Source organism: Budorcas taxicolor, chromosome 4, assembly GCF_023091745.1.
Source record: "Budorcas taxicolor isolate Tak-1 chromosome 4, Takin1.1, whole genome shotgun sequence".
Lineage (NCBI taxonomy): Eukaryota > Metazoa > Chordata > Mammalia > Artiodactyla > Bovidae > Budorcas > Budorcas taxicolor.
This window is the reverse complement of record NC_068913.1, coordinates 89,578,757-89,705,873: the sequence shown is the minus strand read 5'-3', so window position 1 is coordinate 89,705,873 and position 127,117 is coordinate 89,578,757. Positions and strand designations below refer to the sequence as shown.

The 127,117-nt window shown below is 38.4% G+C and overlaps 2 protein-coding genes and 1 non-coding gene across 3 annotated transcripts; 2 read left to right on the top strand and 1 right to left on the bottom strand.

The window, feature by feature from the left end:
• Positions 1 to 19,674: 19,674 nt before the first annotated feature.
• NDUFA5 (NADH:ubiquinone oxidoreductase subunit A5) lies at positions 19,675 to 35,252 on the top strand. The gene is made up of 5 exons (XM_052638479.1): positions 19,675 to 19,777; positions 20,083 to 20,127; positions 22,894 to 23,010; positions 29,925 to 29,990; positions 34,327 to 35,252. The coding sequence occupies exons 1-5, from the start codon at positions 19,757 to 19,759 to the stop codon at positions 34,426 to 34,428; spliced, it is 351 nt and encodes a 116-aa protein (XP_052494439.1). The 5' UTR covers positions 19,675 to 19,756; the 3' UTR covers positions 34,429 to 35,252.
• A 13,526-nt stretch (positions 35,253 to 48,778) lies between these two features.
• Positions 48,779 to 122,727, top strand: IQUB (IQ motif and ubiquitin domain containing). Its single transcript, XM_052638476.1, has 12 exons — positions 48,779 to 49,178; positions 51,430 to 51,564; positions 55,875 to 56,036; positions 56,123 to 56,295; positions 56,498 to 56,653; positions 71,432 to 71,642; positions 89,508 to 89,683; positions 103,097 to 103,267; positions 107,998 to 108,174; positions 115,017 to 115,265; positions 116,535 to 116,720; positions 122,545 to 122,727. Exons 1-12 carry the CDS (start codon positions 48,779 to 48,781, stop codon positions 122,725 to 122,727), a joined length of 2,379 nt encoding a protein of 792 aa, XP_052494436.1.
• LOC128047134 (U7 small nuclear RNA) lies at positions 66,868 to 66,930 on the bottom strand. Its single transcript, XR_008199320.1, has one exon. It is a non-coding gene; the product is annotated as a U7 small nuclear RNA (small nuclear RNA).
• Positions 122,728 to 127,117: the final 4,390 nt, after the last annotated feature.

Sequence of the window (127,117 nt, the reverse complement as noted above, 5' to 3'; positions counted from 1 at the left end):
AGAAACTGAAGTAGAATTGAAAACTGTTGTATTATACTTCCAAAGACAAATCATCAAACCCAGGAGAAGCAAACACAGTCCTGATGTTCGAGGTGAACGTCAGGACTGTGCCATGGTGACCGCCGTGCAAGAGGATTTCCTAGGCTTCTTAGAATTTTGCTGTGCTTCACGGCCCTTACTTCCAGCTTGTCTTGAGAACTCACTTTCCATATCACTTCCTGTGATATAAGATCATCAGAAAGGAAAGCTCCGAGATTCTTTGAAATGGGTCAGTCTCTTACTTCTTGGGATCCTCTTTCTCAGCTGAAATATTGAAATTAGGCCTGGAATTATATGAGCTTGAATTTCTCTTTTAAGAATCTGTAATGTTATCATTTCATCTTCCATAGCCTGAATGTTTTACTTTTAAAGTTTCAGATTCTGCTAAAGTATTTTTGTTTGTGATGCGTGCCATCTCTTTGCCTTCTACCTAAATTAGATTTTAAAAGGCTAATTAGTTCTTAAATAAGATTTACATTGATTTCTTTCACAGTCCTAAGTTATTATTATTTCTGAGTAAACTAGATGACATGTATCCCCTTCGAACAGCACTACACTGATTTATTCACTAGTCATGGGTTTATTTGCTATTATGTTCCTGGTACATTGATAATATTAAACAAGGCCATTTTTAGTATCAGTTAATGGAATAGATAAAGAGATGACCAAAAGAAGGTGATAAACAGCTTCCAGGAGAGGACAAGAGTGTGTCACAGAGAAGATAAAGGCTTGAGACTTGAAGGATGAGGTATTTTTTAATAATCTAAAAAAAGGACAAGTATTCAAGGCAGAAAAAAAAAATGCACATTGATCTAAAGGAAAACACATACATGGGGGGTAATTGTGAATTACCCCAATGGGGACAGGGAGGCCTGGCATGCTGCAATTCATGGGGTAGCAAGGAATCAGACACAACTGAGCGACTGAACTGAACTGATGGGTAATTGCTGGTCACAGAATGCAGTGGGAAGGAAGCCTGCAGTAGACAAGCAGGAGACTTAGGCAGGAGTCATAATATGTAGGATGTTATATACTGAACTAGGGGAATTCAGGATTTTATTTCTTCTTCTAGGGCAGTGGAGATGAGAAAGGGCTTTCTCTCTGGGGTGAACTAGTGTATGTGGTATTATTCACCAGAATCTCAAAGGCTGTGTGTATGGTCTGAACATTTTGAACATACACTCCCTTTCAATATTCTAATATAACCTAGTCGCTCATCCTTCCTTCCACAAAGATGTAAGCTTCAAATGCTGGGGAATGAGTCTATCCTGCAAGCATCTGAGTCTGAGAACTGCCCCAGCAAGAGGAAGCTACAGGAGCATTCCAGGCAGGACAATGCCCTGATCTGATTTCACAATTTTTCCTCCCTTTTCTCATTTTGCAGATATTTCAGCACTAAAATTGTGATGTAGATTTTGTTCCAAATGAATAAGAGGTGCTCTGTATGCAAATGGACCTGGAGCACCAGCAGCACAACATACACCTCAGCATTGCCCTGGCAGGAGCAGTCAAAAGGCTCTTTACAGTTTGTTAATCCATTTGCTTTACTTAAAATGTAATTCATTTTAAGTGGTCTGCAGTAATCTTTTGAAAAATACCCACAAAGTTTCGTATTTTCCACTCCAAATCTGTCAGACTTGAGATTGACAAAAAGACAGAAAAAGACAGAAACTATGAAACATATATGTTGTATTCACAACTAGACTTAAACAACAATAAAAGGAAAATTTCAGTTTATAGTTTATTAAATAATTTAAGTAGCAAGTTATCCTCATAATTTGATGTATATAACTTTAACCGAGAGTTCCCCAAAACTTATTTTATGTGTAGTGAAGCTCACAAGTTCTTTAGAACCAAAAACATTTAAAAATGATAAAGATAATAATAACAAAAACACAGTTTTAGGACTTTAGTTGAGCAGAATCTTCTTCTGGTGTTGAGACTAGGTATTGGAGATTGACTTTTTTATAACCACACAGTTGAATTATCATGTCCTGCCTCCACACTCACACTCTAGCAATGTCATAGGTCGTCAAATAGTAAAGTGGTTCTGTTACTTGTTAAAGAAATTATTCACAGCATTCTGGTTTTGAATCCAAAGAGTTAGGAAATTAATGGAGCTTTTTTTCACAACAATTGATAGCCTTCCCTCAGCTTTCCACTATCTAGTGAGACTCTTTCCTTGAAGCGGTGTTTAAGTATACACTTTGAGACATAACACCTCCAAGGAGTTGAAGGAAGCCTGTGGGTCACAGATACCAAGTCGCTATTGATTGAATGATTGGTAAATAAAGCCATTTTCTAAACGGAGGTCAGTTTCAACAAAGCAAGCGGAAGCGGAAACTGCGTGGAAGACAGCGCCACCTAGTGGGAGGAGAGTCACACACGAAGGCTACTTAGGGATTTGCTTTCCAATTCTGCGTTTTGGCTCAAATGGTAAAAAATATGCCTGCATGCAAGAGACCCCAGTTCGATCCCTGGGTCCGGAAGATCCCCTGGAGAAGGAAATGGCAACCCACTCCAGTATTCTTGCCTGGGAAATCCCATGGACAGAGGAGCCTGATGAGCTACAGTCTATGGGCTCATAAAAAGCCGGTCACGTCTTAGTGACTAAATAACAAATCCTCACAACATTCCTGCAATGTAGGAGGAAGGAAGACTTTCAAGGAGGAAGCAAAACTTAGGGGGCTAAGTAAATTCCCCAGGTTTGCATGGCTACTAGGGGCAGAGCTACAGTTTTAACATAGTCAGGCTGGCCCACGTGCTAGAGGCCTCCCAGGAGTGTGACTGAGGGTGTGTGTGAGTGTGTGCACCCAAGCTCTCATGTGGAATGACTGCCCTCTCCATTCCCATACTGGAGCAAGAGATGTCACTCAGTGACTGCACTACAGAGTAGCCCCTGCTCAACTGGCCCAAAGCAGAGGCAAGCTCAGAGCTATCCCTGTACCCAGCAAGTTGGATCCCAGCAAGTTTGATTATACTGTAGTTGCTTTGTTCAGTAATTCAAGCAACTCAACCAAATAGTGAAACCACATTCTTACCAAGCACTGCAGTGGAGACCCGAGGGTTTGCCATGCCCCTGAAGTCTTCCCTGGCTCCCCTAGCTCAACTTGCTTGCTCTCTGATCAGGCTCTGCACATTCTTCCCTCTGGGTCCTACTCACTCTGTGACCTGTCTCAAAGGCCCTCAGTGCCACTCCCTATTTCTGCCTGCAGAGCAGAGGTTCTGCTCGTTTAAGACCCAGCCTAAATCTTCGCTCTTCATCTCTATGAAGTTCTAGCCCTGTCAGAGCACATCTGTTTTTCTTTTTTATTTTCCGATGATGTATTTTTTGTTTGCCTTGAATTGTAGTCGTTTATGTACATTTCTTACATCAGCTGTTATTTGGAAACTCTGAGGACAGAAAATATAACACATGGGATTTGAACAACACGGGTGTTCAATAAATCTGAATTGAATTGCGGGCCTGGGGACCTAAACAGCAGCCAGAGAAACCTGCAGCTTCACCATATGCTTAAGGTTCTCACTTAAACTAAATGTCTAACTACAAAGTTTGTTGGGAAAGACAGCTGGGAGTCTCAAGGCAAATCCACAATGCATTGCTAAACATAATAGATTTGTTTTTAATAAAGACCTTGTAAATAATTTAATTAGTGTGATTTGCCATAATTAACTCAGCTTCCAAGAGCTGAATGAGTTATAGATTTGCAAAGCCCTTGGTATCAGGGAGTTACAAACCAGTTCTGAATTGATTTTAAACTTCTATTTTGACTACAATTACCTTTTTGGCCCTCAGGCTAAAGCCAGGTAGGGTTAAAAAGAAGAAAACAAACAGAAAAGCCATTCAGAATATTTTTGAACATATTTATGGAGGATTTATTTTGCATAAAAATGGATTGGTAATAAAAAAGAATTCAGAGAACATAACTATTATAACCTCTTCAGTGAGTACACAGCAATGTAGAAATTTAACAGTAGATATTCATTTAAAAAATAAACTTAAGATCCTTATTCTTCAGTCCTAGCTAAGAAGGTATTTTTCATCTAAGATTTTTCCTCATTAAGCTTTGAAATTGTCAAAGAAAACATGCTGTTACTATGGAATCAATGTACTCAAATATAATTGGTAAAATAAACACGACTCACATTTTTATATATTGTATAACATCTACTATTAACACTGTTACTTGATTTTTAATCTTTACATATAAAATACATCATATATAAATTGTGTTATCACAGATTTACATTAAGGAAAACAAAAATTGTATTTTTCAGAAAGGAAATAAGAGGAATTAGAATTCATAAAGTTTCCAGATGACAGTGATTCAGTTGTCCACAAGAAGGAGGGAAGACCATAGGATAGAAAATTCTAACCAGGCAAACAAATTTGACTGAGAAAGGAAAGGGTGAGGCATTGCAAGAAATTCCTGGGCTTCATAGCAATCTCTTTAATGAGCTCAGATATTAAAAGGACCTGTATAAAAGATGACAAAGGCCCCTATAATATGGATAAATATAAAGACTGGTGCTAATAATGTTAAAAGCTAAAGCCTCAAATTAACTGAGATGGCATAAATGAAGGAATGATTGAACAAGTACTAAAACTATGGAATTTTTTAACAGTTTAACAGTTTATTAAAGAGAAAGAAGTAGAAGCAGGAAAGAATAGTATGTTCACAGTTTTGTTGTTGTTTAGTTGCTAAGTGGTGTCCGACCCTTTGCAACCCCATGGACTGTAGCCTGGCAGGCTCCTCTGTCCATGGGATTTCCTAGGCAAGAGTACTGGAGTGGGTTACCATTTCTCTCTCCAGGGGATCTTCACAACCCAGCACTTGAACCCACATCTCCTGCATTGACAGGCAGATTCTTTACTGCTGAACCTATGTTCACAAATCAGGTAAATGGTGACTATTAAAATGACAGGTATCTAAGCTGAAGCAAGTTATTTCCTGTAGACTGAAGAACAGCCAGTTCTGATCAAAGAACTACTTTTAGTAAAGTCTGAACAAGACAGAGAATGAAAAAGGCATCAGGAAGCTTTGGAAGGGAAATTGCCATGATTTTTTTAAACTGATGCAAAAATATAAGCAGATAGTTTGTGAGCAGTTAGGTCTAGATTATCCAGTATGGATTGTGAATAATTTTTATCATTTGAACTTGATTTTATTATTCATATATCTATTTCTTCATTCAGTATTTTAATAGCAGTTTCTATGTGCAAATTATATATGCTTGGCATATGTATCACGGCATATAATCACGGCTGAACATCAGAAATTCCTGACACATATAAGAACCAGCATAAATTCAGATGAGATCTGATAATAACCTATAGAGAAAAAAAAGAAGTGTCTAAAGGATTAAATCTGCCAAACAATAAATGACAGGGGTAAACATAGCATATGGATTAGCAGTAATGGAGGTCAGGGCAGGATGCCCCCAAATATGCCACTTTGACATATTGATTATTTTGAATTAAAGTTACTTAAGAAACAGCTGGTGTGAGGAGGACCTTCTGACTCTCTTTTGCTCCTTTGAAAGTAGGAAATAAATCTCCCCTGTGAAAGGAACCTTCTCTGAACCAGAAGGCAAAGAGACATCCTAATCTCCAGAGATACGAAGTTCAGGGCCAAGAAGGCTGTATAAACAAAATGTGTTACTTCTTAACCAATTTACTACCTCAAGTCCAAACTTCTTTCTCTTTTCAATTCTTCACAAATTTATTGTTTCTTTGTCCAAAAGGTGTAAAAGCTGCCTGCTTTGGTCACTTATTTGAGTCTATATTTGTATGAACTCCTGTACATACAAAATTATTTCTTTCCCCTGTTAATCTGCCTCATGTCCATTTAATTATTAGACCAGCCAAAATAACCAAGAGGAGTAAGGAAAAATTTCCCATCCTTGATGGCAGGGAATATTGAAAAAATATATTTACTGTAGAAAAAGAAATGTAAGAATTAGGATGACAGAATGGAGTGTTGATATTATATGCCCTGACAACACAGATAGGAGACAATTATTTGGAACATAAATTTGGGACAGAAAGGAAAAGAAGGTAAGTAGCAGAGATTGCTTCCTCTGGTGTAGCTGGGAGTTAAATGATAAAAAGCAAATCTGACATACCAAATGTCAGAGTATAAAAATATTTAACATGTGAAGGTGAACACTGAGAAAAGTAATTTTGTGTGTGTGTGTGTGTGTGCTAAAATTGAATAGGAGAGGAAATGCAGAGCAGAGGAGACAAAAAACAAACCTCATAATTTTATCAATTTTTCCTAGTAGAAAACTGACAGTAAAATTGTCTAGGAAAATTGGAAACCAAGAGAGACACATAATAATATTATAAATATAATCATGAAACAAAAACTAAAGTCGTCTTCCTAAATATCTGAACAACATAAAAAACAGAAACAGATTCATAGGAAAAGATCATTTCAAAAACTACAAAAACCAGAACAAACATATCTGTTATTCATTAAATGAAAATGAGCTTACTATTGATTAAGGAAAAGAATCAGTTTGACATATTTATGGTGGTTTCTTACCTTTCTCTCCGTATTTTTTTAATGTGTCTTAAATAGAGTCCAAGGGAGCAGGAAGGAAATAGAGTCGGATCTAAATCCAATCAAGTCTTCAAGACTGAAACAGAAAAATAAAGTAAAAGTAAACTAAAATAGGGGCTTTCCCTGGTGGCTCAAATGATTAAGCATCTGCCTGCTGCTGCTGCTGCTAAGTCGCTTCAGTCGTGTCCGACTCTGCGACCCCATAGACGGCAGCCCACCAGGCTCCTCTGTCTCTGGGATTCTCCAGGCAAGAACACTAGAGTGGGTTGCCATTTCCTTCTCCAGTGCGTGAAAGTGAAGTTGCTCAGTCGTGTCTGACTCTTCTCGACCTCTTGGACTGCAGCCTACCAGGCTCCTCTGTCCATGGGATTTTCCAGGCAAGAGTACCGGAGTGGGATGCCATCGCCTTCTCCAAAGAATCTGCCTACAATGCAGGAAATTCAGGTTCAAATCCTGGGTCAGAAAGATCCCCAGGAGAAGGGAACGGCCACCCACTCCAGTATTCTTGCCTGGAGAATTCCATGGTCAGGGGAGCCAGGGTAGGCTATAGTCTATGGGGTTGCAAAGAGTCAGACACGACTGAGTGACTAATACTTTCAAAGTAAACTAAAAGAGTCCTATGGAGGAAAATGAGACTGTAAGAATTTAAACACGTTGTATATAGCCAGTTCCTGGATAAGAAATGAATTCACTCAAGAAAAAATATTGAAGAGGTACAAGGTACAAGGTCTTCTGAACAAAACACAGTAGGTGAAGGAATCAACTGTCTAGCTGTCTGAATGAACTGCTAGAGTAAATAGAGATTACTAAAAAATAAATAAATAAAAATTAAATAGTGCAGCCTCAGGCCCAAGATGTGTTTGTGAAGAATAGAGAACAGCTTATGCCCAAGCTCCGGAACACTTCTTCAGAGCCTGGATGAATATTTTCCTTCCAGTGATCTTTAAGCCTGAAATACTAAAAGTAAAGATAAATACTGATGGTAAAACAACAATGGTTCTCAAATCTAAGTTTCTTCCATCACTTACAATTGCTGAGGACTCCCTCAAAGCTTCAACAATCTATTCATTGATTTAGGTATATTTGTTAGGCACACCTACTTTCTGACTAGCTCTGTAGAAAAATGTAATGGGAAAGTGCAAGTAGTAAAAATCATGCTTTCTGCTCTCAAAATTAGGAAAGAGAAAGCAGAAATCAAACTATTTTTAAGCTGCATGGTACTAACTTAAGAGTACAAAGGAAATCAAAGAAGTGAGAAATTAGCAGGTTAAATAAAGTTAGTGGTGTGCTGGTAATTTTTGTTTGTTTTATTGATGTATAATTGACAAAACTGTATAAATTTAAAGTGTACAGTGTGATGATTTGATGAATGTATATACTATAAAATGATGCCATAGGCTAGTTAACATACCCATTACTGATCACTCATACAGCTACCTTTTTATTTTTTGAGTGAAAAGAGCCTATACAAATGATAAAATGCATGAAAAGATGTTCAACATCAATAAACCATTAAGGAAATGCAAATTATACCCACAATGAGATATAATTACACATCTATCAGAAGGACAAAAAAAAAAAAACACACACACAACAAAACCAAAAAACAGTAACAACACCAAACACTGGCAAAAATGTAGAAAACTGGATCCTTCATGCATGGTTGGGAGAGATGTAGAATAATATAGCCACTCTGGAAAATAGTCTGATAGCTTAACAACTTAAATATACAGCTATCATTCAACCCAGCATATGCACTTCTGAACATTTATATGGGAGCCATGAAAACTTATGCTGACTCAAATATCTGAATACAAAGTTTCATAGCACCTTTGTTTGTAATGGCCTAAAACTGGAAACAAGCTGGATATCCTTTGATAGGCAAATGGTTAAACAAACACTGTATATCCATAGTGTGGAATACTACTCAGCAATAAAAAGGAAAGGATTATTGATACACTAACACTCTGGATGAATCTTTAGAGGAATATTCTGAGTGAAAAAAGTGAATTCCAAATGGTTACATATTGTATGATTTCATTTACAGAACTTTCTCCAAATGAAGGACAGATTAATGGTTGCCAGGAGCTAAAGGGCGAGGCGGAAGCAGGGTGGGGGGTGGGGAGATGGGTGTTGGTGAATGAGAGAGAATTAGGAGTAGTTACTAAAAAGGCAACCTGAGAGATCCTTACAATAAGGGAAGCTCCATATCTTAACTATATAAATGTCAACAGCTTGTATAAATGTTAACATCCCTTCCACAATTAAAAACAAAAACAATACTGAATAACATTCAAAATTATTCAGAGTTTCTCTGTATAGGAGCAATGAACTGTTCCCTAATAATCTGACTTTCACGAACCACAGCACATAGTCACTTGCTGTGCTATTGGAGGAGCTCAAATATTTCCATTTTAATGAGAAATTTAAAAGAATTTTTATCACTTAAAAATATAATTTGAAACAAATATAATCATAACATATATTGACTGGAGTGCCCTGGAACACAGTTTGGAACAGCTAGGGATTCTACCACTACTTGCTAGGAAATGAAGCCCGAGACCAACCATCATGAGCTTTATAGGTGGAGATACTCGTATGGATCCAGAGAAGAGAAAGGATCTTCCTAAATCAGAGCTGGGCTTCCCTGGTGGCTTGGTGGTAAATAATCTGCCTGCAACGTGGGAGACTTGGGTTTGATCTCTGGGTCAGGAAGATCCCCTGGAGAAGGGCACGGGAACCCACTCCAGTATTCTTGCCTGGAAAATCCCAAGTTGCAGAGGAGCCTGTCAGGTTACAGTCCCTGGGGTTGCAGAGTCAGACAACTGAAGTGACTGAGCACGCACAAAGGTCATAGAGCTGGTAAACAGTGCAGCCAGTATTCCTGCTTAGAGTTCCTTTCAGTTCATAATTATTTTGAGTAAATGGGTGGGGTATATTTTTCAGAAGGAATATATAAATTTCAGTGGGAATGGGGAATGGGCAGGGCTGAAGAAGTTAGATATATAGCTTACTTGATTCTTCCAAATTAAGATAGGGAGAGAGAAATTGCTTTGGTAACTCTCTTGTGTTGTGTCCCTTGCAGAATTAATTGCTGGTTAACTAAAGGACTCTACAGTCAATCTGCTCAGACCATAATTTGTTGAGGTGTATTAGTTCCGGCCTACAGGTAAAGATGAGCAGGCATGCCTACTGCAGTAAATGAGTACATGGAAACCCAGTTTCTGAATATATTCAGCTTTCCTTTCCCATGCCTAGAATATCCTTCAAATAAAGGTCGGTCAAGAAGGCATCACGTGACTGCAGATGTGTTCTGTGCCAGCAGCAGTCCTGACAGGTCTCTGTGGAAGGCAGACAGTCTGGAGGTTGAGGATGGAGATTATGCAAATAATTATTTTTATTCCCTTTTGAAAATAATCACACTTGGTAATTCTTTTTTTTTTTTTTTCCCTTTCAATTTATTTATTTATTTTTTTTCTGTTTTTTTTTTTTACTTTTTTATTTTTTTTAAAATTTCTTTTATTTATTTATTTATTATTTTTTTTAATTTTAAAATCTTTAATTCTTACATGTGTTCCCAAACATGAACCCCCCTCCCACCTCCCTCCCCATAACATCTCTCTGGGTCATCCCCATGCACCAGCCTCAAGCATGCTGTATCCTGTGTCAGACATAAACTGGCGATTCAATTCTTACATGATAGTATACATGATAGAATGCCATTCTCCCAAATCACCCCACCCTCTCCCTCTCCCTCTGAGTCCAAAAGTCTGTTATACACAGCTGTGTCTTTTTTCCTGTTTTGCATACAGGGTCGTCATTGCCATCTTTCTAAATTCCATATATATGTGTTAGTATACTGTATTGGTGTTTTTCTTTCTGGCTTACTTCACTTTGTATAATCGGCTCCAGTTTCATCCATCTCATCAGAACTGATTCAAATGAATTCTTTTTAACGGCTGAGTAATACTCCATTGTGTATATGTACCACAGCTTTCTTATCTGTTCATCTGCTGATGGACATCTAGGTTGTTTCCATGTCCTGGCTATTATGAACAGTGCTGCGATGAACATTGGGGTACATGTGTCTCTTTCAATTCTGGTTTCCTCGGTGTGTATGCCCAGCAGTGGGATTGCTGGGTCATACGGTAGTTCTATTTGCAATTTTTTAAGGAATCTCCACACTGTTCTCCATAGTGGCTGTACTAGTTTGCATTCCCACCAACAGTGTAGGAGGGTTCCCTTTTCTCCACACCCTCTCCAGCATTTATTGCTTGCAGATTTTTGGATCGCAGCCATTCTGACTGGTGTGAAGTGGTACCTCATTGTGGTTTTGATTTGTATTTCTCTAATAATGAGTGATGTTGAGCATCTTTTCATGTGTTTGTTAGCCATCCATATGTCTTCTTTGGAGAAATGTCTATTTAGTTCTTTGGCCCATTTTTTGATTGGGTCGTTTACTTTTCTGGAATTGAGTTGCATAAGTTGCTTGTATATTTTTGAGATTAGTTGTTTGTCAGTTGCTTCATTTGCTATTATTTTCTCCCATTCAGAAGGCTGTCTTTTCACCTTGCTTATATTTTCCTTTGTTGTGCAGAAGCTTTTAATTTTAATTAGATCCCATTTGTTTATTTTTGCCTTTATTTCCAGAATTCTGGGAGGTGGATCATAGAGGATCCTGCTGTGATTTATGTCTGAGAGTGTTTTGCCTATGTTCTCCTCTAGGAGTTTTATAGTTTCTGGTCTTACATTTAGATCTTTAATCCATTTTGAGTTTATTTTTGTGTGCGGTGTTAGAAAGTGATCTAGTTTCATTCTTTTACAAGTGGTTGACCAGTTTTCCCAGCACCACTTGTTAAAGAGATTGTCTTTACTCCATTGTATATTCTTGCCTCCTTTGTCAAAGATAAGGTGTCCATATGTGTGTGGATTTATCTCTGGGCTTTCTATTTTGTTCCATTGATCTATATGTCTGTCTTTGTGCCAGTACCATACTGTTTTGATGACTGTGGCTTTGTAGTAGAGTCTGAAGTCAGGCAAGTTGATTCCTCCAGTTCCATTCTTCTTTCTCAAGATTGCTTTGGCAATTCGAGGTTTTTTGTATTTCCATACAAATCTTGAAATTATTTGTTCTAGTTCTGTGAAAAATATGGCTGGTAGCTTGATAGGGATTGCATTGAATTTGTAAATTGCTTTGGGTAGTATACTCATTTTCACTATATTGATTCTTCCAATCCATGAACATGGTATATTTCTCCATCTATTAGTGTCCTCTTTGATTTCTTTCATCAGTGTTTTATAGCTTTCTATATATAGGTCTTTAGTTTCTTTGGGTAGATATATTCCTAAGTATTTTATTCTTTTCGTTGCAATGGTGAATGGAATTGTTTCCTTAATTTCTTTTTCTACTTTCTCATTATTAGTGTATAGGAATGCAAGGGATTTCTCTGTGTTGATTTTATATCCTGCAACTTTACTATATTCATTGATGAGCTCTAGTAATTTTCTGGTGGAGTCTTTAGGGTTTTCCATGTAGAGGATCATGTCATCTGCAAACAGTGAGAGTTTTACTTCTTCTTTTCCAATTTGGATTCCTTTTATTTCTTTTTCTGCTCTGATTGCTGTGGCCAAAACTTCCAGAACTATGTTGAATAGCAGCAGTGAAAGTGGACACCCTTGTCTTGTTCCTGACTTTAGGGGAAATGCTTTCAATTTTTCACCACTGAGGATAATGTTTGCTGTGGGTTTGTCATATATAGCTTTTATTATGTTGAGGTATGTTCCTTCTATTCCTGCTTTCTGGAGAGTTTTTATCATAAGTGGATGTTGAATTTTGTCAAAGGCCTTCTCTGCATCTATTGAGATAATCATATGGTTTTTATTTTTCAATTTATTAATGTGGTGAATTACATTGATTGATTTGCAGATATTGAAGAATCCTTGCATCCCTGGGATAAAGCCCACTTGGTCATGGTGTATGATCTTTTTAATGTGTTGTTGGATTCTGATTGCTAGAATTTTGTTGAGGATTTTTGCATCTATGTTCATCAGTGATATTGGCCTGTAGTTTTCTTTTTTTGTGACATCCTTGTCAGGTTTTGGTATTAGGGTGATGGTGGCCTCATAGAATGAGTTTGGAAGTTTACCTTCCTCTGCAATTTTCTGGAAGAGTTTGAGTAGGATAGGTGTTAGCTCTTCTCGAAATTCTTGGTAGAATTCAGCTGTGAAGCCATCTGGACCTGGGCTTTTGTTTGCTGGAAGATTTCTGATTACAGTTTCAATTTCCGTGCTTGTGATGGGTCTGTTAAGATTTTCTATTTCTTCCTGGTTCAGTTTTGGAAAGTTGTACTTTTCTAAGAATTTGTCCATTTCTTCCACGTTGTCCATTTTATTGGCATACAACTGCTGATAGTAGTCTCTTATGATCCTTTGTATTTCTGTGTTGTCTGTTGTGATCTCTCCATTTTCATTTCTAATTTTATTGATTTGATTTTTCTCTCTTTGCTTCTTGATGAGTCTGGCTAAAAATTCCAACATATGGAGGTTGAACAACGCACTTCTGAATAACCAACAAATCACAGAAGAAATCAAAAAAGAAATCAAAATATGCATAGAAACTAATGAAAATGAAAACACAACAATCCAAAACCTGTGGGACACTATAAAAGCAGTGCTAAGAGGAAAGTTCATAGCAATACAGGCATACCTCAAGAAACAAGAAAAAAGTCAAATAAATAACCTAACTCTACACCTAAAGCAACTAGAAAAGGAAGAATTGGAGAACCCCAGAGTTAGTAGAAGGAAAGAAATCTTAAAAATTAGGGCAGAAATAAATGCAAAAGAAACAAAAGAGACCATAGCAAAAATCAACAAAGCCAAAACCTGGTTCTTTGAAAGGATAAATAAAATTGACAAACCACATTTGGTAATTCTATTTATGAATCACCTTATATGTTTACTGTATGTCCAGCCACTAGAACAAAGCTCCTTGATAACTGAGACCTGGCCACCTGGTCCACTGACAGACCCTAGGACCCATGGTAGCTTCTGGTACAAAGTAAGCAATCAATATACATTTGTTTAATGAATCATTATTTTATTTTTCTGTTGCTTGTCCCGTTTTTAAAAGCAGTCATATGCTTCTTCTCACATTTCTGAAGTTCTTGCTCTGCTTTAGCTAGTGTCTCCCTCCCCCCCATTTTATCTTGGTTATTTTATTTCACTTCATTTGTCCTTTTACTTTGGAAGAACTAGTTAAAAAATACAATGTTGATTATCTTTTCACCATTTTCAACTTTTTTCTTGTACCTCATTTTATCTTCCTATTTCTAAATTCTGTTAAGAAATTTATTTTTAAAATAATTAGTTTTGTTACCATTTTTAGTATATTATTACCTTTAATATTAATAAATACTTATTTTAGTCTCAAATGATAGTTTTTTATCTCCTTAAAAAAAGTCCTGTTTTTCATCACTTCTTTACTTTCTTTCCTGCTTTTAAATAAGAAGTGTTAAGTACACACTTAAGTACACAGACATGCCCCCTCCAACATCTTTATTATTCCTTCGTCCTGTAGGTTCTCTCTATTTTTCAATGGAGATATGCAAAGAGTCGGACACGACTGAGCGACTGAACTGAACTGAACTGAGCTGAACTGAACTATGTTTAATCTCAGTTGTTAAGCTTAATTCAAATCTGGGTGGGAGTGTTGTGTTAGTCATTCAGTCATGTCTGACTCTTTGCAACCCCATGGACCATAGCCTGCCAGGCCCCTCTGTCCATGGAATTCTCTAGGCAAGAATACTGGAATGGGTAGCCATTCCCTTCTCCAGGGGATCTTCCCAATGCAGGGACTGAACTTGGGTCTCCTGCATTGCAGGCAGATTCTTCACGGCCTGAGCCACCAGGGAAGCCCAGGTGGGAGTGTTGGATGGTCCCATTCTGACATGTTAGATAACTCAAACATCTGGAAGCCAATAGCCAGTCAGATAAAACTGGGTAATGGCTTTAATTTGACTTACAGCCCAATTTAGAATGAGGTTCTAAAACCCACCATACCAGAAACACCTAATTATCTGGTTACAAACACTTTTTAGAAGTATCCATAGCACAGATAGAGAAGAAGACAGGAAGAAATCCAAATTGTTATGGATGGAAGCATTAGAGATGGATAATATCCAGACTATTAGGATTTTAACATGTCAGTCTGTTCTAAAAACTCACTTGAGAAAAATGACCTTTTTTTGTTACAAAGTTAGAAGAGGAGAGAACACTCCCCAAATGGAATTATTTTCACCCCGTTCCTGCCATGAGAACTAAGATGAGCGTGCCCAAGACAGGCCTCATCATCTCTTGATTTTGAAGAATAAACTCTTCCTGCTCTGAAAATTGAGGTGTTTTCTTCTTTCTCAGTCATTTGGTCTCATGCTTCTCTCAAGTAAGAGGTCCCTGAGCCATATCTTCTAAGGAAATACTCTAACTTTGGTAAGATCCAGCCCTCCACACAAGAGTTCTGAGTCATTAAGAAGCAGCGTGCGTGCACATGTGCTAAGTTGCTTCAGTCGTGTCTGAGTCTTTGTGACCCCATGGACTGTAACCCATCAGGTTCCTCTGCCCATGGGATTCTCCAGGCAAGAATACTGGAGTGGGTTGCCATTCCCTCTTGCAGGGGATCTTCCCTACTCAGGGATCGAACCTGTATTTCTTATATCTCGTATACTAGCAGGCAGGTTCTTTACCACTACTGCCACCTGGGAAGCCCAAGAAGCAGTGTAGGAGGTTCTAACTCTCTTAGTTAATTAATTTTAGAGAAATAAGACCTTCAGACACGACTGAGCAACTTCACTTTCACTTTACTGGCTAGGCTAGAGTTCCTGCAGAGCAAACTGTGTTACAGATTTTAGCTCTAAGTCACCTGGCCTGCTAACTTTATTTGCCGAATAACTCCGCAACATCTATCTCCAATATTTACCCCTCTGGGAACTCTTACCTGAGAATATAGTGCATTTGATGCTCTTGCTACTCACAATAAGATATTCCCAAATCCCCTTCTGATATCATAGATGTCAAGGTTGATTTTCCTCTGTAGCTAAATCTACCGCCACCAGCCATGGGACACCACTATCAAACCCCTTCAGGCATAGCCTGGCAAAGGGTTAGTTCTGAAAATCTACACATTTTCCCACCACATAGAACTGATTAGCTGTGCAGTACCTTAGCCAGGATCAGCTAGGTCTGTTTAGCTGTGGTGTCTTTAGCAAAGGTGATATAGCAGAAGCCCAAACTCAAAGTTACAACCAATGAAAACACATGCATCTTTTATAATCACATGATTCTACATTCTACAACACACCCTACAATGGTGAAAATTCTTAGAATCTGGAGGGACAGGGAACAAAGACTGTGACCTCATAAACTTCTATTTATCTAAGTTCCAGTCACTCTTTCAGCATTATCTGGTTTGAAAAAGGACATTTCCTCTTAGTCCTAATGCTGTTTCCTGAATCTAAACTAGTATGTCCAGATATATGTGTTACCTTTGTAGGAGCAAATGTGTGCATCAGGTGGTTTGTTCCAAATCAACAGTTTCTTTACATTTATGTATGTGTGTATATCCATGCACATGTGTCTGTGTATCTTTAAAATGCCATTATTCATGCATATTTGTTACTATCTATTTCCTCTGTCCTGAACGGTAACTGTGGATGATTTAAATGCTAAAAGATATGCAAAACCTATGATTGAAAGCTATCGGTGAATCTGAATTGTGTCCCCTCAAAATTCTGTTTGAAGTCCTAACCCCCACAACATCATAATGGGACCTTATATGGAAATGGCAACCCACTCCAGTACTCTTGCCTGGAAAATTCCTTGGACTGAGAGGCTCCTCAGAGCCTGGTAGGCTACAGTCCATGGGGTCCCAGAGTTGGACACGACTGAGCGACTTCACTATACTGTACTATATGGAAATAGGGTCATTGAAGACGTAATTAGTTAAGCTGAGGTCATGGGAGTGGGCCTCCCAAAAGTTGGAAATTATGATGGAAGTTATGGTAAAGCCTAATTCTTGTGTGCTTCCCTGGTGGCTCAGTGGTAAAGCAACTACCCACAATGCAGGTGATGTGAGTTTGATCCCTGGGTCCAGAAGATCCCCTGGAGAAGGAAGTGGCGACCCACTCCAGTATTCTTGCCTGGGAAATCTCATGGACAGAGGAGCCTGGTGGGTTACAGTCCATGGGGATGCAAAGGAGTTGGATACAATTTAGCAATCAAACAACAAGATATCAAATTCTTGGGTAATCTGAACTAGAAAGATTATATCCCCCTAGCTCATGTGTCTAGGAGCAGCTATCCTTTCAGAGAAGAGAGGATCATATGATTAAACTAATCTATTACTCAGTTTGTAGGTTTGCTGTAACAAAATACCACAAACTGGCTTAAACAGAATAAAAATTATTTGCTCAGCCATCTGGAGGCTCCTTGGAAGGAAAGTTATGACCAACGTAGACAACATATTAAAAAGCAGAGACATTACTTTGCCAACAAAGGTCCATCTAGTCAGGCTATGGTTTTTCCAATGGTCATGTATGGATGTGAGAGTTAGACTATAAAGAAAGAACTGATGCTTTTGAACTGTGGAGTTGGAAAAGACTCTTGAGAGTCCCTTGCACTGCAAGGAGATCCAACCAGTCCATCCTAAAGGAAATTAGTCCTGAGTGTTCATTGGAAGGACTGATGTTGAAGCTGAAAGTCCAATACTCTGGCCACCTGATGTGAAGAAATGACTCATTGGAAAAGACCCTGATGCTGGGAAAGATTGAAGGTGGGAGGAGAAGGGGAGACAGAGGATGAGACGGTTGGATCTCACCGACTCAATGGACATGAGTTTGGGTAAACTGCAGGAGTCGGTAATGGACAGGGAGGCCTGGTGTGCTGCAGTCCGTGAGGTCACAGAGTCGGACACAACTGAGCAACTGAACTGTACTGAACTGGAGGCTGAAGTCCAAGATCAAGGAGTCAGCAGGGTTAGCTTCCTTCAAGGGCTAAGAGAGAGAATTCATTCCTGGCCTCTCCCCTAACTTCTCGTGGTTTTCTGGAGATCTTTGGTGTTCCTTGGCTTGTAGAAACATCATCTCAGTCTTTGCTTTCATCTTTGCATGATGTTCTCCCTGTGTGTATCATTTATGTCCAAATTCCCCCTTTTAATAAAGACACCAGTCATTTGGGACCAGGGCCCACTCCCATGACCTCAGCTTAACTAATTTACATCTTCATTGACCCTATTTCCATGTAAGGTCACATTCTGATGTTGTGGGGGTTAGGACTTCCAACAGAATTTTGAGGGGACACAATTCAGATTCACCAATAGCTCTCAATCATAGATTTTGCATATCTTCAACTAACTCCTGCAAAATTATTCCCCAAAGTGATTATACTAATTCTCTCCCATCAGTAGTGTATGAGTATTCCTGTTGCTCCACATCCTAGTTAACAATTGGTCCTTAACTTTTGTCCATAAGACAGGAGTAAAATTATTACTTTGCATTTCTTTTCTTAATAGGGAGGTTGAGTCCTTTTCATGTCTATTGACTGTTCCTGTTTCCATTTCTGCCAATGGTTTATTTCTTTCTCTTGCCTATTTTTTCTATTGTATTCACTAAACCTGTATTAACTGGGTGTCCATTATGTACTAAGTACTATTTCAGGCCCTTGAGATATGGTAGGAAAAAAAATTCCAACCCATACATGGCTTATATTTTAGAAAATGATGATACATAAAAACAATATAAGATAACTAGACAGCATATTAGAGGGTGAAAAGGGCTACAAAGAAAACTGCAGCAAAGAGGGTAAAGAGTGTCTTTGTGATGATTTGCAATTTTAAATCTCAAAGCCAGGGCAGGACACACTGGGAAGGTAACAGTGTGCAAATATTTGAAAGAGGTGAGAGAATGAACCAGGCACCCATCTGGTGGAAGAGTTTCCCAAGAAAAGGGTTAGAAGAGCAGCTATCTGGGTAGGGAGAGGGGAATAGGAGGTTAGGTCTGAGGGGAGAAGGGCAGAGGGAGCAACAGTGCTGGACAATGGAGGCAGATGCAAGGAATTTGGTTTCTACACTTTGAGTGAAAAATCACAGAAGAGCAAAATACTTTCTAAAAGGATTAGTCTAGCTACTGGGTTGAGAATAATAACAGCAAAATAAAAAATAACACAGTCACCTGTGTGTTGCTATGTTCCATGCATTGAGCCAGGCCCTTTATATATTTACAAACTCATTTGATATATAATCTCCCTCTGACGAGAGAGAGGCAAGAACTGAAGCAGGAAGACTTGTTGTGGTTATTCGTTCTTTTCTTACTGTTTGAAGAAAATTCCTTATATATTCTAGGCACCACTTATCTTTTGGTGATTGTATGTGGTTGCAAATATCTTCTCCCATTCTGTGGGCTGTTTTATTATTGATGCTTAAGCTCTATGCAGGAGAAGAAGGGAACGACAGAGGATGAGATGGCTGGATGGCATCACTGACTCGATGGATGTGAATCTGAGTGAACTCCGGGAGTTGGTGATGGACAGGGAGGCCTGGCGGACACGACTGAGTGACTGAACTGAACTGAACTGAAGCTGTATTTAGTCTCAATTTTTTGTGCGCTTCTCTCATTGACTTTTTAAGCAAATGCCCCTTTTAACAACAGTAGCCCTACAATTTTTAGTCATTTCCTCTTACCTGCTACCACTGCACTTGGCACAAACCTCTTTTGGAACACTTAGCCCATTACTTATTAACGCATGTTTTGGTCATTGTTCTGTGAATTCCGGGATGTGAGATCCTGTCGTACAAAATCTGTCCCAGAAACTAACACACAATGGGTGTTCAATAGATCTTTGTAAAGGTACAGGAACTGAGACGAGAGACATCTAAGAGAACCCTTTCCCTGATTGTGCTTGATTGAGAGACTTGTGCACTCCTTACTCAGGCATCAGTTTTCCTCATAGGAGTGGGCGGTGCAGCGCCTTTTGCTCCCCGGCAGAGCCTCAGAGGGCGGGGCCAAGCTGTTTCCAAGGTGACGGAGTGGCGGCCTCGGCGGTGGATTGAGCGGGTCTGAGAGAGGTTCCCAGAGGGCTGCGCGTTCCGGCTTCTCGGCGCTGTCATGGCGGGCTTGCTGAAGAAGGTGAGACGGGTGGAGGTCACTGCTGGAGTTTAGACTGCGGGAATGGAGTCAGTCGGCGGGTGGTGGCCTGAACTGGTGCGGGCTAGCGATACTTCTTGGAGACTCATTTTGCTGTGCCCCTATGGGTGACCAGTTTAGCGGCCTCGAGTGGAGAGGCAGGAAAAAACTTCGAACCAGAGGTTCTGAGACACCGGTAGCTGGTTTTCGGCCAGTTTTAGCCAAGACAGTGATGGTTTTGCTTTTCTTAGCTTGGGAACCCTCAGAATTGTAGTTAACAGCATGACTCTTGTTTGGTTTTTGAATAGACCACTGGCCTGGTGGGATTGGCTGTTTGTGAAACTCCACATGAGGTATGTACCTCTTTCCTTCCTTCTTGAGTTTCCAAGGAAGCCTAGAGCCCCACGACCTTCTTTATTGAGTACGGAGAGGGCAATGGCACCCCACTCCAGTACTCTTGCCTGGAAAATCCCATGGACGGAGGAGCCTGGCGGGCTGCAGTCCATGGGGTCGCTGAGAGTCAGGCACGACTGAGCGACTTCACTTTCCCTTTTCACTTTCATTCATTGGAGAAGGAAAGGCAACCCACTCCATTATTCTTGCCTGGAGAATACCAGGGACGGGGGAGCCTGGTGGGCTGCCATCTATGGGGTCGCACAGAGTCGTATACGACTGAAGCGACTTAGCAGCGGTAGCAGCAGCAACGGAATACGATGTTTCCGGCTCCGGATTTCAAGTCGGCGTGAACTCTTAAGACAATAGCGGTATTTAGTGCTTCCTTGATTTGGTGCCACTTTTTGTTGTTTTTGTTGCCATGATCTCTTTCTCAAATCACTTTTCTTGTTGACTTTTTCCGTGGCATTCTCGTGTTGTCACTTGTACTTTTGTGTGTGTGCTCCCGAATCTAAATCGCCATTTTCCCACCTTTCTCCCCTGCCTCACTTAAGTGCCTTAGATTCTATACACTTTCGATTACCTAAGATAGCACTCTAGGCGGAGAAGGCAGTGGCACCCCACTCCAGTACTCTTGCCTGGAAAATCCCATGGATGGAGGAGCCTGGTAGGCTGCAGTCCAAGGGGTCGCTAAGAGTTAGACACGACTGAGCGACTTCACGTTCACTTTCATGCATTGGAGAAGGAAATGGCAACCCACTCCAGTGTTCTTGCCTGGAGAATCCCAAGGACGGGGGAGCCTGGTGGGCTGCCATCTATGGGGTCGCACAGAGTCGGACACGACTGAAGCGACTTAGAAGCAGCAGCAGCAGCACTAGCACTCTAGGAATTGCACCCTTTTGTCATCAGTTTTCTCTTCTAGTGGGACTTTCCCGCTAATATTGTCATGCTTCCATAAAAAAAACAAAAAATAAACAGAAAACCTCCCTTGATCTTTTTCCTCCCTCCATAATCACGCCATTTCTCTCCTCTTTTTTTCCTTTTCCTGCTGTCATTACCAGTTTAGTCCCTTGTTCTTGTTTAGAGAATTGCAGCAACTTTGTTACTGGTCGTCTTTGTTGCTCCTTTATCATTTTATTTTAACTCACTAGTGCCAGATTAATTTTTCTGAGGCACACATCTAGTCAGAATTTCCAAAAATCTTTTAATTGCCCACAGAATAAAGCCCAAATGCTTTCTGTGACATGCAGAACCCACATACAACCTGATTCGCTTTTTCTCTAACCTTATCTCCTAAGCTTTTCCTATGTGTAGGAAACTCTAGCCTGGAGTGGATAGCCACTTCCTTCTCCAAGGGATCTTCCCTACCCAGGGATTGGACCTGGGTCTCCAGCTTCGCAGGCAGATTCTTTACTGTCTAAGCCACAACGGAAGCCCATTTCAATATATAACCAATATAAAAAATTAATATTTTATAGTCTTTTCATGCTAAATGTTCGAAATCTAGTGTGTAGTTAACAGCACGTTAGTTCAGAATCGTCACATTTCAAGTGCTCAATGGCCAAATTTAGTTAGTGGCTGCTATCTGAGTGACTGAACTGAACTGAACTGAACTGATATTGGACAACACAGTTGTAGGAAAGTAGAGCTAGGTACTAATTACTTAATGCTCCCTATATTTTCTGCCGTTCACTCTTTGTATGTATGCTGTGTGTAAGATTGCCTTTTCTGACATCTTCAAGTGTCTCAGTTCTGCCATCCCTCCAGTCTGTCTCAGATGCTGCCTTTTCTAGGAAACCTCTGATATCTGCTGATGGACTCTCTTTCCCCGATAGAATAAAAATGCTATTATTTATTGAAACTTAATGTGTGCCAGGTACTGCTCTAAGTTATACAGTATGCTTTGAAATTGATGATATTAACACCCCCATTTTAGAACCTAAGTCTCTTACAAGACCTTGTACTGTCATGCCCTTAAATTAAAAAATGAGGCTAAACCGTGGCCCCCCCCCCCCCACCACAACACAATTCAGATTATGTGTTATCTGACAAGCTCTACATTAGTATAGTAAAATACTATTATGGAACATCATAGTCAAGTATAAACTCTAAATATGCAGAGTACTTTTTAATAAAAATGATTCTTAGAGGCCCTCAAGGTTGGTTTTGTTTATTCATATATATGGTGAATATATATGAATGAAATTAGGTATTGCACCTATGGTGTAACACAATTAAAGTAAAACAAATATCAAATACAAAGAAATAATAAGGAAAAATTTTTATTGCTTGGTATGTTTATGATTATACTTACTATTAATGTACTGTTGTGAATTCGGATCTGCTAAATTAACTTTCCTGTGGCTCAGTGATAAAGAATCCACCTGCCAATGCAGGAGACCAAGGTTTGATCCCTGGATGGGGAAGATCCCCTGGAGGAGTAAATGACAACCCACCCCAGTATTCTTACGTGGGAAATCCCATGGACACAGCAGCCTGTGGGCTACAGTCCAAAGGGTTGCAAGGAGTTGGACACACCTGAGTGACTGAGTGGCAGCATCAAAAGGGGGTAGATAAGCATAAACGAGAAGAAACTGCAGCAAGGAATAATTAAATGCTTTCTTTAAAAACAGATGTGAATTTTTTTTTTTTTTTTAGTATCATCTGTGAAACTTTTAAATCTTTGGTGATATTTTAAACTGGAAATATGTATGTTGTCTTTTCAGAGGCTAAAAATATTGTATACAAAAATTCTTGATGTTCTTGGACACATCCCTAAAAATGCAGCGTATAGAAAGTATACAGAACAGATTACAAATGAGAAGCTGAGTATTGTTAAAGCGGTAAGTAGTTAACTTGGTTTGTCTTTCTAGGATTTTTGGTATGCAGTGCAACATTTAACAAAGCAAATTAACTTGCTTAGTTTTTGCATATTCTGGACACTTTCCTCTCTCATTTCTATTCTCCTTCCTTTCATGTGTTTCTTCCATTGTTTCTCCCTTTCATTCATCAGACTCCTGTCTATCTGAATACTTTTTATATCACAAGCGCTACTAAACACAGGATTGAAAGAATAAGATCGAGTCCCTTCCTTACATTAACCTTATAACTTTCTTTTACCTCTGTTACCTGTCGAGTCCTTTATTGATCTTTACCTCTTATCTATCGATACTTCAATCTTTATTTCATTTTTTTAGTTTTAGAGTAGAGAAGAATGAAAGCAAAACGGAAAAAAAAAATGTATGTTGTGTTTAACACCTGTCAAGACTAGCTATTTTAAAAAGTGCTTCGTTACCAAAAAAAAAAAGGACCAAGTTAGTTTCTTAACTGCTAGAAATTATATTGAGCATTGTTAGGGACTGAGTATGTCCTCCCAGATTCATATTTTGAAACCCCAACCACCAGTGTGGAGTAACTAAGATTAACGAGAGCATAAGAGTGGTACCTGATCCAATAGGATTAGTGTCCTTATAAGAAGAGACACCAGAGTTGGCATTCTTTGCCATGTAAGGACACAGCAAGAAGGTCAATGTGTATAAGCCAGGAAGAGAGCTCCCACCAGAAACTGACTCTCTTGTACCTTGGCCTTGGACTCCAGTCTCCAGAATTGTGAGAAAATAAATCTTCTCGTTTGAGCCATCCAGTCTGTGTGTGGTATTTTGTTATGGCAGCCCAGGTAGACTAATAGAAACATTTTGTAGCTTCTGAATCATAGACCCTAGACAGGCACACAATAGACTGCTGCCACTTCTTTTATACCAAACTATATTGCACTCTTGGTAAATTTCCACACTAGGAGTTATTTCACAGACTTTTGTTATTATCCCAAGTAGTGTCCATAAACCCCCAAAGTAATTTACATGCATATCGTAAGTGGCCCTAATAAAGTTTTCTTATTATTAGATCACCAACCTCTGTAGTCCAGAGGAAATTCTTATATTTTCTGCAGGTATATGGCAAAACAGTGGAATTTGATTTGGAATTTCTGTTCTGTTCTTGGCAGATCTGGAAGTAATTTGCAGATTTTATATATCTAAGGGAGATATTAACATTTCTTTTCAATTCTTTTTAAGGAAAATGGGCTGATGTATTTTCTCCCATCTCTAAATAAGAAATTTCACTTTTTTTATTTCATGAGGTGAACCTCTTCATCTGTGTATTCTCCTCTTTCTTTGCCTTTCCTTCTTGATAACCTTCAGTTCAGTTGCTCAGTCATGTCTGACTCTTTGCGACCCTATGACCTGCAGCACGTCAGGCCTCCCTGTCAATCACCAACTTCCGGAATTTACTCAAACTCATGTCCATTGAGTTGCTGATGCCATCCAACCATCTCATCCTCTGTCTCCCCCTCTCTTCCCACCTTCAGTCTTTCCCGTCATCAGGGTCTTTTTCAGTGAGTCAGTTCTTTGCATCAGGTGGCAAAGTATTGGAGTTTCAGCTTCAGCATCAGTCCTTCCAATGAGTATTCAGGACTGATTTCCTTCAGAATGGACTGGTTGGATTATCTTGCAGTTCAAGTGATTCTCAAGAGTCTTCTCCAACACCACAGTTCAAAAGCATAAATTCTTGGCCCTCAGCTTTCTTTATGGTCCAACTCTCACATCTGTACATGACTACTGGAAAAACCATAGCTTTGGCTAGATGGACCTTTGCTGGCAAAGCAATGTCTCTGCTTTTTAATATGCTGTCTAGGTTAGTCATAGCTTTTCTTCCAAGGAGCAAGCATCTTTTAATTTCATGGCTGCAGTCATCATCTGCAGTGATTTTGGAGCCAATAAAAATAAAGTCAGTCACTTTTTCCATTGTTTCCCCATCTGTTTGCCATGAAGTGATGGGACCAGATGCCAAGATCTTAGTTTTCTGAATGTTGACTTTTAAGCCAACTTTTTCACTCTCCTCTTTCACTTTCATTGAGAAGCTCTTTAGTTCTTCTTTGCTTTCTGCTATAAGGGTGGTGTCATATCTGAGGTTATTGTTATTTCTCCCAGCAGTCTTGATTCCAACTTGTGCTTCCTCCAGCCCAGCATTTCTCATGATGTACTCTGCATATAAGTTAAGTAAACAGGGTGACAGTATACAGCCTTGACATACTCCTTTTTCTGTTTGGAACCAGTCTATTGTTCCATGTCCAGTTCTAACTATTGCTTCTTGACCTGCATATAGATTTTTCAGGAGGCAGGTAAGGTGGCCTGGTATTCCCTTCTCTTTCAGAATTTTCCACAGTTTATTGTGATCCACACAGTCAAAGGCTTTGGCATAGTCATTAAAGCAGAAGTAGATGTTTTTCTGGAACTCTCTTGCTTTTTCCATGATCCAACGGATGTTGGCAATTTGATCTCTGGTTCCTCTGCCTTTTCTAAATCCAGCTTGAACATCTGGGAAGTTCACGGTTCACGTACTGTTGAAGTCTGGCTTGGATAATTTTAAGCATTACTTTGGTAGCATATGAGATGATGTAATTGTGCGGTAGTTTGAGCATGCTTTGGCATTGCCTTTCTCTGGGATTGGAATGGAAACTGACCTTTTCCAGTCCTATGGCCACTGCTGAGTTTTCCAAATTTGCTGGCGATTGAGTGCAGCACTTTCACAGCATCATCTTTCAGGATTTGAAACAGCTCCACTGGAATTTCATCATGTCCACTAGCTTTGTTCGTAGTGATACTTCCTAAGGCCCACTTGACTTGGTATTCCAGGATGTCTGGTTCTAAGTGAGTGATCACACCATCGTGATTATCTGGGTCATGAAGATCTTTTTTGTATAGTTCTTCTGTATATTCTTGCCACCTCTTCTTAATACCTTCTGCTTCTATTAGGTCCATACCATTTCTGTCCTTTATTGAGCCCATCTTTGCATGAAATAGTCCCTTGTATCTCTAATTTTCTTAAAGAGATCTCTAGTCTTTACCATTCTATTGTTTTCCTCTATTTCTTTGCATTGATTGCTGAGGAAGGCTTTCTTATCTCTCCTTGCTATTCTCTCGAACTCTACATTCAGATGGGTATATCTTTCTTTTTCTCCTTTGCCTTTCACTTCTCTTCTTTTCTCAGCTGTTTGTAAGGCCTCCTCAAACAACCATTTTGCCTTTTTGAATTTCTTTTTCTTGGGGATGGTTTTGATCACTGCTTCCTGTACAGTGTCAGAAACCTCCATCCATAGTTCTTCAGGCACTCTGTCTATCAGATCTGATCCCTTGAATCTATTTGTCATTTCCACTGTATAATCATAAGGGGTTTGACTTAGGTCATACCTGAATGGTCTAGTGGTTTTCCTGACTTTCTTCAATTTCAGGCTGAATTTGGCAATAAGGAGTTCATGATCTAAGCCACAGTCAGCTCACAGTCTTGTTTTTGCTGACTGTACAGAGCTTCTCCATCTTTGGCTGCAAAGAATATAATCGATCTGATTTCGGTATTGACCATCTGGTGACATCCATGTGTAGAGTCTTCTCTTTTGTTCTTCTCTCTAACGTTTTTCCCCTTTAATTATTTCTTTGTTTTTCTTTTAGTCTCCCATTTTATCATTATCTTTCAATTAACCTCAAAATGTATTTAGCTTTTTCTTAGAGAAAACCTATCCTTATGTTTTCTTTACTTTTGCCAGTGTTAGGCCAAGAATAGTTCAGTGTTACTGCTTTCACTTAGTTCTAAAATTCTTTTCTCTGACCTGTTGTCTTATTTCAGTTGTCTTACAACTAAATTGACTGTGTATAGTTCCATCATATTTTATTTTGGTTTACTCTGGTTTCCTGTTTGGTGTTTTCTCAAAGGCTGAGTTTAAGAATTTATGCTTGGCTGGTTTAATCATCCAGCTACCTTTATCTGCATGATGTGCTGTACAGCCAGGTTTGGGAACCAGTGGCATAGAGGATAAAGCCCTTATCATCATTTGGAAGCCCCCTAAGATCTGGCTCTCAGTTATCTTCTCAATCTTACTTTGTCATTTCCTGTTTTGTACACTGTGCTTCACTAACACAAGACTGTTGACCGTTACATGAATTCCATGTGATTTTATCTTTGTATTTTCTGTTTCACTTTCCTGTAATACCCTTACTTTCTCTGCCAGGCAGTTCTTACTCAGCTCTCCAGATCTGTCGCTTCCTCTGGGAAGCCTTTATAACGTCTCTCGTAGTCTATAAGGTACTTGTAGATTGCATTTTTCTTTTTATCTCAAAAATCTAGTTTAGTGCCTGACATTTAATAAGTTCCTTAGAAATGTTTGTTTATCCAAAGTGCCTATTACAAATAGTTTTTAAGAACATCAAGCACTGTGTATTAATAATATCTGTATTGCTGAATCCTGTTTGATAAAATCAGCACAGATTTTACACTCTCCCAATAGAGCCATAGAATCTTCACTGACTGTTGTAATGTTGATAAAGTTTATATTTACTAAATTTAAAATGGAAATAACAATAAATTTTTTCCCCCCAGATTATACTAGGGAGATAGTAATAGCATAGTGGTGAAAAGCATTGGTTTGTGGCCTTTGCAAAATTTTCATCTCAGGTCTAATACTTACTTGGTGAGTTGGCATATGGCCCATTTTCTGTCTCAATTTCATCTATAACATATGTGTAATAATACCTTCATTCATCACTTGTTAGCACTGAATGGGTGATACATGTACAGTTGCTTAACACAGTTGCAAGCATGTAGGGAGCATTCAGTCCATGGTACCTTATTAAGCTTGATGGCATTACACTGTTAGTAAATAAAAATCACAGTATTGACTCAAGTAAGACAAATTTTGAATTGTTTTTCCAACACACGTTTTTCCTGAGTTGAAAATAATGTTGAATATTCCTTGCCTTCTTTATATTCTTCCCTTTAGGTCTTTACAATAATGACCAGCTTCCCTGTTTAGGCTTCATAGCTCAGTCGTTTTGAGTTAAACAGTCTATCAAATCTATTCATCTGCTTTCTTTTTCCTTTTCTATTTTGTATGTATTCAGGAGACACTTACTGCATGTCTGTCATATACCACGTATGGTTCTGGGCATGGAAGCCAGTGCCTACATGGCAATGAACAAAACATAAAAATTCCTGCCTTGGAGATTATACACTAATGATGGGAGGCAAATAAATAAACAGTGAACAAAGAACTGCATTGCATAGTATGTTAGAATATAGTATAAAGCGAAGGAAATTAAAGAAGGAAGAATGATGTATAGGAGGTACTAGGGTGATGAGGGATGTTACAGTATGTATTAGTTTCCTATGACTGCTATAACAAATTACAACAACCTTGGTGAGTTAAAACAACAGAAATTTATTGTCTGGAAACCAGAAGTCTAAAATGAGTAATATCGGGGCCCAAGTCAAGGTGTCAGCAGGCCTGCACTCCCTTTGGAGGTTCTAGGATAGAATTCATTCCTTGCCTCTTTAAGGAATGGTGGACTTTTGGTTCCTTGGCTTATGACGAAGTCATTCCAGTCTTTGCCTTTGTGGCCACATTACTTTCTTCTCTGCCTCTATCTTACAAGGACACATATGATTGTATTCATATTTAGGGCCCACTCAGATAATCTAGGATAATCTCCGTATTCCAAGATCTGTACTCACATCTGCAAAGTATTTGCCATATAAGGTTACATTCACAGATTCCAGGGACTAGTTCATGTGCATTTTGTGTGGCATTGTTCCAGCCTACCACTGTATATATTATCAGAGTACTCCCCATTAAGAAGATGTATGAGTGAAGACTGATGAAAGTGGAGGAACATGGCATACAGATACCTTGGGTCAGCCAGCAGACGCCCTAATACAGATGCCAATCCTATAGAAAATAACTTTTTTTCCCCCTTCCTCTTTTCATTCTATTTATTAAGCCAAGAAAATAGCGTGTTTACATTTGCACATGTATATATAGGACATGGTTTCTGACTCTCAAAAGTGTAGTCTACTAGAAAATAAATATATGTTATTGGATGTTCTAGTTACTATATTAACATCTCTCTTTACGAAACCTTTTATTGAATAAAATACAGAAATAAATGTGCAGAAGTCATAAGTATAGAACTTGATGTATTTTCACAAAGCAATTCATGTATCAACACCAAATCAAAAAAGAGAACAATTCCAGAATGCCCAAACCCCCTCTTTCCCCTCAAGGTTATTACCCTCCTAGAGATGGCTACTCTTCTTACCTCTAATACCACAGATTCATTTTGCCTGGTTTGAACTTTTTATTAGTGGAACCATCAATATGTATTTGGTTTCTTTTGCTTAATATTATGTTTGAGAGAATTATCTGTGTTGTGTACAGTTTTAGTTTGTTCCTCCTCATTGCTCTATGGTATTATATTCAAATATTGTAATTCTATTATTTATGGTCATTTGGATTGTTTTTAGTTTGGAGCTGTAATTTGTGCTACTTTGCACATTCTTGAACCTGTCATTTGGTTAACGTACTATGCATTTCTGTTTGATATCTATATAGGAGTAGAGTTCTGGGTCATAGGGTAGCATTTATTTTTAGCTAATGTTTAAAGGATAGGAAATACTCAGAGAATAAAGCATTATTTAAAATCTGTATTTCAGAAAAACTGAATTAAACATCATATTCTTAATGTTTAACCTTTTTAATATTAAGACAGAAAAGCAATAAAATAGTAGAGAGACAAAATGGCTCTTCACCAGATATTTGGTAAAAAGTAGCAACAGTACAGTGAAAGAAAAGTTAATTATGTCTGTCACATTAATTGCTTTTGTGCTGCTTTGTTTAAATATGTTTTTCTCTTTTCTCCTTAAACTATAGGAACCAGATGTTAAAAAACTAGAAGAGCAACTGCAGGGTGGCCAAATAGAAGAGGTGATTCTTCAGGTAAAGAAAAAATTGAGCGTTCAGATATTTGGCTTCAAGTGTTCAAAGGCACAATATATAGAGGTATAAAACTGACTTTCCAGAAAGAAAGGAAACCTAAAATTTTTAATTTCTATCAACTCATCAAATATAAGACTAGTCACACAAGAAAATACATACTTCTGACATGCTTGTCAGTTAAATATTTATTATCATTTTGACTATTGAAGGTTAAATTTTTATAGCACATTGTTTTGTATTTCATATTTTGTAAATTATATCTTTAATGTTTTTACTGTGTTTCTCTTTATGTTTTCTTTTTGAGTTTTTTTTTTGACTGTTGCATGGCATGAAGGTATCTTAATTCCCCAACCAGGGATCACACCTGCACCCCATGCAGTGTCTGTCTTTGCCTTTTGACTTCAGTTGAATATTTTTGCCCATATGTAGAGATTTTTAAATTTTTTATTTGGTAAAATCACCTTCCCCTTTCTCACCTCCCCTACAATCTGCCCTCCTTCCCAATATTATAGGTTTAGAATGTCTACCCCTTATAAGAATCTAATAAACATTCAACTATGTTTCATTAAATTTTTATATATTAAAAAAAAACTGTAACCATTTCTTATTTTTCTTCCTTTGTATCAAAGTGTATTACCAATGATATACAATCATATATAATTGTACAGTGATATACGTGATATACAGTGATAGACCAATGATACACAAATTCAAAAGAATTGTTGGAGGTATCTCCTAAAAGAATGGAGCATTCACATAGTTTTCTATGAATGTAGACTGTTTCAGTCACTCAAAGGCCTGTTTTCTTGGCCTCTCTATTCCTTTGCTGGGTGGGATATGGTACTCTAGATATAGTATTGTGGGAACTTGCTGCACACTTATTATTTTCCTCCTATTCCTCTTTTATACCTGATTTCACTTGGATCTTGACTTTAGTTGATACATTAATTTATCATGCAATTAATGTCTTAGGGTACACTAAATATTTTTAAGTTAGCTGTGTAATTCTCACATCTTCATGGGCATAATTAGGGTCAAGTTAATTTTAATAATGTTTTATTTAATCTAAGAGATCTGAAATATCATTGAAACATACCAGCAATCTAGAAAGTAAGACTGAAAAACATTTTTTGAATACTAAGTGTTTAAAATCTGGGGTGTATTTTATACTCTCAGCCCATCTGAATTTGAACTAGCTTTATTTTTAGTGCTCTCTCAATAGTCATAGGTAGGAAGTGGCTATGTTATTGGACAGCCTATTTCTAGAGGGACAGTATGAGAGAAATAAGGAAAGGATGGTGTGTTGAAGGCTGGAGAAGAGGGAGGGAGTAGAGCTCCATGTAGCTGAGTTGAGCTCTGTGAGATAGGGCTGACCTCAGTGATGTTCAAGGATATGGACTTTCCCCAGCCTGGGCTTCCCAGGTGGCTCAGTGGCAAAGAAACCACTTGCCAATGTAGGAAACAGAGATTTGATCCCTGGCTTGGAAAGGTCCCCTGAAGAAGGAAATGGCAACCCACTCCATATTCTTGCTTGGAAAATCCCATGGACAGAGGAGCATGGTGGGCCACAGCTCATGGGGTTGCAAAAGAATTGGAGACAACTTCTCTACTAAACAACAACAACCCTTCGCAGCCTGCTGTCACTTGAGGAAATAGAGAAAGATGAGTGTTTGAGAGAAACAGGCCACAGGGCAGTCAGAAAAAGAGTACTCCTTAGGGATATCTTTAATCAATATTTTCCCAATTTCAGCAATAAATACCTCTGACCCCAGATAACTCTGGAGTTCTATGAAGACCTATAAGACTTTCTAGAACTAATACCCAAAAAAAGATGCCCTTTTCATCATAGGGGACTGGAATGCAGAAGGAGGAACTCAAGAGATACCTGGAGTAATGGACACATTTGGCCTTGGAATACAAAATAAAGCAGGGCAAAGGCTAACAGAGTTTTGCCAAGAGAACGCACTGGTCATAGCAAACATCCTTTTCCAACAACACAAGAGAAAACTACACATGAACATCACCAGATGGTTAGTACCCAAATCAGATTGATTATGTTCTTTGTGGCCAAAGATGGAGAAACTCTATACAGTCAGCAAAAACAAGACTGTGAGCTGACTGTGGCTCAGATCATGAACCCCTTATTGCCAAATTCAGACTGAAATTGAAGAAAGTCAGGAAAACCACTAGACCATTCAGGTATGACCTAAATCAAATCCCTTATGATTATACAGTGGAAATGACAAATAGATTCAAGGGATCAGATCTGATAGACAGAGTGCCTGAAGAACTATGGATGGAGGTTTCTGACACTGTACAGGAAGCAGTGATCAAAACCATCCCCAAGAAAAAGAAATTCAAAAAGGCAAAATGGTTGTTTGAGGAGGCCTTACAAATAGCTGGGAAAAGAAGAGAAGTGAAAGGCAAAGGAGAAAAGGAAAGATATACCCATCTGAATGTAGAGTTCGAGAGAATAGCAAGGAGAGATAAGAAAGCCTTCCTCAGCAATCAATGCAAAGAAATAGAGGAAAACAATAGAATGGTAAAGACTAGAGATCTCTTCAAGAAAATTAGAGATACTAAGGAAACATCTTGAGAAACCTATATGCAGATCAGGAAGCAACAGTTAGAACCGGACATGGAACAACAGACTGGTTCCAAATAGGAAAAGGAGTACGTCAAGGCTGTATATTGTCACCCTGCTTATTTAACTTATATGCAGAGTACATCATGTGTAATGTCGGGCTGGATGAAGTGCAAGCTGGAATCAAGATTGCCAGGAAAAATATCAATAACCTCAGATATGCAGATAACACCACTCTTATGGCAGAAAGTGAAGAGGAACTAAAGAGCCTCTTGAAAGTGAAAGAGGGGAGTGAAAAAGCTGGCTTAAAACTCAACATTCAAAAAAAAAGATAATTGCATCCAGTCCCATTACTTCATGGAAAATAGAGGGGAAACAATGGAAACAGTGAGAGAATTTATTTTTTTGCTGGGGGAGGTGCTCCAAAATCACACAGATGGTGACTGCAGTCATGAAATTAAAAGATGCTTGCTCCTTGGAAGAAAAGCTATGACAAACCTAGACTGTATATTAAAAAGCAGAGACATTATCTTGCCGAGAAAGGTCTGTCTAGTCAAAGCTATGATTTTTCCACCAGTCTTGTATGGATATGAGAGTTGGACTATAAAGAAAGCTGAGCACTGAAGAATTGATGCATTTGAACTTTGGTATTGGGGAAGACTCTTTGGACTCCAAGGAGATTCAACTATCCATCCTAAAGGAAATCAATCCCTGAATATTCATTGGAAGGACTGATGCTGAAGCTGAAACTCCAGTACTTTGGCCACCTGATGCAAAGAGCTGACTCATTTGAAAAGACCCTGATGCTGGGAAAGATTGAAGGCAGGAGGAGAAGGGGATGATAGAGGATGAGATGGTTGGATGGCATCACCGACTTGATGGACATGAGTTTGAGTAAACCTTGGGAGTTGGTGATGGACAGGGAGGGCTGGCGTGCTGCACCCCATGGGGTCGCAAAGATTCAGACACGACTGAGTGACTGAGCTGAACTGATTCTTTAACTCATTGTTTGTATACATTTTAGACTGTTACCACTAAATGTATTTGCCTGTTCTGCATCACTGGCATAGAAACTAAGCACTCGTTCTGTGTTTGAATTCCTCCTCTGATGTTCTGACAAATGCTCAGCAGTGTTCTTCTAGTTGGCCAGAGTTGTCATAGGTTTTTTGCTATAGAAAATAATGCGAAGCAAAAAGATAGCTAAAATATATTTGTTAAATATGTTATAAGTTGTGTTTAAAAGGACAATAAATGTAGCATAATCTGATTAAGGAAACTGATTCAATTGATCAATAAAAATATACCTGTTGTATTCTATTATTATATTCCGTAGATCTCTGCTTTACAAATTGTTGGTCTAAAGTTATTATGGATCATGAAATCAATTAGGTAGACTGTGACTAGTTGTTTTTTTTTTAACATTCATCAGAAAATTGAGTATGACAGCTAGTAAAGGTAATGATATTTTTAGTTTTGTTTTAGTTATATGTGTATGTCATGAATCCTTTATTCACCAACTAAATTTTGAACACTCTAAAAGCAAATTTTAGTCAAATAGAAAAATCAAAAGCCATCCTTTCTCACTCATGATGATGAAGGTAATTTATTTAAGTATGTTCCACATTTGATGATGAAACAGCTTATCAGGTATTAACATGTATGAAGTAGTTATAATAGTTATATTTTAGTTATTCGCTATGATAAATACCTACTAAACAATCAAATGATCTTTTAAAAATCTTTTATTAACAGGCTGAAAACGAACTAAGTCTGGCAAGAAAAATGATCCAGTGGAAACCATGGGAGCCTTTAGTGGAAGAGCCTCCAGCCAGCCAATGGAAATGGCCAATATAAACAGCATTAACTAAGTTATCTGTTGATAGGAGACTGATGTAATTAAATATTCTGTTATATGTTAAAAAATGTTTCCATATTATCTTATCATCAAGAAAACTGATACAGAACACATTTAAGCGACTTGTTAAAGTTGATGATGATGGTAATTTGTGAGTTCAGTTTTTGATTTGTAGAGCATTCATTCAAATTATTTCAAAGGTAATTAACAAAAAAAGGTTGTGGGAAGATTGAAACTTAATTGGAAAAATTCCTATAGATCTTCAGTGTAGGGGCCATATTCGAAAGGTGAAGTATTTTTAGTAGTATATTCAACAGATGATTTAATTTTTTTATTCTGGAAAAACAGAAAAGATAATTATTATTGTTTAAACAAATTAATAGGTCACTGTTTAAAGTGAAGTAGTAAGGAAAAAACCATCAAATTAGAATTGATCCTACACTTGGAAAAATTGATTTGGTATTTGAAAGAAAGGTTATATTTATAGTAGTAGTTGGAAAATCTGTTCCTTTTGTCTCATTTAAGGAAATTAGTTTTTTGGCCCTTAGTCCTTAGCTTTTTTGATAACCAAAGTATATCAGGATAGAGAGAGAATTTCTGTAAGAGACACTAAGAGTTCCTAACGTTTATCTGACATACAGATAGGCTTATATTCAGAACATCTTAGTTGTATGCTTATAACTTCAAAGTGGAATCGTTAAATAGTTTTCACTAATTTTCAGTATAAGTGCAGTTGGATATCAAACAAGATAACTGCTGTTCAAAGAAAGAAGCAGTTTGGTAAGTTTAAGGTTAAACAAAAATAAAATTACTTTTCATTTGTCCTCACCTTTTGTTTTTGCTAATAGCTGCCTCTCATGTCTAATACTTAAATTTGGTAGTTCTTACTTCAAAGGTAGTATTTTTATTTTTTTCACCATCGAAGGCAACTAACATTATTCTGTGATGCTGGTGGGGCCAGGAGTGAGCAACCTGTTGGCCTCCATGTCTGAGCTGGCTTCCCTGAGGGCTCCCTGGTCCATATTTGCAAAGTGGGGCATAAGCGGGTCAACAAGAAGTTGACCGTCTTCTCTGTGGTCAACCCAGCTGTGGGCCTGCCTCTCACTTGCTCCAGGCTGCTCCCTCAGGTCCACCTTGGTCTTGTCACCAGATTCTTCCCGTAGCAGATCTGGGGACCTATACTATAACGGGAAGAGCTTGTTAGGTTGCCTTCAGATGTTAAGTTCCTTTACCTGATGCTTCAGCAGGCTTTTCAAATGAGCCTTCCCACAGGACCAGCTCTTCTAATGCCTTCTGACAAGCAAGATGGTATTCTGGAGAGTCTGTGTCCTGTTTCATAAGGTTCTCTTCCATAAATTGAAAATCATTTTCATTATTCTCAAGAAGCCAAAATCTTTAGGTCTTGCAGGACTTAATGTTTAACTGCAGAAAGAGGACTTTAGATCTTGAACCCTTGACAATTCTCCATTATCTATTAATATATCAGATCTCAATCACTGGAAGGTAGTTGCTAATCTTTTTTTTTTTTCTTCTTCTTCTAAGGGAGAAAATCAACACTGCTCCATAGAAGAAAATTCCCACATATAGGCTAATTAGGCTGATATTAATCAGCCTTTTCTTTTTCTTCCAGCTTCTATGGTTATATCAACAAATAGAAGTTAAAGAAACCACCAGTGCAAGCGTGTTCTGGGGTCTAGGGTAGAACAGCAAATCATTGAACATACCATGAGTATTTTGCATTTGAGGGCAGAATTTCCTTTGAAGCTCAGTACTTAGTGGGATTACAGCCTAAAATACAATTATAGTAATTTTATGAGACAAAAGTAAATTGAGAAGGTAAGAGTTGGTTTAAAGGAGGATGAAGAGTGTTTATTTTAAATAGAAGTCACAAATTGTAGAGGAGTAAAACATGCTACCCCACTAAGTCTCTTTGGTATGCTGATTATTTTTGAGCTGAAAACAAGGCTTAAAGACTCAAGAAGAAATTTTGAAGGAGACTCTCCCCATACGTAACTATAATACGAACTAGGTGTGCAGACAGGGAGGAACCTAGCAAAGTCTGTTAAAATTCCGGTGTCCTTCTCTGCATGGCCTAACAAGCATTTCCCAAACATTTGTTTTTCTATATACTTGTGCAATGCTGTCTTCCCCATGAAGTCCCAACCCACACCTGCAGTATCCTCTTTGTCTTTCAGTTCAGTTCAGTTGCTCAGTTGTGTCCAACGCTTTGCAACCCCATGAATCGCAGCACGCCAGGCCTCCCTGTCTATCACCAACTACTGGAGTTCACTCAAACTCAGTTCCATTGAGTCGGTGATGCCATCCACCCATCACATCCTCTGTCGTCCACTTCTCCTCCTGCCCCCAATCCCTCCCAGCATCAGTCTTTTCCAGGGAGTCAACTCTTTGCATGATTTGGCCAAAGTAATGGAGTTTCAGCTTTAGTATCACTCCTTCCAAAGAACAGCCAGGGCTGATCTTTAGAATGGACTGGTTGGATCTCCTTGCAGTCCAAGGGACTCTCAAGAGTCTTCTCCAACACCACAGTTCAAAAGCGTCAATTCTTCAGTGCTCAGCTTTCTTCACAGTCCAACTCTCACATCCATACATGACCACTGGAAAACCATAGCCTTAACTAGACAGACCTTTGTTGGCAAAGTAATGTCTCTGCTTTTGAATATGCTATTTAGGTTGGTCATAACTTTCCTTCCAAGGAGTAAGTGGTGAAGATGGTATGCAATGTGAAGTTTTTAGCCATTTTGGTTGAGTTACTTGGGTGTTTCTGGGTCACTCCCATGAATACATATTAAAATGTGTCTGATTTTTCTCTTGTGTCTTCAGTCAGTTCAGTAGCTCAGTTATGTCTGACTCTTTGCAAGCCCATGGACTGCAGCAGGCCAGGCTTCCCTGTCCATCACCAACTCCCAGAGCCTGCTCAGACTCATGTCCATCGAGTCAGTGATACCGTCCGACCATCTCATCCTCTGTTGTCCCTTTCTTCTCCTGCCTTCAATCTTTCCCAGCATCAGGGTTTTTTCCAGTGAGTCAGTTCTTTGCATCAGTTGGCCAAAGTATTGGAGCTTCATTTTCAGCATCAGTCCTTCCAATGAATATTCAGGACTGATTTCCTTTGGGATTGACTGGTTTGATCTTGCTGTCTAAGGGACTCTGAAGAGTATTCTCCAACACCACAGTTCAAAACATCAATTCTTTGGCACTCAGCTTTCTTTATAGTCCAGCTCTCACATCCATACATGACTACTGGAAAAACCATAGCTTTGACTAGATGGACCTTTGTTGGCAAAGTAATGTCTCTGCTTTTTAATATGCTGTCTGGGTTTGTCATAGCTTTTCTTCCAAGGAGCAAGCATCTTTTAATTTCATGGCTGCAGTTACCATCTGCAGTTATTTTGGAGCCCAAGAAAATAAAGTCTGACACTGCTTCCATTGCTTTCCCATCTATTTGCCGTGAAGTGATAGGACTGGATTCTGTGATCTTTGTTTTTTGAATGTTTTAAGCCAGCCATGTTCCCGTTCTCCTGCCTCTGTTTATAAAAGCACGTGTTGAAATGTCACTATTTTCAGCCTGAATCCCTTGTGTGTTTCTTGAGCACTGCCACCCCATAAGAAAACAAACGTTGTATTAAGACAGGATTTAAGGAAAGCCTATTCCAATTCACTGTTTTTCTCATAATTTCCTTCACTAAGAAGTGGCTGCTGCTGCTGCTGCTGCTAAGTCGCTTCAGTAGTGTCCGACTCTGTGCGACCCCATAGATGACAGCCCACCAGGCTCCCCCTGTCCCTGGGATTCTCCAGGCAAGAACACTGGAGTGGGTTGCCATTTCCTTCTCTAATAAGAAGTGGCTAATAACTTCTAAATAAAAACACAAATAAATTTCTCCAGTCCCCATCAATAATTCCTGTATTACATTCCCACTTTGACTTTGTCAAGGAGGAAGACATTTTCCTCTAGTCTTCTAGGTTCTTCTGACTGGTCTAAGACTTAAAATGACATGACATGGAATGGTAGTACTCAAGAGTCACACAAGGGACCAGGCTGAAAATAAGGACATTTCAACACATGCTTTTTATAAACACAGAGGGAGGGGAATGGGAATATGCAAAGCACATATAGAAACATGAAACAGAAAAACAAAATTAAAAAAAATTTGGTATATACTATAAAGCTCAAATTTAGCTTGCTATGTACTGCTAATGAATTTTCCAAATGGTCTTTCAGCTTACATTAGCTGCTCAACTATTGTGGTGTGCTTACATGAAATGTATAGTGGATTAGCTTCCTTCTATACATAACTAGCTGAAAAGTATCCTAGGGATTTCTCATAATCTTCAAATATGTTGGTTTCTTTTTCAAGTGAATATTTTAGCCGTTTTTAAAGATAAACATTACTGTTTTATGATAGAATATTTAACTTCTTCAGAAAGAAAAGGAGGCTTAATTCATTTTCTTAGGGTAAATTCCCTATCTAAATTATAAACTTCAAAAAATTTTTAAAAATGGAAAGTTTTTTCATAACTCATTTGCAAGTAAAACCTGATTGCATTGATATGAGGCTGTTTATGGTCTTTATCCCACTTTAATGTGATTATGAATATATTTTGCCACGGAGGTATTAATATATTTGATTCTGGGGTATTTCCCCAGACCCATTGAATGTTTTGCAGAATATACAGTATATATCCTTGTGTGTTTTAGTCACTCAGTCGTGTCTGATTCTTTGCTACCCTGTGGACTGTAGCCCGCCACCAGGCTCCTCTGCCCATGAAATATTTCAGTCAAGAATACTGGAGTGTGTTGCCATTCCCTTCTCCAGAGGATCTTCCCGACCCAGGGATCGAATCTGGGTATCCTGCATGGCAGGCAGATTCTTTTCAATCTGAACCACCAGGGAAGCCCAGTATATATTCATATTGCCATTCAAAATAGTGTAGGAAATGGAACCCCACTCCAGTATTCTTGCCTGGAAAATTCCATTGGCAGAGGAGCCTGGCGGGCTGCAGTCCATAGGGCCCCAAAGAATCAGACACAACTGAGCATACCAAAAAATCTGAAAGAACCTAGATTTCAAACACATCTGTCCCTTACGGTTTCAGAAAAGGGACTATGTATTTCTAGCCTCTTAAGCTCATAAAGGTATTATGATCCAAATTCAGTTCATATGAAAATTTCCAAAGAATAATTTTCAAGTCCTTGGCTTAAATTCTTCTAATGCTTTTTTTCTCTCATTCAGTCATTTACATCAAAATATATTTTAGCCTGAGGTAACAATGGGAATATTTTGAAATGCTTGATTTCATAAAGCCACTAGATGGCATCTTTATAAAAATAAATGTTCATTGAATAAATAAAGGCTGAGATAAAAGTGGATTCCTATTTCATGAGAAACAGTGGTAAGTTATTTTGGGCAATAAATCCTGAGAAAACTGCATAGATTTATTGTGAAAAGTAAAATGGAAAATGGTATTTTGAATTACCTTTCCATCTCCAGACTTGAGGGTCTGATTGGTTGTTTTCAGCTGGCATTTACATCTATTTTGTATAACCAAACAATCATATACTTGTGTATGTATGTATGCGTGTATATATACATGTGAAAGTGAAGTTGCTCAGTCATGTTCGACTCTTTGTGATCCCATGGACTGTAGCCTACCAGGCTCCTCAGTCCATGGAATTTTCTAGGCAAGAGTACTGGAGTGGGTTGCCATTTCCTTCTTCAGGGGATCTTCCCAACCCAGGGATCAAACCTGGGTGTATGTGTGTGATTTTGATGTGCTTTGTAACCTGAGTAGACACCAATTAAGTTAGGCTTATATTGTAAAACTGAGTTGTATAACATTGCCTCCATCAGTTCAGTTCAGATGCTCAGTCATGTCCGACTCTTTGTGACCCCATGAACCACAGGTCGCCAGGCCCCCCTGTCCATCACAAACTCCCGGAGTCCATCCAAACCCATGTCCATTGAGTCGGTGATGCCATCCAACCATCTCATCCTCTGTCGTCCACTTCTCCTCCTGCCCTCAATTCCTCCCAGAATCAGGGTCTTTTCAAATGAGTTAGATCTTCACATCAGGCGGCCAAAGTACTGGAGTTTCAGCTTCAACATCAGTCCTTCCAAATAACACCCAGGACTGATCTCCTTTAGCATGGACTGGTTGGATTTCCTTGCAGTCCAAGGGACTCTCAAGAGTCTTCTCCAACACCACAGTTCAAAAGCATCAATTCTTTGGTGCTCACCTTTCTTCACAGTCCAACTCTCACATCCATACATGACCACCGAAAAAACCATAGCCTTGACTAGATGGATCTTTGTTGGCAAAGAAATGTCTCTGCCTTTTAATATTCTGTCTAGGTTGGTCATAACTTTCTTTCCAAGGAGTAAGCATCTTTTAATTTCATGGCTGCAATCAACCATCTGCAGTGATTTTGGAGCTCAGAAAAATAAAGTCAGCCACTGTTTCCTGTTTATTTGGCATGAAGTGATGGGACAAGATGCCATGACCTTAGTTTTCTGAATGTTGAGTTTTAAGCCAACTTTTTCACTCTCCTCTTTCACTTTCATTAAGAGGCTCTTTAGTTCTTCTTTTTCTGCCATAAGGGTGGTGTCATCTGCATATCTGAGGTTATTGATATTTCTCCTGGCAATCTTTATTTCAGCTTGTGTTTCATCCAACCCAGCATTTCTCATGATGTACTCTGCATATAAATTAAATAAGCAGGGTAACAATATACAGCCTTGACGTACTCCTTTTTCTATTTGGAACCAGTCTGTTGTTCCATGTCCAGTTTTAACTGTTGCTTCCTGACCTGCATACAGGTTTCTCAAGAGGCAGGTCAGGTGGTGTGGTATTCCCATCTCTTTCAGAATTTTCCACAGTTTATTGTGATCCACAGTCAAAAGCTTTAGCATAGTCAATAAACCAGAAATAGATGTTTTTCTGGAACTCTCTTGCCTTTTCCATGATCCATTGGATGTTGTCAATTTGATCTCTGGTTCCTCTGCCTTTTCTAAAACCAGCTTGAATGTCTGAAAGTTCACGGTTCATGTATTGCTGAAGCCTGGCTTGGAGAATTTTAAACATGATTTTACTAGGGTGTGAGATGAGTGCAATTGTGCGGTAGTTGAAGCATTCTTTGGCATTGCCTTTCTTTGGGATTGGAATGAAAACTGACCTTTTCCAATCCTGTGGTCACTGCTGAGTGTTCCAAATTTGCTGGCATATTGAATGCAGCACTTTCACAGCATCATCATTTAGGATTTGAAACAGCTAAACTGGAATTCCATCACCTCCACTAGCTTTGTTCATAGTGATGCTTCCTAAGGCCCACTTGACTTCACAAACCAAGATGTCTGGCTCTAGGTGAGTGATCACACCATTGTGATTATCTGGGTCGCATGTAATCTTACATCCTTTTAAAATATCAAACAGTGTTAGGTCAAAGGCAGCATAGAATAGTGGTTTAAAATGGAGGATGTGCTGTCAGACTGCTTGGGTTTATTTCTGGCTTCCCTACCAAACATGTCTGGGCTTTAGTTTCCTTCTTAGAAAAAGGAAGCTGATCACAGTTCTTCCTTAGTAAAATCTTTGTAAAAATTAAATTAGAAGTATAGGTAAAGTTCTTAGCAACAAATAACACAATAAATGCTACCTATTATGAAGCACATGAGGTATTTTTTGCTAAATTTACATTAGAAATAAAATTGATCTTTTCCCTCAATGATATGTGCTTCTTTAAAAACCTATAAATTCAATTGAAGGAATTTATACTGATAGAGAATAATTCTTTTATAATCCAATGATTAACAATACCTTTGCTTCTTCAGACTTAAAAGAGGAATTATTTAATAGCACCTATCTCCCTTTTGTCTTTGGCTGCCAGGGAAGCAAGAGCCAAGTTCTTTTTTTTTTTTTTTTTTAATTTTATTTTTCTAATTTTAAAATCTTTAATTCTTACATGTGTTCCCAAACATGAACCCCCCTCCCACCTCCCTCCCCATAACATCTCTGTGGGTCATCCCCATGCACCAGCCCCAAGCATGCTGTATCCTGCGTCAGACATAGACTAGCGATTCAATTCTTACATGATAGTATACATGATAGAATGCAAGAGCCAAGTTCTTAGTTTAACAAAAGCAAGTAGGCACCTGCTGTTGTACCTGCCTAGGTCTTCACTCTCATTTCATAGGTACATTTCCTCTAACCTTGATTTTTCATAAAGGGCAGATTGATGTCAGTATTTGTTTTGGAGAACCGTTCCATTTCACAAGTATGAAAAGACATCTTAGAGAGTGGTTACTGTCAGAACCACTTTAGTATCTAGGTAATGAGTAGATTAGTTTGCCAAGAAAGGTCCGCCTAGTCAAGGCTATGGTATTTCCTGTGGTCATGTATGGACGTGTGAGTTGGACTGTGAAGAAAGCTGAGCGCCGAAGAATTGATGCTTTTGAACCGTGGTGTTGGAAAAGACTCTTGAGAGTCCCTTGCACTGCAAGGAGATCCAACCACTCCATTCTAAAGGAGATCAGTCCTGGGTGTTCTTTGGAAGGAATGATGCTAAAGCTGAAACTCCAGTACTGTGGCCACCTCATGCGAAGAGTTGACTCATTGGAAAAGACTCTGATGCTGGGAGGGATTGGGTGCAGGAGGAGAAGGGGACAAAAGAGGATGAGATGGCTGGATGGCATCACCGACTCAATGGACGTGAGTTTGAGTGAACTCCGGGAGTTGGTGATGGACTGGGAGGCCTGGCGTGCTGCCACTCATGGGGTCGCAAAGAGTCGGACACGACTGAGCGACTGAACTGAAGCGAATGAGTAGGTAACAAACCCCTTCGCTCCCTCGCCCCGCCCCTCCCCCGGCCTCATTCCCTCTCTCCGCCCCTTCTCTCCCTGGCTCCGCCCCTCCTCTCTGTCTTCCCCCAACCCCCCACCCTTCCAGCGCGGGCACCGCCTCTTCTCGCGCGAACTGTGTCCTAGTGGGAGGCGGTGGTACCGGGGCCGTTGCTAGGAAACGGCCGGTAACAAAATTCGGCAAGTGTGGACTCCGGTTTTTAGGAGCCGGGAAACCGCTTCCACTGGATTAACTGCGTTTCTTGGTCAGGTAGGAGGATAGGTTCTGGCTGCCCTCTACTGGCCCGATCCTAGACCAACTCTGAGCGGGTGGCTAAGGCGCGGACTCTGAGGGCTCTGTGAGGGGTGCTGAAGCCGACTGGGCCCTGGGGACTGGCCAGTCCGGAATGTTCCACCTTTGCCTAAACAACTGTGCAAAGCATCCATCTCTTGGTTCCTTTTCTGGCTCCGGATCTATAATTTGGGAATGGAAGTAGCAGCATCAATCTAGGAGGTTACCTCCCCTCCAACCCCAAGTGCTTATCATGGTTAATAACAGAGAAGTAAGACGTGTGTGCAACCCAGGTTTCCTATTAGAAACCGTTTGTTTAGCCATCTTTGTGGCCATTTACAGCTTTTAGTAAGTAGAGCGCTTCCAGACTCTCCTCTTTCACTTCTCTCCACCTAAGGTCTTTGCTGCACTTCTTAAACAACTTAAAAATTCAACAGGCTATTTCGGAGAAGGCAAAGCTGGATCTTTGTCTTACTACTTAAGCTTAGATATATCAACGAAATATACAGTGTAGGTGAAAGGGGAACGTTTTTGTATGCAGAGAAGAGTATTTTTTCTTTATAAACAGTTTTTGAAATTAGATAACATTTACGCTTGAATACATAATAATACAGTAAATTTCAAACAGTAAAGAGAATGAATAGTGAAAATCTGCCTTCCACGCATGTTCCCCAACTCCTTGTCCTCCAGTTCACCTTCCAGAGTATTCTGAGCATATGCAGATATGTAGTTGTGTCTGTAACGTTGTATATAGTGGCATGTGCTTTTGTTGGGAGTCATTGAAAGGACATGACCGCGGGTTTACTCACTACCCAAGTGGGCAGTTGGAGACTCTCTCCCCCTCTAGTCCTTGGAATGTACCTTCCCCCATTGTTCCTGAAGGAGAGATGTGTTATTGAGACCAGTGAAACTATACTATGACTGAATCCAGTTAAGGTCCCATAAACTCTTAGAATTTTGGTGGTGGATTTTGAGATTTACTTTCTTTAGGCTGTCCAAGTCAATCCTCTTTGTAAGTTTCCTTGCCACTTAGCAGCCTGAAGTGGTCTGCCTCTTTCTTCAGTTATCCTTATCCGCTGTGTACCAGGCTCACTTTCTTCTTTACCCAGAGAATTCAAGAGGTTTCGAACCAAGAGCTTTGTTTTTTCCGCTTAAGGGAACCATACAGTAAGTAGTAAGTTAGAACTGGCTTCTTCATTTAGCATAATTCATTGGAGAGTCACCCATGTTGTTGTGTGTATCAGTGGTTTATTCCTTTTTATTGATGGGTGATATTCCATTTTATGAGTGCATTATAGTATGTTTATTCATTCCTTAGCTAAGGAATGTTTGTGTTGTTTCCTGTCTCTGGTGATTAAAAATAAAAACTTTAATAACTTTTGTGTTGGGGCTTCCTTGGTGTCTCAGGGGTAAAGAATTGGCCTCAATGCAGGAGCTGCTGGAGATCAGAGTTCAGCTGATCCCGGGGTGGAGAAGATCCTCTGGAGGAGGGCATGGCAACCCACTCCAGTACTTTTGCCTGGAGAATCCCATGGACAGAGGAGCCTGGCAGGCTACAGTCCATGGGGTCGCAAAGAATTGGACATGACTAAGCACGCACGCATGTGGAGGTTTTGAGTGATTGTAGTTTTTTATTCCACCTGAGTAAAGGACACAGAATTGCTGGGTCATATGATTAATATGTGTTTAATTTTACAAGAAGCTGACAGTTACCGCAAATGCTATATCCATTTTCATTTTCACTATCAAGATACAAGAGTTTTCCACTCATATTTATACTCACTGGTTATTGTTGGGCTGAAATTATTTTTGGACTAATTTGGAATCTCATTGTGCTTTGAAGTTTGATTTCTCCACTGACTAATGATATGGAGCATCTTTTCATGTGATTGTCCTTGAGGTCAGGATTAGACACAGGAAACTGAGGCAATTAGATTGAAAATTTTAGGTGGCATTTATTCTCAGGCACAGAAGTACATATGGGGCAGAGCAGATGCCTCGTTTGTCTCAGTCTTGTCCTGGCCCTGCTTATTTGTGTTTTTGTATATATTCTTTGGTGATGGATCTGCTTAAATCTTTTACTCATTTTATTTCACTGTTTTCTTTTTCCTTACTATTGAGTTTTGAGAATTCTCTATTTATTCTGGATCATGCTTGTGGTTAGTTGCTTAGTCATGTCCGACTCTTTGTGACTCCATGGACTGTATCTCCTCTGTCCATGACATTTCCCAGGCAAGAATGCTAGAGTGGGTAGCCATTCCCTTCTCCAGGGGATCTTCCTGAGCCAGTGCATGTCTCCTGAACTGCAGGTGGATTCTTTACCATCTGAGCCACGAGAGATGCCCCCATATATTCTGGATATGAGTCTTTTATGAAATATGAGTTTTGCAAAAAATTACATCCGAGTGTATGGTTTGACTTGATTCTTCTAGCTGTCTTTTTAAGTTCTTGATTTGTTCCTATTGCCATTTAGAAGATGCCATTGTGGCCATTTTTTATAGGGAGAATGATCCACCAGATAGAAAGCATTACCTCAGATTCTCCAAAAAGGGCAGATAATTATGTTACTAGGAGTTAAGCCTTCTTTATGCTGCTTTCTATTTATCTTGTTAGGTATATTTTTAAATTTTTCTCTATAGGAGAAAAAAAATCCAAAGGAAGATTTGTGGGTGACAGCCTAAAGAGGTTTCTTGAACTTCTTAAAAACTTGTTCATCTTTGTCTCATTTCATTTTTTTTTCCTCCTTTTCTGGAATTTTAAAACTTTATTTCAGTTCTTTTATTGGTTCTTGAAATTTAACTATGCATATTTAATTTAACAGTATCTAGGATTAAGACTATCATATGTCAATTTTGTAAATAGTATAAGGAATTGATAATAGTTTATTCTCATCTTTCCCTTCCCAGGTACCTGTTTTTATTGTCTCATATTTTAATTTTCTGCTGTTTTTATTTTGTGTTGACAGTATTTACTTGGGTTTACCCATAGGTTTATGGTTTATTTGTTTGCCTTTCCTTCTTGCACTTCAGACTTATACTTGGCCCATTTTACTTCTCCTCAAGCATATCCTTTAAAAGTTCCTTTACAGCAGATATTTTGGTGATAACTTGCTTGTAAATGTTTCTGTTTTTCTCCTTTAAAGGTAGTTTTGCTTGGTGTACAATTCTGGGTTGATAGTTGCTTTCTTTTAATTAGCTCATTATTGCCTTGACCTCTATTTTTCTAATGAGAAATTTGTAATGATTTCATTTTTCTTTCCTTTTCATTAATGCCACCAGATTAATATGACTCAAAAGAGAAGATGATATGTCCTTTATCACTGTTTGTTTTTCAGATCTTGTCTTTGTTATTCTGTAATTTAGTTATAATATATAACTATATACATAATTATAGCAATGTTATATAACATTACTATAATTTATAGATATGAATTATTTCTATTTATCTGGTTAGGTATATTTTTATATTGTGCTCCCTGGAGCTGTAGATTCATATTTTTAATTAGTTTAAAAATTTTTCAGTCTTTAGCTTTTAAAATATTTGCTTTCTTTGTTTTCTTCTAGGACTCCAATTTGCCATATGCCAGATCAGGGGCTGGCAGACTTTTTCTGAAAAGGGCTTCACAGGCCACAGGCAGTCTCTGTTTTACACTTTTTTTTGTTTTTTATTTTAATAGCACAAAGCTATTCTTAGCTCAAAGCAAGATATTAATAAATGCTTAGAAATATATGCTAGACTTTGTTTCTTTTTTTCATGGCCCTTAATCTCTTATATTTTTCATATCCTCTCTCTTTGCAACATTCTACATAAAATCTTTTCACTTATCTTCCAGTTTACTGCTTCTCTCTTCAGCTTTAATGCTGTATTCATTAAATTCAACAAGTATACATTTTTATTGTAAATATTCTTTTGCTTTATTAATTTTTCATTAAAAATTTTTTTCTCTATATAAGGATCTATGTTTAAAGTAGAAGTTCCAAACACAGCTTTCCCATCTCACTACCGTTTCAAGTTTTAATCTTCCCTGTGGTGCTGCCACAGCAATCAGCCTCAAGTCCACCTTCCCATTCCCTCTTCCTGGCAGCGTCTGTAGGCAGGCTCCCGGCCACCCTGGGTCCTCAGTGCTCTGATCCAGCTCCTGGCTCTGCAGCCTGGCTCTGGGAGGCTCTGGTCCACCCTGGCCCAACCTTCTGTATACTGTCACACTGATTCCCAAGCCAAAGACCTTGGTGGCTGTGGTTAAGGCCTTAGTGAGCTCCAAGATCAACCCACATTTGTTTGTTGATGTGTGTGTTTTGTGGGCAGAGGTCATTGGACACCTCTGCTAGAGTTTGTGAGAGCAAAGCTGTATAGAGGGTGTGTGTGTGTGTTAGTCGCTCAGTTGTGTCCAATTCTTTGCGACCCCATGGTCTGTCCATGGAATTCACTAGGCAGGAATACTGGAGTGGGTTGCCATTCCCTTCTCCAGGGGTCTTCCCAACCCAGGGATCCAACCCAGGTCTCTCGCATTGCAGGCAGATTCTTTACCATATGAGCTACCAGGGAAGCCCAGTGTATACCCTCCAGCATATAGTTGCTATGGAGATAACAGGTTTCTTGATGCTTCTATTCAGTTGTAACACAGAAGCATAAATCCTGTGTTAGTTTTGTATTAAAAAAAAAAAAGGTTATTGAGACCTCCCTGGTGATCCATTGGCGGAGACTCTATGCCCCAGTGCACAGGGCCTGGGTCTGATGCCTGGTCAGGGACCTAGATCCTGCATGCTATAGCTAAGAGTTCGCATGCCACAACTGAAAGATCCCACATGCCACAACTAAGACCCAGTGCTGCCAGATAAATAAACAAATATTTTAGAAAAAGTTATTGAAAAAATTTTTCACAAGAAGAATTGGTTGGTCATTGAGTAAGAAATGACAGTATATTTTAGAATGTTTTAAAATTACTTTCTTCACAGAAGATTTCTCTCAAATTTATTGTTTTGAAATCCTCTTTTTTTGGTATACATTTTTACTTTCTGTGGTGTTTTAATTAAAAATTCACCACTGTGTTTTTTTACCTAATGCCATTACTAAGAGAATATTTAAATATATAATAAGCCACATTATAGTATATTATAAGCATTACTGTGTACCAGCAATTAATTTTATATTTGGTATAGAAGTTTTGTGTGTAGTGAATATACTTATTTATTTTTTCAATTCAGGACAATGTCTGAGCAGGAGGAAGAAGCTGATTCTCAGAATGCTGTTGACTCATCAAAACAAACAGAGGATGCTCTGGGGTCTATCGATATTCCAGTTCCCTCAGAGTCAGATCAAACTGAAGGCTATGAATCTGAACTAGATCCATCTGGTGGAGGCCGTGAAAAACGCGTTGAGGACCTGAGTGACCAGAGCGTTTCAAGCCTGGAACTGAACGATGTCGAGCAACTCATGGACGGCGTTATGATAGCTGAACGAGCTGAAGACGGTGGAGGCTCTCTAGTGAAATCTGGGAGCGCAGTGCAGTCAGCCAGACCATATTCAAAAGCGTCTCTGACATTTATGGAAAAAGTAAAGGCTGTGAAGGAATCTCTGAGAATACCAACGAAAGATTCTTTAGCAACAGGTATTACCTAGGCAAGACAGACTTTTTTTTTTTGGCTTGATTTTTGTTTTTGTTTTTTGCTTGTCGATTTATTTTATACTTGATATTACTTTCCCACTCCCTTATCCTATTCTGTGGCTGAGCCACATGAATCTTTTAATTTTGTGTGAAGCTTCTCCTCTATGCTGCAGTATTTACTTTCCCTAAATAAAGGAAAATCAATAAATCCTAAAGTGATAGTTAATGTGTTTCCCAAATAAAATAGATTCTTTAAATGTTTAGGGAGAAATTTTTGAGTGTAATTCTTTTGTGTGCCATCTTGGAATTCATTCTACACAGCCAGCAACAGGTGGGATGGGAACTTGACACTGTATTTTTCTAGTTTCTTCTCTAGTGCTCATTCCATATATCTTGTTGCTCTTATGTATTTCAATATTTCTTAGTGTTAACTTTATATTCAGCTTCAGAAAAGTCATTGTTGTCTTTCATTATGGGTTAATATTAAAGACATAATGTTGATGGCATGGCATTTGCAAGTTATTACTTTTTTGCTGGTAGCAAAGCAGAAGGGGAGCAGCAAGAAGGTGGTTACACAGATAATTCTACTTGGGTGGTAAAACTGACATCTCCTTCTCCTCGTTGTTCATAAGTTTTGAGAAAATTTCCATCCATAGAGTGGAGAACATGGGTCATCATTTAACAATAACAGCAGCTTAGTCTGGCTGGTAAAATGTGGCTTCCAGGGAAGTATTAGCTCTTGCACGGTGTATCCCTCAAGTAAAGAATATAAAGGAGATGGAGGAGAAAGTAATCAAGCTCATTTATACCTAATCGAAGCTGTTATCCCCCAGTTTCATTATTTGGTGTAAATTTGGGCATCATTTTTTGGTATTTCTTCAATTATGATTATAGCTTATAACAAACACGTGGTGATTTAAAGAAGTGGTCTTGGTCCTGTACTTTCTGAGACTCATAGATTCCTGAACACTGTTTCCCTTCCCAAAGCTTAGGAAATCACTGCCATGAAAAGTTTAACATATATTACTTGTAGAACTTTGAACCCAGGAAACAATTAAAATAGCCTTCTGATAATCTAACATCTGTAAGAGTGTTCTTGAGAAAGAGCTGTGAAAATAAGCTTAAAGAACCTTAGCATCAACAATACCTTGTTACATTTCATGCTAGGATTACTGATAAATGTCTCATAGACCTTTATGAAAACTGTCATGTCAGACATCTAGAAATATACAAAACTGTTTTGGTTTGAAATGTGAACTCTTCATTCCATCTTACTTATGACATCTTCCCCATTAACATATAAAGTTTGTAGATATAAAAGTAAACAGTTTACCTCATAATAATTTTTGTACTTTATTTTCTTCCTACAATTTGTGAACAGATAATCATTTTATAGTAATAATTTTTCTCAATTTTTGACATGTAAGTGGCTTGATTTTTATTTTAGAGTCAGAAGTAAACTACACAATGTTTATTTTTTTGTGGCAAGGAGATTTGTGCATAGTTATTCCAGATATTTATAATAAACAGTGATTTTCTGTTTTACATTCTGCCAGTTACAGACACAGATCAATTATGGAAAGAAGAATGGACTTAGATGATCTTTTGTCATTGCAAGGTCAAAGAAAATTTTCTCTGAAAATTTCCCTATTGGTTTTTCTTAACTTCATTAATACGCATTGATTTCCTGATGCCTGTTATCGATATGTAATCAAAGCACGTACATTTCTAAGTTCAGGTCTCAGGTTCTCCCTTTGTAATACCACACAAAAACGCTTGATTTTTCTGAGATATTCCCTATGTTGATATCTGAATAGTATCTACCAGATATTGGGAATCTTTAAAAATTTAAATGATTTTAAAAGAATCTTTAAAAGCATTTTAGTCTCATTTCCTATTTCTTGTGGTATTCTGGGCGAGGAGGTAATCTCGAACTTGCACAGATCCTCATAGTAGGCAGTGGAAGAGAGAGCTGAACTTCGAGCTGGAGCTGGGGGAGCAGGCATTGACCATTGATGCTATTTCTTGAGATTATGGATTGATTTGCAAAGCAAAAATGTTGCAAATGAATGTTTGTCACTTCTCCTAGAAAATGAAAACTAACTTTTATCGTGGAGGCATGATGGGAGACATGTGGAAGCAACTTGCATTCCTTTGATCACAAATTGTCCCATAATTCTCTATCTGTGTGTATACTATATGATGCTGAAGCTTGCATTTAACTATGGCTCTTTCTTTCTCTTTTTATCTACAGTAAAAGTCGTACTTCTTCCTGTGGGCCAGGAAATTGTAATTCCCTTTAAAGTTGACACTGTTGTAAATTGCCTGAAGGATCATTTTTCACCCCTGTTAGGTGTTCCAGCTTTTGTCCTGCAGATAAGATGTGCAGGTAAGCTTGGAGGCTAATAAAACTTATAAAGACTCCTTTAGTCTTAGCATGTAAATAAGCAAGATCTTTGATTTGTAAAACTAAATATCTTGATGTTTACTGTTTGAACATTATATTGCTGTTATATACATTCTTTCAACGAATTATTACTGAGGACAAAGTTCTGAATACTTTGCTAAGAACCAAAGATAGAAAGAAACATGAAATAAAATCCCTATTTTCAAGTTGCTCATAGACTAGGAAGGAAGAAGGCATATGCAGTGGTTACTACACATTGTGTAAATGTTTTAATGGAGATGTGCTCAAAAAAAAACTGTGAGAACAAGGAGGAAGAAAACTGGGAGATTCTAGAAAGCTTCATCTAATTAAAGTGATAATACTTGTGTTAAGTCCAAAAGAGGTGAGAAAACCTGGGTCTTTGGGGAAATGGTAAGAAGTTTAGAGGTACTAGAAGTAAATTATTTATGGAGAGTAGGAAGAAATGAGGTTAAAAAAAATGATGAATGAGCATGTATAGAAAGAGAAGAGGACTAAAAATGATTTATCAGTCTTCTATACATTAAGGTCAATTCAGGTTCTGATGATGTTCAAATTTATTTATATTTTGTGGGCAGTATGGAGTACCACGTCTTATATTAGCCTTGTATCATGACAGGTTGTAGTCATAATAACTGTGATAGAATTAAACAGATTGGCATAGCTCAATAAATGTTTCTGTAGACTATGCCTACACAGATCATGACATTTTGTTTTTTAAAAGTTTTCATATTAACTTAAAAAGATGCCGCAAAGTTTCTAGGGCAATAATAAGAACATTTTTTGGGGGGAAATTCTAAGTGCTAAATAGGAAGAAGCCATACCTATTAGGTTCTTCCTCCTTGTCAAATCAGAGAAATTTCAAGATTATTTTTAGAAAACTATTATAATGAATGTACCCCAATAGTAAGATGTCAGTGTATTCAAACAACTGGTTATTAAAGTTTGATGGAGGAAAAAAAAAAAAGTTTGATGGAGGAAACAAAGCTAAAATTTAAATAGTTATTATAACAATGATGATACTGATGAAGATGATATTGATGATGATGATGGCTAATTTAATGAGCTTTGGATCACAATAAACTGGAAAATTCTGAAAGAGGTGGGAATACCAGACCACCTGACCTGCCTCTTGAGAAACCTGTATGCAGGTCAGGAAGCAACAGTTAAAACTGGACGTGGAAAAACAGACTGGTTCCAAATAGAAAAAGGAGTACATCAAGGCTGTATATTGTCACCCTGCTTATTTAACTTATATGCAGAGTACATCATGAGAAATGCTGGGCTGGAGGGAGCACAAGCTGGAATCAAGATTGCCGGGAGAAATATCAATAACCTCAGATATGCAGATGACACCACCCTTATGGCAGAAAATGAAGAACTAAAGAGCCTCTTGATGAAAGTGAAAGAGGAGAGTGAAAAAGTTGGCTTAAAACTCAACGTTCAGAAAACTAAGATCATGGCATCCGGTCCCATCACTTCATGGAAATAGATGGGGAAACAGTGGAAACAGTGGCTGACTTTATTTTTCTGAGCTCCAAAATTACTGCAGATGGTGATTGCAGCCATGAAATTAAAAAACGCTTACTCCTTGGAAGGAAAGTTATGACCAACCTAGACAGCATATTAAAAAGCAGAGACATTACTTTGCCAACAAAGGTCCATCTAGTCAAGGCTATGGTTTTTCCAGTGGTCATGTATGGATGTGAGAGTTGGACTGTGAAGAAAGCTGAGCACTGAAGAATTGATGCTTTTGAACTGTGGTGTTGGAGAAGACTCTTGAGAGTCCCTTGGACTGCAAGGAGATCCAACCATTCCATCCTAAAGGAAATCAGTCCTGAATATTCATTGGAAGGACTGATGCTGAAGCTGAAACTCCAATACATTGGCCACTCATTTGAAAAGACCGTGATGCTGGAAAAGATTGAGGGCAGGAGAAGAAGGGAACGACAGAGGATGAGATGGTTGGATGGCATCATCAATGGACATAGGTTTGGATGGACTCTGGGAGTTGGTGATGGACAGGGAGGCCTGGTGTGCTGTGTTTCATGGGGTTGCGAAGAGTCGGGCACGACTGAGCGATTTCACTTTCACTTTTCACTTTCATGCATCGGAGAAGGAAATGGCAACCCACTACAGTGTTCTTGCCTGGAGAATCCCTGGGATGGCGGAGCCTGGTGGGCTGCCATCTATGGGGTCGCACAGAGTCGTACACGACTAAAGCGACTTAGCAGCAGCAGCAGCATGTGCTAGTCGTTTTACGAAATGTCCTGTCTACGTTATCACACTATCATTCAGTCTACACAACAATCCCTTGAGTAGGTATTACTGTTACCTTTTTGAAGGGAGATGGAAGCTAAAGCTTAAGAAACTTGTGCAAATTCCCACAGCTTATGAATGTCAGAGTCTGAACTTAATTGTAGGCATGATTCCAAAAAGGGAATTTGGAACTGCTTGGCATTAACTATAAGGTGAAGGTCAAAACTGGAGAAGGAGAGTGTTTTGAGACTGGAGTAGCTAGCCAGTGGTACCTAAGAATCTTTCTTTGCATTTCATGACCTTTCCTCTTTATGTGTAAGTACCATGCATCACTGGGCTTTCCTGGTGGCTTAGATGGTAAAGAATCTGCCTACAGTGCGGAACACCAGGCTTCGATCCCTGGGTTGGGAAAATCCCTTGGAGGAGGTTATGACAACCCACTCTAGTATTCTAGCCTGAAGAATCCTCATAGACAGAGCAGTCTGGTGGGCTACAGTCCATTGGGTCGCAAAGAGTAGGACATGACTGAGCGATTAAGCTCAGCACAGCACGGCACATCGCCACTGGATAACAGACTTACGTCAGCAGCAATAATAAAAGCTTGATTCTGTGCCAACCATACTCTAAGATAGGTGCTTTCTTCTAGTACTATAACTGAAGTTCAGGTTTGGTGGGGCTAAGCCTATTCTAGAAACAATTAGAATGAAGAGAGCTCTGTGTTAGTTTGGAGAGGATTCTCTATTAGTTTTCTATGGCTGTTGTAGCAGTTGACAAAATTATTGGCTTAAAGCAACACATTAATTTTGGTTACAGTTCTGGGGTCCAAATATCCTAAATCAATTTCACTTGGATAAAGTCAAGGTGTCAGCAGTGCTTTTCGCTCTCTGGAGGTTCTGGGGAGAGTCTGTTTCCTTGCCTTTTCCATCTTCTAGAGTTGCACTTCTTGCATTCTTGAGATTCCTCATTTTCAAAGCCGGCAGCATAGCATATTTAAATCTCTACTTGTCATATCATCATCTCAGGATAATCTACCCTTCATAGATTCTGGGAATTAGTACATGGATATATTTTAGGGCCATTATTCAACCTATCACAAAATCCCTATAATGTTAATTTTTTTAAATTAAGAATTTAAGGTGAAATTGAAACTCAAAAATTTTTGAATGTGCTTTCTTGAACATAGCTAAAATAGACTAGTGGTATCTGACATATTTCTAAGACTGAGTAAAACAAACCTTTGCTATGTTACATTCCTAATTGTAATTTAGGATGAACATACATTGGAAAGATTGATATAGATTCTGTCAGTATACAAAGCAGCAGCCAGTAACATTGTATGTATTTCTGTATGCCTTAAAATATAGAAATAAATTTACAGTGAATTTATGAACTAAACCAGTGGATTGAAGGTGTAAGTTCAAGCAATAAACATAAAAATAAAGTGATCATGTACCCCTTTTTTTCAGCAAGAAACAGGCTTAGCTCCACCTTGGCATGAATTAATTTATATGAATTTCTGATAATAGAAACAGAAAGGAAGGGATTCTTTAGACTCTGAGTATATACTTTTCTGCATTCAAGAGAAGGTATGTTAAACTAATCAGGCTTTCCCAGATAAGGATATGATCTATGCTTAATGTGTAACACATTGTGATTCTTTTTAGAGAATCATTGCTTAGAATATGATTTTGCTCATATTATAGAATGTGTTTTTAATTTTTAAATGTTTATAGTTGCATGGTTATTGTATATTTGTATTTCTGATGAGTTGAGAGTTGTATTTTTACTTTCCTTTTAATGCTGAATTCTTGGTCAAGAATACCACCTTAATTTTTTCCATTGCGGAGTTTTCCATGCTAACAATACAGCAAGAGATGGACATCATCAATATTTTTATTTGGCAATTAAACAATATACATTCATATAGGCACCTTTGATGTTTAACATTCCTTAAAATGAGTACATATAATCGTTTCTTTATCATAATATTTCTTATAATTTTATCTCATTTTTAGGAACAGTTCTTAAAAATCATGAGACGCTACTACAACACGGAATTAAGCCCCAGGATGTTGTGCAAGTGGAAATGTTTTCTTCACATCCAGATCTATATCCAGTCAGAAGAATAGCTAGACCAGCTGAAGCCTCTCAGATCATAACAGTCAGAGTACAAACTGGTTTGTTATTTGATATCTTTTAGATAAATAATTCTAGAGTCTGTTTGTAGTTGAACTTTCATTTAAACTTGGTTTTATCTCCTCAGGCATTGATCAGTACCAGGAAGTAGCTGTTGAGATGATAAAATCTGATTTTCACAAACCATTTCTTGGTGGATTCAGACATAAAATAACAGGAATAGAATATCACAATGCTGGAACACAAACTGTACCTAAAAAGATTCCTGAAAAACTGAATGCTTTTTGTAGGGATACGCAGGTAATATTTTTATTTTTTCATATAGATTTTTGAAGCTGCAGAATCAGCACAGGTTATATTGTGTAGCTCTCTAAAATTAAAATCTTCTAAGGAATTATATGGTGATTAAAATAATGAAAAATACTACATTAAATATGTACAAAATATGCTCTTTACTCAATTTATGTGTAGTGTGTACTTAATTTTTTTGTTTTTATTTTAGACAGTTTTTCAGAAAGGAAAGCTCCAGCAAACTACAAATACAACGTCCACACAGATGACTAAAATTGGTGTGTATGTATCAAATATTACTGACAAACTGGTAAAACCAGGAAAATATTTTTCAGCAGCAGAATACCATGCTAAGAGATTACAGGCGGTAAGATAACTTATTAAAAGGGAAATATCAAAAAGTAAATTTATAAGCCAATTGTTTTTTGTGTATCTCTGTGTGTATTTCCCTAAGCACACTTGCTTATGGAACTCACATGGGTGGTGTTGTTGTTCAAGAAAAAATTATTCTTAACGCTTGTTAACGATGGTAAGCAGATAATTCAAAAGGGAATATTACAATGGAGTTTTGAAATAGGGAAGAGAGATTAGGCTCAACTTTGAATGCAGTAAGGAAAAGGGGGAAAATATAATCAAGGAACAGTGTAGGAGGGGGTCAATGAATGGAAAATTACAAAGAGAAAACATCTGGGGTATGGGGGAATCCTGGTTAAACCAGTCTAATAGGCCAGAGTGATTAGTCAACTAAGGGTGATCAGATGTCAAAGGTGGGATTTCTGGTTAAGCTGATTTAGTTGGTACCTGTGTGCATACTAAGTCGCTTCATTGTGTCTGACTCTTTTGAGACCCTGTGGACTGTAGCTTGCCAGGCTTCTCTGTCCTTGGGATTCTCTAGGCAAGAATCCTGGAGCGGGTTGATCCAGAATACTGGCTCCTCCTGTCTTCCCAACCCAGGGATTGAACTCACGACTCTTACAACCACCTGTGTTGGAGAGTTTTTCTTTTTTTCTTACCACTAGCACCACCTGGAAAGCCCAGTGTGAGTCAAGTTTTAATGCTACTAAAAAGCAGTCACTGTATCCAGTCACACCCCGGGATAAGGAACCAGAATCCTAAATGTTCCTAATCCTTCCCTTTCCTTTAATAAATCCCTTTCCTTTTTATTAGCTTTGTCCTCTCTATCCCTTGGCTTCAATCTTCTGTCCTTTGGCCTGAACCCTCTGACATTTGAATCACCTATATGGAACTTTATAAACTAATAGATCAATTGGATATTAAAATTATTTTATCTGATATTAAGAAAGTCACTCCATCACTTTTCTATTATTGTTTACATGATCTGTTTTTCTTTTTTTATCCTTTGCTTTCAATCTATTTGAGTCTTTGAATCTAGAGTATATTTCTTTTAGAGAGCATATAATTGGATCATGTCTCTATCCAATCTGATAATCTCTGCCTTTTGATTGGAATGTTTAATAAATTTATATTTATAATGTGACTATTGATAAGATGAATATATCAGCCATTTTGCTATTTGTTTTCTATATGCTGTGTGGCTCTCTGGTTCCCCTGTTCATTTAGTGCCTCCTTTTATGTTAAATAAGTGTTTTCTAGTACCATCTTAATTCTTTTTTTTTAATTAAAACTTTTATTTTCCATACAGTGTGTACTTTTTTTAAAAGTGTACAATTCAGTAATTAAAAAAATTTTTTTACTATGTAACTAGAGTTATGCAACCATTACCACATCAATTTTAGAATATTCTCATCATTCTAGAGAGCTTCCCTGGTGAGTCATTGGTAAAGAATCCACCTGCCAATGCAGGAGACGCGACTTTGATCCATGGGTTGGGAACATCCCCAGGAGAAGGAAATGGCAACCCACTCCAGTATTCTTGCCTGGAGAATCCCACGGACAGAGGAGACTGGCGGGCTATAGTCCATGGGATTGCAAAAGAGTCAGACACAACTTACTGACTAAACAACATCATCATCCCAGAAAGAAAGACCACATCTAACAGTAGCCAGACCCTGTTTCCCCAGTCCTTTCTGCTTTAGACAACCACTCATGTACTCTCTGCCTCTGTTGATTTGGCCATTCTGGATACTTCATATGCGTGTAATCATACAATGTATAGTCTCTGTATTGCAACATGAGGAGCTCAGATGGTAAAGAATCTGCCTGCAATACAGGAGACCCGGGTTTGATCCTGGGTCAGGAAGATCCCCTGGAGAAGGAAATGGCAGTCCACTCCCGTATTCTTGACATGGATAGAGGAGCCTTGTGAGCTACAGTCCATGGGGTCGCAAAGATTCAGACATGACTAGTGACTAACACACATACATTGTATATACCCAATTGTATATACCTACTGTAGGTAGGTCAATATATATACACCACATTTTGTTTATCCATTTTTCAGTTGATGGACATTTGATTTTTTTTCCCACCTGTTGGCTATTAGGAATAAAACTGCTATAATCATTCACATAAAAATTTTTATACAGGTATGTATTTTCATTTTCTTGAGTATATGCCTAGGAATGTATCTGCTAGATCAAATGGTAATTCCCTGTAACTTTTTGAGGAACTGCCAGGCTGTTTTCCAAGGCAGTTTTACCATATTTATATCACACCATCAGTGTGTAAGGATTCTAATTTCTCCATATCCTTATCAACACTTTTGGATTATTCCCATCCTAGTGAGTGTGAAGTGGTATCTCATTGTGGTTTTGATTTGCATACCCTGTGGCTGATGATACAGAATATTTTTCATGTATTTATAAACAACTTGCATATATACTTTTAGGAGAAATGTATATTCAGATACTTGGCCCAATTTTAATGAAGTTTTTTTAATTACTGCTTTATTGTTTAAGAATTTAAAAAAATTATTTGCTAAGCGGTTGCTCCAAGTATAATTTAGGCCTTTGAATATATATCTCATTTTATAGCAACATACATCATATTAATGCTAACTGAAATTCAATAAAAATTGAAACTGCTTCAATAGAACTCTGTTTATCCCTTCTTTGTGCTAGCTGTGCTATCATCATACGAACATGTATATTCTTTGTATGTTCTAAGTCTTATAATTCCTTTTATAATTATTGTTTCTATGCAGTTGACTTCTATTTTTTAAGTTTAAATGTATATATTTGTTTAAACATGCTTATTAAAAATAAGAAAAGCAAATAGCAATCACCTACATCTCACTTAAGTTAAAATTAACATTTCATATCATTTTCTTTCAGTTTGAAGACTTTTCTGTATATTTAAGTACACTGGTTTAGTTGATGGTATCCTAAAGGTCTCGGAGTCTCTTTTACTTTATCTTTTTCTCCTTTTCCTCAGAGTGGATAGTTTCTAATGATTTATCTTCAAGTTCATTCTTTTGCCAGTTAAAATCTGCTGTTGAGCCTGTTTTTTTGTATTTTCATTTCAGTTTTTTACTGTCAAACCCCCAAATTTCTACTTGTTTTTTTTTTAATTTCTGTGTCTTTATTGATATTCCCTGACAATATATTTTAAACAAAAATTTATTTAATTTTTGTTTAACTCTAACTCTAACCCTGAACATAGTCAGTATGGTGTTTCCCTTCTGTTTTTCCAAATAGCATTGCATTTGGAATGCTAAGTTGTGTCCGACTCTTTGCAGCCCTATGAACTGTAGCCTGCCAGGCTCCTTTATCCATGGGATTCTCCAGGCAAGAATATTCCTGACCCAGGGGTCAAACCTGCATCTCATGTCTCCTGCAATGGCAGGTGGGTTCTTTACCACTTGCGCCACCTGGGAAGCCCTGCAAATGACATTAAAAAAAAAAAAAAGTAGAAAATTTCTCACTCAGATTTTTCTTTTTCTTACTTTCCATTGGGAGATAATTATGCATGGAATTTTATACAAGTTTCTTGTACACATAGCATTATATCATAAACATTTCGCTACCTTTTGTTATAAATGATTTAATGGCATTATATTATGCCACAATATAAACAGTGTAATTTAATTACTTTTGTAGGACATGTAGACATGTTTTAATGCTCTATAAATTGTAGTGTGCATTTAAAAAATACTTAGAGATGTTAGAAGTTGAATTACTAGGAGAAAAATGACTTTTTTTAAAGTCTTAAGATATTTCCAGTGTTTTTCAAAAATATTGTACCAAATTATATGCCCAGAAACCATTTATAAGAGCCCATTCCATGCTGACTTCATAGTGAAGTGAAGTGAAATTGCTTAGTTGTGTCTGACTCTTTGCGACCCCATGGACTGTAGTCTGCCACACTCCTCCGTCCCTGGGATTTTCCAGGCAAGGGTACTGGAGTACCCTTCATAGTAGCACATAACATTTAAAATTTTTTGTCTCCTTATAGATATTACATATATTTTTATGTTTTCTCTCAACCTATCAATCATACTTACTTTATGATGTCTTTATTGTAAAATTTATTATTAATAATATTCCCTTTTATGGTTTTTGCATTTTATATATTGTTATAGAAGGCTGTGTCACCCAATAGTCATAAATATAACTTTGTTTTAAAGTTTGTGTGTATTTGTATACACACAAATTTGTGTATCTGTATTTTTAAAAATTGACATCTTTACCCTATTAAACATTTGGAATTTCAGTTAAACATGACATATGAAGCAGATACATTTATCTGTGTTACCTCCTAGCATCATTTTGCTTCAGTAAAAAGAACTGAAAGCAGTGATTTTGTTTTTTATGTGACAAGAAACCTGGATCTAAACTGCTGTTCTAGCCCAATTAGCCCATGACCTTGAGAGATGAGCCTTTACTGTGTCTGTTGACTCATGGTACTGAGGGAGACTGCTCTCCAGGGGGACCACAGGACTAACGTTATAGCTGACTTTATCAACGCCTGAAGTTATTTCAACCTAAATAATTTTTATTTTTTCAGTCAAAACTAATTTTCACAAAAGGAGAAGATGGAGCTATTACAGAGTTTTGGGGAGGAGTGACATTTTGGTGAAATTTAAGTGATACAGTATTTTGATATACTGTTTTGGTATAAAACAGGTTGTGTGTAGATGGATCAGCGTCAGGTCTGGTCTGAGACATGGACCAGAGTCCTGTTCCTTTCATAACAAAGTTAGGAGGGAGATATGGAATGTCGTTTCTTCTCTGAAGTTCAGCACGTTGGTTGTGAATCAAGGCTGCTTCTCTCTGTCAAAATAATGTAGATCCTCCAGGCAAGAGTGGGATGTTTCATCCTTAGTGATCTAATTTCAGACAGCAAAGTTTGTGATAGATTATGATTTTAGGAAACAAAGTTTCTCAGAGTAAGAAAATCATGACTCAAAGAAGGGGTTTGTTATGACATTTTATAGCTGCAGAGTGTCCTTGGGAGAAATATTATTTCCTATTAACTTTGTAGCTGAGTTTATTCATGCCTGGTATTTGAGCTCGATAGATTCTTATTTTCTCAGTCCAAACTAATTATTAATTTTTGTGGCTGGTGGCTCTGTGATGTCATTAGGAACCTGAACTCTTATTACCTTCCAATCCATTAATCTTATTATTGCTTCCCAGGCAGCACAGTGGTAAAAAATCTGCCTGCCAGTGTAGGAGATGCAAGAGACATGGGTTTGATCCCTGGGTTGGGAAGGTCCTCTGGAGTAGGAAATGGCAACCCGTTGAAGTATTCTTGCCTGGAGGATTCCATGGACAGAGGAGCTTGGTGGCCCCAGTCCATGGGGTCACAGAGTCAGACACAATGGAATGCATGCGCACGTGCGCACACGCACGCGCGCACACACACACACACACACCCACACCCACCCCTTATTATCGTGAGCTTGGTACTATTGTGATGATAAAATGGTTTATCAACCTTCAGCATAATGTCTGCATCTGCAAGAAGAAGGAAAAAGTCATGGAGCATGTCTCATGGAGGCCATTCAGCAATTTCCCCTGAAAGCCAGTGATTCAGGTTACAGCTCATTGGCCTGAACTGGGTCATGTGATTGTCCATGTTGGGAGTATGTGATAATTACATTTTTAAAGATTTATGTTGTTGCTCCTGAGTAAGATTGAAGTTTATATGGAAATAGGAGAGAAAAGCTGTTAGGTTTTCTCTACAGGTTTTCACTACAACACTTTTCAGACTCCAATAAAGTGATATTAAAGGAATAAGAAAATTATAAACATACAGAAACAAAGAATATATGATAAGAGAGAACAGTAAATGTCAGTCGATTTTTTAAAGTTCTATAAAGCAGATGGAGAAGTGTTAACTTGACTTACTTGAGCAGAGAAAGTGAAGATCTAAATGCCTGCCAAGGGGGATGGCATCAAAAACCAAATTAGTTTGCCCCATAGAATCTTGAAAGTGAATTGGAGGTTCTGTGGAAGACAGAAGTGAAATGTGAGCTGTAGACAGAGGGATTGGTTAAAATAAGGAGTAAATTTCCATTTAATAAATTCTTCTATCTTGATTGATTCCTTTCTATATTTTGTTATGTTTATTTTATTCTTGAACTTCTAATACTAAGCTCAATGCTTAGTATTTAGTTTAAATCTTTCTTGTTGTGAATAAGATTATAGTGTGTTTGACTACTGATATTTTTCTAGTCATTCTTTCCATTCATATCATTTTGCTTTTTATTTATTTATTCTTGTTTGTTTAGTACCTTTTTTGATTTGACTTAGTGACTTAGTTTACTTTTTTGATTTGACTAAACTTTTCATTTTTTTGTTCTTTCATAGTTTAGAAGTAGGTACTTTGTTTCTATTTTTTAGTGGCTACTCAGAAAGTTTTTTAATGCACCTAAAATTTTTGTGAAAAGTGAAAGTGTCAGTTGATCAGTCATGTCCAACTCTTTGCGACCCCATGGACCATAGCCTGCCTGGGTCCTCCGTCCATGAAATTCTCCAGGCAAGAATACTGGAGTGGGTAGCCATTCCCTTCTCCAGGGCATCTTCCCAACACAGGATCAAACCCAGGTCTCCTGTATTACAGGCAGATTCTTTACCATCTGAGCCACCAGGGAAGCCCCAATTTTTTATACCAGATGCATATTTAATCAGGCTGTATATTTTTTTCCATGAATAAGTCAAGGACCCTAGCTGGCTTTTTTTCATTTCTTTATCCTTCTCCTTCACTCTTCCATTCAGTGAGGATTTGATATTGGAATTACAATTGTATATATATCATTATAATTTACAATATAATTATGACTTCAGATTATTCTTATATATTTACATTGATATTATATATGATTTTTTCAAGTAATAAAGGTTATAGCCTAAAACCTTTTTTGAAAGTTTTTGTTCACTTCTTTAAATTTTCATCTTCAATTTATTGTTCTTCTTAGTGCATATTTTCTAGTAATTGTTTCAGAGATTATTATGCATTTGAGGTGAACCATGTAAGTCCTATTGAATTAACCTCATTTTGGGTTTTAGTTTGAGTGGGTATAGTAGGTTAGATTCAAACTTATTTTCAGAATTATTTTCTTTTATACCTTTGTAGCAGTTTTCCTTTAAAACAGGTACAAAGATAGTGTATCTGATGTAAATGGGATTCTCAGTTCTTTGTTTCCTCTTTGTGGAAGCTTTTAGGATTTTAATCTGTAGGCCTCCCCAATGGCTCAGTGGGTAAAGTATTCGCCTATGATGCAGGAGACACAGGTTTGATTCCTGGGTTAGGAAGAACCCCCGGAAAAGGAAATGGCAACCCATTCAAGTATTCTTGCCTGAAGAATCCCACGGACAGAGGAGCTTGGCGGGCTACAGTCCATGGGGTTGCAAAGAGTTGGATAGATATGACTGAATGAGCACGAACTAATCTTATTGTGATGTGCTTTAGATGTGGTGATGGTTCCTTTCTTTCTGAGTCTCTCTTTAGTTTGGTGAAATGTTCTTCCATTATATTTTGAACTATTTCTCTAATCTAACTTTCCTCGTTCTGTCTGAAACCTGTATCAGACGTATTTTGGTGTGTCTGCATTTATCTTCCATGTTTCTCGATTTTCCTCCATTCTTTCTAATTTTTACAACCTTTCACCCTGTGTTCTAAAAGATTTTCTTGCCTGAGTTTCTTGCTTACTGATTCCCTCTTTAGTTTAGTTCAGTTCAGTCGCTCAGTTGTGTCCGACTCTTTGAGACCCCATGAATTGCAGCACACCAGGCCTCCCTGTCCATCACCAACTCCTGGAGTTTATTCAAACTCACATCCATTGAGCCAATGATGCCATCCAGTCATCTCATCCTCTGTCGTCCCCTTTTCCTCCTGCCCACAATCCCTCCCAGCATCAGGGTCTTTTCCAATGAGTCAGCTCTTCTCATGAGGTGGCCACAGTACTGGAGTTTCAGCTTTAGCATCATTTCTTCCAAAGAACACCCAGGGCTGATCTCCTTTAGGATGGACTGGTTGGACCTCCTTGCAGTCCAAGGGACTCTGAAGAGTCTTCTCCAATACCACAGTTCAAAAGCATCAATTCTTCGGTGCTTAGCTTTCTTCACAGTCCAACTCTCACATCCATACATGACCACTGGAAAAACCATAGCCTTGACTAGACAGACCTTTGTTGGCAAAGTAATGTCTCTGCTTTTCAATATGCTATCTAGGTTGGTCATAACTTTCCTTCCAAGGAATAAGTGTCTTTTAATTTCATGGCTGCAATCACCATCTGCAGTGATTTTGGAGCCCCCAAAATAAAGTCTGACACTGTTTCCACCGTTTCCCCATCTATTTCCTATCAAGTGATGGACCAGATGCCATGATCTTTGTTTTCTGAATGTTGAGCTTTAGGCCAACTTTTTCACTCTCCTCTTTCACTTTCATCAAAAGGCTTCCCTCTTAGACTCCACATATTCTGCAGATTAGCAGAATAAACTTCTATTAATAATTATTGGCTGATACATACTCTTCTCATTGTAGTAAATCTTTAGCTGGGCATGAAACTAGAACAGGCTTCCCATGTGACGCTAGTGATAAAGAATCCACCTGCCAGTGTCGGAGACACAAGATACACGGATTCAGTTGCTGGGTTGGGAAGATCCTCTGGAGGAGGAAATGGCAACCTACTCCAGTATTCTTTCCTGGAGACTGCCATGGACAGAGGAGCCTGGCAGGCTGTAGTCCATGGGGTCACAAAGAATTGAATGCGACTGAGCACAGCACAGCACAGAAGAGGCTATAACGTTGAAAACTACATTTTATAACCTCTTTTCTATGTTGGTGAAGCCTGGGGAAAGAAATGGGAGTAGAAATGATGTGTGCCCACTCTGGATACTGCTCTTGAAGTGATTGGGTTGCAGTTCTTTTGTCTTTTTTTCCCTTTCGACAGGCTAGAAGATGGTGATAAATTGACCAACCCCTAAGATATGCAAGGAGGAAGCCACCTGTAATATTAACACAGAGCTTCCTACTACTGATTGCCAATCCAGGCTCAATCCCTAGATTATCACATGAGAAGGGAAAAACTGTTGTTTAAACAACTGGGTCTTAGTATTTATAATGAGTTCAATAAGTTTAATAGCCCCCAAGCTAAACCCACTATACTGATTTTTTTTTTTTTAATTTCAAAAAGTAAACTTTGGTCACAGTCTTTTGTTGCTTCCTTTGTGTTGATTCAGTGGCCTTTTCTTTCCCTCTGAAAATGTTAACTCTGTCTAGTTTGGTCTTGTTTTTTGTTTCATTTTTCTCTTTAAGAATGGTTGTAAGCCTTTGGCAGGCATCAGAATATCTGGAAAATGTGTGAATATACAGAATCCATGCCTACCCAATTAAGTATCTCTGGAGTAAGGCCTGAGAATGTTCATTTCTAACAATTTTCCAGTTGCTGCTGCTGCTGGTACTCTGATCACCATACTTTGAGAATCTTCGTTTTAGTGATTCCCTTCCACACAAATGTAATTTCTTCTACATTAAATAAAGAACCTTTTATATTGTTTCCTCTCAAATCTTTGTCTGTTCTTGGAGGTGTACTCCAGAGTATTTGAAATTCCTGATGTCCAGTGTGTTATAACATATTTCTTTACTGTAGCCTGACTAACCCCAGTGGCTTTAGGGGATGGGCAAGGCTTAATTCTGGATGGCATCTAGTTTTCTGGAGAGGAGGCTTGTATTCATCCTGGCTGTCCCAGGCCTTCTGGGACCCTAACCACTCTTGTGTGTGCTAGTCACTTGGTCGAGTTCAACTCTTGCAACCCCAGGGACTGTAGCCCACCAGGCTCCTCTGTCCATGGGATTCTCAAGAATCCTGGAGTGGGTAGCCATTCCCTTCACCAGGCGATCTTGCAGATTCAGGGACAGAACTCACGTCTCCTTCATTGCAGGTAGAGTCTTTACCATCCGAAGCACCAGGAAAGCCCACTCTTACTAACTTAGAGGCAAATACCTCTGGTGATCTCTGTCTGAGTTGCTTTAGAGGAGCCTGTCTCTTTTGCATTTATCAAGCAGTCATCTTTTTAGTTACCCTAAGGCCCCTTCTCCTCACAGGATCCACCAATTCTGGGACTGAAACATCTTAGAGACACGTTTGTGTTTTCTAGCTAGCCTCTCCGGTATATAATTAGGCTGTAGATTCCTTCAGTGTTTTCTCTCCATGGTGGATTTTCCAGTACAGATTGGAAATCCTGCTAGAAAAATTCTAAAAGAGCCATAATGCTAATTCCTTCTTCAATTTATTCCACTTGTCTCCTTTCTTAAAGGGATTTTTTTCACAGTTTCTGTTCTGTTGGAGGACTCCTTCAGTATGATGCAGTGTCTTTACTTATTTCTGCTCCTGTAATTTTTATGTAATTATTAGGGATTAGGATGAGGGGAAAGGATGTGTCAGCCTATTCTCTACCCTCAATCTTGATCTAGCCTCTCTATATTTTACCTTTTTTAAATGAGTTTCAGTTCAGTTCAGTCACTGTCTGACTCTTTGCAACCCCATGAATCGCAGCACGCCAGGCCTCCCTGTCCATCACCAACTCCTGGAGTTCACTCAGACTCATGTCCATCAAGTCCGTGATGCCATCCAGCCATCTCATCCTCTGTCGTCCCCTTCTCCTCCTGCCCCTAGTCCCTCCCAGCATCAGAGTCTTTTCCAATGAGTCAACTCTTCATATGAAGTGGCCAAAGTACTGGAGTTTCAGCTTTAGCATCATTCCTTCCAAAGAAATCCCAGGGCTGATTTCCTTCAGAATGGACTGGTTGGATCTCCTTGCAGTCCAAGGGACTTTCAAGAGTCTTTTCCAACACCACAGTTTAAAAGCATCAATTCTTCGGTGCTCAGCCTTCTTCACAGTCCAACTCTCACATCCATACATGACCACTGGAAAAACCATAGCCTTGACTAGATGGCCATTAGTTGGCAAACTTAGTAAGTAAAAAACAAAAACTCTCTCACTTATGTCACAAGCTTTTTTAGACTCTAGTACTATACTGTATCTCCAGACATATATATTTTTCTCACAGTTTAATAAATACATGTTTGCTGTGGTGGTTTCCACCAAAGTGTAACTTCTGTGCTGTGTGGCTGCGTGCTAAGTCATTTCGGTAGTGTCTGACTCTTTGCAACCGCATGAACTGTAGCTCGCCAGGCTCCTCTGTCCTTGGGATTCTGCAGGCAAGAATACTGGAGTGGGTTGTCCTGCCCTCCCCAGGGGATCTTCCTGACCCAGGGATTGAACGCATGTCTCCCATGTCTCCTGTACTGACAGGTGGTTTCTTTACCACTAGCGCCACCTAGGAAGCCCTGCTATGTGCTTGCTGTTCAGTTGCTCGGTCCTGTCTGACTGTGACCCCGTGGACTGTGGCACACCAGGTCTTCCTGTCCTTCACCATCTTCCAGAGCTTGCTCAAACTCATGTCCATTGAGTTGGTGATGCCATCCAATATCTTGTCCTCTGTCATCCCCTTCTCCTCCTGCCTTCAATCTTTCCCAGCATCAGGGTCTTTTCCAATGAGTCAGTTCTTTGCATCAGGTGGCCAAAGTATTGGAGTGTCAGCTTCAGCATCAGTCCTTCCGGTGAAGATTCATAATTGATTTCCTTTAGGACTGCACTGCCGGGGTCCAGCCCCGGTGGATCCAGGGTGATTCGAAGGTGGGGACGGAGTCGGTGTCTTTGGAAAAATACATATTTAATCACAGATATAGAGAAATTAGAAATGGATAGTGTAGTAGGAAGATTAGTGGAGAAAAAGAGGCTGAATAACTTGGATTATGTGGAATAGCATCCATGCTCCAGATGGGAATTCAGCCAGAAAAACGGGAGCAAGAAAGAAGCGACATGGGGGAATCCGTCTGTCCAGAAACTGATCCATTTTCTTTATTTTAAGGTTTGCTTATATACCTTTTGTTACACATAGGGATGAATACAGAGTCACGGGGGGGTCAGCAGTCCTGACCTTTATCAAAATCAGGTGCTTCACTTAAAAAGTTCTTAGGGATTTTATGATCCTTTCTTTCTGATAACCAAAAACTTATTTTTTCCAAGGGTGTTTTTTCTTAAACCAGGCACCACCCTCCAAGTAAAGTTACATTCCTATAGGGTGAGGGTGTAGTGAGTTACAGTCAAGAAAGGAATTTATTTAACCCAAGGTTAACATGATTAGTCTTAAAGGTTAATACTTATTTCTTCCTATATGCTAGTTATATTCATTATAAGGGCAGGGAACATGGAGATTTAGCAGCAAACATCAGCCCAACAAGTGAAAATCCTTTCACCAATGCTCCCCTTAAGATCTGTTTAGTCTTAAGATAGTGATAAAGTTACATTTTTACATAACAAGGACACAGTGATTTATAACAAAGCACAGTAGTCTATTATAAAAGAGAAAATCCATTAACTCAAAAAGTCTAGTATTGCTAACATCAAAAACTACTGTATTTCCTTTTCTATATTCCAAATACATTAATATATTCCCAGGTGCCTAAGGATACGGAGGCCTGGTGGCAATCATTGACTCAACAAGAAGAAAAAGCCCTATGCTAATTAAGACTCTCAAAATACTCCAAAACTCTCTGTGCTGTTTATGGTTGAGGGGTAGTAAACGATCATGTGGTAGTGGCAGCAGTATGGATAATCCTGTCACACAAGCTAGTCTGTCAGCAGAGAGGTTTGACCTGAGACATCCTTGTCCCACCCAGAGCAGGGAATTAGCAGCAATTATTGACACAACAAATGAAAAACCCTTCACCAATATAATTCCTAACCAACCCACTATACTAATAATTTCTAACTCCCCAAAAGAATTTGCCTTTAGTAAGTCTAAAACATCTCGTGCCTCTCAGATTTGGAGGCTGTAAACAATCACATGTGGCCGGACGAACCTATACAGGTGGGCTAGATAACCTTCAGAGGAGTCCGTAAGCTGAAACACTCTTGTCACGCCCAAGAATTTTTATTGCCCTGGAGCTGCACGTTTACTCCTTCTCCGAGAGAAACGGTTATGGGGGAGAGCCCCCTGTAAATTCAGAGGTGTAGGTGAGAGCATAAAACAGACTCTGGTTTGGGGGTTAGATGCTCGGGAACAGGGGGTTTCCTGAGGCTTGATCACGCCTTTGCGTATGCCAAGCCTCGTTCCTCATGACCTTTGCCATGGGCGGAGTTCCTCACGCTGGCTCCCGGCACTGCACCATTTTTAAAAGATATGAGCCTAAGCTAATGACAAGAAAAACTAGAGATAAATTAATATTCATAACAAGAGTAGTATTTATTGAGGACCAGTGGTGTACCAGGCGTGAGCTAAGCACTTATGTGCACAATAGTGTTATTATCACTCTTTTGCAGATGAGGGTACTAAATCTGAGATGGCAGGTAACTTACCAAAAATTAACTAACTAGTGAGTAGTAGGAAGAGGGAAGATTTAAAATAATTTTTATTCCGGAGTCTGTGCTCTTAACATCATACTAACTGTCTCCTATGAAGGTATATAAACTGGAAAATTCTGAAAGAGATGGGAATACCAGACCACCTAACCTGCCTCTTGAGAAATCTGTATGCAGGTCAGGAAGCAACAGTTAGAACTGGACATGGAACAACAGACTGGTTCCAAATAGGAAAAGGAGTACGTCAAGGCTGTATATTGTCACCCTGCTTATTTAACTTATATGCAGAGTACATCATGAGAAACGCTGGACTGGAAGAAACACGAGCTAGAATCAAGATTGCCGGGAGAAATATCAATAACCTCAGATATGCAGATGACACCACCCTTATGGCAGAAAGTGAAGAGGAGCTAAAAAGCCTCCTGATGAAAGTGAAAGAGGAGAGTGAAAAAGTTGGCTTGAAGCTCAACATTCAGAAAGTGAAGATCATGGCATCCGGTCCCATCACTTCATGGGAAATAGATGGGGAAATAGTGGAAACAGTGTCAGACTTTATTTTTTTGGGCTCCAAAATCACTGCAGATGGTGACTGCAGCCACGATATTAAAAAACGCTTACTCCTTGGAAGAAAAGTTATGACCAACCTAGATAGTATATTCAAAAGCAGAGACATTACTTTGCCGACTAAGGTCCATCTAGTCAAGGCTATGGTTTTTCCTGTGGTCATGTATGGATGTGAGAGTTGGACTGTGAAGAAGGCTGAGAGCCAAAGAATTGATGCTTTTGAACTGTGGTGTTGGAGAAGACTCTTGAGAGTCCCTTGGACTGCAAGGAGATCCAACCAGTCCATTCTGAGGGAGATCAACCCTGGGATTTCTTTGGAAGGAATGATGCTAAAGCTGAAGCTCCAGTACTTTGGGCACCTCATGCGAAGAGTTGACTCACTGGAAAAGACTCTTGATGCTGGGAGGGACTGGGGGCAGGAGAAGGGGACGACTGAGGATGAGATGGCTGGATGGCATCAAGGACTCGATGGACGTGAGTCTGAGTGAACTCCGGGAGATGGTGATGGACAGGGAGGCCTGGCATGCTGCTGTTCATGGGGTCGCAAAGAGTCGGACATGACTGAGCAACTGAACTGAACTGATGAAGGTATACCTGCTACTAGATTTCAAAGTCAGATAGCTGTTGTATTTCTGTTAGAATGTATGTGAGAATTTATGGCATAGAGCTAAAGCTGGACACTCAGTATTTTTTAGTACTTGTTGAATTGCAATAGAAATAATCATTATTTCTTTTCCTTGTCTAATTAGGTTGACCATATTTTATTTTCTTTCATTTAACTGTAGATAATTGTGATACAGACTTACTACAGACGATGGCATGCTAAAGTTGTGGTAGAGGATTTAAGAAGACAGAAAATGTTCAGGTTGCAGTGGGAAGCAGAGGAAGAACACAGGAAGATAAGAGAAAAAAAAGAGTGGATGAAACTGGATTATTACCGGAGGCATAATCCTCAAACAAAAGAAGATTTTGAACTTCTTTATAATGCACTAGAACGTAAGTTTGAAATAATCTTTGCATAAAATATTAATTTTTCATTAGTAGGGAAAACAAGTTTACTAAAGACAAAAGGAAGACCTTGTTATTTTAAGAAGTTGTCTGGGGAATCTGGATTAGAAAATTTTAAAATATGAATAGTGTCTTAGATTTGGGACAGGAATTAAGGCCGGAGTAAAATTGAAAATGCTTTTATATTAACAACAGGTAAATAACCTATTCAGTTTAGATAAATAACCTATTCAGTTTTATTGTATTATCTCATTTGATCCTTATCCCTGTGAGACAGAAAGTATTGTCCAGTCTGATTGTCTTAATGGTCTTAGAAATCTGTGAACTCAGAGTTGGACTGTCTTGAACCCCTCAGTCCAGCATCCTGCCTCTGATTCTCCTCTTTAGAGGAGATACCTTTTCTATTCCCTTCTACAATGATTATAAATATTAATATATGTGTGTGTATACACATACATAGGACTTCCTAGGTGGCAGTAACAGTAAGGAAACTACCTGCAATGAAGGAGATGTAAGAGACACGGGTTTGATTCCTGTGATGTGAAGAAGTCCTGGAGGAGGGCATGACAACCCACTCCAGTATTCTTGCCTGGAGAATCCCGTCGACTGAGGAGCCTGGCGGGTAATAGTCCATAAGGTCGCAGAGAGTCGGACACAACCAAAGCGACTCAGCACACACACACACACACACACACACACACACACACACACATACAGACATATGTATTCTCTGCACGTTGGATTTTTATGGCTTATTTCTTCCACAGGATGTGTGCTAGTCATTGACACAGTTAAAAAGCCGCAGTTATTTGTACAAGCCAATCACTCCTTACTTTGGGCAGGATACACTATTTTTCTTGAAGCCTTTTCTCAGTGCCCAATTTCTAATCTCATCTTAAATGTCACCTACACAAAGGCTTCTGTGACAGACAGTGCATCTTGGATATCCAAATTATTATATCATGGGTCTCACTGCACCCCCAATTTTACTTTATAATACCATAATTAGTAACAATACATTTTTAATGTTAATTTTTACCACTGGATTGTCAGCTCCATAAGCAAATGACTCATTTATTTTTTGGATGATCTCTTTTTTTGTACTTACCTCAACAAATATTGGTAGAATGATTAAATGAATGAACGAGGGGGAACACAAGGATGTAGCAATTCAGCTCTCTCTAGCTTCTCCTTTCCCAGCAGTACCTCTGAAGTGGAAGTAACCAGAAGAGTTATTTATTACCTTAGATACTAGAAAGTAAAGTTGCACTCTTGGGATAACAGATAAGAATTTAAAAAATTAAAAATAGCCACAGTTTTTTTTTTTAGTTGAACACAACCTTTTTATCCAAAGGAATAATAGTCTTTGACATCTCTGTAATTGCTCATAACACTAACTTCAAGCAATTTTTCATACTGTCACTTTGTTTCTTTATATACTGTGTGCTTGTGGATGTCATTACGTGTTCTGTTACTCACGTCATCCTTTCCTTTCTAATCGAATACAATTTTAGGTGTCAGATGTTGAGTCTATTTAAGTAGCTCTATGATACTGTGCTGTTTCCTGAAGATGAAACAGTTAAGCACCAGGTTTAACAAAGCAATAGTATTAATACATGTCTCTTTTATAACATGCAAAATTGAATGGCTTTGGGAATGTGACAGTATTTGGAGGTGACAGTTAAACTTGCTCCTGAGGTTTCTGTGTCTGCTTTCCCCTTCTCCTAGTCACTGACCTCTGCAAATACTGTTTTATTTTAAATGGTACTTCTATTTCCATGTTCTCTCAGATGAAAGCAAAGTTTGTTTCTTAGTGTTAATAGTTAAATAGTGAGCACTGCTTGCAAGTTGTCTGTGAAAGGTCTTATTGACAAGTATAAAAGTAAAGTTGTATTATAGCAGGGCTCTATTTAAATAATACTCTAAATTTATAAGGATAGACCAAAAGGTATCATTCTTATCTTGTTTGGTTAACAGGCAACTGTGTAAACTAGTGGAAAATATGCTTAATGAGATTCTACCATTTCTACTTATTAATGGTATTTACTTGGACAAATTACTCCTTTCTACTAAGCCTCAGTTTCTTTATCTATAAAAGGACTTAATAATTTCTGGCATATCTACCTCAGAGGGCTTTATAAGTGAAAAATACAAAATATTACATTTATGAGAGTACTTAAAAAATACAAAGATATATGCATCTGTAAGTTACTGTTATACAGTAAATAATTTTATATAAATTTTCTAAATTAAAGAAGAACAGAGATATTTTATATGTATGGCTAAAATTGCAACCCTCTCCAGCATTCTTGCCTGGAGAATCCATGGATAGAGGAGCCTGGCGGGCTATAGTCTATGGGGTTGCAAGAGTTGGACACGACTTAGATGATTTATATGGAAGAAAATGAAAATGGAATTTCTTACACAAAAAGAGACATCTTTTAGTTTTCTTCTAGGCCTAAAATTCTGAATAAGAACTTCAAGAATAATATTGTTAAAGTGCTGCTTTTGGGGGGAATTAAAATTCTGGTTCACAAACTAATTTATAATAATAATTTTCATTCTATATTCTTTACTCTGGTCTTTGAAACTGTTGCCCTCTTGTGGTTCATAGTAACAATTGCGTAGTTTTGTAAAACTGATATCAAAGTTTAACTTTTTCTCCAGATAACCTGTTCCTCAGTAATAAAAGCAAAATAAGTCAATTTAGGAGAATGATTTTAACTATGTAAGTTAATATGCTATATCAAAGACAAGACTATCTTCGGGCAACTTTTGATTTTTATGTCTTTTTTTTTATACATATATAGCAGTATGTTGAGGGTGACTTCTTTTGTTATCTAAACTGTTACTGTTATCTCAGTAACAGTAGATGACTTGTAGATATCAGCCTGAGGAAATTAATACCATGGCTTGTGCTCAGAGATCTTTTCCTTGCCCTGTGGCTCTGTACATACTGTTCTCTTAACTGTCCATGTCCATACTTTAGGACACCAGATAGGACCTTGCTCATTAGGTCTAGGCAATGTTTGTTGAATTGACTCTTCTACCCTTTGGTGATAGAAGCAAGGTCCGATGCTGTAAAGAGCAATATTGCATAGGAACCTGGATGTTAGGTCCATGAATCAACACAAATTGGAAGTGGTCAAACAGAAGATGGCAAGAGTGAACATCGACATTCTATGAATCCGCAAACTAAAATGGACTGGAATGGGTGAATTAACTCAGATGACCATTATATTTACTACTGTGGGCAGAAATCCCTTAGAAGAAATGGAGTAGCCATCATAGTCAACAAAAGAGTCCGAAATGCAGTACTTGGATGCAATCTCAAAATGACAGAATGCTCTCTGTTCATTTCCAAGGCAAACCATTCAGTATCAGGGTAATCCAAGTCTATGCCCCAACCAGTAACGCTGAAGAAGCTGAAGTTGAATGGTTCTATTAAGACCTACCAGACCTTTTAAAATTAACACCCCCAAAAGATGTCCTTTTCATTATAGGGGACTGGAATGCAAAAGTAGGAGTCAAGAAACACCTGGGGTAACAGGCACATTTGGCCTTGGAATATGGAATGAAGCAGGGCAAAGGCTAATAGAGTTTTGCCAAGAAACACACTGGTCATAGCAGACACCCTCTTCCAACAACACAAGAGAAAACTCTACACATGGACATCACCAGATGGCCAGCACCGAAATCAGACTGATGATATTATTTGCAACCAGAGATGAAGAAGCTCTATACAGTCAGCGAAAACAAGACCGGGAACTGACTGTGGCCCAGATCATGAACTCCTTATTACCAAATTCAGACTGAAATAGAAGAAAGTGGGGAAAACCACTAGACCATTCAGGTATGACCTAAATCAAATCCCTTATGATTATACAATGGAAGTGAGAAATAGATCTAAGGGACTAGATCTGATAGATAGAGTGCCTGATGAACTATGGACAGAGGTTCATGACATTGTACAGGAGACAGGGATCAAGACCATCCCCGTGGAACAGAAATGCAAAAAAGCATTATGGCTGTCTGAGGAGGACTTACAAATAGCTGTGAAAAGAAGAGAAGCAAAAAGCAAAGGAAAATGGAAAGATATAAGCATCTGAATGCAGAGTTCCAAAGAATAGCAAGGAGAGATAAGAAAACCTTCCTCAGCGATCAATGCAAAGAAAAAGAGGAAAACAACAGAATGGGAAAGGCTAGAGATCTCTTCAGAAAATTAGAGATACCAAGGGAACATTTCATGCAAGGATGGGCTTGATAAAGGACAGAAATGGTATGGACTTAACAGAAGCAGAAGATATTAAGAGGTGGCAAGAATACACAGAAGAACTGTACAAAAAAGATCTTCACGACCCAGATAATCATGATGGTATGATCACTCACCTAGAACCAGACATCCTGGAATGTGAAGTCAAGTGGGCCTTAGAAAGCATCACTATGAACAAAGCTAGTGGAGGTGATGGCATTCCATTTGAACTATTTCAAATCCTGAAAGATGATGCTGTGAAAGTGCTGGACTCAACACGCCAGCAAATTTGGAAAATTTGGCCTCAGCAGTGGCCACAGGATTGGAAAAGGTCAGTTTTCATTCCAGTCCCAAAGAAAGGCAATGCCAAAGAATGCTCAAACTACTGCACAATTGCACTCATCTCACACGCTAGTAAAGTCATGCTCAAAATTCTCCAAGCCAGGCTTCAGCAATAGGTGAACTGTGAACTTCCAGATGTTCTAGCTGGTTTTAGAAAAGGCACAGGAACCAGAGGTCAAATTGTCAGCATCCACTGGATCATCAAAAAAGCAAGAGAGTTCCAGAAAAGCATCTATTTCTGCTTTATTGACTATGCTAAAGTCTTTGACTATGTGGATCACAACAAACTGTGGAAAATTCTTCAAGAGATGGGACTACCAGACCACCTGACCTGCCTCTTGAGAAATCTGTATACAGGTCAGGGAACAACAGTTAGAACTGGACCTTGAAAAACAGACTGGTTCCAAATAGGGAGAGCAGTACGTCAAGGCTGTATGTTGTCACCGTGCTTATTTAACTTCTATGCAGAGTACGTCATGAGAAACATTAGGCTGGATGTAGCACAAGCTGGAATCAAGATTGCTGGGAAAAATATCCATTACCTGAGATATGCAGATGACTCCACGCTTATGGCAGAAAGTGAAGAACTAAAGGGCCTTTTGATGAAAGTGAAAGAGGAGAGTGAAAAAGTTGGCATAAAGCTCAACATTCAGAAAACGAAGATCATGGCATCTGGTCCCATCACTTCATGGCAAATAGATAGGGAAACAGTGGAAATAGTGGATGACTTCATTTTTTTGGGCTCCAAAATCACTGCAGATGGTGATTGCAGCCATGAAATTAAAATACACTTACTCCTTGGAAGAAAAGTTATGATCAACCTAGACAGCATATTAAGAAGCAGAGACATTACTTTGCCAACAAAGGTCCATCTAGTCAAGGCTGTGGTTTTTCCAGTAGTCATGTATGGATGTGAGAGTTGGACTATGAAGAAGGCTGAGTGCAGAAGAATTGATGCTTTTGAACTGTGGTGTTAGAGAAGACTCTTGAGAGTCCCTTGGACTGCAAGGGATCCATCCAGTCCATCTTAAAGGAGATCAGTCCTGATTGTTCATTGGAAGGACTGATGTTGAAACTGAAATTCCAATACCTTAGCCATCTGCTGCAAAGAGCTGACTCATTTGAAAAGACCATGATGCTGGGAAAGATTGAGGGCAGGAGGAGAAGGGGACAACAGAGGATGAGATAGCTAGATGGCATTACCGATTCAATGGACATGAGTTTGGGTAAACTCCGGGAGTTGGTGATGGACAGGGAGGCCTGGTGTGCTGCAGTCAATGGGGTTGCAAAGAGTTGGACACGGCTGAGCGACTGAACTGAACTGAAGTGACCCTTTGTTTTGTTTGAACTTGTGCTAATGGTGTTCTCTTTTTAAATTATTACCTCTTAATCTCAAGGTTCCTTGACTTCTAGCCTCTGGCGACTCCATGGGCTCCATCCATTGACAGATCTGACCCTGGGATTCAATATGACTCTTTCTTGGCTCTTTCCCCATTCAGGGTTCCAGTTTGTCATGAGAAATTTAAAAGCAAATGCATAGAAATTGCCAGTGATGGGGACAATATTGTATATTCTTCTGTTTCTTGCTTGAAAATAGCAAGTTAATTTTATATCAGAAATTTTAGAATGTGTATGGACTTTATATTTTATTACTGCCCTTTCGTTTTATAGTTGAACTTGAGACCGGGGAAGATAATTGCATTCTTTCAAATGAACCAGTTGCTTTAATATCTTTTTCTTTGAGAATACTGGAGGTTACTGACATCTGTTATGGGGTGCATTGTGTTCCCATCAAATTCAAATGTTGAAGCTCTATCTTCAGTCCTCAGAATGTGACAATATTTGGAACTAGGTTCTTTAAAGAACTAATGAAGAAAAAGCGGGGTCGTATGGGACCCGGATCCAGTATGACTTTAAGAAGAGGCCATAAGGACACGTTTGCACAGAGGGATGACCGTGTGGAGACACTGGAGGAAGGTGCCTGTTTATGAACCCGGGAGCGAGGCCCTCAGGAGAGACTGATTTAGCCGTCACCTTGATCTTGAACTCCTATCCCTCAGAACTGTGAGAAAATAAATTTCTGTTCTTTAAGCCACCCAGACTGTGGTACTTTGTTATGACAGCCCTAGCAAACTAATGCAGGATTCCAATTTTTTTGTTTGCTTGTTTGCTTTTCTTATCATTCCCAGGGAGCAAATATTTTATGAGACTAGGAAGACTCTCTCATCTTTCTCATTGTCTTCTGTGTATAGTTCTAGAAACTGTCAAATCAGTTATAAAATTAGCTTTTTATAGCTGTTCCTGGTTCCTGTGTTTTTCTGTTCCTTATTGGTAGTTGAGTTATAGTATTTTTCTGACGCCATGTTTTAACCTTTACATGGAGGTTGTTCATCTAATAGAGAATTTTATTGGAAATAAGATCCATTATTTTCATAGTTCTAATTAGCCTCATTGGGTTGTTTCTTTTTTTAAAGTCATACTAATAATTTAAACAAAATGTAAAATCTGAATACATATGGATATAAAAGTATTTGAAAACATATATATATAGGTATAGATTCACCTAGTTAATCTAACTGACCAGCATATTGCTTTTTGAGGTTGGCAAAATAGTTTAAATAATATTCTAGTGGCTTAAATTTATTACCAGTACCAAAAATTTCTAATGTAAAACTAGGAAGTAAAATATGCTTACTAATATCATTCAATTTTTATTTGCTTTCTGGGAACATCCATATAATCCCATGAGGTAAATATTCTCAGTTATTTCCACAAGCAAGCAATTTTCATCTTTATTCATATACTGCCTTTTAGTATATAGATATTGTCAAATTTTAAAATTTTTTGGTTGGTAAAATTACTCTCAAAAACTACTGGTAAAAACTACTCATCAATCATGGATTTTCTGGACTTCATAACATAATTTAGTTCTTAAATTTACAACCCTTTTGCTGAATACAATTTAGCTCTTAAATTCACAAATAGACCAAGCTGTACAGTATCTGAATAATGTATTCCTGGTAAAGGACAGAATGGATTCTTATAAAGAGCATGACTGACAAGTCTTTGACCTTAGCAGGATGATTTCAAATTGAAATTTGAGAGGAGGAAGAAATAATCTGACAAAACTGTAAACTGGATATCATGAAAGTTAGTGGTTTTAACAGAAGAGGGCCAGAAACAACACTTAACGGCTTCAGATACTTAACCTTTCGATGCAGAGACTAGTGTTAAAAGTAAACCTAAACTTTTAATGAAAGGAAAGTGTAAATTCTAATTATGTAAGTTATATATAAATGTAATATATTCTGAAATAACCTTGCAATGCAACATGAGTAATAATCATGCTTGGAATGTAACAACTTAGAGTACACTGTACTTAATTGAATTATATGTAATAGAATGTAAGAGGAAGTAACCTTATGTCAAAGGATATTTACCCAAAGGAAGTCTTTAAACCTAATGATGAAAAATGATAGGCTTTTGGGTAAAGATAAATGAAATGAAAAGCAAAAATTCTGTCCCAGTAGAAGGATTTTATGGTCTTTCCAATGAGCGACAGGCAAAGAGACATGTTCACTTCTTTGAGAAGGCATTATACCTTTCTCACTTTTGTATGTGCCATCAAACCTTACAAGGTTCCTTTCAGATAATAACTGTTCAAAAATTACTGTTGAGTATTTTGAATTGGCAAAGAAGTGATAGGATTTTGGCAAGTATAATACCTGATCAGGGAACTAGGCTTTTGAAGTTCAGAGAAAAAATAGGTTTGAATCTATGGCCAGAGTGCAGTTCATGAGATTCTGAAGCTTCATCACTCTGACAATAAAGTAATAAATCATCTCTATGTAAATAGAAAGAATTGCATGTTAGCAAGGAGATTATATACTTTTTAAATTAGTTATTACAATAAATCAAAAGAATGTCTGGAGGTCGTAAAGATCTTACTAGACCCACTCCCATAATTTACATTTTAAGATAACAGGATTAGCCAGAAGGTTTTCAGGGAGGAGAAACTGTCCTCAAGCAGGATACATTGTTGTTATATAATCCCAGCTCAGTACAGTCTCTCAGTCATGTCCAACTCTTTGCGACCCCATGAATCGCAGCACGCTGGGCCTCCCTGTCCATCACCACCTCCCAGAACTTAACCAAACTCATGTCCATCGAGTCGGCAATGCCATCCAGCCATCTCATCCTCTGTCGTCCCCTTCTCCTCCTGCCCCCAATCCCTCCCAGCATCAGGGTCTTTTCCAATGAGTCAACTCTTTGCTTGAGATGGCCAAAGTATTGGAGTTTCAGCTTCAGCATCAGTCCTTCCAAAGAACACCCAAGTCTGATCTCCTTTAGGACGGACTGGTAGGGTCTCCTTGCAGTCCAAGGGACTCTCAAGAGTCTTCTCCAACGCCACAGTTCAAACGCGTCAATTCTTCGGCCCTCAGCCTTCTTCACAGTCCAACTCTCACATCCATACATGACCACAGGAAAAATCATAGCCTTGACTAGACGGATCTTTGTTGGCAAAGTAATGTCTCTGCTTTTGAATATGCTGTCTAGGTTGGTCATATTTTTCCTTCCAAGGAGTAAGTATCTTTTAATTTCATGGCTGCAATCATCATCTGCAATGATTTTGAAGCCCCCCAAAATAAAGTCTGACACTGTTTCCACTGTTTCCCCATCTATTTCCCATGAAGTGATGGGACCAGATGCCATGATCTTTATTTTCTGAATGTTGAGCTTTAAGCCAACTTTTTCACTCTCCTCTTTCACTTTCATCAAGAGGCTCTTTAGTTCTTCTTCACTTTCTGCCATAAGGGTGGTGTCATCTGTATATCTGAGGTTATTGATATTTCTCCCAGCAATCTTGATTCCAGCTTGTGCTACATCCAGCCCAGTGTTTCTCATGAAGTACTCTGCATAGAAGTTAAATAAGCAGGGTGACAATATACAGCCTTGACGTACTCCTTTTCCTATTTGGAACCAGTCTGTTGTTCCATGTCCAGTTCTAACTGTTGCTTCCTGACCTGCATATAGGTTTCTCAAGAGGCAGGTCAGGTGGTCTTATATTCCCATCTCTTGAAGAATTTTCCACAGTTTATTGGGATCCACACAATCAAAGGCTTTGGCTCAGTCAATAAAGCAAAAAGAAATGTTTTTCTGAAACTCTCTTGCTTTTTCGATGATCCAGCAGATGCTGGCAATTTGATCTCTGGTTCCTCTGCCTTTTCTAAAACCAGCTTGAACATCTGGAAGTTCACGGTTCACGTATTGCTAAAGCCTGGCTTGGAGAATTTTGAGCATGACTTTACTAGCGTGTGAGATGAGTGCAATTGTGCAGTAGTTTGAGCATTCTATGGCATTGCCTTTCTTTGGGATTGGAATGAAAACTGACCTTTTCCAGTCCTGTGGCCACTGCTGAGTTTTCCAAATATGCTGGCATATTGAGTGCAGCACTTTCACAGCATCATCTTTCAGGATTTGAAATAGTTCAAATGGAATTCCATCCCCTCCACTAGCTTTGTTTGTAATGATGCTTTCTAAGGCCCACTTGATTTCACATTCCAGAATGTCTGGCTCTAGGTGAGTGATCACACCATTGTTATTATTTTGGTCATGAAGATCTTTTTTGTACAGTTCTGTGTATTCTTGCCACCTCTCCTTAATATCTTCTGCTTCTGTTAGGTCCATACCATTTCTGTCCTTTATCGAGCCTATCTTTGCATGAAATGTTCCCTTGGTATCTCTAATTTTCTTGAAGAGATCTCTAGTCTTTCCCATTCTGTTGTTTTCCTCTATTTCTTTGCATTGATTGCTGAGGAAGGTTTTCTTATCTCTCCTTGCTATTCTTTGGAACTCTGCATTTAGATGCTTATATCTCTCCTTTCCTCCTTTGCTTTTTGCTTCTCTTCTTTTCACAGCTATTTGTAAGGCCTCCCCAGACAGCCATTTTACTTTTTTGCATTTCTGTTCCACGGGGATGGTCTTGATTCCTGTCTCCTATAAAATGTCACGAACCTCTGTCCATAGTTCATCAGGCACTCTGTGTATCAGATCTAGTCCCTTAAATCTATTTCTCACTTCCACTGTATAATCATAAGGGATTTGATTTAGGTCATACCTGAACCTACTTTCTTCAATTTTAGTCTGAATTTGGTAATAAGGAGTTCATGATCTGAGTCACAGTCAGCTCCTGGTCTTCTTTTTGCTGACTGTGTAGTGCTTCTCCATCTTTGGCTGCAAAGAATATAATCAATATGATTTTGGTGTTGACTGTCTGGTGATGTCCATGTATGTGTAGAGTCTTCTCTTGTGTTGTTGGAAGAGAGTGTTTGCTATGACGAGTGCATTCTCTTGGCAAACCTCTATTAACCTTTGCTCTGCTTCATTCTGTACTCCAAGGCCTAATTTGCCTATTACTCCAGGTGTTTCTTGACTTCCTACTTTTGCATTCCAGTCCCCTATAATGAAAAGGACATCTTTTTTTGGTGTTAGTTCTAAAAGATCTTATAGGTCTTCATAGAACCTTTCAACTTCAGCTTCTTCAATGTTACTGGTTGGGGCATAGGCTTGGAAAGTAAAAGTGAAGTAGCTCAGTCATGTCCGACTCTTTGTGACCCCATGGACTGTAGCCTACCAGGCTTGTCCCTCCATGGGATTCTCCACGCAAGAATACTGGAGTGGGTCGCCATTTCCTTCTCCAGGGGATCTTCCCAACCCAGGGATCAAACCTGGATCTCCTGCATTGCAGGCAGACACTTTAACCTCTGAGCCACTCAGGTTGGTAGCCTTTCCCTTCTCCAGGGGATCTTCCCATCTCAGGGATCGAACCCAGGTCTCCCACATTGCAGGCGGATTCTTTACCAGCTGAGCCACCAGGGAGGCCCATAGACTTGGATTACCGTGATATTGAATAGTTTGCCTTGGAAATGAACAGAGACATTCTGTGTCGTTTTTGAGATTGCATCCACGTACTGCATTTTGGACTCTCTTGTTGACTATGATGGCTACTCCATTTCTTCTAAGGGATTCCTGCCCACAGTAGTAGATATAATGGTCACCTGAGTTAAATTAAACCATTCCAGTTTATTTTAGTTTGCGGATTCATAGAATGTCGACGTTCACTCTTGCCATCTCCTGTTTGACCACTTCAAATATGCCTTGATTCATGGACCTAACATTCATGGGCCTAACATGGACCTAACATATAATCCTTAGTACAGAGTTTAAACTGAGTTGTTTGTTGTGTAATCATCAGTTCAGGGTTTAAAGGAAAAAGTTTTATGTGACTAAGACTAAGGAATGTAGAGATTAAAAAAAAAAAGTTTGTACTTTCTTCCTGCTTGTGAATTCCAGACCCCTATCTTCTCCTTGAGAACCCCAGACCCCTCTCTCCTTGGGGACCCCCAGACTTCTTATCAGCCTGGCTAGGAATTGACTCTCTCACCATCCTCCCTGCCCCAATACACAATGTTCAGGTGCCTGATTTAAATTTGTGCTGTGCTGTGCTTAGTTGCTCAGTCATGTCCAACTCTTTGAAACCCCATGGACTGTAGCCCACCAGGTACTTCTGTCCATGGGATTCTCCAGGCAAGAACACTGCAGTGGGTTGCCATGCCCTCCTCCAGGGGACCTTCCACATTGCAGGTGGATTCTTTATCGTCTGAACCACTGGGGAAGCCTGATTTAAATTTGAGGCTTAATTATATAAAATCCTCCCAAATTGACCTTTTGCAATTTTTATTTCACCCCATGCATTGTGATATGTAGTGCTTTTTTTTTTTTTTTTTAATTATTGCCTTAGAGTTCTCCAGGCAAGAATACTGAAATGCGTAGCAATCCCTTTTCCAGGGAATCTTCCTGACCCAAGGATCCAACCTGGGTCTCCTGTTTTGTAGGCAGATTTTACTGGCTAAGCCACCAGAGAAGCCCCTTTGTTTCCATAATGGTTGATAATCATACCTTTTTTTGATTAAGTATTATTTTTGATAGAATTTCTTACATTTCTAAGCAGATAGGAATACATTTCTTTTTTAAACTTTGTTATTAATTGTAGTTGAATTGCACTGTGTCCAAAAACATGCAGCGTTTGTCATTTCTGATTCTGGGGGTTTATGTTTTCTTCCATTCCTACTCCTAGAATTTATTTCTTCTTGTTGTTCAGAGTCGTGTCTGACTCTTTGTGACCCTTTGGACTGCAGCGCACCAGGCTTCCTTGTCCTTCACTATCTCCTGGAGTTTGCTCAAACTCATATCCATTGTGTTGATGATGTCATCCAACCACCTCATCCTCTGTTGCCCCTTCTCCTCCTGACATCAGTCTTTTCCAGCATCAGGGTCTTTTCCAGTGAGTTGGCTCTTCATATCAGGTGGCCAAAGTATTGGAGCTTCAGCGTTAGTCCTTCCAATGAATATTCAAGGTTGATTTTCTTTAAATTTAGTTAAATTTTTAGAATTTACTTAAATTTATATAAATGCTTCATAGAGCTTTGAAAATAAGATATGCTTTCATCTTTGATGTTTAGAGCTTGATGTATATTAATTTCAACTTGTTAATCATACTGTGGCAATTTGATTTTTAACTCTTTATCTGACTCTCATAGATTAACTCATTTATATTCTGTTTATATAAAATAAAATATACTCACCACAGTAGTGTTTATAACTGATAGAAGTTTTGCTTTATATGACTTGATGGGCTGTGATTTTCAGTATAAATATTCATGACGGTCATCATAAAATTGATGAAAGTCATACCTTTCATCATAAAATTATCTTCTCCAAGGTTTGAATTTTTAGTCTTTTCCCTATTTTCAAAATATTAGTATAGCTGCATCTGTTTTTTTGTTGTTGTTCATATTTATCATCCTTTTGTGCTTAACCATAGTCTTTGGCATCACTTTAAGTGTACCTTTGGAAAATATTATGTCATTGGATTAAAAAAATATATATAACATTTTATTTTCAGTCAAAAATTGAGCCATTTCATAGTTTTAAATGTAACCATTATGCCTGATTTTGCTTCTCTCATCTTGCTTTATGCATTTTGTTTCTAATTTTTGGGTCTTTTTCTGCACAAACATTTATGGTTGTTAATATTTTCTGCAATGATTTGAAATGTAAGCATTCTTTTTTTATTTCTTCTTAAAGTTTGTCAAAGATGTTCTTAAAAGAGGTAAATGCTCAGATGGATTTATAGCCCACCCTTTTCTCTAGTTCAGAGTCCTTGAATTAAGGTTTGCTACCTTCTGCTAGAGTGTTCACTTTCTGAGATGAGACAGCAGCTGTTTGAGGGACGACACTTGTGCCTCCTTGAGTGTCTTCCAGTGGTAGCTGCAACTATGTCTTAAAGAACTTCCCTGAAAGTTTCTACCACATGGATCACACCTCTCTCTGATTTCTAGTATTGCTTCCAGTCTCTCCTTCTCCTCCCCCTATTTCATATTTCTTGTATCATTTCTAGAAGAACGTAGGAGAGGGCAGCTAGCAGCCTGTATAAAAGCCTTCATCTTGTCAGAAACTTGGCATGTCATATATTAAAAAGGAACTAGACGTGGATGGGACATGAAATTATGGCAAATTATATACAGTTTGAGAAAGGGAAGTGTTTTTTTCTGGAAAAGAGAAAATCTAAGTGGTCTGTGACAGTTATCTTTGGTGCCATGTTGTGCAGAGTAGACTGACTATGTTTTGCCTCACAAGCTAGGACTAGGACCTGGGTGAGCAAATTAAATCTGTCCACACTGCTAGGAGGAGAATTCGTCCCCCATCTTATATGGGGACGAATGTTGAACTGTTTAATTTCTAAAGTTCTTTCCAACACTGTTTTTCCTTTAATGTAGCTTTGACATTTTTTGCAATGTTGGATATAAAACAGTTTTCTTCCCCAGATTTAGCATGTATAAGAAATGAATGTAGTGCTTGTTAAAATAAGTATATCTGAGCCCAGAAATTTTGATTTGTTTAAGTTTGGGGTAGGATCTAGTATTCTGTATTTTCTCAGGTTAATTTTAAGTCTATAGCATCATCTTGAGGTAAGTTAAGTCTATAAAAATGCTATTATTTGGCATTTTATGATTTACTTTTAGAGTGTATTTCATGTAACACATTATTTAAAAACATTTTTTTATATTGGAGTATAATTGATTCACAATGTTGTGTGAAAGTCGCTCAGTCGTGTCTGAGTGGGTAGCCTTTCCCTTCTCCAGGGGATCTTCCCAACCCAGGGATTGAAACCAGGTCTCTCAAATTGCAGGCATATTCTTTACCAGCTGAGCCACAAGGGAAGCCCAAGAATACTGGAGTGGGTAGCCTCCTCCTTCTCCAGGGGATCTTCCCAACCTAGGAATCAAACCAGGGTCTCCTGCATTGCAGGTGGATTCTTTACCAACTGAGCTATCAGGGAAGCAATGTTGTGTGAGTTTCAGGTATACAGCAAAGTGATTTATACACACACACATGCATATATATATTCTTTTTCAGATTCTTTTCCCTCTCCCCTATAGGTTATTATAGAGTACTGAGTTCAATTACCTCTGCTATGCAGTAGGTCCTTGTTGATTATCTATTTTATATATTATAGTGTGCAACACATTCTTTGTTGATAATAACTAACACTTTGTAGTGTGCAACACATTTTTTATTGCTAGTAACCATCATTATGCACAAAGCTGGTGGAAGTTATGGAATTCTAGTTGAGCTATTTTAAATTTGAAAAGATGATGCTGTTAAAGTGCTGCACTCAATATGCCAGCAAATTTGGAAAACTGAGCAGTGGCCATAGGACTAGAAAAGGTCAGTTTTCATTCCAATCCCAAAGAAAGGCAATGCCAAGCAATGTTCAAACTACTTTATAATTGCACTCTTTTCACATGCTAGCAAGGTAATGCTCAAAATCCTTCAAGCTAGGGCTCAAGAGTATGTGCACCAAGAACTTCCCGATGTACAAGCTGGATTTAGACAAGGCAGAGGAACCAGAGATCAAATTGCCAACGTCCACTGGATCATAGAGAAAGCAAGAGAATTCTGGAAAAACATCTACTTCTGCTTCACAGACTAAGCTAAAGACTTTGAATGTGTGGATCATAACAAACTGTGGAAAATTCTTAAAGAGATGGGAATACCAGACCACCTTACCTGCCTCCTGAGAAACCTGTATGCAGGTCAAAAAACAACAGTTAGAACCAGACGTGGAACAACAGACTGGTTCCAAATTGGGGAAGAAATATGTCAAGGCTGTATATTGTCACCCTACTAATTTAACTTCTGTGAAGAGTACATCACGTGAAATGCTTGGTTGGATGAAGCACAAGCTGGAATTAAGATTGTGGGGAGAAATATTTATAACCTCAGATATGCAGATGACACCATCCTTTGGCAGAAAGCAAAAAGGAACTAAAGAGCCTCTTGATGAAGATGAAAGAGGAGAGTGAAGAAGCTGGCTTAAAACTCCACATTCAGAAAACTAATATCATGGCATCTGGTCCCATCACTTCATGGCAAATAGATGGGGAAACGATAGAAACAGTGAGAGACTTTATTTTGGGGGGCTCCAAAATCACTGTGGATGGTGACTGCAGCCATGAAATTAAAACACACTTGCTCCTTGGAAGAAAAGCTATGACAAACCTCGACAGTGTATTAAAAAGTAGAGACATTATTTTGCCAACAAAGTATAGTCAAAGCTATGGTTTTTCCATTAGTCATGTATGGATATGATAGGTGGACCATAAAGAAGCAGAAAGCTGAAGAATTGATGCCTTTGAACTGTGGTATTGGAGAAGACACTTGGAGTCCCTTGGACTGCAAGGAGATCAAACCAGTCAATCCTAAAGGAAACCAACTCTGAATATTCATTGGAAGGACATGCTGAAGCTGAAGCTCCAGTACTTTGGTCACCTGATGTGAAGAGCTGACTCATTTGAAAAGATCCTGATGCTGGGAAAGATTGAAGGCGGGAGGAGAAGGGGACGACAGAGGATGAGATGATTGGATGGTATCACCAACTCAATGAACATGAATTTGAGCAAACTCTGGGAGATGATAAAGGACAGGGAAGCCTGGCATGCTGCAGTCCATGTGGTTACAAAGAATTGTACACAACTGAGGGACTGGATAACAACAACAACATTTTGGTGGTGTCCAACACTAAGTCATGTCCAACTCTTGTGTCCCCATGAAATGTAGCCCACCAAGGTATCTGTCCATGGGATTTCCCAGGCAAGAATACTGCAGTGGGTTGCCATTTCCTTCTCCAGGGGATCTTTCTAACCCAGGGATCAAACCCTGCTTTGCAGGTTTGCTTTTTACTGAGTGAGCCACCGGAGAAGTCCTCAAACCCGCACTTTAAAATGTTGTAAATATTATTTTAACTTAATTCATTGGTTTGAGTTAAGTGTAAATGTAATTATTTTATAACATTTGCTGATACAATTAGCATTTTGTAAAGAGATGGAAAATGGTACTAAAAGTGCTAGTAATGAAGAAAACAATTGAAGTCAACAATTCTACATAAAACTGTCAATTTGGGTACTGGCAGAAGCAGACACTAGGATGGAGTTTGAAGTAAAGATAAAGGGTAGAGATCAGGGAAAGACAGAGAGTCTTCAGATTGAGATAGGAGTTGACACCTGTGAAAGTTGAGAGAGGGAATGAAAAGGATGGGGAATGGAGATCCTCAGACAGACAGAACCCTGAGGCAATCTGAGCCGGCCAGATGGTCAGCTCTGATATAATAACTGGCCACAGAAAATGCCACTGTTGGGCAGCCATGGCCAGGCCCTTCTCCCGTGGTTCTTACTTTTTTGACTGACAGCTTAGTGAGAAGAGTATGGCCTCTGCTCCAACATGGTGCAGATCTGAAATGCTATAGCTGGTACTGTCAGCCACCTGCCTCCTAGCTACAGTCACTCTCTTAGAGGGAAGCTGAGCAAGACACATTCGTGGCTGCTTTAAATCCAGGCTGTATTTTTCCCAATACTGGGGGTATGTTTATGCTTACCTGGAGGCATAATTTGACATCATCTGTACTGATGTCTTATGACTTGTGTTTGCTTGACTCTATTTTATTGTTGTGTCTCAGCTTCCATTTCATCCTGTTTTCTCATGTATCAGGTGTACAATATGAATGATGCTATTCATGTATAATTTTATTTAAATTGATATAAAAATAAACTACTGCTTGTGAGGATGTGATAGTAAAAAATGCTCTGTAAAGATGTGGGTGTTTAAAAACTCAAGAGTCTTTCATGTTATTCCTCTAGTCTGGCGGCAAGAAGAACTCACACGCATTAACCAATTTTTGACTGGAGCTGAAAGGAAAGCTGCTTTGTGTGAACTTCTGGAAAAAGAGACGCAGATAATTGCTTCCATTGGGAGACATAGATATATCACTTACACAGAGAACCAGGAAGCAGAGATACAAAGTTTTTTGGATAAGGTTAGTGAAGTAACATTATTTATATATGAATGTGTCCTGAGTTTAAAAATATAGAGGAATGAACTAAAGAAGACAATTACATTGTAAGAATTTTCATGAGTTTTGTTTAGTATTTTTGGTGACATAATTTTTGAAATTTTGTGTAATTTTGAAATTATTGAAATTTTGTATAATTTTTCTTCTTATACAGCTTTAGATTTTCACTGCAGCCTAGAATAATGATTGATAAGTAACATGAAATTAACATGTTCTTAACAAACAAGCTTTGGCGAAGGAAAACATGGAGACACCATCCTAGTGACTCTGTTCATTTAGACTTAGGCTGCCTATAGAAATTAGGTGAATTGCACACCCCACTGAAATGTAGACTATAGCAGTCACAGAATGTATGGATCTGTGGTGCCCATAGTAAGCAACCTGGGCAAAGAGCTATGGATTAGTGTTTCTGCTTTTGCTTATCAGGTCATTAACTGACTGAAAATTTCTAACCAAAAGGATATGTGATTATTGAAAACCATGAAAACATACAATTAAGCGAAAAACTAAAGTAATTACCCTTTTGTGGTAAAACTGCCTGTTTGATATTGGATAGCCTGTTTCCATAGTGACCAATTTCCTTTTATAAACTTGATCTCTCCAAACAATTAAAAGCCTATCCAGCCACAAGAAGAAAAGGGATGGAGTTCTTTAAACTATTTGCCGGTAATGATTCTAATAGTTATGTGATTCTTGTTATTTGAGAACATTTATTTAAAAAACCATAATTTTTGATATTATAAATGCCTCCTACTCATCTCGTATGCTCTCCTGTTTGATCTCAGTGTTTCTTTTGGCTTTAACTCCTACCTGCATCCTGGAGCTCCCTACAGTTGCAGGCCAGAACTCTCTTCAGTTCAGTTCAGTTCAGTCACTCAGTCATGTCTGACTCTTTGCAACCCCATGAGTCGCAGCACACCAGGCCTCCCTGTCTATCACCAACTCCTGGAGTTTACTCAAACTCATGTCCATTGAGTTGGTGATGCCATCCAGCCATCTCATCCTCTGTGTCCCCTTCTCCTCCTGCCCCCAATCCCTCCCAGCATCAGGGTCTTTTCCAATGAGTCAACTCTTCGCATGAGGTGGCCAAAGTATTGGAGTTTCAGCTTTAGCATCAGTCCTTCCAATGAACACCCAGGACTGATCTCCTTTAGGATGGACTGATTGGATCTTGCAGTCCAAGGGACTCACAAGAGTCTTCTCTAACACCACAGTTCAAAAGCATCAATTCTTCGGCGCTCAGCCTTCTTCACAGTCCAACTCTCACATCCATACATGACCACTGGAGAAACCATAGCCTTGACTAGACGGACCCTTTGTTGGCAAAGTAATGTCTCTGCTTTTTAATATGCTATCTAGGTTGGTCATAACTTTCCTTCCAAGGAGTAAGCGTCTTTTTTAGGAGCTTGCAAATCATGTACTGAATTGCCTACTCTCTTGCTCCTTGGTTGTCCCACAGTACAACTCAAGCTGACATGTCAACCCCTGCTTCATCTCGTCTTACCATTCCTTGTCCCCTCACCTCCAAACTGAGGCTCCTATTCTGTAGCACTCACATAGTTTATCTCCATGAAGGTTTCATCATGCACTTAAGCTGCTTCAGGCAGAAACCTGGGCATTATTCTTGATGTCCTACTTAATCACCATCTTCTCTGTTCTATTAGTTTAATCATTGCCTCAATTCTTTACTTCTTCCTTACTAATGGCCTACCACTGCCTGCAGGGAGGTGGCTCTGCCATGCCACATTGATGACCTTGCATGTCTCCAAACAGGCCATATAGGCAGAGACTTGAACTGCAGCTAATGTGAGTCTTGGTGGAATGCCTTGTTCTCCTGCTGGAACTCGAGAGGGTGGGAAGCTTCTGAGATGTTATGGAGCAGCTCGGCTTTTCTGCTTCCCGCTCTCTCCCTGGGAGGGTTTCATGGGAAGGTTTCACCTTGGCTGTGAGAGCTGGATACTGATTTACTTGGATCTGGGTTTCCTTCCCATCTGGATTCCTTTATGTCCCCAAATGAGGCTTTCAACCTCCAGGTTCACTTCTTTATTCCCTCCCCCATCCTCCATATTGCTGCCATAGGGACCTCATCCCACACAGCTCCTCCCTTGCCCTCTGGGAACAAGGACTTTTATTGTCGATTCTTGGCACACTTGACCCATCCCATCATCCCTGCTCATGCACCACAGCCAGACTGTTCCAATTTCACTCAGTTGCACATTCACAGGAAAACCACATGCTCTCAGGGCTTTTGCTTCTTCTGTGGCCTCTGCATGTAGCACCCTTTCCTTCCTTCCTCAGTAACCAGCTACTCACCCTTCAAAACAAGCCCAGAGACCCCTTCTTCCAAAAAGGACTACTTGACCCTTCTGCTTTAGCCTGTACTGTATACTTTCATGGTCTTCCCTGGTGGCGCTAGTGGTGACAAATCCATCTGCCAGTGCAGGAGACATAAGAGACACATGTTCTTTCCTGGGGTTGGGAAGATGCCCTGGAGAAGGAAATGACAACCCACTCCAGTATTCTTGCCTGGAGAATCCCATGGACAGAGGAGCCTGGCAGGCTACAGTCCATAGTGTTGCAAAGAGTCAGGTATGACTGAAGCAACTTAGCACACTTGCGTGCATATACCTTCATAAGACTTCCTTTCACTTCTGTCTTAGTGCATAGTGCTCAGTTTTATCATCAGGATTATGTCTGAATCCTCCTGGATCTGAGCTTCTTAAGGCAAGAGCTATCTTTTTATCTCCATATCCTCATATCCTAGCTCAGTACTCATCACAGAGTATCAATAAGTGCTTGTGGAGGAAGGTAGGGAGGAAAAATAAGGAACAGAAATAATCCTTTTGTAGTTTTATATTTCAAGTACTATAAGAAAATATGCCATGTAGATGCTATCATTTCAAATGCTTAAATATCTTCATTCTAGAAACGATTAGTCCTACTGTATGGAAGCCATAATATTCACACTTCTCCTGAGTCATATTTTGAACTAAACATAATTCCTTTTAGCATGTTGCTTTTTGTTGAATCCAACATCATCACTGGGTACTGTGTTCCTTATGTATCTGATTCTTAACTGTAGGAGGACAGCATGAACCCAGGGCTCAAGAAGGAGCTGGAGGCCTCTGAAGTGCCAGTGGACTGGGAAGAAGGTGACACTTACCTGCCTTCTTTAAGACTGAACCTTGTGCAGGGTTTCCTGCTTGTGCTTTATCTGCTGCTTTATTTCCTTTCAGTTCAGTTCAGTGCCATCACGCAGTGGTGTCCGAACCTTTGCGACCCCGTGAAGCACAGCACGCCAGGCCTCCATGTCCATCACCAACTCCCGGAGTTCACTCAAACTCACATCCATCGAGTCGGTGATGCCATCCAGCCATCTCATCCTCTGTCGTCCCCTTCTCCTCCTGCCCCCAATCCCTCCCAGCATTAGGGTCTTTTCCAGTGAGTCAACTCTTTTCATGAGGTGGCCAAAGTACTGGAGTTTCAGCTTTAGCATCATCCCTTCCAAAGAAATCCCAGGGTTGATCTCCTTCAGAATGGATTGGTTGGAACTCCTTGCAGTCCAAGGGACTCTCAAGAGTCTTCTCCAACACCACAGTTCAAAAGCATCAAATCTTTGGCGTTCAGCCTTCTTCACAGTCCAACTCTCACATCCATACATGACTACTGAAAAAACCATAGCCTTGATGAGATGAACCTTTGTCAGCAAAGTAATGTCTCTGCTTTTTAATATGCTATCTAGGTTGGTCATAACTTTCCTTCCAAGGAGTAAGCATTTTTTAATTTCATGGCTGCAGTCACCATCTGCAGTGATTTTGGAGCCCTCCCAAAAAATAAAGTCTGACACTGTTTCCACTATTTCCCCATCTATTTCCATGAAAAGTGATGGAACCAGATGCCATGATCTTCGTTTTCTGAATGTTGAGCTTTAAGCCAATTTTTTCACTCTCCTCTTTCACTTTCATCAAGAGGCTTTTTAGCTCCTCTTCACTTTCTGCCATAAGGGTGGTGTCATCTGCATATCTGAGGTTATTGATATTTCTCCCAGCAATCTTGATTCCAGCTTGTGCTTCTTCCAGCCCAGTGTTTCTCATGATGTACTCTGCATATAAGTTAAATAAGCAGGATGAAAATATACAGCCTTGACGTACTCCTTTTCCTATTTGGAAATAGGCTGTTGTTCCATGTCCAGTTCTAACTGTTGCTTCCTGACCTGCATATAGGTTTCTCAAGAGGCAGGTCAGGTGCTCTGGTATTCCCATCTCTTTCAGAATTTTCCATAGTTTATTGTGATCCACACAGGCAAAGGCTTTGGCATAGTCAATAAACCAGAAATAGATGTTTTTCTGGAACTCTCTTGCTTTCTCCATGATACAGCGGATGTTGCCAGTTTGATCTCTGGTTCCTCTGCCTTTTCTAAGACCAGCTCGAACATCCCGAAGTTCACGGTTCACATATTGCTGAAGACTGGTTTGGAGAATTTTGAGCATGGCTTTGCTAACGTGTGAGATGAGTGCAATTGTGCGGTAGTTTGAGCATTCTATGGCATTGCCTTTCTTTGGGACTGGAATGAAAACTGACCTTTTCCAATCCTGTGGTCACTGCTGAGTTTTCCAAATTTGCTGGCGTACTGAGTGTAGCACTTTCACAGCATCATCTTTCAGGCTTTGAAACAGTTCAAATGGAATTCCAACACCTCCACTAGCTTTGTTCATCGCGATGCTTTCCAAGGCCCACTTGACTTCACATTCCAGGATGTCTGGCTCTAGGTGAGTGATCACACCATCGTGATTATCTTGGTCGTGAAGATCTTTTTTGTACAGTTCTTCTGTGTATTCTTGCCACCTCTTCTTAATATCTTCTGCTTCTGTTAGGTTCCTACCATTTCTGTCCTTTATCGAGCCCATCTTTGCATGAAATGTTCCCTTGGTATCTATAATTTTCTTGAAGAGATCGCTAGTTTTTCCCATTCTGTTGTTTTCCTCTATTTCTTTGCACTGATTGCTGAGGAAGGCTTTCTTATCTCTCCTTGCTATTTTTTGGAACTCTGCATTCAAATGGGAATATCTTTCCTTTTCTCCTTTGCTTTTCACTTCTCTTCTTTTCACAGCTATTTGTAAGTCCTCCTCAGACAGCCATTTTGCTTTTTTTCATTTCTTTTCCATGGGGATGGTCTTGATCCCTGTCTCCTGTACAATATCACGAACCTCATTCCATAGTTCATCAGGCACTCTATCTATCAGATCTAGGCCCTTAAATCTATTTCTCACTTCCACTGTATAATCGTAAGGGATTTGATTTAGGTTATACCTGAATGGTCTAGCAGTTTTCCCTACTTTCTTCAATTTAAGTCTGAATTTGGCAATAAAGAGTTCATGATCTGAGCTTCTGGAGCCAGTTGATGATGGTTACTCCTGTTGTCAAGTATAGCTAAGAAGTTCTTTAAATTTCTCCAAGAAAGATGAGATGGGGACATTTTGTTCATAATTCCTGTGAAGAAGATGTTCTTTTGTTGTTATTTATTTAGTTTTGTTTTTGTTTGGTAAATATGTTGGTTAGTTTAGGGGTAAAATCTGAGACCCTGAATGATCCTGTTATAGGAAGAATTGCCAGGTAATTGTGCCAGAAACATGGAGGTCTTTGAGTGTTGCTGGAGAGATAGGAAGGGCAGAACATAGTTAGAAGTCAGTGGAGCACAGTGTGGCTTCTGTAATTTCATTAATTATATCACTAACTGATAGAAGTATTTAGTGCAAGAGGATTCTTTTTTTTTTTTTTTTAATATAAGAGGGAAAGGAACAAGAGAAATGATTAGGCCTTAACATCCAGACTGATTCAGGGCAACATACAAAGATGCAAGATCAGAAGATTGCAAAAAGGATGAAAAAGTTGGCCACAAGAACTTGTAGAAATCACGAAAAAGGGTTTTTTTGGGTTGGAGGTTTTAGAATTGGGGTTCTGAACCTATGGTTACCCCAGCTGATAAACCACTTAATCTCACCAATCTCCAGGCTAAGACTCAGAAGAAATGGACGTTTTAGCTGATAAAAGAGAACTTGGCCTCAGTTTTGACCAAAATGTTATATAGGGCAAGAAGAACACACCATGGACTGGAACAACTACACCTGAAGTCAATCCTCATTCTATGAGATAACATCATTCATCCATTCTCTAAACATATTGACTAATGGTGGCTTTTGGCCTGCTTTTAACCTCCTATAATAAATTGTGAAATCTTCGTTATTCTAACACAAGATTAATTTAAATTACCTTTTTGTATATGGTGCCATAATGAACATCGTAGAAATCAGTTAAGGTAGATTTTACAGTTAGTCCTTTGTTATAAATTCTGATACCAGTTCTCCGCCTTTTCATGCCTGTCTGCCTCTTCCCACCCAACCCTACCCATGCCTGGCAATGACTCTAATAAGCATTCAGGAGGAGTCAGCACTGATTTCATAAAACTTGAAGTAACTTATTCTATAGGTTTTTTTGATTGCTAAGAAAAAAATAGCTTGAATTAATCCTCAAGGCTAGACCATTTTGAAATGTAAATACTAACAACCAGGGTCATGATGTAGATTTTAAGATTCACATTTAGTGCCATAACATATGGATATGTAAAGAGAATATTTACTTTCCTATAATTTGAAAATAACTTTGGAAAATAAAATTTCATGGTTTGGTTTTAGTTTAATTTCAATGTGTCCAAGTATTATATAGTATATTGAATTAATAGTTATATTTTATTAAGGACACAGAATTTCTCTTGAGTAATGAATGATTATTGTTTTGAATTAGTCCAATAAAAGCACTGAACTAATCAGTTATTAGGGGTTCTATACTAAGCCTATATTCTGCATAAAAGGGTTAATCTATTTAACCCTTTAAGATTTTTGAAGCATTATTTAAACAGTCTAATTTTATCCTATCAAACATTGACAGCCACAGGTTGTCAAATGTTAAAAACTCACAAATTGACAGAGGTGAAGAAATTCAGGTCAAGAAATTTTAAAGAAAAATCATCAACCAGAGTCTAATATATCTTGGGTGCTGCTTATCCAAACTGTGTAAAGAGACAATTTGAATTTGAATTTCTGCAAGAGGTTTTCCCTGGAGTCAAGGCCATTTGTTTCTTTGAATCTCTTTGATTCACATGCTGTGTCTCAGAATCACAAGCTAAAAAACTGCAGTCTGTTAACTGTGTCATTTAGTTTTGTTTTTCTCCTCACTCAGGTGGCCAGCAGCTAATGGGATGGGAAAATGCAACCAGCTCTTGGCTCTCTCTCAGCACCACAGTACACAGGGGTGTCCTCTGTGGATGAACAAAATCCCTTGGCTGTGTGAAAGAAAAGTTGATCACTACCCAGTAGCTCTGGGGGTTAGTGTTATTCTTAATTTGTGCCCTGAGGGACTAGAGTATTAATTTAGGGAAAAGGAAAGACCTCCTCTCATAGTGTAGCCGTTTCTTCTCTTTGGTGGAAGCTTGCTGCTCTCAAGGTTTTTGTTATCTCACCACCCCCCCGTCCTCAAAGTGTGTCTTCCTGCTGTCCTTCTGTTTCTCTCCTCCAGAATCTATGCTGTCTCATTTGTTGGCACCTAAATGGAATTTATTATGTTCTTGTTTTCTGAAGCAATTTAAGAACATGACTATTGTACATCTGTTATTACAGCCACAGCATTCAAAGGAAAAAAAATAGAAAAGAGAAGTAAGGAAAGTTGACATTTTCCTGCATCAGAGTAATTAAAAAAATACCTTAAAGACTGAAATCAAAAAAGCTTAGACTTGAAGACCACGTTATCTGTGTTGACAGTAATATATCCAAGTATCAAAACAACTTTGCCAAAGATTTTTTTAAAAATATCTTTTCAGTGTTGACAGTAGGGAACTCAAACTTTGAATCTAGGACTCTTTGATTGTATCACTCAGTTTACTTTTAACCTGGCTAATTCTTAGTTATTCTTCAGTTTTATCTTAGATATTATTTTCTTTTCACCAGTTAAGTGCTTCATATCTACTTGAAGTTATCTGTTTACCGGCATCAGAAGCATAATCAACTTTTATTTCAATTATTTTTAAATTTTTCTATGCCCTTAGACTGGAGTTCATGAAATTGAAATTTATCTACTTGCTACCTAGTACATGGAACAATATACAGTAAACACAGTAAATATTTCTTGAATGAATGAGTGAATATTTGAGGCCCTGTGAAATACATAAAACTACATAAGAAATTTATTTCTTATACTCTGCAATGAGAAATAGAATTAGCAAACAAAATAATTATAGAACTATTTGGACCCAAATTGCATTGCCCTGAGTTGTTGAAATATACATACTGCATATTCTGTGTGTGTGTTTGTTTTTAACAAATATAATAGAACTTTGGATAATAGTGATTTCAGTGGTTTCATACCACAGTAGTTAAGAATCTTTACAAAAAAGGTAGGATTTAAGTTAAAAATTGAACGGTAGAAAGGATTTGATATTGAATATATTTGGAAACAAAGATCATTCTGTTGTTTTTTAGATTGCATCTAAGTACTGTATTTCGGACTCTTGCTGACCATGATGGCTACTCCATTTCTTCTAAGGGATTCCTGCCCGCGGTAGTAGATACAATGGTCATCTGACTTAAATTCACCCACTCCAGTCCATTTTAGTTCGCTGATTCCTAGAATGTTGACGTTCACTCTTGCCATCTCCTGTTTGACCACTTCCAATTTGCCTTGATTTATGGACCTGACATTCCAGGTTCCGATTCAGTGTTGCTCTGTACAGCATCGGACCTTGCTTCTATCACCAGTCACATCCACAACTGGGTATTGTTTTTGCTTTGGTTCCATCCCTTCATTCTTTCTGGAGTTATTTCTCCACTGATCACCAGTAGCGTATTGGGCACCTACTGACCGGGGGAGTTCCTTTTTCAGTATCCTATCATTTTCTCTTTTCATACTGTTCATGGGGTTCTCAAGGCAAGAATACTGAAGTGGTTTGCCATTCCCTTCTCCAGTAGACCACATTCTGTCAGACCTCTCCACCATGACCCGTCCGTCTTCGGTGGCCCCACGGGCATGGCTTAGTTCCATTGAGTTAGACAAGGCTGTGGTCCTAGTGTGATTAGATTGACCAGTTTTTTGTGATTATGGTTTCAGTGTGTCTGCCCTCTGATGCCCTCTTGCAACACCTACCATCTTACTTGGGTTTCTCTTACCCTGGGCATGGGTATCTTTTCACGGCTGCTCCAGCAAAGTGCAGCCGCTGCTCCTTACCTTGGACGAGGGATATCTCCTCACCACCGCCCCCCCACCCCCGACCTTGAACGTGGAATAGCTTCTCTAGCAAGAAGAAATAAGAAAGCCTTCCTTAGCGATCAATGCAAAGAAATAGAGGAAAACAACAGAATGGGAAAGACTAGAGATCTCTTCAAGAAAATTAGAGATACCAAGGGAATATTTCATGCAAAGATGGGCTCAATAAAGGACAGAAATGGTAGGGACCTAACAGAAGCAGAAGATATTAAGAAGAGGTGGCAAGAATACACAGAAAAACTGTACAAAAAAGATCTTCACGACCAAGATAATCACGATGGTGTGATCACTCACCTAGAGCCAGACATCCTGGAATGTGAAGTCAAGTGGGCCTTAGAAAGCATCACTACAAACAGAGCTAGAGGAGGTGATGGCATTCCATTTGAACTATTTCAAAGCCTGAAAGATGATGCGGTGAAAGTGCTGCACTCAGTATGCCAGCAAATTTGGAAAACTCAGCAGTGGCCACAGGATTGGAAAAGGTCAGTTTTCATTCCAGTCTCAAAGAAAGGCAATGCCATAGAATGCTCAAACTACTGCACAATTGCACTCATCTCACACGATAGTAAAGTAATGCTCAAAATTCTCCAAGCCAGGCTTTAGCAATACGTGAACCGTGCACTTCCAGATGTTCAAGCTGGTCTTAGAAAAGGCAGAGGAACCAGAGATCAAACTGGCAACATCCGCTGTATCATGGAGAAAGCAAGAGAGTTCCAGAAAAACATCTATTTCTGCTTTATTGACTATACCAAACCCTTTGCCTGTGTGGATCACAATGAACTGTGGAAAATTCTGAAAGAGATGGGAATACCAGAGCACCTGACCTGCCTCTTGAGAAACCTATATGCAGGTCAGGAAGCAACAGTTAGAACCAGACATGGAACAACAGACTGGTTCCAAATAGAAAAAGGAGTACGTCAAGGCTGTATATTGTCACCCTACTTATTTAACTTCTATGCAGAGTACATCATGAGAAATGCTGGGCTGGAAGAAGCACAAGCTGGAATCAAGATTGCCGGGAGAAATATCAATAACCTCAGATATGCAGATGACACCACCTTTATGGCAGAAAGTGAAGAGGAGCTAAAAAGCCTCTTGATGAAAGTGAAAGAGGAGAGTGAAAAAATTGGCTTAAAGCTCAACATTCAGAAAACAAAGATCATGGCATCTGGTCCCATCACTTCATGGGAAATAGATGGGGAAATAGTGGAAACAGTGTCAGACTTTATTTTGGGAGGGCTCCAAAATCACTGCAGATGTTGATTGCAGCCGTGAAATTAAAAGACGCTTATTCTTTGGAAGGAAAGTTGTGACCAGCATAGATAGTATATTCAAAAGCAGAGACATTACTTTGCCAACAAAGGTCCGTCTAGTTAAGGCTATGGTTTTTCCTGTGGTCATGTATGGATGTGAGAGTTGGACTGTAAAGAAAGCTGAGTGCCGAAGATTTGATGCTTTTGAACTGTGGTGTTGTAGAAGACTCTTGAGAGTCCCTTAGACTGCAAGAGATCCAACCAGTCCATTCTGAAGGAGATCAGCCCTGGGATTTCTTTGGAGGGAATGATGCTGAAGCTGAAACTCCAGTACTTCGGCCACCTCATGCTGGGAGGGATTGGGGGCAGGAGGAGAAGGGGACGACAGAGGATGAGATGGCTGGATGGCATCACTGACTTGATGGACGTGAGTCTGAGTGAACTCCGGGAGTTGGTGATGGACAGGGAGGCCTGGCGTGCTGCAATTCATGGGGTTGCACAGCGTCGGACATGACTGAGCGACTGAACTGAACTGAAGTGAACTGATATTTGGAAAAAATACAGAGTATTACTGTATTGTAGTATCTTAAATGGGGCCAAAAACTTGGAGGAAAGGTAGAATTAAATCAACAGCACAGCTGAGAAGATCCAGAATAGAGTAGATGAACTAAGCATTTCATTAAAAGGTTATTGTACTTGGATTATTACAAATGAAATAACTTATCAGCCTGCAGAGCTGAAGGTATTGTTCACATTACTGGAAGAAAAGAAAAGAAATTACATTTAATAGCATTTCCCTGAGTAAAACTCTGCAGATTAAGGCTTTAGACTTTAAAAGATTGCTATATGAAATGTAGCCTAAGATTGCTTATTCCTTAGAAGTTTCAAAAAGAGCTTTGCAATAAATATTATATTTCAATAACACTCTGAGATCTACCCCAAACAAGAGTATATCCATGAAAACAATATATTTAAAAAATTTCCAAGTGATAATAATTAAATCATAAAATATTTTTATTGAGCTATTTCCCTCTTATAATCGTAATAAATCTTATTAATTCTATCAGTCTGATAATTAACTTTACATTATTTAATATTAGATTTGTGTTCTAAAAATAGAAATTAATCAGAGAGCTGCAGCTTTTCATTTGCTAGATTAAAACTAGAACTGAGGATCTAAAGTTTCTAATGAAGATTCCTAGCTCTGCACAACATCTGCTTTACCTTTGATCAGAAAATGTTGCCATTACTTTGAAAACATATCAAATACATTTCTTGTTAAATAGTAGTTTGGTAGTTTTCAATGTAATTGAGCTAATATGAAGTGTAAAAAAAAGGTAAATTGAGGCTGTAACTAAGAATTCCTCATACTATTGTCATACTAAATAAATACAGGCTTGTAGAGTTTCTCTATCTGGCTATTCTACATTCCTGATGATTTGTTCCAATATGTGGACTTCTCTTTAAGCTTTAAACTGAATCAAATTTGAGACTGAAATGCTTGCAAGTATGACATAAATTAAACTACAGGTCTCCCAAGCCTCAAATTATCAGTCTACAAAAAAATAGAGCATTGAATGGTTAGAAGTCCTGATCAACATAGTCACCTTTTTTGATAAATTATAATCAGGGAAGGAAACTCAGCACCTATATACCTTAAAGTAGAAGAGTCACTGAGTTTTCACTATGCTCTTTCTAGGTCAACAAATCTTCCCTTAAAGTTGTGGTAGTCTTGGCAGGAGGGAACAATAGCACTGGCAAACATAGTCTTTAAATATTCTGTTGGTGTCCTGAGTCAGCTAGGACTCACTATTTCCTGTCTCTGAATTCTTAGAGTGGGACTACCTATATGAGCTTCAGGAAAAATTAACTCCGTCTTTGACCTTCAGTTCAGGAGGTGGGCTAGGTTGAGATGCACCAAGCCAGATCTGGAAATAGAAAGTGAGAATCTTACCGATCACCAGGGAGGCAGGGGCCAAAGCACTGCTAAGATAGCTAAATACAGATGTTTTACTGTGGACATCTGCTTTGTAAAGAACTGTGAACTTGTTATGGATTTATTTTGATGGGAAACGGAACTATAACTGAGTTCCATTTCACTATAGTTGTAGGTCTGACACATTGAGGATTGTAACAATTGTTCCACAAAGGTTTTTCTCAATTGTCAAGGCACATTCATCCAATTCAATATAATTGAACCAAGTACACTATCTTTTTAGCATTCTAAATAGCATGTTTTTCCCAAGGAGGTAATGAGTTATTTCACAAATCCATCAAGCTAACCATCATACTTTGTTGTTGTTTAGTCACTCAGTTGTGTCCAACCCTTTTGCAACCCTATGGACTGTAGTAGTGCACCAGGCTGCTCTGTCTATGGCATTTCCTAGGCATGAGTACTAGTGTGAGTTGCCATTTCCTCCTCCAGGGCATCTTCTGGACCCAGGGATCAAACCTGAGCCTCCTGTGTCTCCTACACTAGCAGGCGGATTCTTTACCACTGAGCCACCAGGGAAACCCAACAATCATGCTAGTTAGTACAAATTAGTAGCAAATTCTGTATCTTGAGAAAATATTTGCACTTCTGTAGACTGAAGCTCTCTGATATTTTTTCTCCTAAATTGTTTTACTTTCCCGTGGTCTACCAATTATTTAATTAATTTCTAGTTAGAGCTGACTTAGTGACTGAACAACAAAGTTTTAGTGATATTTTTATTCATAAATCACCTGATAATAAGGTTAACTTACAGTAGACAGAATAAGATTATTTTTGAAGCTTTAATTAACTGATAGTTATAATATTATTTTTTTTAAGTGTTCAGCTCCAAAGACGTGGAGAAGATTTGATGGCAAAATAATTGAGATGGATACACAATTTACCATCAGAGCCAGAGAGCTGCAAAACATCTATAGCTGCATCATGCTGAAGAATGTCTCTCAAGATGAGAGGCTGGACGTACTCTTAACGCTTAAACATACAGTAAAGGTACATTAACCTTCTCTTAGGTTTTGGGTGTCATATCACCAGTAAAAATATTGAATACTAAAATAAATAAGATGCTTTCTACTAAGTAATTATAAAGATAATAAATTATTAATTTTATTTTGTCAACAATATATCGTTTGGGTACAATTTGGGGAGGATATGGTTTATGCATTAGTATTTATCTAAAAGTTCTTAAACTATGTATTATGATACATACTAATGTAAATATCACACAGTGAATAGTCTAAATATAAATGTCTCTCTAATGAATGCAGATATATATAACATGAGATTAATAATAAAACAGCAATTATTGTCTAGATATTTTGACATTTGTGATGAAAATTTTATTTTTATCCATTTTAAAGCAGCATTTGTATATAAGTATTTTTATTTCTTTTTCCTTATCAGTTATTGACTTAAGGCACATTAAGCAGTTGAGTAAATGTGTCTGATCGAAAGGTCAGTCTCCATACTTCTTTTCCATTACTGCCCATCTTGAAAGCAAAGGCATGAACTCAATTAAGTACTGGCTGCCTTTTCAGAGATGTGTGTCTCGTAACTGTCTTTGAAGTTAAAGATGGTTAGGAGGAGAGGGAGAAGCAGTAGGTTCAGAGGTAGGAAATAAACATGATATCTCTAGAGGGCAATAAAATGACCAAACTGGAAAAAAGAGAGTTCCGGAAGGGAGTACAGTAGAAATCCTCTTACCTGATGTAATTAGGACCATTAGCTGGTTAATTAAAAGAGTCAGAGGATAGACTCATAAAAGATAAGTTGTGCATATCTTAATACATTTAACCTAACATAACCACACACACATTTACTGAACGATATTTGGTAAAGGATCAAGGTCTGTAAGCATAATTCGAATTCTGATTCTATTTATTGTGGCTGTACAACCTTAGATAAGTTATTGAATATTTCTGAAACTATTGTTATCTGTAAAATTAGTTGCTTTGAGGATATAAATATATACCTGTGTATATACTTATACATACATCTGTATATACAATATAAATAAAATATATAATTTGTATGTCTCAATATTTACAAATAGGGAGCCCTCAATAAATAAGAAGTATTATTTTGATGACAGTTACTCATACAGACCAGTGAATCTTGAACTTGAATATACATTAGAATCATCTGGACAGCTTGAAAGAGATAAAGAGTTATATAGAGAAATGGGGAGAGAGAATATGAGAATAAATTAAGAGGAATGATATCTAGACCCCATTTCAGAACAGGTCAATCAGATACTCAAGTGTGATAGCAATGTTAAGATTTTTAAAAATCATTCCAGGTCATTGTAATGTGCTCTCCAAGACCACCGATGCAGATCCTTTCATTAGCCATACTAAGTATGCATTAAAAAAAACAGAACATTTTATAATTACTGACTTTACCTTCTGATTCCTTCATTCAAACTATGTTTCTTGTAGTCCCTCTTGGGAAGTTGGAGCAACTTAATTCTATTTTATTAATTCTAAATACTTCTACTTTAATCACTTAACTCTTATTTAGCCTTTCTTATTCAATCATTTCAAGCATTTTATTTAAAATGATTGTGAATTATATAAATATACAGAAATAAACATATCAAGTATATATCTGCAAATGTAAAACTACCAACCCTGTTGCCATCCCCCTGGGCCCAAAACAGGACTTTGTCAGCATCTTCCTTTCTCTTCATATTTTCAATTTACTTTCTCATCCTCAAAAAATAATTACCATGCTTTCTTTTTCTTTTATTTTTTTAAATATTGTTTATTTATTTATTTATATTTGCTCTGGATCTTTGTTGCTACATGTAGGCTTTCTCTAGTTGCAGCAAGTGGGGGATACTCTCTAGTTGAGGTGTGCAGGCTTCCCATTACGGTGACTTCTTTTGTTGAGGAACACAGGCTCTAAGTGTGTGGGCGTACTTGCCCTGCAATTTGTGGAATCTGTCTGGACCAAGGATCAAGCCGGTGTCCCCTGCACTGGCAGGCGGATTCTCAACTACTGGACGACCAGAGAAGTCCCATACTTACTTTTCATGGTAGCCATTTCCTTCATTTTTCTTCCTATTTACCAAACAGTAGAATGGGAAAGACTAGAGAATTCTTCGAGAAGATTAGAGATAACAAGGGAACATTTCATGCAAAGATGGGCTCGATAAAGGACAGAAATAGTATGGACTTAACAGAAGCAGAAGATATTAAGAAGAGGTGGCAAGAATACACAGAAGAACTGTACAAACAAGGTCTTCATGACCCAGATAATTACAATGGTGTGATCACTCACCTAGAGTCAGACATCCTGGAATGTGAAGTCAAGTGGGCCTTAGAAAGCATCACTACAAACAAAGCTAGTGGAGGGGATGGAATTCCAGTTGAGCTAATTCAAATATTAAAAGATGATGCTGTGAAAGTGCTGCACTCAATATGCCAGCAAATTTGGAAAACTCAGCAGTGGCCACAGGACTGGAAAAGGTCAGTTTTCATTCCAATCCCAAAGAAAGGCAATGCCAAAGAATGCTCAAACTACCGCACAATTGCACTCATCTCACATGCTAGTAAAGTAATGCTCAAAATTCTCCAAGCCAGGCTTCAGCAGTACGTGAACCGTGAACTTCCAGATGTTCAAGCTGGTTTTAGAAAAGGCAGAACCAGAGATCAAATTCCCAACATCCACTGGATCATTGAAAAAGCAAGAAAGTTCCAGAAAAAAACATCTATTTCGGCTTTATGGACTATGCCAAAGCTTTTGCCTGTGTGGATCACAATAAACTGTGGAAAATTCTTCAAGAGATGGGAATACCAGAGCACCTGACCTGCCTCTTGAGAAACCTATATGCAGGTCAGGAAGCAACAGTTAGAACTGGACATGGAACAACAGACTGATTCCAAATAGGAAAAGGAGTACATCAAGGCTGTATATTATCACTCTACTTATTTAACTTATATGCAGAGTACATCATGAGAAACGCTGGACTGGAAGAAACACAAGCTGGAATCAAGATTGCCGGGAGAAATATCAATAACCTCAGATATGCAGATGACACCACCCTTATGGCAGAAAGTGAAAAACTAAAGAGCCTCCTGATGAAAGTGAAAGAGGAGAATGGAAAAGTGGGCTTAAAGCTCAACATTCAGAAAACTAAGATCATGGCATCCAGTCCCATCACTGCATGGCAAATAGATGGGGAAACAGCGGCTGACTTTATTTTTCTGGGCTCCAAAATCACTGCAGATGATGATTGCAGCCATGAAATTTAAAGACGCTTACTCCTTGGAAGAAAAGCTATGACCAACCTAGACAGCATATTAAGAAGTAGAGACATTACTTTGTCAACAAAGGTCCATCTAGTCAAAGCTATGGTTTTTCCAGTGGTCATGTATGGATGTGAGAGTTGGACTATAAGGAAAGCTGAGCGACAAATAATTGATGCTTTTGAACTGTGGTGTTGGAGAAGACTTTTGCGAGTCCCTTGGACTGCAAGGAGATCCAGCCAGTCCATCCTAAAGGAGATCAGTCCTGGGTGTTCATTGGAAGGACTGATGTTGAAACTGAAACTCCAATACTTTGGCCACCTAATGCAAAGAGCTGACTCATTGGAAAAGACCCTGATGCTGGGAAAGATTGAGGGCAGGAGGAGAAGGGGACAACAGAGGATGAGATGGCTAGATGGCATTACCGATTCAATGGATGTGAGTTTGGGTAAAGTCCGGGAGTTGGTGATGGACAGGGAGGCCTGGCGTGCTGTGGTTCATGGGATCGCAAAGAGTCAGAGACAACTGAGCTACTAAACTGAACTGATACATCTCTAATTAATATACTGTAGTTTTGCTTATTTTTGAATTTTATTTAAATGGAATGAGACAGTAAGTATTATTTTGTGCCTTGCTTCATTTGCTAAACATTAATTTGTAAGATTTAAATTTGTTATTATATATAGCTCTAGTTAATTCATTTCTGTATATTAGGTAATACTTTATTGTGTGAACCAAAAGTGTTAATCACTCACAGTCACTCAGTTGTGTCTGACTCTTCTCTTTGCGAACCCATGGACTGTAGCCCACCAGGCTTCTCTGTTTATGGCATTCTCCATGCAGAAAAACTGGAATGGGTAGCCATTCCCTTCTATGGGATCTTCCTGACCCAGGGATTGAACTTGGGTCTTCTGTGTTGTAGTGGATTCTTTACCATCTGAGCCACCTACTTTTTCACTTATTTATGCAATCAGTTTATTTATGGATATTTGGTTATTTCTGATTTTGAACTGGTTTGAACAATGACTCCATGAACATTTCTTTAAAGCACTTTAGTAGAATTGCTGGGTTGTAGAATATGGACATCTTAAATTCCAGTAGATAATGTCAATTTCTTTTCCAAATTAGTGGTCTCCATCTATACTTACGGGATTTCCTGGTGGTTCAGCTGATAAAGAATCCACCTGCAATGCAAGAGACTTGGGTTCAATCCTTGGGTTGGAAAGATCCCCTGGAGAAGGGAACAGCTACCCACTCCAGTATTTTGGCCTGGAGAATTTCATGGACTATTCATGGGGTCGCAAAGAGTTGGACATGATTGAGCGACTTTCACTTTCACTTTCATCTATACTTATGTTAGCAATGGTTCATTACTTTTGGAATCTAGTTTTAGCTTGTTTGGGTGATAACTTTAGAAACTAACTTGATGATGTTTAATGTTCTATACAAAATATGTGTGTGTATTTTACACAGGAACATGAATGTAAACTGACTCAGGAAATCCTGGAATTGATTGACAGGGAGGTGGACCTTATGATGAGAGGAGTCAAACATCAGAATCTTGAAGGACTCAGAAAAAGGATTGCAACACTCTTTTTTCATTACATCAAAACACCTCTGTTTAATCCAGAAGTTGCAAGATACCTTAAGGTACTCTACCCTTTCCCTGCCCTGTATTCCTTTATTAGAACTCTATGCTCAGAGGAGCCTGGTGCAGGCTCCTGTCCATGGGGTAGCGAAGAGTTGGACACAACGAAGCGACTTCACTTTTCATGCTATAGTAAAATGAGGTATATTCAAATTTTGCTTTAGTACTTTGCTAGGGGTCCATGTGGAAGATCATCTTATTGATGAAATTTCTTTGAATGATATTTTTTCTGTTGATAAATGAACCATTTAACACTTTCTGTTTGTGTTTCCAACCTTGAATTCTCTCCTACTCTCTGGATCAAGTGTCCAGTTGAATACTATACTATATTGAATACCTCACAGTCTCTCACACCTTCCAGCTTTTGCACATTCTGGTGCTTCCACCTGGAATGTTGTCCCTGACTTTATGCAGCCAGCTCCTCTTTATTTTTTAGGACTCAGTTCACATGTACTCTTCTTCATTAGGCCTCAGAGAGAGTTAATCTCTTCATTTCTGAGATTCTACATGCACCTTTGTGTTCCTTTATAATACTTACCACATAGTTATAATTATTACTGAGCTGATTCGCATAGATATCCTGCAAGAACTTCAAATGTAATATGTATTTGAATTAAATTGCTTTTTCCAACTCCAATATGCTTAGCCGTCTTTGGAGATTTTTCTTTCTAAAAACTTTGCCATCTTGCTTTGCAAGACTATTTGAAACACGATGCAGGATACAGCATGCTTGGGGCTGGTGCATGGGGATGACCCAGAGGGATGTTGTGGGGAGGGAGGTGGGAGGGGGGTTCATGTTTGGGATTGCATGTACACCCGTGGTGGATTCATGTCAATGTATGGCAGAACCAATACAGTATTGTAAAGTAAAATAAAGTAAAAATAAAAATTAAAAAAAAAAGAAAAAAAACCACATTTAGTAAATTTTTGAGGCACTTGTTAAAGAGTTTGAAATATTAATAGTGTTGTTCCAATGATTATTTTTAGAGTAATAATCTCTAATAATTTAAGAGGCTGACCAAACATCTATTTTGCTTTTAGAAACTTTTAGAAAAAGTAAAAGTGTTTGATTTTTATATTCTCTCTTTTAATGAATTTTTGAAACTTAATTATATTGCAGGAGAACTTTAAAATGTAACAAAAGTTCAAGAGAAAAGTTGACCATCAAAATATTTATCATTGTTCTGTGTTTCCAAACTACTTTTTAGTCTTCTATGGACTTATACAATTTTCATATGCTTGTGGTAGTATAATAGAATTCAATGTTCTATACATTCACATAACATTATACCATTTTATTCACTTTTTAAATTTACCTTTGGTAAAATCCAACGTTTTTGATAAGTTTTGACAAATGCAGTGTTGTGTAATCAACAGCCAATAGCACAATCAAGATAAAATAGTCTTTTCACCTCCCTGAAATTCCCTCATTATGCTACTTTATAATCAGTCCTTCCCCTGGATGCCTAACCCTTGGCAAACACTGTTCAGCATTTTATTTCTGTAGTTATACCTAACCCTGTCCTATAAATGGAATCATATGTACAAGCATACCATGTTTTATTGCACTTTTCTTTATTGAACTTTGCAGATGCTGTTTTTCTTTCTTTCTTTCTTTTAAATAAATTGAAGATTGTGGCAACCCTTCATTGAGCAAATGTATTGGCACAATTTTTCCAACAGCTTTTGCTCACTTTGTGTCTCTGTGTCACAGTTTGGTAAATTCTTAGAATGTTTCAGACTTTCTCATGTTTATTATGTTTGTTACAGTGATTTGTGGTCATTGATCTTTGATATTGCTATTATAATTGTTTTGGGACATCATAAACCTTGCCCATATAAGACAGCAAATTTAATTGCTGTGTGTATTCTGACTGCTCTACCAACTGGTGGTGCTTCCTTCTCTCTTCCTCTCCTCAGTTCAGTTCAGTTCAGTCACTCAGTCGTGTCCGACTCTGCAACCACATGAATTGCAGCACACCAGGCCTTCTCCTCAGACAACCCTTATTCCTTCAGACACAACATTATTGAAATTAGGCGAGTTAATAACCTTACAAAAGCCTCTAAGGATTTAAGTGAAAAGAAGAGTTGCACACCTCTCCCTTTAAATCAAAAGCTGGAAATGATTAAGCTTAATGAGAATAGGCCAAAAGCTAAGCCTCTTGCACCAGTTAGCCAACTTGTGAATGCAAAGGAGAAGTTCTTGAAGGAAATTAAAAGTGCTACTCCAGTGAACACATGAGTGATAAGAAATTGAAACAGCCCTATTGCTGGTATGTAGAGAGTTTGAGTCGTCTGGATAGAAGATCAGACTTACCATAACATTTCCATAAGCCAAAGCTTGGTCCAGAGCAAGGCCCTAATGGTCTTCATTTTCTTGAAGGCTGAGAGAGGTAAGAAAGCTGCAGTAGAAAAGTTTGAAGCTCACAGTGGTTGGTTCATGAGATTTAGGGAAAAGAGCTCTCCATAACATAAACGTAGAAGCAACAAGTTATCCAGAAGATCTTGCCAAGATAATTAATGAAGATGGCTACACTACACAGTAGATTTTTAGTATAGATGAAATGGAAATGGCCTTATACTGGAAGAAGATGATATCTAGGACTTTCATAGCTAGAGAGAAGTCAAATTCCTAGCTTCAAAGCCTTAAAGGACAGACTGACTCTCTCAGCTAATGCACCTGGTGACTTTTAAGTTTAAGTGAGTGCTCATTTACTATTCTGAAAATACTAGGGGCCCTTAAGATTTATTACCAAGCTGTTCTGCTTGTGCTCTGTAAATGGAACAACAGAGTTTATATAACAGCACATCTTTTTCTAACCATGGTTTAGTTAATGTTAATATTTTAAGCACACTGTTGAGACTTACTGCTGAAAAAAAAAAAAAAAAAGATTCCATTCAAAAGAAAAAGAGAAAAGCAACTAGTAGTATACAAGGAAACTCTTAGACTATCAGCTGACTTTTCAACAGAAACTTTGCAGGCCGGAAGGGATTGGCATAATACAGTCAAAGTGAGAAAAGGGGGGGAAAAAAACTACCATCAAGAATATTCTACCTGGCAAGGCTATCATTCAGATTGGAAAGGGAGATAGAGTTTTACTAACAACCAAAGCTTAAATAATTCAGCCTCACTAAACCACCTGTACAAGAATTTTAAAGGACTGCTCTAAGCAGAAAAGACTACAGCTAGAAAGAAGAAAATTATGAAAGCAAAGATCTTATTAGTAAAGGCAAACATACAGTAAAGGTAGTGGATCAACCACTTAGACAGCTAGTAGGAAGGTTAAAGGACAAAAGTAGAAAATCATCTATCCACAATAAGTAAGTAAAGGATACAAAAAACAAAAGATGTAAAATATAATGTCAGAAATATTAACAATGGCAGTGGTGGCTGGTGGAATAAAAATACAGGGATATTAGAACATGTTTGAACTTAAGGGAACATCAACTTAAAAATGATACATATTGTTGTATATTAACCTCATGGTAACCACAAGCCAAAAACCTGTAATAGAAAAACACACAAAAGAGAAAATCCAAACATAACACTAAAGAAAGTCATCAAATCATAAGAGGAAGAGAACAAAAGAAGAAAAGAGCAACAAAAATAGTAATAAAAACCATAAACCAACCAGAAGACAATAAACAAAATGGTTATAAGTACATCCCTATCAATAATTTCTTTAAATGTAAATGGACTAAATGCTCCAAATAAAAGATATAGAATGGCTGAATGGATAAAAAAAAATGCAAGAGCCATGTATATGTTGCCTACAGGAGACTTTCTTCAGATCTAAAGAAGCAGACAGACTGAGAGTGAAGGGATGGAAAAGGGTATTCCATGCAAATGAAAGCAAAAAGAAAACTGGAGTGCATGCTTAGTTGTGCTTATTTGCTCAGTCACGTCTGACTCTTTGTGAATTCCATGGACTGTAGCCCGCCAGGTTCCTCTGCCCATGGGGATTCTCCAGGCAAGAATACTGGCGTGGGTTGCCATGCCCTCCTCCAGGGGATCTTCCCAAACCAGGGATCAAACCCAGGTCTCCTCCATTGCAGATGGATTCTTTAATGTCTGAGCCACCAGGGACGAGATAGACTTTAAAACAAAGATTGTGCTAAGACAAAGAAGGACATTACATAATTATAAAGTGATCAATCCAACAAGAAGATAACAATTGTAAATATATGTGTATCAAACCAGGATTAGCTAAGTATATAAAGGAAATGCAACAAACATAAAGGAAAAAATTGACAGTAACAATAACAGTAGGGAATTTTAACACCCCACTTCCATCAGTGGACAGATCATTGAAACAGAAAATCGATAAGGAAACAGTGGCCTTAAATGACATTTTAGACCAAATGACTTAATAGATATATGTATATGAAACGTTCCCTCCAAAAGCAGTGAAATACACAATCCTTTCAAGAGCTCATGGAACATTCTCCAGTATAGATCTCATGCTAGGCCACAAAACAAGTCTCAACAAATTTAAGAAGACTGAAATCTATCAATCATCTTTTCAAACCACAATGGTATGAGAATAGAAATCAGCTACAAGAAAAAAAAAACTGCAAAAAACACAAACATTGGGAGGTTAAGCAGTGTGAACTAAATGAATAAATCACTGAATAAATCAAACAGAAAATTCAAAAAATACCTGGTGACAAATAAAAATGAAGAGACAATGATACAAAATTAATGAGATGCAGTAAAAGCAGTTCTAAGAGGAAAGTTGATAGTGATACAAACCTACTTCAGGAAATAAGAAAAGAATAAGCCATCTAACATTACACCTATGCAAACTAGAAAAAGAAGAACAAACAAAACACAAAATTAGTAGAAGGAAAGAAATAATACAAATCAGAGCAGAAATAAATAAAATAGAGATTAATAATAAATCTAAGAGCTGGTTATTTGAAAAGATAAACAAAATTGATTAACCTTTAGACAGACTCATCAAGAAAAATAGAGGTACCAAGTCAATAAAATCAGAAATAAAAAAGGAAATAAAGTTACAACCAACACTACAGAAATACAGAGGATTGTAAGAGACTTTACTATGAACAGTTTATATACCAATAAAGTGGACAAACTACAAGAGATAGAGAAAATCTTACAAATATATAGTCTCCCAAGAATGAATCTGGAAGAAATAGAAATAGTGAACAGACCAATTACCAGTAGTGAAATTGAATCAATAATCAACAAACAAAAGCTCATGACCAGACTGCTTCACAGGAAATGGTACTAAACATTTAAAGAAGAATTAGCATTTATCCTTCCCAAACTACTCCAGAAAGCTGAGGGGAAAGAATATTTCCAAATTCACTCTTTGAGGCCAGCATCACCATGATACTGAAACCAGGCAAAGACATCACAGGAAATTACACACAGATATCACTCATGAACATACATGCTCAAGTCCTCAACAAAAGATTAGCAAACTGAATTCAACAGCACACTAAGAGGATCATGCACCGTGATCAAGAGAGATATCTCTGGGATGCAGGAATGTTTCAACAGTGTAAATCAGTATCATATACCACATTAACAAATTGAAGAATGAAAATTATATGATCATTTCAATAGATGCAGGAAGAGTTTTGACAGTCTTCAATGTTTATTTGTGATTAAAATTTATCAACAAAGTGGATATAGGGGGAACACACCAACACATATATGACAAACCTACAGCCAACATAATACTCAATAGAAGAAAGCTGAAAGCATTTCCTCTGTGATCAGGAACAAGAAAAGGATGCCCCCTCTTGCCATTTTTATTCATCATGGTATTGGGAGTTCTCACCAAATGATTTTGTCAAATCATTGTGTAGAACATCTGAAACTAACATAATATTGTACATCAACTATATATTTCAATACTTAAAAAATATAATAAATACAAGACCTTCCACCAGAAAAAAATAAGACTCAGATGATAGCATCTTTGAGTAAGATTACTTTTAATTAATGTATCAGATGAGGTAATATCCAAAACAACTTGTACAACTCAATAGCAAAATAATTTTAATCCAATTTAAAAGTGGGCAAAGGAGCTGAACAAACATTTTCCTGAAGAAAGCATACAAATAGTTAACATATATATGAAGAATTGTCACTCATTATCACTAATCATCAGAGAAATGCAAATCAAAACCACAATGAAATATCACCCCCTCAATGTTAAAATGTCTATTATTAAAATAACAGAAGATAACAAGTATTGGCAAGGATGTGAAAAACAGGGAATCCTTGTGTACTGTTAGTGGAAATGTAAATTGGTACTGCCATTAGGGAGGTTCTTCAAATAGTTCTAGAAATAGAACTACTATATAATGCAGAATTTCAAAGTTTGAACACTGATGAATGAGCCAGCCCAAATTTAGTGTGAAGTTGGAATGAAATGAGAACACTTGTTTTAGTGGGCTTTTATTTATATATGAATTTATCTATTGCCTGTAAGAAAAATTAATACAGAATACCACCAAAAATCTAAATTCTTCTATAAATAAGTGTCAAAGGACTTTTTTCCTGTTCTTTCTGGAAGGTTTTCTTACTATTGCAACTCAAAGCCTCTAACTACTCATTTTTTTCAGCCAGTTAATTTTCTAGGTGATTTTACCACATGTATCTAAAAGTTGATGAACAATAGAGTTTTAACATTTTGACAGAGTGAATGAATATGACTTGAAATTTAAATTTTTCATAGAGTAGAAAGTTAGGGAAAAAGATAACTTTAAAATTAATCAACTATTTATCTCATTCTAAGATAAGTTAGCCCTTAACATTTGGCCTGGCTATTAAACTTTTCTTTCTTTGTTTCTTTTTTTTATTGTTTAGGTCCCTCAGGACCCACTGAAGTTCTATAGGAAAATTTACTTTTGCCACAGTTGCCAGCTCTATTTGCCTTCTGCAGAGTTTCCTGTATCATCCACCTCACACCGCATTTACCAATGTCGTCAGTGCATTAACCTTGACAATGAGAGTCGAAAACGAGAATCATATTTGAAGTACAAATGTTTACTTCAACGGCTCTACTGTTCAGAAGCTGATTATGAAGATGGTTCTGAAATTGCTTTCCTGATACAGGTATGATGAGTAAATGTTGCCAATCATGGATGAAACCTGTTCATTGATTTTACAGAAAAGATTTCTGCTTTCCCATCCAAACCTTTTAAAATAATGGTTCTTCTTTCTGTGTTTATTCTTTCTGAAGCTTGCCCCTCTAGCAGTCCTAAGTTTATATATGCAGTCCTCTTGATAAAAAGTCATTTCAAGAGCTGTAGCTAATATGGTTTAAATTTTTAAAAAGTTTATAAGCAGTTATTTCATTTCCCCCCTTGTTCTCTTTTTTTTTTCACTGAAACAGTGATGTTTTTAATAACACTAAATGAATTGCTTATTCTTTTTCACATCTTAATTTCTTAATTTCTAAAATGGGAATAAAATGATCTGCAAGTAACCCTGAGGATAAGCTGAAAGTTACTAATGAATTTTAGAAAGTACTTGATATCATATAAATATAAGGTAAAATTAGCATGTTGGAAGAAATACACACTGCTTTCTCTGGATGCAGTCATGACTGTGAGACTGGTAACATAGTTTGGGCAGAGTGAGCAGAGATTGGGCTTCCCTGGTAGCTCAGCTGGTAAAGAATCCACCTGTATTGCAAGAGACCCTGGTTCGATTCTCTGGTTGGGAAGATCCCCTGGGGAAAGATATGCTACCCACTCTAGTATTCTTGGGCTTCCTTGGTGACTCAGCTGGTAAGGAATCCACCTGCAATGCGGGAGGCCTGTGTTCGATCCCTGGGTTGGGAAGATCCCCTGGAGGAGGGCATGGTAACCTACTCCAGTATTCTTGCCTTGAGAATCCCCATGGACAGAGGATCCTGGTGCGCTACAGTCCATGAAGTCACAAAGAGTCAGACACAACTGAGCGACTAAGCACAGCACACACACATGGGCCCTGAAAGGCTTCCCTGGTGGCTCAGTTGGTAAAGAATCTGCCTACAGTGCAGATCTCCTGCAATGCAGCAGACCCAGGTTTGATCCCTGGATAGGAAGATCCCCTGGAGAAGGAGATGGTGACCCACTCCAGTACTGTTGCCTGAAAATTTCCATGGACAGAGGGGCCTGGCGGGCTAAGTCCATGGGGTCCCAAGAGTCGGACACGACTTAGTGACTAAACCACCAGTACCACCGTGTGTGCTGAAAACCTCATGAATAATGTTTCCCTGTAAAAAATACACTGAATTTGTTTTCTCAAGGAATATAATAGTCTTAAAGAAATTTTATGGTTAGAATAAAATTTTATGTTTAGAATATTTTTATTTTAAAAATATGTTTTGACATGCAGCTACAAGATATTCAGTACCTGACAGAGAATATCTGGGCATCCCAGTCTGTGCTCAGTGCTTGGAAGGATCTCAATGATCTGGTCATGGTCAGATGGGATAAGTCTGTGGAATGGTCTCCCTGGAACTGCATTCTTCTTACCAAAGATGAAGGCGCTACTCATCTCAAACTAAAGAGTATTGAAGAGGTAAGAAAGTCAATCTGTGACCTTAGTTTGATCACTGGAATTATTAGAAGTACCTTGATTGCCTTTTAGGGCTTCCCTGATAGCTTAACTGTTAAAGAATCCACCCACGATGCAGGAGATCTGGGTTTGATCCCTGGGTTGGGAAGATCCCCTGGAGAAGGGAAAGGCTACCCACTCCAGTATTCTGGCCTGGAGAATTTCATAGACTCTATAGTCCATGGGGTCGCAAAGAGTTGGACATGACTGAGCAACTTTCACTTTCACTTGACTGCCTTTTACTACATTCCATGCATAATTTGAATAGTTTAATTGGATTAAGCAACAGAGAACCCATGGATAACAGCAACAAATACCTGGATGGTATGTATGGCAGAAATTGAAATTTAAAGGAGGTTAAGGCACATAAGGGAAAAGGCAATGGCACCCCACTCCAGTGCTCTTGCCTGGAGAATCCCACGGATGGGGGAGCCTGGTGGGCTGCAGTCCATGGGGTTGCTGGGAGTCAGACATGACTTAGCGATTTCACTTTCACTTTTCACTTTCATGCACTGGAGAAGGAAATGGCAACCCACTCTAGTATTCTTGCCTGGAGAATCCCAGGGACGGGGGAGCCTGGTGGGCTGCCGTCTATGGGGTCGCACAGAGTCGGACACTACTGAAGTGACTTGGCAGCAGCTTGGCAGCAAGGCACATAAGAGATAAAGATAAGACATCTGGAAGTCTTACAAGTACCTCATATGAAACCACTCCCTCCTAATAATAGCAAGTTCAAGCACATTAGTACCACAGTAAATTTCACAAGAGCCAGGGACACTGTTTAGTTTTTTTGTGTCTATATCTCTAATACTTACAACAGTGTCACAGAGTAGATAATTAATATGTATTTGTTGAATGAATAAATGAATACTATCACCAGATAGGTATTATGGAACCTAGAATCTGTCCTTTGATTATTCTTCACAGGTCTGCCTAAAAGCACACTAACTTCTCAGATAAATTCTGTTCATAATTTTGTGTCCTAAATGGCAGTCCTACCAATGGAGTGTAGTTCTGAGGCTTAATTTTTCATTTTCTTCCAACTAGCTAGAAGTGGGAAAAGTGCTATAAAAATTAAACACCATTTAATTTCAGTAACTTACAAGATGCAATCTGTAAAACATTTTGATGAATAGAATTGAGGGGTCCCTGATGAGTTCTCAGAAAGCTCCGTTTGCACTAAGTAAACCTATGATCCCAACAGCTGATACTGAATCTCTGCTTCCCACTGATTAAATTGCTGTACTTATTCGATGCAAGATGTCAGCTAAGGGAAAATAAAGAAATGACTTCAAACATAATAGTCATTTTGAATCATGCTCTTCCCTGTATGTGTTTTTACTGGGGAGGGGGAAGGTGTAAAGAGGAGGAAGTAATTAAATTGTTCGCTTTTTTTGAATAATTTTCCAGTAGATGCCAGGATAAGAAAAATTTCACCCTAGGGACTGGAGGAAAGGGTAACAAACTGAAGCCGTGTTAAATATTATATTTAGTGAACTAAGCTGCCCCATAAATATTCAATCACTGGAAGCCTAGCCAATACTAGCAGAATCATTTCATATAGGAACCACAGTGGAATTGAAATTCATTCCCAAAGGTGATATTCCGCTGCTTCTTCAATTAATGCGCAAACTCCCTTTGTGTATTTAATCAAGTTATTGCAGTATCAAATTAAATGTTTTATTCACATGCATTTCTAATTTCAGGATCTTACTGAATTTCTGTAAATAGAGCTCCATTTACACTAAGTAAGCCTAGTGTAAATAAAGAAGTAACTTCAAACATAATTGTTATTTCAGACAAACTAAATTGCTGTTTTATGGTTTGGGGCTGGTGTAATCTTTTAAGTATTAATATTCATCCTAGTTAAAGAACAGTTTATGTCTTGTGGCAAAGTAAAACATTTCCAGAATTTCCTAAATACACAGAGCTATTTGCTATCAAAGGGCTTCCCAGGTGGCACTAGTGGTAGAGAACCCGCCTGCCAGTCCAGGAGACATAGGAGAGGCAGGTTTAATCCCTGGGTTGGGAAAATCCAATGCAGAAGAAAATGGCAACCCACTCCAGTAATCCTGCCTGGAGAATCCCATGAACAGAGTCTGGTGAGCTACACTCCATAGGGTCGCAAAGAGTCGGACACTACTGAAGCAACTTAAGACACATTTGCTATCTCATTGAGAAAAAAATTACTTAACAGTTAAAATAATCTTGACTCCTACAGTCAGTCATGACACAAATTGTAGGAAAAGCATGGAAAAAGGTTTCTGTTCTCTGAACTGTGTATGAGGTAGTTCAGTTTCTCACAGTGTGGACATTGGCCAAAGTAGGAAAATGGTGGATTTAAAGTCAGAAGATCTGACCTAGTGTTTCCCCATCTGTCACTGAGGATCCACAGGACATTAGGACCTGCCTTCTTTGCTTTGTAAAATTTTATAAAAGTTAGCTAAAAACATGAATCTGGTATAAAAGATTAGAGTGCTATCCTTAATCACTCAGTCGGATCTGACTCTTTGTGGACTGTAGCCTGCCAGGTTCCTCTATCCTTGGGCTTCTCCAGGCAAGAATGCTGGAGTGGATTGCCATTTCCTCCTCCAGGGGCTTTTCCTAACCCAGCCCTCCCTCACTGCAGGTGGACTCTTTACTGTCTAAGCCACCAGGCAAGTCACAGAGGGTAAGAGTAGCCTTAGCTTTAATTCTGACTCTATCACTTATGAGTTGCAAGAAGCTGGGCAAGTTTGTTGCTGACTCAATACCCCAGTTTTTTCATATATAACGTGGGGATGATGAATATTGGATATTTTTCCATATTATATTATTCTTTAAGAGTTACTTATTGTTCTTTTTATTGTTTGTAACATAATATGATATTCTCTTTAATGATTGATTTGGCTTTGTTTATGCACTTTGAAAATCTATAAGGTTCTCTACGTGTATTGTTTAATGTTGTATTAATATTAAAATAACATAAATGTGTCAGTACTCCTTGAATGAAATATGGGCTAAGAAGTGTTGGGAGGAGGTTAGATGAGGGTTTTTTCCTTTTTTTTGTCACGCTATGCATCGTGAGATCTTAGTTTCCTCATCAGGGATTGAACCCGGGCCCCCTGCTTTGGGAGCATGGAGTGATAACCTTTGGCATGCCAGTGAACTCCCTAGGTGAATTTGTCTGTAGAGAAGAATTTTTTTTAATTAAAGTATAGTTGATTTATAACATTATAGTTAGTTTCAAGTATAAAACATGTTTCAGTAGTTTTATAGATTATATTCTATTTAAAGTCATTATAAAACAATGGCTATATTTACCTATGCTGTACAATATATTCTTGTTGCATATCTATTTATACAAAATAGTTTGTGTTTCTTAATCCTGTCTTGCTCCACACCTTCCTTTTTCCCACTGGTAGTCACTAGTTTGTTCTTTATATCTATGACTTGTTTCTGTTTTGTTTTGGTATGTATATTTGCTTTATTTGTTAGATTGCACATGTAAGTGATAATATAAAGTATTTGTCTTTCTCTTTCTGACTTCTTTCGCTAAGCATAATGCTTTCTAGGTCCATCTGTGTTGTTAATGGCAGCTTTTCTTTCTTTTTTAATTGCGTATTATTCCATTGTGTATATATGTATATATACCCTGGAGAGGAAACCTTAAAATAAGCCCAGGATACTTCTATGTAATGCTTTCTGTAAGAATGCCATGTCCTCTGGCTCCTTTTCTCCAGGGCTTCCTTTACCTTGACACTGTGGAAGCATCTTTAGGAAGGAGATATCTGGCCTTTCAGAAAACAAATTTTAGGAGGAGGCACAGATAGTCTTTGTGATTTGGTTGAAAAGAAGAGTCAGGTAAAATTAATAAAGAAAATAAATGGTGTTTGTTAATTCAACCAGAATTTGCTTTTGAATCTGAGGGTTACTGTGATGAGTGCTTGGGGAAAAACAGAGAAATCTAATGGACACAATTCTTGATCATCTCAGTTGCATTTGAGCTTAGCTGTAAATAACAAATTAAGCAATTTGCAAGTAAGTTAATTTAACAAATTAACCAAATATGGGGCTGCTTTTCTTATATAAAAGGAATCCAGAGTTTGGCAATGACAGGGTGGTTGTATGGTAGCTCTACAATGTTCTCAAAAATTCAGGCCCTCTAACTTCTTCCACAGCCATATTTACACTGGCTTTAATCCTAATGATTGTGTACTCTTAGAGATAGATAGCTACTTTATCTCCTGCATTATACCCACCTCCTAGATAGAGCAAAAGCCTAAAGGTACTTGACAGGTGAGGCTTCCCACTCCCAAAGAACTTCCCTGTAAGCTTTATCCAGTGACTTCTTTTTAAAAAATGTACACATATACATTTGTGTGTGTATATATATTCACATATATATATTTCTGCCATGTATATATATGTGTGTATGTGTATATATGTGCATATATATATATGTATATACACACATGTACATGAAAGTGAAATTCTCTCAGCCATGTCTGACTCTTTGCAACCCCATGGGCTACACAGTCCATGGAATTCTCTAGGCCAGAATACTGGAGTGGGTAGCCTTTCCCTTCTCCAGGGGATCTTCCCAACCCGGGGATTGAACCTAGGTCTCCCACATTGTAGGCAGATTCTTTACCAGCTGAGTCACCAGGGAAGCCCAAGAATACTGGAGTGGGTAGCCTCTCCTTTCTCCTGTGGATCTTCCCGACCCAGGAATCCAACCTGGGTCTCCTGCATTGCAACCAGATTCTTTACCAACTGAGCTCTCAAGGAATGTCAGAAACTTGTCATATGATCAACCCTAGCTATAATAAAGGCTAAGAAAGCTAAGCATGTCACAGAATACACAATCGGGCCCATGTGTAAAATCAGGCCTCTAAATATGAATGGAAGAGAGAATGAATATTGGGTTGGCAACTTGGCAGTGCCCCTTTTATTAGAAAACAGATGTTTTGTTTGTCTGTAGTGTGGCAAAGCTACCTAACAGAGAAAGTTCAAAGTGCTGTTACAGCTGTGGAGAGACAGGAAGCGTAAATATTAGTTAATAACAAAGAAAAATGGAAACGCACAAAAATTTGTTAAAGGCAGGAAGATTATTTTCTGTTTAGAAGACAGAAGAGAAATAGTTCAGACACATCTGTGGTAGTAAAAAAAGTGACAAAAAAGAAGTTTACATGGTCACAGCACCATTGTTTATATATTTAATTTTAATTTTATTATTGGAGAATAATTGCTTTACAATGTTGAATTAGTTTCTGCTGTACATTGTGATCTTTATTTTGAACTCTGGAGATACAGGGAGAAGGACTAATTTTAGAAAAAACTTCAAGTTGGTAATTGTATCAGTATTGAAATAGATTTAAAGAGAACCAAGGTGACAAGAGCATTCACACAAAAATATTGATTGACTGTTTACCTAAGGTGCCCAGAGACACATGTATGAAAAAGACCCAGTTTGAATCTCTAAGGAGTCTTCTTTGTTATCACGGAAGAGACTTGCAAGTAGATAGTGAAGTCCAAGGCAGAATGAATTAAAAATTACATTTAAAAATACATGAAAGTGCTTGCAGGTATGGAAGAAGGAGAGGTTTGTTTGCACTCAGGTCAGAGAGAAAATCTAGAAAGACTTCCAGGTTTAAGTATCAAAAGCTGAGCCCTGTAAAATGATGGACAAAGTGAGGGGAAAAAAAGTTTAAGAACTGACAAGCAAAGGCACTGAGGCATAACAGTGTTTTTGTTTGGCAAGATTTATCTATGACATTTAATACAATCTGACTTTTTGTCTTTTCAGGGATATGAACCCTTGTTTATTCACAAGATCAAACACAAACACTTCCTGGCTAAGAACTATTTTTCTCAAATTCCACTACTGGCTTCATTTTTACTTGATGATGGTGAAGTAGAGGAAATCAGAAAGAAGCATCAGTCAGAACCAACAACTAAGATTTTAGAAGTCCACAGGCCTGGTCCTTAGAAGATCCAGGACTCTGTTTGATGATCAGAATTTTTGTCCACGGCTAATAGAGTAATACAGAGGTCACACACTACAGAAGTAGAATTTTATCCTTTTACTGATTTTAATTGTTATACTGTCATAAGTTTTATGGAGAAAACATCCCCATTGCTTTATTGTTAGATAGTGTGAAATTTAAATATAATTTTGTTACTGAAATTAACATTTTAAAGAGAACATTTTATTTTTACTTTTTCTACATTAATTTATTTAAAATTTCATATACATCATATTAGAGGTAAAATCAATATACAAACAATCAGAGAAGGGCAAGTAGAGTACTGTGAGCATTCCTCTGTTGCCCTGGAGTAAGGCTTCTGACTATATAGCACTTGCTCACAGTGATGGGAGAATGAATGGTGGAGTACAACTGAGGTGGGGGAGCAACCAGAGCTGTTGGATCATACATGAAAAAGGGCAGCACCTCAATTTAGGGCTAGGAAAATAACCACAAAGAGTGAAAAAGATAGGCTCAACAGCAGAGAGACTTTCCTTAATAAAGGCAGGTCTTCTGGTAAATTCTTTTCCATCTCGCTGAAACTACAGCTCTCTTTTTATATAAATGTCCAAATATCCATAGCAGAAGGGGCAGGAGATGGTGTCAGGCTGGAGGGCAGTCAACAGGGAAGAAGTTCAGTTGTGGCCTGCTATTACAGAACCCTGGCCTCAGGATACCTGAAAGCAACTAGCTAAGAAGTTAATTCCCCTGCCTTTGAAGTAAAGTATCTGCATTCTGTCTGCATTCCTCTAGTTTCTTACCTGATGAGCATGCCTCCCCTAGCCCACTAACAAATGAAAACCCACAGAAGGGGTTTCCTTCCTTCTCCTTACACGACTGAAGCGACTTAGCAGCAGCAGCAGCAGGAAGACTGTATTATATGGATAAAGGCCTAAACAACCGAACAGAACAAAGTGTTATATCCCAGTGTCACAAAAACAAGCTGATAGAGAAAGGAGAGTCACCATATACACAAAGATTCAAAAATCAAAGAGATCCTTTTGAGGAGTGAAAATATGTATTTATTTAACAAATCTCTTAACTGTGTTAAGGACATTTAATAGCATTTTTCATCCTTTGGAAAAATACTAGGAAAAATTACTATTACTTAAATAATTACAATAAATAAATAGATACAATAAAATAGTTGCTGAATCACAAAAACACACAGATGGCAATGAAGAACAGATCTGGCACTTGAAAGCTAAAACTAACACGGAGATTGGGTGATTTAGCATAAGATAGTCCCCTGGAATTCAGGGGAAAATTCCGAGAAATGAGGTAAATGAGCAAAACAGTAAGTTTAACAGATTTCTTTTTTTGTCCACCCTAGAAATAGCATAAGCCTAAAATGGAGTATAGAAGGAGAAACAATTAACGAAGATTTAAAACTGATTTCCCTAACTAAAAAGACATATATCCTTAGCAGTATAAAGTGTCTACCAAGAACTGGGAAAATTAATATAGAGACACACATAGACACAACTTCATGACATTTCTGGATTTCAAAAATTTTGGACAAATTCTATAAACATTCAAGTTGGAGAGGAAAAACCACAGACACACACACAAAGTCAGTAACAATAACATTAGATTTATCTTCCCCAGTGCTAAATGCCAGAAGGTAAAGGAGGAACATTTCTATTGAAGAATTTTGAATTTTGAGCGTAAAAAAATGAATTGAGAGTTTTACTTTCAGGCAATTTTTTTTTTTTTTGGAGTGGGGGATGAAAACAACAGAAAGACATTGTTAGGCAAGAGGCATGTCATCACTCTGTGTGGACTCATTCTGTACTCCAGATGACCTCGACACTGTGGAGGAATGACCTGGACATGATAGTCTGTATGAGAAATGGCGGTGAGCACCAAAATTTCAAGATTCTTTAAAGGATCATCACTTGAATGGTTATGGAACAATGTAATGAAGACAAATAATTTTTCAAAAAAGTCTCCACTGCAAAAAACAAAAATCTGAATCAGAAACACAAAAATAACCTGAGTGTTCTAACTAAATTCTGTTGTAGGAAGATCCAGGGGGGTAAAGTGTTCCAGATCTTTTCAAGGGGAGATGAGCAAATGGATAAGTACGTAGGAAAGAAGATACTCAAATATGTAGTTAAAAAATTTAAAGGCAACTCCAATCAGAATGAAGATGGAATTATAAACCCCACATTTCTAGAGAAACAAGGGAACAGCAGCAAACAGGAGAACTATTGTGAAATAAAGAGGTTTTGTGTGTATGCTTGTCTTTTAGGTTAGGAGGAAGGAGGTATACATGAGAGAAAAACAAGATTAAAAATATCACAGTGCACACATTTGAGTGGGTTAAAATTCTAGTAAAGGACAGTTATTCTCATGTGGCTTCAAAGGAGTGAATTATGTGTGCCAGATATTTATCCCCAATAAAATGACATTTAAGGATATTTAGCAACACTATTCTAAAGGAGATCAGCCTTGGGTGTTCTTTGGAAGGAATGATGCTAAAGCTGAAACTCCAGTACTTTGGCCACCTCATGCGAAGAGTTGACTCATTGGAAAAGACTCTGATGCTGGGAGGGATTGGGGGCAGGAGGAGAAGGGGACAACAGAGGATGAGATGGCTGGATGTCATCACTGACTCGATGGACGTGAGTCTGAGTGAACTCCGGGAGTTGGTGATGGACAGGGAGGCCTGGCGTGCTGCAGTTCACGGGGTCGCAAAGAGTCGGACGCAACTGAGCAACTGAACTCAACTAAACTGAGCAACACTATATCAGTCATATGCAAATAGACACCTCCTATAACTCCAAAATAATTGGCAATATTCATTTCAAGGATGAAATTGAGAACAAAAATAACAGAGCAAAAGAAGTTACTTAATTTTGGTAAATTGTTTTTCAGAATATAAATTAATAATCTGTACATTAGGTATGAAAGTAGGTTTAAAACAAAAAGTCAATTGGGAAACAATTCTCCACAGGTTTTTAATGTTTCTGCATGTCTTTTGAGTAGAAGTACTTCTTTTTTCCAAGGATATTTGTAAAACAAGCAGTCTTAAAAGGCAGAGGTAGTGTTTACTGTTCACTATAAAAGACTCAGCATCTCTTAGCCCACATTCTCAGCCTGTAAAGCAGCTCACTGTGTGCTGCTGAGGGAATGTGTCACCCTGAGGGAATTAGGGCAAAATGCTGATATTCTAGCTGCTATTGTTTCTGTGAACAATAAATTGTGCTTTATCTCTGACCCAGGAGTTTCATGTCTTCTCCTATCGTTTATGAACTTGCAGCACCAAACTTGTTAGCTTGCAGTTAGTGTAACGTTTCAGATACTTCACAGTTCTTGACTCAGAAAACCTTCAAAATGAAAAAGGAGAGAAATGAGTCATTTCCTTCTCCAATGCATGAAAGTGAAAAGTGAACGTGAAGTTGCTCAGTCGTGTTCAACTCTTAGCGACACATGGACTGCGGCCCACCAGGCTCCTCCGTCCATGGGATTTTCCAGGCAACAGTGCTGGAGTGGGGTGTCATTGCCTTCTCTGGAAATGAGTCAAGAAGTAGAAAATACTGTTTTTCTTGTCTTTCCAGGAACACTGGGTGGATGATGGCAATTCTCTAACCATTTGAAGTGAGGCAGGATTATGTAACAATGCTTTTGCTTTATGTAATTTAGGTAGATTATCTCATGTCACTTTTGAGCAATGAAGGAATGAAAGATTCTAATTCTACGAGATATTCTTCTTCTAATATATATAAAAATAATGAATACTCCCCACCTCATGAGACCAGCATATCCCTGATATCAAAATTGGACAAGGAGAATACAAGAAAGAAAACGATAGGCCAATTTCACTTTGAATATAGATGTAAAAATCCTAAACAAAACATTAACAAACCAAATCCAAAAATGCATTAAAAGGTAATAGTATTTGGTTTCCCTGGATAGTCTTCATGTGCCTCTTCAGCTCTTCCCTCCTTCCTTCCCTTCTCAGTTTTGTGCCCTCGGAGGCTGATCTTTACGCACTGCCTCAATGAGTGCATAATATCACTTAGTAGGATTTGGTCAATAGGAAGCATCAGAAGGAAGTTTGGGGTCTGAGAGAAAGAGGTTGGGATATTTATTTCCCCTGGTTTTTGGTCAGTTGTTGGCAAGTGACTTCTTTTATCGGCCCAAGTTGCCAGCTCTAGTTGGGTGGCCAACCCTCCTATTCTACAACTCTCTTTGAGTTCTGGGGATCATTCCTTCTTTTTACTTCTTCAGCTTATGGATCATAATGATGTTCTTTTGTAGCTAGGTTAAGGTGCTTCACTTTTTTAATTTCCTTAAACCATGTCATCTTTGTAAATAGTCCTTATATTAAGTACTTCTTCAATTAGC

Excerpts from the sequence above, each read along its gene's own strand:
- NDUFA5 (XM_052638479.1), top strand. The coding sequence starts at position 19,757 with ATGGCGGGCTTGCTGAAGAAG. Across the intron at positions 23,011-29,924 it reads AGCTGAGTATTGTTAAAGCG|GAACCAGATGTTAAAAAACT; the intron begins GTAAGTAGTTAA and ends CTTAAACTATAG. Across the intron at positions 29,991-34,326 it reads TAGAAGAGGTGATTCTTCAG|GCTGAAAACGAACTAAGTCT; the intron begins GTAAAGAAAAAA and ends TTTTATTAACAG.
- IQUB (XM_052638476.1), top strand. The coding sequence starts at position 48,779 with ATGTCTGAGCAGGAGGAAGAAGCTGATTCTCAGAATGCTGTTGACTCA. Across the intron at positions 51,565-55,874 it reads CCTGCAGATAAGATGTGCAG|GAACAGTTCTTAAAAATCAT; the intron begins GTAAGCTTGGAG and ends TCTCATTTTTAG. Across the intron at positions 116,721-122,544 it reads AACTAAAGAGTATTGAAGAG|GGATATGAACCCTTGTTTAT; the intron begins GTAAGAAAGTCA and ends TTGTCTTTTCAG.